At 38.0% G+C, this 144,179-nt stretch overlaps 1 protein-coding gene, 2 long non-coding RNA genes and 1 pseudogene across 23 annotated transcripts; 2 read left to right on the forward strand and 2 right to left on the reverse strand.

The window, feature by feature from the left end:
- Nucleotides 1-16,078: 16,078 nt before the first annotated feature.
- Nucleotides 16,079-119,992, reverse strand: LOC138919095 (elongation factor G 1-like). 21 transcript variants are annotated; one of them, XM_070243145.1, is made up of 8 exons: nucleotides 119,223-119,436; nucleotides 118,147-118,299; nucleotides 117,138-117,270; nucleotides 115,944-116,448; nucleotides 112,170-112,261; nucleotides 111,311-111,396; nucleotides 40,908-41,030; nucleotides 16,079-16,154 (listed from the first exon to the last, which is right to left on the reverse strand). In XM_070243145.1, the coding sequence occupies exons 2-4, from the start codon at nucleotides 118,153-118,155 to the stop codon at nucleotides 116,039-116,041; spliced, it is 552 nt and encodes a 183-aa protein (XP_070099246.1). In that variant the 5' UTR covers nucleotides 118,156-118,299; nucleotides 119,223-119,436; the 3' UTR covers nucleotides 16,079-16,154; nucleotides 40,908-41,030; nucleotides 111,311-111,396; nucleotides 112,170-112,261; nucleotides 115,944-116,038. The 21 variants fall into 21 exon arrangements, 19 of the variants coding, with proteins under 19 accessions (XP_070099246.1, XP_070099245.1, XP_070099249.1 ...); XM_070243139.1 differs by lacking the exons at nucleotides 16,079-16,154; nucleotides 40,908-41,030 and adding exons at nucleotides 95,657-95,917; nucleotides 109,312-109,441; XM_070243138.1 differs by lacking the exons at nucleotides 16,079-16,154; nucleotides 40,908-41,030 and adding exons at nucleotides 99,564-100,124; nucleotides 109,312-109,441.
- Nucleotides 69,663-75,011, reverse strand: LOC111772224 (Y-box-binding protein 1 pseudogene; annotated as a pseudogene).
- LOC138919096 (uncharacterized) lies at nucleotides 88,006-93,059 on the forward strand. The gene is made up of 2 exons (XR_011429002.1): nucleotides 88,006-91,011; nucleotides 92,651-93,059. It is a non-coding gene; the product is annotated as an uncharacterized lncRNA (long non-coding RNA).
- A 19,220-nt stretch (nucleotides 119,993-139,212) lies between the features above and the next one.
- On the forward strand, nucleotides 139,213-141,831 carry LOC138918947 (uncharacterized). Its single transcript, XR_011428722.1, has 3 exons — nucleotides 139,213-139,436; nucleotides 140,345-140,432; nucleotides 140,727-141,831. It is a non-coding gene; the product is annotated as an uncharacterized lncRNA (long non-coding RNA).
- Nucleotides 141,832-144,179: the final 2,348 nt, after the last annotated feature.

Here is a 144,179-nt window from a genome sequence, read left to right on the forward strand (position 1 = left end):
GTGTCCATGCAGTCACCAAATCTTAAGTAGGTAAGTGTTCCTTCAGTTGAATATATTATTAATTCTGTGAAAATATTGGTAATAAGCAAATAGAAACTTCCAGGCTTGTGCCCAAATTTTCAAGTTGTTATCTCAATCTAGATTTTGGTAGTTGCAAATTTTTGTAAGAGATTGGTGATACTTTTATTTGAAATGTCAAATTAATGTTGTCTGTTGAAAATGTTCATTTTTGACAATTCAATACCAACATATTCAACTCAGAGCAAAATACTATTTTATTAACAGAAGTCTTTGCATCACCATTATTTCAAAATAACTGAGCATTAGTGTTTATTTTGCTGTTATTTATTTGTTTGCTTGTTTTAAGAACAGATCGATCATTGGCAGGAATGTTTTTTCTTGTACATCTTTCAAACTCACGGTAGTAATTCCACTTCAAATAATTTTTAAAATTCAAATTATTGGTTGTTAAAATTAATGGTGCATATTGACATAAAGGAATAATTTATAGAGACAATTTGAATCTTCTAAGGAAAAAATGCATGTCAAAATGTCCAATGATGTTAGTAGACTCCCACAATATTGTGTTACAAAATAGACAAAGTGAATGAATTTGCTTGGTAGAACAGTACATTTGAGTTGTTTTGGAGGAAACTAATTTTTTCTGAGTTGGACAATTGGATTATGTAGAGAAGATATGAACAAGAGTCAGCCATTAATTTTAATTACTACTTCTTTATGAATTTGCTTTTTCTTTAAGAATTACCAAGTATGTAGTCAAACAAGCAGTAGCAGTCAGAGGTTACAAGTTGGGCATGTTCTTTAGTATTCATTAAAGTATGCATTAAAGTATGATTGCTTTTCTAAAACTTTTATGCAATTGAAAATCACTTTTAAAAAATTTTAGTTATATAGTCATTCTGGAGTCATATAAATTTTAGTATAGCAAGGAAGACTGGACTATTCATCATTAACCTTAACTATAAATGTTGCATCAAGAAATAAGAAAGATATTTATTTCAAAAAAATTCTAGAGATAAGTCGAATGAGAGCAAGCCAAAAAATTCATATTGCTATGATAAACCACTGTCATGGAAATCATCTGACCAGTGTACCAGAAAATGCCTGTAAGCGGCAATTCTCGATGCTCTTATTGGGAGAGTTATTGCAGGTGACATCTATTCCACACTCAAATGTCATAAAGACAACGGTGCAAAGGGAGAGTCAGCACCGGGTCAGCAGATCCTGAAAAGTAGATTTAGAAGATGTCAGCACAATGTAGTAGTAAAACTCATGTGCATGAATGATGGTGCCCTCAAGAAGCATATAAATAGATACACATTCAAGTAGAATCTTGAATTATCCCTGTGTGATTCCCTGAATGACCTGGGAAATACTAGCTTAATACAAACATATAACACATTGTGAAAAGAAAAACTTATTACAGGCTACGGCCATGTGAAATTTCATCCAAAAGCCAAATGCTTTAAATTCCAACAGACAGTAGAAATAATTATGCCTGCAGGCTATGGTGGGAAATGAGTTATCAAAATTTAAAAGAAAATATTGTATTTGTTTTTATTTTATTTATTTAATCTATGGTTATATAGCATTGATCCAATGACAGCCACTGTTTTAAGTGCTTTACAGATATGAACTCATTTAACACATATAGCAAACAGATATAATGCATGTGTTACTGGTGAAGAAACGGAAAAATTTTGGAATTTATTCAAAGTCTCATAACTAATCAGTGAAGGTGCTGGGTTTAAAAATGCAGAGTCTTGCTACACTCTGTAGAAGAGCATAATTATTATGAAATTAATAGTATCTGATGGTAAAACCAAAGTTAAAAAAGTGAGTAAAGATTTGTTCCAAAATAGTACTGAACTATTCTCCATGGAAAGAAGCAAGAACTGAGGAGGAATCTTTCGTGAGCTTGAATGTAATTTTTTAATAGCAGTTGCAAGAGTCTTGGAATATCATTTTGCTGCTCGGGCACATGACTTTGGTGCAAATAAAAAACAATAAGAATCGTCATACTGGAAGTCCCCATAATTTTTCCACATTAAAAATCAATATGTTAGTAGATTCTCATTTTAGGTTAACCAACTCATCTCGATTTCCTGAGGATATTTCTGGCTGTAGCACTGAAAGTCTAGCATTTCTGAGAGGAAAGGGACCAAGTCTCTGGTGATGGGATTACGGCAGGGAGCTGAAATGACATTCTGAAGGAACTCTTGCTCCACAGGGGTACTCGCCAATCTGAGCCTTAGGCATAAGACCTACCATCTGAACTTTTCCTGAGCAAAGAGCCTCTGCTAGGACTAGGGAAATCAGCAAAGATACGGGTTTGCTTTTGGAGGTGGAGTACAAAATTGTAGAATGAGGGCCGAAATCCTAATGAGAAGGAAGAGTAGAAAAGTCAGTCTGACAATCAGACTATCCTCCTTAACAAAATATTATATTATTATATATTATATTATTTTATATTATATCATATATTTTATATTATATATTATATTAATATATAATATATTAATATATTGTTAAGGAGGATAATCTGATTGTCAAACTTTATTGTGTGTGTATATATATATATATACATATATATTTATATAAAATTCTAGACTTGCATAGGGTTTGGTCTTAAAGAACCAGGCAGAAAGCCTCTGGAAGGCAGAACATAGTATTTGCAATCTCACCAAGCCAAGGAGGAAAGGCTTCAAGATCAAAGCCCTCTACCCCAGGGCCTGGAAGGGTATGCCTTAGGAGTAAACTCATCAGAGATAGACACAGCCCAACCAAATGTGAGAGACCCATGGAGAAATGTCTCCCATAACCATTTTTGAAATATAGCAGTAAATGCTGTGTGCTGTATCCACAGAGGGGTGGTTCAGCTTATGTTTGGGTCCAATAAAGACACAAGCAATTTGCAATTTAGTCAGAAAGATAAACATGTGATGAGAACTCTAAGAAAGTTAACCTATACGTAAGGTATACTTCTTTTATTGTCTAGAGTTTAGATGGCTTCCTAATTTTCAACGGCCATGGATGTGGATTAATGCGAACTCACCAAGTTGAATCCTAGTGTAAAATGAAACACAGCATTGTTAGTCTTAGAACGACTTGTATTTGGAGGAGCTGTCTTTTATTTTTCTTCCTGTTGCAGAGAGCATTAATTTTCCTTCAGGGTAAGTCTCTGTGAGATTTATGTTTGAACTGAAAATTTTGCAGTGGGTGGAAGTGTTGAGTTCACATTGAAGTGATATCCATTATTCCCTAGATTTTGGACCATCATTCTGTGCTCACTTTCTTGCTAGTTTAAAACAAACAAAAAAAACTCATACTGGGCCTGTGGCCTAGTGGTTAAGTTGGGCATACTCCGCTTCCTTGGCCTGGGTTTGGTTCCCAGGCATAGACCTACACCACTTGTTGGCAGCCATGCTGTGGTGACAACCCACATACAAAATAGAGGAAGATTGACACAGATGTTAGCTCAGGGTGAATCTTCCTCCAGCAAAAGAGAGGAAGATTGGCAATAGATTTTAGCTCAGGGATAATCTTCCTCAGCAAAAAAAGAAAAAGAAAAAGAAAAAAAAACTAAAGTAAAATCCCTTCTTTTCATGGATATTAAGATAAGTTCATCATTGCAAATAGCATAACAACTCCCAAGTTACCTAAAGTTTCTATTATTTTAACGTGCTGCTTGCAGGATTCTTAAAAAATTGTTTTGCAGAACAGTGTTATCTTCTGATTAATTCAATTAAATAACTATTTATGAGCAAATTCATGTATCAGAAACTTTTTGAAAATGGTTTCCATTTCCAACAAAATCATTTATATAATGTTAATCATTGCTTTGTTGTAAATCCTTCTGCAAAAATAAAACATTGTTCCTTCATAATGTATGCTTTCATTTTTTCTCTCTCTGACTTTCTCTCTGTCATTTGGAATATGTCACCCCTTCAAGGCTATTGACACTCAGCTCCACAACTTCCTACAAAAATCAATGTCGTCGCTAAAACAAATGTTATGATGAGGTCCATTACTGCACTGTGAAAGGCAATCAGAGAATGACCAGATCCAACTGGTTTCGTAGAGAAAAATGGTTTGAAAACAAAAGTGAGACAAATTGTTTGTTCTCTCATGTTCCGTGGTAAAACGAGCTCTTGCTTCAGTGCCCCTCACCTCAGGGCCCAGGAGTTGATCCTCTTTCAAATGGGAAGTCAGAACTTGAATGAAAGCATCTGACTGTGACACATATTAACTAGACAAATGTTTCAGGAGTGACTTTCTGTTCAGTTTTGTGACAATTTAAGCACCAGAAATCAATAGTTTAGTGTCTTCGACAATTGCTGTAATTTTTTTCTTTTTTCTTAGTGATTGTTTTTAAAGACAACAATTCATAACTAGAACAAGCGCTGCTTGAATTGTAGTCAGTGTCAACTAAGAAGAATATTTGCATCAAAACTCCATAAAACTGTAACTCATCACTGTAAGACTACTGATCTGCCAGCAGTCATCTTCTCTGGAATCTCAACTGTGTCTTTAGAAACATGTAGGATGCAATTATTATATAGTTCCCAGAAATATTTTGAAAACAAAACCACCCTGAAATAGAAATGATACAATATTATTATATTAGCATAAATTCTTGAGAAAAGTTTCAAAATATACTTTTTTAATATTTGAAAGTTAGAGAGTATTAAATATTAGATCTTTTGCTTTTAAGATTTTTTTGACTTCCATGTTAAAATATAATATTCAAGTAAAAAATTAGATTTTTATCTTATGAATTTCTCATTTTAAAGTGCACATCATCAATTGGGAGAATGTATGCTAAACTCAAAACAGTGCCAGGATGCAAATATTGTAAACTTTAAGCCCGTGAATTGTAGCATTTTGTAAACTATTCAGAATAATCACAGAAGATAAAATTGATATCTGTTAAATTGTCTTAAAATAATTTATAACATATAGTTATGAAATAAAGAGAACTATTAAATAACTATAAAATAAACTATGAAATAAAGAGTTCTTGTTGCTATTTAATATTATCAAACTTACAAGTTATTATTCTGACCCACATTTATCTCCTACAATTGGTACGTGTGGGAAGGTGACTTCTTTTATACTCATTGTAATTTATCTTTACAGATTATTTTCAGCCACCCATCCTAGAAGACTACTTTGACTTTCTTCTTATAAGACTGTACAACCAGTGATCTCTCGTTGTAGTTATCTATTGATTCCTAAGTTACCACTTGTAATTCCTTGAGAGCTTTACTATTTTCAGCATTATTTCTGTTATATATCTTGGGGTTTCACTATCTACAATGACAGCTCTTTCAATAACTGTCACCTCACTTCTGTGACCACTTCTCTTCCAAATACTACTCAATCTTTTCTAAACTATTCACTCCTATGATCATTCATTAGTTCTTATCATTTCCCCAAAATTCACCACCTTCATCAACTCAGTTTCCAGCATTCAACTCTTTACTAATGCCTTCAAAATTACAAGTCATTCACAAACCATTGTATCCTGACTTCAAAAAACCTTTTACCTTACTGAGACTTTTATTCGTTGATCTTCTTAAGTTTCTTTAACTTTATTCATTGATCTTCTTAACATTGATCTTCTTAACTTTTTATTGTTTCTGCCTAATATGTTCATTTACTACTCTTTCTAGCGTAAATGCAACGGGAATTCATAAGGATAATCATTAAAATTACTTCTTTGTATTGCCTTTTTTATACTTTCAACTGAATTCTACTTTTATGCTCGGCAAACCCACAACACTATGAATTGGGGGGTGGGGAACAATTCAGCCTATAGTATCCATTATTGAAATCAGAGATTTTCCTTTTCAAACTTTCCAATTCACATTTATCAAAGATACAGGACTTCTTAAATATTTCAGTACTTTAAATGAGACTTTGTGGCAATTTAGAGTTAAGAAGTTATTTTACTTGTGAAAACAAAATGTAAACATAGTTTAAATGCTTAATTCTTTGAGTGTATGCAAACTTGTGTCAAACATGCTTACAAAGTGGGCAGTTGAGACTCTATACTAGAAACAATTCATAGGGTTATAATATAAACATAATATGAAATTAATATATTAATGATATCAGAAACAAGTGGAAGTCATGACTTTGAAAGAGTTATAGAAATGGAAAGCATAAAAAATCTTATCCACTACATGATTTGTCGTAGGTAAAGAAAGAATTTTTCAAGTAAAAAACGGTATTCAAACACATAATAGTGTAGAGTTTTCTAGAATACATTAAAGTGTATTTACATTGAGGGAAGGAAATATCATGTTTTAGAAGACCTGAAAAATCTCCTGATAAAAACATGCAGAAATGCTAAATAAAATCAAATTAATATCATTTTTATTTGGTATAGAAGTAACACATAAGTGGGTTTTTCTCTTTATCCAGATTGATCACCTTTGCTTAATTGGGATTTATAATGCTTTATACTGAGTATAATTACTGCCATAATTTGCTTTAAGCCAGTGTGATACTGGTAAATATTGAGCAAGTTGGCCAGATAACTAAAACAATTAGTATTTTATTTTCCTAGGACCATATTTCCAGACCCTATCCTTGCCCTAATTGCTTTCTCCCAAACATCTGGGGACACAATATTGAGATTGAGTAACTCTCCTGTAGACTCCCATTTCGGGATCTCCTTTGTGGATCTTGTTTCCCATGTTCCACTGTGAGAGTTGTTTGCAAAGGCACGGCACTAGGTCCATTTCCTGAAGGACATTTAGCCTCTGAATCCACTCTGTGTGGATCTTATCTGCAGTAAGTAGACAAGTCAAAGCTACCTGAACCTAATGTTTTGTTGGACTAGAATTCCTTCACTCCTTGATCACTCTGTTATTTTTTGTGTTTTGGTTTTTCTTGAGTACTCTCACCACCATCAATCAGACAGGTTTATATTACTGGTTATATATTTGTCTCTTCTGATTCAATCTCCCCTTTATTGGTTGCAGTGAGTAAATATTTACTTTTTCCTAATTTATTTACGAAACTAAATAGTTCAGAGAAGTAGGAATGAAGTTTGATTTTTGTCAGCTTAAGCTTAGAGAAAATGATAGGATTCAAATTTACCCCTTCATATACTGTTCAAAATTAGTCTGATCCACTCTTCCTGTTGCACACACTTTCAACAATAAAGAAATTTTATAATCAAGTAATCTCGAAACAGCATGCTCTATGTGACTCTCATTCTCTAAGAAGATCAGTTTATTCAAAAAATCTAGTGTAATATAAATATCTTCTATCATTTCTCCTCTCTCTTCCTTCTCTGGGAATTATCTTAGAAATCCTTTAATAAACTGTATTAAATGGTCAGTGAAGCCATACGATTCTGCTCCATGGCCAGAGTAGTAATATGATATACTGGTTAAGAAAACAGATTATGAATCAAAGTATTCTGAATACTTATCATGAGTCTATTCTCTATTTTTATGTAAACTGGGGAAAAATTAATTAATATTTCTGTACTTCAGTTTTCAGAAATAATATAAACTTCACACAAAACAAATCTAAAGTTTGCTTATTTTTCTTTACTTACATTTTGATTTTACATACGAATGGACCAAATTTAAAGTGTAGATACTAGATATTGGAATACTTATGAAAACATTCCTTATTTAAATTTTAAAGATTGATGTAAAAATTTAACATGTTGTAGCTACCTCTGACTCTTCCATCTGAAGAAAAGAGGATTTGTATATGTTAGAATGAAGTAAGCCACAATTAACAGAAAACACTGAGTCCCATACACTTAAATAATAATTAGACTTGTTATATCATATCGGCTACACTCCAGAGACCTGACTGATGGGTAATTGAATAGGTTAATGATATCACGTCTTTTGCATCTCTCTGCGCTGGCTGGCATCCTGCGTCTAAGTGTTACCTTCAAATGACTCTCATGATAGGAATAATACAGTTGTGATAATTCTATATAACAGTAACAAATGAAAAACCCACACCAATGCACAAATCAATTACCGGCGAGACAATGGAATCTCCAAAATGTAAGATTACTCACTTCGAGTGGAATGGATACTGAGGTGTCAACAAAGTGAACTAAGGAATTGTTTATGATCGTGAAAATATAGATTGTGGTGTCTGGTCTGCATACCACCCCCCCTCCCCGCCAAAAAGAACAACAACAAAAAAATCCCTGCGTGATTGATAGCATTTTCTTTTCAAATTTCTTTTTGAATATTATTTAGAAGTTTATTATAAACATATTTAAACTCAGAGAATTAAAATTTTAGTGCCATAAGAGACTTCACAAATAAAAATTCTGACTACTTCATATTGTGAACAGGTTGATTGTCTTATGCAATTGGTCTAAACAATGATCAATTTGATACAGTAACTAAAGCCCTAGGGTAAGGGTAAACTCTAGATGTATCAAAAAAAAAAAAACCTTAAAGACAAACCTCAAAAAAGAGACTAAATTAACTACCTGACTGTAAAAACACAACAAACAAACAACAAACAAATCCCCACCATTCCTTTAAAAAAAGATCACAAAATTCAGAATTTCTATTTGTTCGCTAAGTCCAGAGTACAAAATCACCAATTACTGGACCTAGTAAGAAGTAGGAAAACGTGACCCATAATTAGAAAATAAAATTGTTAAAAAAACAACTCCAAGAAGACTAGTTATTGGGTGTAGCAGGAAAGGCCATTGAAGTGACTATTACAAATAGGCTCAAGAACTTAAAAGAAACTATGGTTATTATAATGAAGGAACATACAAGGAATTTTAGGAAATTAAACTATAAAAATAAGCAGATAAAATTTTAGAACTGAAAAGTACAATACTTGGAATTAAAACTACAATAGATGGAATTGACATTAGATTTGAAACGGCAGAGGAAAATACTCAGATCAGTCAACAGGAATTATCCAATCTAAATATCAGAGAGATGAAAAATTGAAAAAAAAAAAAGGAAGAAACAGGGCCTCAGTGATCAGCTGGATATTATCAAGTAATCAAATCTGCATAAAATTGAATCCTAAGAAATAGAGGCGAGCGGGAAAAAACTGCAAAAATATATTGGGGGAAATAATGACTATGAGATTTACATATTTGATAAAAAATATAAACTAATATATCCAAGAATCCCAGCAAATAGCAAACAAGATAAATAAAAAAAAAATGCATCCTAGGCACATAATAATCAAATCTTTGAAAACCAACAATAGGAAGAAAAGCTGAAAGAATCAAGAGAAAAATGACATACTACACACAAGGCAAGAATGATATGAATAAATCTGACTTTTCATCAAAGACAATAAAAGTCATAAAAATATAACAATATACTTACATTTCTGAAAAGAATGTTAACCCGGAAATCTATATCCAGAAACAATATCCTTTAAAAATGAAGATTAAATAAAATAAATAATCAAGAAAACTAGAATATAGTTTATCGCTAGTAGACCTGCACAGAGGGGATGTGACGGACATCTCTGAGTCCACAAACCATTGACACCAAACGGAGATCAAAAACTACAAGAATGACTGAAAGGCTGTAGTACTAGCAAATATTGCAGTAAATATAAAATACTATCTTATTACCTATTGACTTTCTTTAAAAACATATGGCTATGTAAAGCAATACTGTGTTATTGGATTTAGAATATATGTACTTGTAATATTTATGAAAACAGTGGCAGCCATGAGAGCGAGTGGTAAATAGCCGTAGACAGTCACTAGGCTGTCATTTTAGGATGCATACAATAAATGATATGATACAATTTTATGATACATAAAATGATACACTATTAACTCAATGTAGGTTTTAATAAGTTAAAAATTCATGTTCAAATCCCTAGAGAAAATAAAATTTAATTTAATGCAAAAAAGGATAGCTTAAAAACTAATAAAAGAGTTAAATTGGAATTATGCTACATTTCTACTTCTGGACAGTAAAGTGGAGTTCTGACATGTCACTGATAGTCCCAGGCTGGCTGAGCTCTTCTATTTAAAATCACTGGTCAGTGTGGTAGATGACAGGAAATGTGCTGAATCACAGAGGTGACACACATGTCATTGATCAAAGTCATTTAAACATGTCCAGCTACAGCTAGCCAGGGAAAGGCAACTGTACTAAGTGCCTTGTTCCTATTTGAAAGATACAAAAAATAAATTCTAATCCTCTGTTAAAAATTTTACGAGTTGCGGTAAACAGAATAATTGACCCCCAAATATATTAGATCTGAATACCTGTAATGTATAAATAATTTTATAAGGAAAAACATTTTTGCAGATGTGATTAAATGAAGGTATCGAGACAGAGAGATTACCTGGATTTTCTGGGTAGGCCCTAAATGCAATCATAAGGAGAAGGAGAGAAAACATTCCACAGAAGAAGAGAAGGCATTGCCATGAGGGAGGCAGAGATTGGAATGATGTGGGCACATTCCAGGATTGCAGGCAGCACCCAGATGCTGGAAGAGGCAAGGGACGGATTTTCTCTCACAGCCTTCTGAGGGAGCATGGACCACCTTGATTTCAAGCCCATAAAAATGGTTTTGGACATTTGGCCTCTAGAACTGTGAAAGAATAAATTTCTTTCTTCTTTTTTTTGAAGATTGGCACCTGAGCTCACATCTGTTGCCAATCTTTTTTCTTTCTTCTCCCCAAAGCCCCCCAGTCCATGGTTGTATATTCTAGTTGTATGGCTTTCTAGTTCCACTTGGGATGCCACCTCAACATGGGTTGATGAGTGGTGGTAGGTCCTCGCCTAGGACCCGAATCCACACAACCCTGGGCCGCTGAAGCTGGAGCAAACAATCTTAACCAGCGGGCCACAGGGCCAGCCCCAAAGTCCTGTTGTTTTAAGTCACTGTTTGTAATCATTTCTTACAGAAGCCGTAGGAAACTAATTTACCAAGTTTTCCTAAAATATCTTGCTACTTAATTTTCTCTACAACTTTACCAAAACACCGCATATTGCATTTAATTACGTTTTGAAATATTAAGTGTATTCCTTTTAATTTGCATTTTATAACATTTTAAGATGATGCTTTGTGATAGTTTCCCCCTAATGTAGCTTTTTCTTTCATTGGTTGTATTCCACAGAGAGACTCAATTCGAGTAAATTTGATTTCTACATTCAAATCACTCTGATGAAATAAGTCAAGATATAAAATGAACATATAATTTATTTGCAGCCAGCATGTAAATTAACATTTTTCAGGAAAAAATCCTGCTTCTACTTTAGCATTTTCTGATAAATCATGACATCTACAAAATAATTTATTTATGAGCATATTTTATTGATTAAGCCAATAACTAAAGAACTCCCCTGAAGGTATTTACTAGAACAATCAATGACAGAAATCAGTGACAGAAAATGACATTGTTATAATTTTAGGAGTTAAGCGCCTATGTTTATTTTTAAGAAGTGCATTCTGATTCTATATTTCTTTAACAAAGGAATCTATTACACGATTTACATATGATGAAATGTTAGCGAAATATTGTGAGGTTAATGTAAAATTCACACAGAGATTCAGGGTAGCAGTTACCCAAAGTCAAACACGTATCTTCACTTCTTGGGAAGCATCTGACTTTAAACTTTTTAGGTCAAATATAAATGCTCAAAATGTGTGGAAAATATAAATCTGTGTCTCAATCAGGATCAAAAAATAAAAAAACTGTGAATCACCAACAAGTTCAGGAATTAATTAATAGGAAATTAATACAAAGAGTATCTTCTGATCCAGAACAGAGGTCTAAGAATCTAATCATACTCAGTGATGGGCTTTTGGGGGCTATGGGTTAAACAAAACTGGAGAGAATTAGGGGGAGGTGAGGATAATAAGCAACCCACCCTAGAAACCAGAGTGAACTTAGACAATGCTATTGCCACGACTGAAAGCCCAGCTTCTGATTTTTTCAAGCCCTAAGACTGGTTTAGGGATACCATCAAAATTTGCTAATGATCCTAGATTCCTATCAGAAAGAAAGGCAAATCTCTTGAAGAGAAGATAATACCATCTTTAGCTTTATTTTTTTTCTCTAATTCTTCGTACACAATTCTCAGCACTCAATCAAATATAACCAGGCACCCAAGATGACAAGATGACATAAAAGAAAACTGTAAGAGACAGCAAACCACACAAACAAGTCCACAGGGATAGTATGTATAGGAGGAGTCAAGTTAAAATAACTCTGTTTATTAAAATAGAGATACACAAAACGTAAGACTGATAAATTCAGAAGAAATCAGAAATCAGTTAAAAAGAACTGAATACTGTAACATGTTTTTCCTGTTGAATTTTCTTGTCCACTTTGTTGAAAATCAACTGATTATATATTTATTGGTTTATTTTTGTACTCTCTAATCTGTTCTATAATCTCCATGATTCTCTTTATTCCAATATTGCAGTTATGATCTCATTAGGTTCATAGTTAATCTTGAGAACATGTTGTGAAAGTGCTCCAATATTTTTCTTCTTATTTTGAATTCTTTATGCTATTCTAGTTCCTCCGCATACCCTAGTAATTTTACATCCAGCGTGTCCATGTCTACAAAAAAGCCTACCAGAATTTTGATTGGGATTACATCGACTGCACAGAAAAGTTGGGGGGTAAATGACACCATTAATATAAATTCTTCCAATCGCAAGCGTGGTTTCCTCTTGTTTAATTAAGTATTGTGCCTCTTTTGTTAAATCTATCCCCAGAGATATCATAGTTTTGAGGCCATTCTAAAATTTGTCTTTAAAATTTTATGTTTCAATTGGTTATTGTTGGTATATAAAAATGCCATTTATTTTTGTGCCCTCTGTTTTTTATGCAACCCTTCTAAATGTACCTTCATCTGGAAGTTTTTAATAGTTTCCTTTGGATTTTCTACATCATATTTATATGCTTGAGGATTAAAAACAAATTCTATTCGTCATTTCCAATTTGAATTTTTGGGGGAAGAATTTAAGTTTACCTTAGTCCTAATATGACCTTGTTAGTAACATTGCAAGATAAAAGCAACCATGATATAATTGTGTTTAATAATAATTTCCCTCCAAAATTCTATAAGAAGTCTTTTTGAAACATGAGTTTGCTTCCTTTACTCTAAATGAAAAGCTTGTCATAAAATTATAGTAGATTATCCTTGATATATTAAAGTAACAATATTATAATGAAATATGCATAACTAATTAAATAAACACATATTAGAAGTGCAAACTGGAAATCTTTCTTATTCTTCTTTTGTCTGTTTTGATGAAGTCTACAGCAAAATAAAAATATGTCACCACTGCCCTAAATATAGGAGTATTAGTTACCACACTGGAAGCCCCTATATCAAGAACATTTTCTTTGCCAATTATATATCAAAGTCCAATAGCTGTTTCTTGTTTATTTATTTACAAATTTGATGTTCATATCTGACGTTTAAATTTGTAAGCAAATATCTGTAAAACTTCCTTTTCATTGTTTTCTTTAAAAAATTCCCCTTAGGAAACAAAGGAAAAGAGATATTTGACATAGATAACACCCAGTGAGTAAATGACCAGGCAGCAGATATGGTGTCTCTGGAATAGAGTTTATCTCCTATTGATCAGTGCACTTGCCTCTGGGTCAGCACACAGGAATATACAGGGTTGTATTTTCACCTAAGGGGTCGTTTGCCTGGCCTTTCTACCGTGGTATTTTTAAATAACATATGAGGGAAAACACTCTCTCAAAGCCTAGTGTGATGGAAGATTGAGATACAGCAGTAAGATCATTTTGAAGAATCTTGGCCTCTTGCCCTGTATTGCTACCTTACTCCAATGAGGAAGCACAAGCTACTTACCCACAATTGTCTGAAGCCAAGAGTCCAAGACTTGAAGCTAGTGCCACATGACGTGGTAGAAAATGGGCCTCACTTGAGTATCTGTGGCTGAGGAAACACTAGCCCTTCCCAAGCTGTAACCAGGGCTGTTTGATCCAAGCTTTCTGATACTAGCTCTATGGTTTGGGAAACCAGTGGCCTTTGGGACTGATTAGCTGCCTCAGCATTCTATGAGGATGGATGCACTTAAATTTCCATAGACTCTAACTGGAGCTCTGAAGAGGACAGCTCCCTCTCTGGAAGGCTAGTCTACAGGAGAGCAGTCACATTAGCCTGTACTTCTTGTTAGATTTAATCCAGGTAACAGAAAGCAATTTCTGTCTTGATAATTCTTCATTATGCATTTCAAGGGATGCAAAATGAATATATACAGTCATATTATACAGCGTTTATACTACTAGAGAAGCTAGACAATTTACATTGATTGTCCATGTTTTTTTACAAATTTCCGTAGGATTTTCTACCCAAATCCAAAATACCAATACTTTTAATATCGCTTGTCACTTTTCACAGAATGTCAGGCAAGATCCACAAAAGTTTTAGTCAGCAGAAATAGCAATAATGGTACCTTCGATGATGCTATGAGTTATAACATGCGACACTAGTCAAAATCCTGAAAAGAATATGACATTGAAATTAATTTTTTTTTTACTAAAGTCTGATCCCTTTTTCATCACGGCAATTCTTCCTAATGGCTGCATTTGCATTAGGCTGCAAATCCCTAGCATTGCTGTTGCAAGTGACAAATAAAAATGGCAAGCAATAGGATATATTGGAGTATATGAGGAAGCCATTTGGTATAAACCTAATTCAGCCTGACCTTGTCTTTCCAAAAGGGCCTGAGCATGGCCACTGAGCATGCATTGTATATCTGCTTTAGAGATTCCCTATGGCAAGAGCAAAGGCCCTTGAGATAAAGGTGCAACTTCTCTCCCCCTCCCAACCTTGGCATCTCCTTAAGGATTAAGTATCTTTCCTTAGGCTAGAAACTGATTGCTGCGTGCACCTGTGACCACCCAGCTTGAGACAATAGACTTGCCTCCTGCTATGCCCACTGAGATAGCAGACCCACTAACTGCTGTGTTCATCAAGCGCTGTGCTGACAGGGCAATCTTGTGACTATTGTGGGAGGGACATTTCAATCGTATGTGAAACATACTCTTTGAGGGTATATAACCACCCTATGTACCCTCACTTCTTTGGAGTGCTCTGTTTCTTTGTGGAAAGACTCTCCCGGGTTATAATCCTAAGATTTAAGGTCAGAATAAACTCACCCAAATTTTCATTTATAGACTGGTTATGGATTATTTTCGTCAACACAAGAATTTCTAACTTGTTTCTTTATTTCTTGAGTTTATCTTTTTTGTTCATTATTTAATAACCAAAACCCAAGATTTTTAATTTTTTGCCCTGGTCGTCTCTTGTCTTCAGGGTGACCCATGGATGCTAGCCTCCATATTTCTAGGGCTTGTCATTACTTCTACTTCTCTCTTTCTTGGAAACATAGGAGATGTATTTCCCAGTACCCTGTGATAGTGGGGCCTGGACATTAGGTATATGTCACTTTGGGGATCAAGTATTGAAAGGCATTGCGGGATTCCTCATGCTTTCCTCCACAGCAGAAGGAAATGCTGAAGGCCTGTGTCGACCTGGTAGAATTATTAGCAGGGGAATCCTCTGTCACCCTTGCCTCAGGTTCCGAGGGAACTGGAATGCAGCCCACTTGCTGACTCATGTGACAAAACAAGAAATTGCTTTGCTGTTTTAAAAAATACTCCTACTTTTTATGGTGCAGGGGAGGTGTTTTTTTGCTACTTTTCCTCTACAACATCATAACCTGGTAAATACAAAATTGCATTCCAACTTTAATTTTCCAAGCCCGTTCCACCAAGAACTGGCTATCAGGTATACAGTAAATTTCTCTGTTTTTATCGAGTTACTTTGCCTCCATCCTTCCCTGGGCCAATTACTCAGCTTCCTTCTTTCTCTGATATCCATATTTTTTAAATTTTTTTTTAAAGATTTTATTAATTCTTTTTCTCTCCAAAGCCCCTGGGTACATAGCTGTATATTTTTAGTTGTGGGTCCTTCTAGTTGTGGCATTGATATCCATATTTTCATTGCTGGTTTCCTCAAGCTTGTGCTCAACCTTGCCAATAACTCAGTCTCCACTGTAATCCAGGTAACTTCGTTTCAGTCAAAAGCAAAGAATGAAAATCACAACTCTAGTACTTTTCCACTTTCAAATCTCTTTAGCAGCTGAAATATAAGAGTAAGAAAATCTCAGTCAGTTCCACTTGAAATATAAGCAGCTCAAGGAAGCTTGTACCACCGGAAAATGTCCTCCCGCTAGTGAATATTCTGAATCAGTAGAATGCTTTTAAACTCAGCATGGAATACATATATCTGATTTGTAGAGTTTCACTTTCTGTCAGAGAAAGAAAGGTTACATTCCCAGTGTGTTTTGAAGAATGCTTTGGTTTTGGAGAAAAACCCCTGCAGCATTTTGACTAGGAAGTACCCTCTCAAGAAAGATTTCCCATCATGCCTCACTTTTAGTTAGTAAGTGCAGAGAGAATTCCTGAGGTTTTGTCTTTATGATGTAAAAACAAACGAACAAAGACTCACAACCAACTGATTCTTTAAAAAATAGTACCACATTGTTTGGATAATTGTATCAAGAAATTCTCTGAATTGTTTGAAAGTGGCAGCTTTCTTAAACACCAAATAAGGAAAGTAAGTCCATAAACAAATCATGTAGCTCGTACCCCCTCCCAAGCAAAGACCCTCAAAATAATAAGTTTTGATCAAGGAGTAGCTGGGATCTTTCTTAATGGGGTAAGAAATTTCAATGATAAATTGAGAGATTGACTATATTTGTAAAAGTTTTGAATTCTGACAGGATTTATAATTAGGAAATTAGGAAAAACTACTCTTGCAAATTAAGAGCAAAAAGAAGGGTGGCAGTTTTGGCTTTAGAAAGCAGAAAGAGAGAGAAATTGAACAATAAACACATAATAAACTGATATTATGTATTTTGGTATGTAAGTCTATTATATTATGGGTGAGGACATTTAAGGAGCCTCAGAATATATAATTTTATATATTATTTATCTGTAAATCAGATATATTATTTTTTGTCCACTGAATGCAATTAAATCAATCTTATGTTTCACTTGGGGTGTTTTAATAAGTTGGTAAAAATGTTTTCTATAGTTTTATAGTCACAGTTTCCTGTAAAATAGTGCTTTAATAGGAAAAATTTGTATTATAAGGGCAACAGTGCTTACTATTTATTTTTCTATGCTATTACAAAAAGAAAGCTATGTTAGACTTAAGATCCCGGGTTTGAAACCTTTTAATATGATTAACAATATACACATACATACATATATGTGTATACATGTATATGTAGGTGTATACATAGAGAGACAGACAGACAGACAGAGGGGGAGGGATTTGTTCAAGAAGTTCAAATGTTTGAATGAAATTTTCTGCTTTCACCCAGAGAAGCAATATTGCCTAAACTATTAAATTGACAATTTTATCTCTAAGTTTTCTTCTCCATATCCCTTAATTAATGACCACCTACACCATCATAGTTAAATCTATCATTACTGATTTATGATTTTCTTCACCAGAACTAAACTGCATGTTCATTGAACACAAATTGTTGGTGTAAGTTTTTCTGACTATTTATGCTGGATAATATGATGAATATGAGTCAATCAAAGTAAAGCCAAATTTCCATTTGTAGAGTACATTATAGTTACTTTCTGAAAATCAAGTCCATCCTCTGAAATTGTGGAAGAGCTGTGTTATTTGGATGGGCTTAACCTTGTTTCCAATAGAATGATGTGTCTGGATTTGTCAGTGCTAGCTAGAAGCTAGGCAAGTCTAACACCCTTTGCCATAGGGACCGACTTAGGCTATTGCATCAGTCCAGCCTGGGACAAGCACTAGAGCTCATCTCTCCATGGTAGGGATTGGTTCAGGGATGACAGGTGAGTTGGATGGTGTGATAAGAAGGAAGCCCATTTTGTTGGAAGAGACTTTCACTCTACTCACTAAATATTAACGGTCAACTATAAATTTGAAGTTGTCAAATTTAACAGGTAAAAATACAGACTGCCCTGTTAACTTTAATATCAGATAAAAAATAAAGTTTTCTATTTGTATGTCCCAGATTTTGCATGGGACATACTTATAATAAAAAAAAAGTGTTGTTCATCTCAAGTACAAACTTAACAGGGCATCTTGTATTTTATCTGACAGCCCTACGTAAGTGACTAGCTCCCTTTGGATATGAGAGAAATTAACTTGATAACAAAGCCTTCATGAAAGAGGATATGGCCAAAATAACTTAAAGGCCACATAGTCAGAAATGTGGTTTTACTATTCTAGAATTCTGCAATATGTCTACAGTTTTCATTTGCACACACTACTAAATTTCTATCTTTTTGTTAAAATTTTTTTATTTGATCTTATTGATTTGTGCCACTAAGAAAACACAGTGAGTGAAGAGATATAGAAATCTCTGAGCAGAGAGAATTCCAAGCAGAGGGAATAGCAGAAGTTAAAAAACCTGTAACATGAGTAGATTTGTCAGGTTGAAGAAGAGCAATCAGTTCACTGCAGCTGGAATACAATGAAAAGGAGGAGGGTGGTGAGAAATGAGGTTAAAGTGGTAGCCAAGATCTAGAAGGGTTGAGATTTGTGGGTCTCAAGATTTCAGGATCATATTCTCAGCATGGTGCATTAAGGTGAATGTGTTGAGAAGGGAGTGGTATGATTTGATTTGAATTTTTAAAAATATCATTCCAATAGTTGTACAGAAATTCTATAGATGAGCAGATTTAAATTTTTTTGCGATAATTTCGGTGAGTGAAGATAACAGTGTGCACTGGGGTGACAGTGGTAGAGATAGAATTGTGCAGAAATACTCTGTTTATTGGATATAAAACCAAGAAGAGATGACTGCCTGGCCTGGAATCTCAGATCCATCACTTACCACTTTTGTGACACAAATCTAATTATTTAATACAGATTTTCTCAACCACAGCACTACTGACATTATCCTCTGGGTAATTCTTTGTTGAGGGGATGCTGTCTTGGGCATCATAAATGTCTAGCATCATCCCTCTCTGGCCTGTACTCACTAGATACTAGTAGTGTGTCCTCAGTTGGGAAAACCATAAATGTTTTCATACGTTGCCAAATATCCTCAGGGGGATGAAATTGCCCTCAGTTGAGAACCACTGAGTTGTTTTAACACTTTTTCTTCACTTTTTTCATCTGTAATATGAGGATAATAATAATCAGTTGTATAAAAAGATGAACTACATTAGTCCTTAAAAATTTTGTCTTAATGAAGTGTTATGACAAATGCATTAAATCTCTTAAAATTAAAGGATTATTAAACCAAATAATTAATTATACCCATTTTATGCCGACACCAAGAAATAGATGAAGTGGAGAGAGATGGTAGAAAGGGATCTCCCTGTTATCACCACACCAGAAAGAAAGAATCTTAAAATTATCTTAAGTAAAATGGACAGTCATGTGGTACTACTTGAAATAGTGTGTGCAGAATTTGCCACCAGGGTCCTCTTTTGATAAGGATTTGAACTCATAGAAGGGATATATTCATTATATACTTAAATGGCAATGTTAAAAACAGTAATTTTTTGTTTCAAATGTTAGAAAATTAAAACTTCTGTTGTAGGTGCGACCTGAATTCTTCTGATCGCCAGCAATTGTGAGACTTTCCTGGGATCGTATGTACATGCAAACTAATCCAAAATTGATACTTAGAATAGAAGTGAATTTGGGAGTGATTGAAATTAATGTATCCACTGAAAAGTCAATGTACAGTGTTGGTGATAACTTTGAATGAAGAGGAAGATTTTATTACATTATTTTCATCTCCAAAACATCAGTGTTCTAACCTGATGGACTCTATCAAAAACAGGAGCTATAGTGACAGAATTCTCTAACATGGTGGCAGCTTCCCAGATATTACCACGTGAGGTAATAATTTGTGTAACAACACTTGAAGCTATCAGTGTAGGCCTTTGCTTTCTGAAGCTTGTCAAACCACATGTTATCTGTGTGTTTGCATTTGTGAACAAATCTAAATTTTGTAAAATTTGTACACATTTTCAGAAAATTTTATTTTTAATAGATTCATAGAGAACTTATAGAAATAAATTTTATTACCTTCAGCTTTTTCTCAGTGAAATACAAGACATTTTTATTCAACATATATTTTCATTCTGCTACTTTGTTTAAAATTACACACTATGATTTTAATATCAGTTATTTCATTCTTTATGTAATCCATTTGTAATAATTTGTATATAAAACAATTTTTTGAAATTCTTCAGGAATAATTACTGAAGTTCTTAAAAATTCTCAGTTTAAGAATAATTCATATAATTTATTAAATAATAGAAAATTCTCCTAAGATTTTTTATATGGTCTTTCAGTTTTAAATTGAACACTTTCACTTTCAATCTATGATGCTATTTTAGAAGCAGAGATATCAGTATTGATTGATTTTTTTTTAAGATAAAGAGAGAGAGAGAGAGAGAAATAAAGATGGCTGTGCGATTATGCATAGGTTTGTGCACACATACATTTCCTAACTCTACCCACTAGGAAGCCTGTAAGCAGCGACACCCAGTGGCAGAGAGAACAATTAACACCTAGATCTTGGTTTCTCAACATCATTGTCCAATAAAAGAAAATAGAGCTTCTTGGAGAAGTGGTGTACCAATGGTCCAATTGAAAACAACTTAAGCAGCAAAGTAATGATAGCTTTGGACTATAACCCATAAAAAGAAATAAATATTTATTAGTCTAAAATAATGTAAGTAAATAATTGAATAAATAAATTAATGGTGGGGGAAAGGACAGCTCTTCCTTACAGAAGAATCTCATTTCATCAATAGAGAAAGAAGGAAAGAAAATCACCATTTAACTTCACGATAATAATTGTTTAGGCAAGATTCACCAACAGATGTTTAAATTAGTGAGTGAAAGCTTGAGGAGAGACACATTAATATAGAATGTAAAGAAAATTTTAATAAGTAAAATATTCCACTCAGCATTCCCTCATAAAATAATGGAAAAATCTCAGGGTTTTCTATATTTTACTCATTTTTGTTAAAACTAGCTTAATTTTAGATAATGATATACCTCAGAATACTTTAAGAAATAGGAGTGTTATAAACTGAGAACAATTAGAGAAGTCTCGTGCTTGAAAATCAATTTGTCAAATTATTTTAACCATTCTAATGACATGAAGACAGCTTACTGATCTTGTTTAATGAAATCATTCACGTGTGTATGTGAAAAATATACAAATATAAATGTAAACTTATACATATATGTGTATGCATGTACTTATTCCCTAGGGCTGCTGATAATAAGCTGAATGAAATTAAAATTAATGTAATTTTTGAATGCTTGCTAATAATTTATTACCCACATTAGCTACTTTTGTCATTGGTTTTTGCTTAACCTCCAAGGACTAAATCACATGCCTATCCCTAATGGCAAAGGAATATAGGAAGTTGAAATTTTTATTTTATTTTGCTTTACACACAAAAAGTGTATTTTAAGTTGCAAACTAACAGTCTGCTATTATAACTTAAAATTAAGCGACAAATAAAATAAACTTGTTTTATCTATTAATTTAATAACTTTATTAAAGAGATTTCCCAAGTTATAGCAAAAGTATCAACATAAGTATTTAAATTTATATTTGTATAGTATTTTCAACTACTATTTAAGTTCTTCTTTTTATCTTTAGGTAACTAACAATTTTCTTCCATTAGATCTGTGTCAGATAGCTAAAAACAGAAATTTACTTTCAAAATAAAGCAAAGAAATTAACTAATTAAATATTATCTGAAAATTTAAATTTAAAATAATGAAAGTTGAGTGAAATTTAGCACTAAATTCTCACAAGATATGAAATATCGCAAACATGGTAGAACTCCTAGGATATTGATATTCAAAAAATAGTATTGCCATTCTATACTGAATTTTAAACCAGCATTCCTTTGTTCTTAATTGACAGAAGTTTTTCCTCTACTGACAAAATACACAACCAGGAATCTCTAACGAGTTCTGTACACACTAGGCGATAATTTTTCACCAAAATTATTGTATGCAAAATATGATTGAAATCATGTATATTCACTACCTACCAAAAAGTAATTCGCTTGTTCTCTTGAAAGTTCTTTTCATCTTGCTATTAATTATATCTCTTCTATGAAACACGAAAATACTGGAGGAAAGAATGTAGAATATTTTACCTATTGGTTTAATAAAATATATTAATGTATCATGGTACATAAATATACAGCTTAAAAGCACGTAAGAATTTATAATGAGAAGTCTTCACCAATCATTTTGCTTCTTATTTAGTATAATAATTCAATATCATAATATCATCTATGCAAGTATATTGATTTTTCTTAGAACACATACCCTAGGATTGTGAGCAGTTAGAAATTCTGTTTCTTATGTAGATTTCTGAGAAATAATAAAATTATATTCTTCCAGAAATGTTCTCATCTAACATAATTTATAGTTAAAAGAGATATTAAAGAATATCCATTTGTGTTATGTCCATCCAAGCTCACAACTGTCTGAGAATAGTATCTGAGGATTGGGATGACAGTTAGTGAACAAGATCTCATTTCTTTTCTCGTATCTCCTGGAGGCTGCAGCACTCCATCTAGCCACATCTCAGGAAGAACAGTTGCACCTAGGACAAAGGAGCTCATCTATGTAGCAAGAAAAGTGAGCTACTTATAGAGGCCATGGGAAATTTAGAAGATAAGGAGATAAATGAGCAAGAGGTAAGAAAAAGTGCTCTGGATTTTGGATAAGTTGAGTCCCCAATGTGTGGTTTCTGAGAGCATTTTCATGCTTATCCATAAACAGGAATATAGATTGTAGTAGTGAGACTACATAAAAATGCAAAGAAGGAAAAGAGGTGGGAGGAAGATAAAAGAGGCTTTAAAAACAAGGTGGAAAAGGAAAGAAAAAAGGATTTTTTGTGCATCAATTTTGACTGCAGCTCTTGGATGAAAGTGCCAACTGTGGGATGGGGGCCATAGAGGAGATGTCGAAGGAGAGAGAGGCAGAGAGAGAGAAAGAAAGAATTGATTGGGGATCCCTTATTATTAAATCAGAGTATTTGAATTTATACTTACTATTTTTCTTTCATGCTTTCAACTTCGAGGTAAGTGAGAGAGCACGGAGCTGCCTGTGAGTGTGTGGGGCAGAGAATTTGCCCTTTGTTTCTCTTTAATTTTCCTGTCAAATAATTGTTTAATTTTTCCAAGAAATACAAACATGTAGTAGGAAAAAAATCCTAAAAGGTTGGTAGAAAAAAAAAAAATCCTGCAATGCTAATCTGCTCCTTACCTCACAAGGCAATAAGTTTATACTACATCAGCTATATTTTCTGATATGTAACATTTTTCAAAACTTGATTTCAAAATTTAAAAAATACAATTTTATTTTAAGAATTAAAAAATGTAGAAGGATTAAGGGACGATGTAACAGTCTTCACAGTTTCTCCATTGTTTGTTAATTTTACGTCCAATCACTATCTCTGTGGTAAATATTAACACACTAAAATTTAATCTGCTATAATCTTTTTCATGCTCATCCCAACAGATATGCACACAGATGTAGTTGTATTTGATTGAAACTGTGTATGTGTGTGTGTGTGTGTGTGTATTTATGGATATAAAATCATTGTATAAACATTTCTTTGTGACTTGCTGGTCTTTATTTATTTATTCTTTAAATTAACAGAGTTGATTTTTTAGAGCAGTGCTAGGCTTACAGAAAAATTAAGGAGAGAGTAGAGTTCCCATATTCCTCCTCTCCCACAAGCAGTCTTCCCTGTAATTAACATCCTGTGCTAGTGTAGTATATTTGTTACAATTAATCAGTTAATGTTGACACATTATTATTATTTAAAGTCTATAGCTTACATTAGAGTTCACTCTTTGTACCGTACATTCTATGGGTTTTGACAAATGTATAATGACATGTGTTCATCATTATAATAGCATGCAGATTACTTTCACTACCTCAAAAATCCTTTGTCCTACCTATTCACCTGTCTCCCTGTTTCCTAACCCTTGGCACCCCAACCACTGGTCTTGTTGTTGCAGCCATAGTTTTACCTTCCCTGGAACGTCACATGGTTGGAATCATACAGTATGTAGCCTTTTAGATGGGATTATGTCACTTAGCAATATGCATTTAAGGTTGCACCATGTCATTTCATGGCTCAATAACTCATTTCTTTTTATCAATGAATAATATCCCATTTTATGAATAATATCCCATTTTATGGATGTACCACTATTGGTTTATCCACACACCTATTGAAGGACAACTTAGTTGCTTTCAAGTTTTGGCAATTATGAATAAAGCTATTGTAAACACCTGTGTGCAAGTTTTTATGTGGACATAAATTTGGTAAAACTCATTTGACTAAACACCAAGAAGAGTGATCGCAAGTTCCTGTGATAAGAGTATGTTTAGTTTTTTAAGTAACTACCAAATTGCCTTCAGAAGTGGCTGTACAATTTGCATAGCATCAGCAATTAATGAGAGTTCCTGTTGCCTTACATCCTCACAAACATTTGGTGTTGTCTGTGTTTCAAATTTTAGCTATTGTAATAAAAATGTAGTGGTAGCTCATTGTTTTAGTTTCCAATTACCTAATGACATATGATGTTGAGCATCTTTTCATATACTTATACGTCATCTGCATACCTTCTTTAGTGAATTGTCTTTCCAAGATCTTTTGCCCAAGTTTTGGGGGGTCGTTTGCTTTCTTTTTTTAAAGATTGGCACCTGAGATAACAACTGTTGCCAGTCTTCTTTTTTTTTCTTTCTGCTTTTTCTCCCCAAATCCCCCAGTACATAGTTGTATATTTTAGTTATGGGTCCTTCTGGTTGTGGCACGTGGGACACCCCCTCAGCATGGCCTGATGAGTGGTGCCATGTCCCCTCTCAGGATCCGAACCCGTTAAACCCTGGGCCACCACAGCGGAGCGTGCGAACTTCACCACTCGGCCACGGGGCCAGCCCTGCGTTGTTTGCTTTCTTATTGTTGAGTTTTAAAAGATCGTTGTATATTTTGAGTAACAGTCTTTTATCAGATATGCGTTTTACAAGCATTTTCTTCCAGTCGGTGGCTTCGCCTTTCATTACCTTAACAGCATCTATAGCAGAGGAAAAGTTTTTAAGTTTAATGATGCCAAAATTTCCACGTTTTTTATTCACAGATTATGCTTTTGATGTTGTATCTAGAAAGTCATCGCCAAACCTAAGGTCACATAGATATTCTTCTATGTTAACTTCTAGAAATTTTATAATTTTGTGTTTTACATTTAGAATAGGATCCATTTGAGTTAGTTCTTATGAAAGCTAAAAATTCTGTGTCATGATTCATTTTTCTGGAGGTGAATGTCCAATTGTTTCGGCACCATTTTTTGAAAGACTATCCTTTCTCTATTGCATTCATTTTGTTCCTTTATTGATCAGTGGACTGTATTGCTCTAAGTCAATGTCTGCACTCTCTATTCTGTTCCGTTGATCTATTTGTCTGTTCTTTTGCCAATAGCACACTTTCTTGATTTCTGTAGCCTCACAGGAAGACTTGAAGTCTGGCATTGGGAGTCTTCTACCTTTGTCCTTCTCTTGTATATTGTGTTGGCTATTCTGGGTCTTTTGCCTCTTTATATAAACTTTAGAATCAGCTTGTCTACATCTACAAAATGACTTGCTGGGCTTTTAATTGGGATTGCGTTGAATCTATACATCAAATTGGGAAAAACTGAGATCTTAACAATATTGAGTATTCCTATACAAGTACATGGCATATCATTCCATTTATTTAGATCCATGATTTTTTTCATCAGATTTATATAATTTTCCTCATTTGCAACTTTCATTTATTCTTTCTCTAATGCTCTTGCTTTCTTTATGTACGTCTGAGTTTCTGATCTATATCACTTTCCTTCTTTTAAAGAATTTATTTTAACATCTCTTGCACAGCAAGTCTCATGGTGATAAATTTCTTCATGTTTTTGAATTTTGAATACTAGGTTGATTTTTTTCTTTCCTCACTTTAAATATTTTACTTTCTTGTTGTTTGCATGGTTTCTGAAGAGAAGTTCAATGTAATTCTTCTCCTTTCTTCTCTATGGTAAAGTGTTGTGTTTCCTCTGGCTTATTTTAAGATTTTTCTTTGGCTTAGATTTTCTACAGCTTTAGTATAATATGCCTAGGCTTAGATTTTTTGGTATTTATCCTGCTCTGTGTTGTCTGAGTGTCCTGTATCTGTAATGTGGCATGTGACATTAATTTTGAGAAATCTTCAGTCATTATTAATTCAAACATTTCTTATGTCTGTTTCTTTCTTCGCCTTCTGGTATTCCCATTATGTTTCTGTTACACCTTTAGAATTGACCCACAGTTCTTGAATCTTCTGTTCTATCTTTATCATTCCTTTTCTCTTTGCATTTCAGTTTTGGTAGTTTCTGTTGTCATATCTTGAATCTCACTTCAAGCTTACTGTATCCAGTCTATTGAGGAACCCATGAAATTTGATTCTTGATTTCTGACATCTCCTTTTGAATCTTTCTTACTCTTTCCATCTATCTGATTATGTTATCCATCTGTTATTTTCTTTTTACAATTTTTCCCTTGGAGCCTTCAGCATATTAATCTTGGTTGTTTTAATTTCTGGTCTGATAATTCCAAAAGCCCAGCCATACTTGCTCTATTACTTCAGACTGTGTTTTTTGTCTTTAGTATGACTTGTAATTTTTTGTTCAAAGCCAGACGTGATGTATCCTGTAAAGAAACTGAGGTGGATAGGCCTTTAGTTGGGGAGTTTATGTTTATTATGCTAGGAATTAGGCTATGGGCACTGTTTTCTCCAGCTGCAAGCTTCAGAGGCTAAAGTTTACTTTGGTCTCCTTGTTTTGGTTTCTCCTGTGTCTTTGAGTTTCCCTAGAGACTCCTTCACAAATAAGGTCTGAAGCGTGCAGTTCGTTCAGTTGTAATCCCCCATTATTGCACAGCAGCCTTATTGATGTTGTGCTAAGGTGTGGGGGGAGGTGTTCTATATTCCCATGATTATGTTTCATTCATCCTGTGCCCCAGGCTGAGACCTTCATAAGTGCTTCTTAGTTTCTTCCTCCCCTTAGCTAATACAGGAAGGCTAGAGTGGGTTAATTATTCATTTCCCTTCTCCATGTTGATTTGTCTCAAGTAAAGTGGTTTCACTTGAGGGTAAGTCTTCGTGAAGCTGCGTTTCCAAAGAGCTGCCTTTCCCTCACCCTGCCTAAAGGATAAGGAAATTCTTCTTAGGAGGAGGGATATTTTCTGTAAGAATCTGTAGGGCTCCTCTAGGTAAAACTCATGAGTGTGTGGGGGCCCCTCCGGAGTTAAATCTCAAGCTTGTCCACACGAAGACTTTAAGAATTCATCAATTACAGTTTAAGTTTTCCTATCACAATATCAGCTCCAGCAGCAGGCTTCTACACCTGGACTTTTGCTCCACTAAGCTGTGGTTCTCCATAACTGCCGGTCTGCCCCTCCAATTTTGGGTGCAGTAATTTGCCCTGTGACTTCAATTCTCTGACAGATCTAAGAAAAGTTATTAATTTTCAGCTTCTTTTTCTTTTTTCTTGTTATAAGGACAGGAGGGATGACTTCCAAGCTCCTAAATGGCCTATTTCTTAATTTAAAAATAAATCATCGACATCACCACCAGCTTGTATTTGGCTCTCTCTCTATTTTTATTTCTCCTATTTTTTCTATAAATATACATAAATTGGATCATATCTTTCATACTCCACTTGTTGGTGTGATTCTCTTTTGATTTGCCCCTCTCCTTTCTCCCTCCTCCAAACTACTCACATTGTCATTCCTCCATCCCCTTTGTGTATCTATGTCAACAAACTGCTCTTTTTCTCTTCAGATAATCATGGATGTGTGCATACACACCCAAATTGCTTTATTTTTTGATTTACAACATATAATCATAATAGACTCTTTTCCCTCAATACACTGAGAGAAATTTGCTGTTCCCGCAACTGCTTTCTCCTAGAGTCAGATTGTACCATATAGTCATTTTGGGGACCCTGTGCTATCCATCTAAGACATTAAGATGTGCAAGATCCTGTAACAGTTAACTAACAGCAGTTACTTTTCACAGCTGAACAAATGACGTAAATAAACACAGACACTCTGTTTCTCATTTCCTTATTAGAAGTTAAATTTATATGTGATTCATTCACCAGATCCCAAAATAGTGTATGTTTATATATGTTTGTATATATATATATATACATACACACACACACACAGATACACATGTAAATAATGTATTATTACACAAATATGAAGCACCTAGAATAGTCAAATTAATAGCAATACACTCATGTATATCTGTATATATATGTTTAAACATACATATATGCAAACACATAAGCCTATATGCGTATATACACAAACATGCCATACATTACATGTATTATTAAATGTCTACATATTGTGTATTTAAAATAGTGCAACCTCTTTTGCAGAGTACTTTAACAATAATTCATCTCAACATCAGTGTATACACAATAAAAATTTATCAGTGTGTTTTTAGGTATTTAAAATAAGTGTTACTTTGATTAAAGGTATTTGTAAAAATAGTCCAATAAGGAAATTGTTTTGATGCAAGCAATCTTTCATAATCACCTGTCAGGAAAAATTTCTAGAAACAAATAAGGTGATCTTGAATTAAGCCCTCCCTCAAGGGAATTTTTGTTTTTATGAGGTATAAAAATATGTATTTTTCAATTAAAAAATAAAATCCATCTATGTATATCCATGTTTATAGCAGTATTATTCATAATACCAAAGGTGGAAGAAATTCACAACCTCATCCATAGATGAATTGATAAAAATAATGTGGTACGTACATTCAGTGGGAAATTATTCAGCCTTAAAAGAAAAGGAAATTCTGACACAAGCTTCAACATGGAAGAATCTTAAAAACATTATACTAAATGAAATGAACCAGTCAGAAAAGGACAAATAAAGTATGATTCTAGTGATAAGAGATATCTAGAACAGCTAAATTTGTAAAGACAGAAAGTAGAATGGTGGTTGTCAAGGGCTGGGGGAAAGAGGAATGGGAAGTCATCGCTTAATTGTGCAAAGTGTCAACTGGGAAAGGTGAAAATGTTCTGAAGACAGATGGCGGTGATGGTTACACAACAATGTCCGTGTACGCAAAGCCACTGAACTGCATGTTTAAAATGGTTAAAATAGTAAATTTTATATTACGTATATTTTACCACAGAAAAAATCCGTCTGTGAAACATTAATTACTAAGTGTTTGGCTGAGACGGAAACTTAAAAATGAACAAGTTTCAAATTTAAAAAAAAGATTATTACTTTAAAAATATTTACCATAAATTGTAAACATCAGAAATGAAAAAAATTTAGTACCACATTTCCTTCAGACATTGAAAAGAAAGTAAGAGGCTACAATGAATAAAATAAATACTATCTAAAAATATCTAATGAAAACTGGTTTTTTTCTTGTATGAGATGCCATTTACTGTTTTGTTCAAAGGCAAAACACAGCTCAAATTGTCAATTCTTCCATGTATTTATAAGGGCACCATACAAGTATTCTCTTAATTATGAATTCTGTCCAAATAAGACCTACGATATTTGTTCAACATTCTAGAGACTGCTTAGATAAAAAATAATACATGGTAGTCATTTCGAGTTTAAATTTTACAGCAAGTAATAAGACTGTGTTATTATTTTCCTTCTCAAGCATTGTGTCGTTTGAAGTTGGAATGTGAGTTACTGTGTGCTGTGCATGAACATGTATGTTTATGCAGAAGAAAGAGACACAGAGACATTTCTCTGATTTCACATGTTACTTTAAAAGGGAATAACTAAACTTTGTACTTCAGTTTCTAATAGGTTACAGATGCCAAAGATAAGGTAGGTGCAAGATGCTGACAATATTAAGGATACTAATAATCTGAAGCTGGAGTCCTTGATTTTTAATAATATTTTAAACACAGAAATCTGATTTAAATTCATCCATATGAAAAACGGGTTCATTTAGAAAAATACATTATAGTCTAAGTTTTTCATTATACTTTTGTTAATATTTTGAAATTCAATTCCAATGTGAGTAATAGATTTATGACTATACACTAAACTTTTATAATTGGAATAAATATGCATATTGTGGATACTGACACTATTTTTAGCTTTGTGTGCAGGATGCTTTTTCATTTGGTTTTTGGGCAGTGGTCAGGGAACCATCACTGGCAATTTATGACTCTAAAGTCAAACAATATTTTAGACTCATGATATGCCATTTAAGCCAAAGGACATATTTACGGTAAAAGCTCTTTTCCTCTTCTCAGCAATCTTTCTCTGTTTTTAGAAATATTTCAAACTCATGGTCTTCAATACGTGTTTGGCATTACAAAACTAACTTCTGGAATATTAACATGGAGCTAGATATAACCTCATCTGTACTTTCATTACTTTAACGATTCCACAAATATTTACTGAGGGACTTTTCATGTATCCCACACTGTTTTGGTTAACTGAGAAGCATCAGTGTATAAAAGAGAGGAAGTACGTGCCCTTGGGGAGCCTTCATTCTAGTGCAAAGAAGAGTGACTGACACAGAACACTGTGTTAGTTCTTCTACCAGTTAGTATCATCCCAAATGAAATCTAAATCATAAATTCTGTAGAGTAATTTGGTTCACTATTCTCCACATTCTTTCTATCACTCTGGACTTGAACTTTATTTCTTTATTGACTCAACATTTACAATATTTTCTGGCTTATTCCTAACTATAATCTAACATTAACAAAGTTGAACACCTATTCCAGTCTTCAAGGCTAGAAGTCCAAGATCAGGTTGTTCCCAGAGTTGGTTTCTTCTCAGGTCTCTCTCTATAAAATGTCCATCGCCTCTCTGTGTCTTCACATGGTCTTCTGTATACATGTCTGTGTCCTACTTTTCTCCTCTTATAAAGACACCACTTCTATTGGATTGGGTCTTGCCCCTATGACCTCATTTTGCATTACCTTTCTAAAGGCCCAACCTCCAAGTATAGTCATATTCTAAGGTACTGAGAGTTAAGACTTCAAAATACAAATTCTAGGAGGCCACAGTTCAGTCCATAACATAGTCTTTATATTTATCCACATACTGATCATTTCTGGAGCTCTTCAATTCTTCATGTAGATTTGCGTTTCTGTCTGTTATTCTTTCCTTTAAGCCTGATGGAGTCCTTTGGTCTTTTTTTTTTAAGGGAAGTATGCTACCCATGCATTCTCTCAGCTTTTGTTTATCAGGAAATGTTTTGACTTTATCTTCATATTTTTGTATGAGGAAGATTGGCCCTGCGCTAACATCTGTTGCCAATCTTTGTATTTTAGCTTGAGGAAGACCTCTTCTTCCTCTATTTTGTATGTGGGATGCTATCACAGCATGGCTTCATGAGCAGTGCATCAGTCCATACCTGGGATCTGAACCTACAAACCCCAGGCTGCCAAAGTGGAATGCATGGACTTAACCACTATGTCACCAGGCCAGCCTGTTGTCACTTCCGACTGATAACTTTTCTAGATATAATATTCTTGGTTGACAGATTTTTCCTTTCTGTACTTGAATATTTCATTTTATTTAATTCTGGACTTTCTTGTCACTAAAGAAATGTCAGCCATTAATCCTATTGTTACATCCCTGTAAGTGATGAGATATTTTTTTTCCTGCAGCTTTCAAGATTTTCTCTTTCTCTTTAATATTCAGTTGTTCTACGAGTTATTTCACATGTCTGACTGTGGATTTCTTTGTGTTTAGTCTAATTGGGATGGTTTTCATTAAATTTGGGAAGTTTTCTGTCATTATACATTAAAATAATTTTTACTTCTTTCCCTTCTCCTTTCTTTCTGAACTCCCATTATACTTATGTCGGTGTGCTTGATGTTGTTTTCTGTTACTTTTAATCTTTCTTCAGTCTTTTTTCTCTTAGTTCAACAGACTATTTCTACTCATCCATCTTCAATGTAACTGATTATTTATTTCACCTTAAATCCACTCTTTAGAACTTCTAGTGTATTTTTGTTTCCTTGTTCTAATTTTAGTTATTATATTTTTAAATTTAGAATTTCCATGTGGGTTATTTTTGAAATTTCAATCTCTCTATTGAAAGTATCTATTTTTAAAAACATTGCCATTATCTTTTAAAAATGATTTTCATATATTTCTAATAGCCACTTTGAAGTTTCTGTTTACTAAATCCAATATTTGAGCCCACTCATGTGTGGAACCTATTGATGGCTCTTGTTTTGCTGAGTATGAGATACATTTCCTTGTGTGAACATTTTAGATAATATATTTCACTAACGGTGAATTCTTATTATTTGTTTTTCCCCCACTTTGTAACTTGTCTGGACCTAAACTGAGGAATGCTTCCCATAGTCTATGACTGCTCATGTTTCTGCCTTTTAAAAAAAATATTTTTATGTCTTTTATCACTGCTTTCTATAGATTTCCCCTGTGTTTGTGTAACTTTGTGTTTGGCCAATGATTTGAACATAGATTCTGGTCAAACATCTGAAACCCACTAGGCTTCCACCCTCTGATAATCACTCTTGGTGGCTGCTTAAAAGCACATTCAAAATTGAGTTGGTTCTCGTTTCTCCATGGTTTTTCTTACCACCATGCTCACCCTGGCATCCCTGTGCATGCATATAATGTCCAGACAGCCAAGGATTTAGGGAGACTTAACTGGCCTTTCTGCAGCTTTTCCCAGACAACTATGATAAATTTCTGGCTGGTTCACTGCTTATCCTAAGCTAACTATGGCCCGAGTCTCACAAAACTGCAAGTTTCCCATGCCTTTTCTGTCCACATTTAACACTTTTTTCTGACAAAGTCATGTGTTTTGCTTGCCCCTTCCCTTAACCTAAAACATGTCCACTACATCTCTCAGCAAAGTTGCTAGCTTTCATAGCCAGCCTCACCTAGTGAAACTCTAGTTTTTGGCACAGCTTAGGTGAGGGAGGGAATGTTATAAATCAGCATACTCTATAACTGTCCTGAGTTCACAAGAAATCAATGTCATGAAATTTAAAAGTTGCAGCACCTTCACCTTTGATTACATTGACAACACTGCAAGAACATCATGCTATCTAATTCAAAAATTTTCATCAACCAAAGCAGACACTCTACACCCATTAAGCAATAACTACTGATTCTCTCCTCTGTTCAGGCTCTGGTAACCTCTAGCCTGCTTTCTGTCTTTATTGATTTGCCTATTCTAAATAATATCAGTGGCATCATACAATATTTGTCCTTTTGTGTCTCCCTTATTTCACTTAGTACAGTATTGTCAAGTCATACATTTTGTAGCATGTATCAAAACTTCATTCCTTTTTATGCCTGAACATTATTCCATTAATATTATACTACATTGTTTTATCCATTTATCTGTTGGTGGACACTTGAATTGTTTCCACTTTTTTGTTATTGCAAATAATTACTGCAACAAACATTGGTATACACTTACATGTTTGAGTCTCTGTTTGGAACATAATTAGGTATATACCTGGTAGTGCAATTACTGTATTGTATGGTAAATGTATACATAGCGTGTGCCTTCCAGGAGTCTATAGCTGTCTTTTTCATTTTTCCTCTGTTGAGGGATTACAAATTTCAAAATAACTTGTTTAAATCACAGCTGTTCCTTTCTAACACTTTTCACAAAATTTGATTACCACCTTTTGTTTCATAAACACTCCTTACTGCTTTGGTTATGTCTTATAGTGCATAGGCTGTGGTGTGATTATCTTGTAAATGGGAAATCATATTTTAGGTTCCAAGGACATGGCATCAAAATATTTTGCCATGTTGAAACTTATTACCTTTTGGCCTTGGACAATTTCTGAGTTTATGCCACCTTCATTTTTTCCAACATGTCTTTTGCACCTATTTTTACACATAGAGACAAAGTGGCCAGAAATTAATATAGGACAATCTTATAAAATAATTATATCTGATCTTAGCTAAGCTATTTCTACATTTTACATTTTATTTATTGTAAATACATAATTTAAAAATGATTAAATGATGAATCAAGATTCTACACTGTTACACAAAGGTATTCAATAAATATTGTGAAAGTCATTCCATATTCACTTGGATAATATTTGAATTCTTTAATAAATATAAAATCCCAAACTGGGCCCTGTTATGTGTATGCATCCAAAAATAAATAAAATAGGAGCATTACAAGAATTATCTGCTTATTTAGTTGCATAAATTTTACAAGTTGTACCTATAATATATTTTAAAGTCTGAAAGAAAGTAATCTATTTGAAATTTACTTACTATTCAATTTTCAACAAAATGTTTTATGGTTACTAGATTGATATTTCTATAAATGTTACAGGATATATGCTAAATATTTTGTTCTTAATATGTTTTCATTAAAGAAGCTTACATTAAGCATCTACTATAGATAGTAGGAAAGGAAAGGGCTAGTTGCTGTAGAAGAGAGAAAGACAGAGACAGACTTTTGAAAGAGGAAGATATGAAGGCAAATATTAACCAACATACTAAATGCACAATTGAAAGCTTTTTTGTAAGGAAGATTGGCCCTGAGCTAACATCTGTTGTCAATCTTCCTCTTTTGCTTGAGGAAGATTGTTGCTGAGCTAACATCTATGCCAATCTTCCTCTATTTTATGTGGATGCTGCCATGGCATGGCTTGATGAGTGCTGCTAGGTCCGCGAACGGGATCTGAACCCACGAATCCTGGGCTGCCAAAGCAGTGTGTGTGAACTTACTCAATACACCACGGGGCAGCCCACATGATTGAAATATTTTTAAAAGCCACTAGCATCATAGACTAGAGAATGATTGATATTAACACTTCCATAAGGAATTTATATTTAACAAAGTAGACAATTTTGATGTTAGAGCACACATTTAAATAAATTCGGATTGAATAATTAATATACTAATCACAATAAAATTTGGCAACTTTTAAAAAAATTTTTTCTTTAGCAGTTTCTTACAAATATTATCTGGTAAAAAATACAGAAATTATTTGAATTAAATAGAAGTTTCTGTGAGAAATATTTAAAATAAGTAAGATCAAACATTTAGATATTTTTGAAAATGAGTAGTTTAAGCTTAAGTATATTTATGTTAGAATATGCTATATTTACAGACACACAGATAGTGATTTCGTAGTTTTTAGTCTGTTAATTTTCATGGTACATCAACGAATAATCAGCTTCTCTAAATAAGCTTATAGATGAGCTTCGAAATTACACCTCATTTGGAAACATTACAAAATAATATGCAGGTAAATTTATTCTAATATTTGTCAAAAGTAATTCCTTTAAATTATAATCATCATGCTATGTCTGATTCATATCTAGCACAAGTTCTTGAATGAATTAAAAAATGTTTCTATTAAGTTTGATCTGATAGTAAAATAGTGAAAGTTTGAAAGTAGTGCTCTTGGAAATGCATCCAGTGAATAATGATCAAAATTCTAAAATATGCAGTCTCTATATGTTTACTGCTAATTACAACCAAAAATTTTACAGCAACTTGATGACCTTCTAGGATGGAATTCAGAGATATAATACATTTAACTTGTAATTAATTTGTACAATAATTTGCCACCTTGAAGTTTTATTTTATTGAAGTTATATCAAAATAAAAATTTTATTGAAAGTGAATTATATTTGTACCACATATGATTTGTACTTTTACAGTTGTCACCCTATGACTGATTAACTCTTCCGGAAGATATTAACAGCCTAGCCTGTTGAGTTTTCACTTTTCAGCTCTGCTGCACTTCGCATTTCTAAGATTGTTATTATATTGCTTCAAAATCTATTTGCCTTTGAAGTCTAAAATATCCAACTGTCAGAAAGCAAAGGCATTTGGTAATTAATTTAACACCAAATCAGGCATCTGCCATGGCAATGGACAGAGCTAATTGCATATGCATTTTTTAATACTTGTTATGCTTTGAGTACAGGCTGATAAATTTTCTTGAAAAATGTTTAATTGATAACTTTTTAAGCCATGTTATCAATTTATCACATATCAATAATCAGTAGAAGCCTTCTTTGCTTACTGATTTTGATTGAAAACCTCAATGACAACATTGGTGATCAACATTTCAAATTCATGTATTTCTATGCCTGCGGCAGACAGACAGACACTCCAACCCGTACAGATGGAAAGCAATGTTTATCTCAATGTTGGTGTCTAGAACAAATGGCTAAACCTACAGAAAGAATATCATCAATCACTTTCTCACTAACTTATGACTCTAAGAATTTGGATAAAAAAAGGAAATTATAATGATAAACATATGGGTGCATTTATGTATTAATCATATCATAAATTATGGTGTCTCTGGAAGAGGTCAAATATTTCACATACAAAAGTTCACACATCACAGAATTATGTTCATTTGTTATGATAAATGAAAGCCTGTTGATGGCAAATAGCATCTAATAACAAAGTTATTATCATTTAAAGAAAAAGACCTTTCTAATTTTCACTAGACACACTTAAAACCAGAAACACGCCAAGCCAATCTTTGAGTTATTTACTTAATGTTAAAATACAGCTGATAAAAATATTCATAATGCTCTTTTATGTAGAGAGTTTGAAGGTAAAGTTCCTTGAGAAAACTACAGGTTTTTGTACTTGGTACACAAGGAATGAAATTCTAAAGCACGGAGAATGCGCATTTCTTCATGTGATTAGCTCCCCAGTTTTAGTGAATACCTCTGAGAGATGTGCAAATACAATAAAGTGTATGACTAAAGCATCACACTTAACTCAAGACTCATTCTATACAGTCACCCTATCTGCAAATATTTAGTATGTTATTTCTAATACTTCACAGTATCACTGCCATCGATGATAGTAATACTAAATTTCCCTTTGAAAGCATCATAACTTGCCAATTTCTTTGACTTTCTAATACTAGAACACTTATATAGGTAAACTGAATATGTTAAAAATGAAATGGAAAACAAGGTAAAATTAAGCTAGCATAACAAAATTATTTGATGTACTTAAATATTTGAAGAAGATAAAATTAGATAAAATTTATTTGAAAAAATAAAATGTCAACAATTTTAAAATTAAATAATGTGTTTGAAAATGGTTATATGCATTTAAATATAATGTATTTAATATTTATAATTAATTTGAATATTTGTATGATTTAGTGATGCTGCAAGTATACATTTTTACCAAATGAAATGGGTATATATTAAAATTAATTCCCTGTCAAAGACCAGATCAATGGCAAACATTGCTAAAAAGAACAAGCTTCTGAGATTAAGAATTAAATCTAAAAACTGAAAATTTTTACTATCAAATATAAATTACAAAAGGTGTTTTGAGTCAGATTTTTTAAAGGAAAATTATTTCTCAGCATTGCCGGATCTCATAGCATGCACAAGATGGCAACATTCTACATAATACCCACTTTCTCCAGAGGGGTGTGGAGAACCACATTAGATTTTGGTCAGCTCTGAAGTGGCTGCCACCAGGTTGTTTGTCTTAATTCTCTAATAGTAAATGAACTTGACAAAGATTTCTCTTTTTTTCCATACTTGGACTTGAATGATTTCATTGTTTGTGGTCAAGTAGATTGATTCAAATAATCTCACAAAGCAAAAGTGTTTATAGCTTGAGGAAGAGGCTCTCGGAACATTTCCTGAATTGAGTTTGGATTGTCATCCTCATTAGATCTTTTACTTCTAGTGTTTCTCATACGCCTGCTGCCTGATTAAAACTCATCCTTACAATATGAATCAAGAAATGTGGCCAAAGAAGGATGTGATTGGTTTTCAAAATAGACAGATAATCTTTGAATTTTTAACTATGTCTTGCCTTTTATTTTACACACATTGAATAATGCACCTTTCCTGATATAAAATGTTAAGGGCTCTTTAGAGCAAGTAGCAAATTAGAATCCCCTTGCCTGTTAATGAGTGGTTCCAGCAACATATCGACTATGACTGCTTGTAAAATAAAATTTGTCCCCAGTTTGTGTTATTATTTGCAAAGTACAGTATTTGGGGGTTTTTGTGTGTAAGCAGAAATTTAAACTTACTTTTTGGATATTGTTGAAATTATGCTGTTGATTTTCCCTCAATTTTTATTATGAAAACACTTAAGTATATAAAATAGTTAAATAAATAATTTTACTCCTTCTTCACAGATTTCACGGTTAACCTTGGGCCTTATTTGCTGACTCTCCCTCTCTCTCTTTTTCTCTGTCTCTCTTTTATTTATTTCATATCACTTGTAATTCACATACAGATTCCATGATACTTCATGCCTAGATAGTATATTTATACTCTAAGTTTTTCCAAAAATGACTTCATAAATATTTTTAGATATATGATACAATATAATTTCACTCGTTGAATTTGGTTGTTATATCATCTTAGTCACTTTTCGACACTGAACTTGCTTCAACTTTTTTATTTTGTGACATTAATTTCTTATGAACTAATGACAGTTGTCTTATAGATTGTCCTGCTTCTGGATTTACTTAATGGTTTCTTCCTAATTCCATTTATTTCCTATAATTTAGAAACAAGGTTTAAGGAATTAATTATATTTAGATTAAATATTTTAGCAAATATACCTCATGAAGTATCATATCAGAAACACTATAAGTAGTTGCTTTTTCATTTTCTTTCAACATCATGTACAAGTTTGTGACAAGGCAAAAATTGTTTTTAGCTTTATTGAGATACGATTGCTAAGGTAGATCTTAAAAGGTCTCATCACCAGAAAAAAAATTGTAACTACATGAAAATATGGTTTTAATATCATTTTTAACTAGTGTCTTGTCTTTGAGGAAAGATAATGAAAATGGGCTTCTTTCTTCCCCACATTCAGTAATTCTGTAACATTAGGCTATGTGATAGTCACAAATAAAGGCTTAAAAAAGCATTAAATTTTTGCAGTTCCTAACTCACTCATGGACTTCATCATGCTTGTTTCATGAGCTTTAACATTTGTGTGACTCAAATATTTCACCAATATCTGAAAGTCACTATATAGCTATTAGCAATAATTTTATCAACAAGCTTTGCTCATGGTATTGGTGTTTTATTCTAATTTGAAATGAAGGTAACCTAAAAGATTTCACAGTTATTAGTCAAGAATATGCTCGATCAGCAATAGCAGTGTGAAAATCAATAAACAGAAACCTCACTGAAAATAGAGTTGAGAGGCCAGAAAGGAGAGCTCTCACATGTATTAACCATTGCAGAGCCCAACAGGAAGAAGACTTCCTCTTCCTGCCCAGTAATAGCCAATGAGAGACTGTCACAACACGGCCAACGAAAAGCCACCACACTTTGATCTCCTAGTCTCCTCCTATGGACTTTTTGCTTACAATAGCTCTCCCAACTGTCTTTGCCCTCTATAAGAGGGTTTCTCCTCCCCTTGTTGCTCAGGACTTGCATGTGGCTCGCCATAGTTGCACACTCCAAATTGCAGTTCTTTGCTGATCCCAGGTGAAGCCATTTTGGCTGGAGAAATAATTGGCTGTCTGTTTCTTTAAGGTCAAGACCAGAAACAGTGTTGAAGTCACCATGTAATAGAGCCTTCTAAATACTGACACTGAAATCAAATTGTAATTTAAAGCTCTTGTTTAGTTTATCCCTAACATGTGAATGCGTATACAAATGCAAAAATGAACAGTTTCTTATAGAAAAATGAAATCTAAAATAAAAGTCTCTCTATATCTTGAATCTAACTTACAATTTCCACTGTGTTATTCTATATCGGTCAAATGTTGCCAAAATAATATTGTGAAACGAACTACCCCAAAATTCTGGATCCTTAAATGGGAATCATTCATTTTCATCTGTGTATTTGTACATAAGTTTATTTAGGGTGGGCTCATCTGGGCTTAGCTCCAAGCTGGAGATTGCCAGTTTGTTTCATCTGTTCCCCATCCTCTATGTATCAGCAGACTAGCAGAGACATCTTTTTCTTTTTTCTTTTTTTTTTTTAAGGAAGATTAGCCCTGAGCTAACATCTACCGCCAAACCTCCTCTTTTTGCTAGGAAGATTGGCCCTGAACTAACATCTTTGCCCATCTTCCTCTACTTTATATGTGGGATGCCTGCCACAGCATGATTTGATAAGTGTGCGTAGGTCCACACCCAGGATCGGAACAGGCAAACCGTGGGCCTCTGAAGAGGAGCATGCGAAGTTAACTGCTACGCCACTGGATGGGCCCCAGAGACATCTTCTTACTGTGGCAATACAAGAACCACATGAAGGAAAGTCCAACTGTGCAAGTCCATTTTAAGCCTCAATTTGCACAATGTCTGCTAGCATCCTTTGAATCAGGGAACCACATGCCCCAGTCCAAAGACAAAGGTTAGAGAAATAACCTCTGCCTCTAAAGGGAGAAAATGCAGGGTTATGTGACCAACTGCCTGGAAACAGAAAGGAAAGAAGAATTTGTTCCAATTACTCAATTTAGTACACTTCTGAAGTATTGTCTACTATGGACTCATCAAATGTAAGAAGTATTTCCTGAACTTTCTATAAGCTTTCATGCTTTGGGCATTTAATTTCATTTTCCAATGACTTTTCCTAAATTTGTACTCTTTCCCTCTCTGTCTCCGTCTGTATCTGTTTCTCCCCCTCTTTCTTAGCCTATGAAAACAACATGAAGTGTCTATTCTCAGTGAGTTATTTTTCAAAACATCAAAATTCTTTTGTCTGTGACAGAGAGCAAAGAGAACAGAAAAAATGCGAAAGTCATTAAGATATTTCTGGGGAAAACTAAACGAACGAGGAGAAAGAGTACACAAAACAACCTTGGTTACCTGTCCCCCTTAGCGAACAAGTGTGAGGAATGTGCCCGTGCAGGGTTTCCTATTGACCGGGTCCCGGCTTCCTTTGCACGTGTAGCGCTGTACAGATATCTGCGCTCATGCTCTCCATCAATACTGTGAATACAAAGTACATTGTAATTACAATACAATCCACTGCCAGGAACTGCTGAGAGGCTAATTAAGTAATTTCTACAAATTACTTTTAGATGCTTCAAGGAAAGTAGTTTATGGATGTCAATTATAGTTCTGAAGTATTTGCTGCTAGTTATTGTCTGAAAAAAATGACTACTCCCATCTTTGTTTAATGTGTTGAATATTGTCCTTAGTTGTATAATGTGTTGACAATCTTCCCTATTTTCCTTCCTAGAGAAGTAAATAAAATTTTGTTCAAATTAACTCTGAACATAGAATTTTTCAAACAAATAAATGGAAAATTACATTAATAGAAATTAATAAAAGTAATTAAATAGAAAACAAATCACATGTGATTCTATAACATCAGAATAATTGTAAAATATCAAAATATTTTAATAAAATGTTAAGGAAACTTTGAGCAGAATTTTGTATGTCATTAACCATGAAAGAATCTGTTCTTCAAAAGCGGAAGTAAGTTTTAGTATAATCTTACTAAGAGAATTGTTTCTGTAAAAACATTTCAATGATGCAATAAATAGACAAAGAATAAATATATAGAGCTATTCACAGCTAGATACATGGATAATCCACAGCTTCCTGGATGTGGGAGTAGTTCTACAATTTCATCATTCAGTATAAAAAAAGGAGTATTTTTAAAAATATATTTTACAAAACAAAAATACGTGTATGCATCATTTAAAGCAATTAGAAATCTACCAATCTTTTTTATAGTGGGGTATTTTATAAACATTTCATAACACTGTAATGAAATGGAAATGAAAATGACTATGAAAAGTAAGCCAGAGCAATTACCACAAAAGGAGGAAAGTCTGCATTATTTCTAAGATAACATTACCCCTTTTCATTTAGAAAATAGTAGGAAATGTTTTCATTAAAACAATTAGTAACTTTGAATTTGGGCACGTTTAAAGAAAATTTCCAAGTATTTCAATATTAAGGAATATAATGTATGCAGAATATTCATGTGTGAATTGTGAACAGAAAAAAATCAGCATATATGAAAAGGACATTTTGTCCTAGACTTACGGTCTCTTTTATTATATGATATTTATATATTTATTCTTGTATTTTTCTATTGACACTTCTACCTAGACTTATCTAGACTTACTTTTAACAGTTTCAAGCTGAATATACTTACACTTATAAGTATGATAAAAATGATGTGATAATGTTTCTCATACACTTTAATGCAAAAAGCTTAATTATATTTCACATTATATCTTAAGTATATTGACAGGCTAAAATACAAAAAAATGTGTGTTCATGACATATTTTGCATTGCATATCTTAAAACATTTTACATGGTTGAATATTAGTAAACATCAATTGAAATATTTATTTTATGTACCAAATTCGACTAATTATCACTCTCAGAAGAAGGCAATCTTTCTTTTGCTTTCTTTTTACTGAGGAAGATTCACTCTGAGTTGACATCTGTGCCAATCTTCCTGTATTTTGTGTGTGGGTTGCTGCCACAGCATGGCCGGTGATGAGTGGTGTGGGTCTGTGCCCAGGAACAGAACCCAGGCCACTGAAGCAGAGTGTGCCAAACTCAACCTCCAGGCGGTGGGGCCAGCCCCTAACACTTTTTTAAGATTGTAAAAATTGTAAGGGAAAACAAACTTTAGAATACACATACACACACACACGTATTCACAAAATAGTTCATTTGATAAACATTTAATAATCATTAATTAATAAATGAATGAAACAGTTAATAGATTAAAAATTCTCAGAATTCTCTAATTATAGCTAGTTAAATCAGCATAGCCATAGATGTACTTGGAAAAATTAGCTGTACCATTTTTATGATTATATAATTTTTTTTAATTTTTATTTTTTCAGATGTACATCATATTTCGAATTCTGTATACATTACATCATGTTCACCACCCGAACACTAATTACAGTGCATCCCCTCACATGTGAGCCTAATCACCCCTTTTGCCCCCCCTCCTCCCCCTTCCCCAAAGGTAACCACCAGTCCAATCTCCAATGCTGTGTTTTGTTTTTGTTTTTGTTTTTATCTTCTACTTATGAGTGAGATCATATGGTATTTGACTTTCTCCTTCTGACTTATTTCACTCAGAATAATACACTGAAGGTGCATCCATGTTGTCACAAATGGCCGGATTTCATCATTTCTCATGGCTGAGTAGTAGTCCATCGTGTATAAATACCACATCTTCTTTATCCATTCGTCCCTTGATGGGCACCTAGGTTGCTTCCATGTCTTGGCTATTGTGTATAATGCCACAATGAACATAGGGGTGCAAGTATCTTTATGCCTTTGTGTTTTCAAGTTCTTTGGATAAATACCCAGCAGTGGAATAGCTGGATCCTATGGTAGATCTATTCTTAATTTTCTGAGGATACTCCATACTGCTTTCCATAGTGGCTGCACCAGTTTGCACTGCCACTAGCAGTGAACAAGGGTTCCCTTCTCTCCAAACCCTCTCCAACATTTGTCGTTTCCTGTCTTGTTAATTATAGCCATTCTGACCAGAGTGAGGTGATACCTCATTGTAGTTTGGATTTGCATTTCCCTGATAGCTAATGATGTTGAGCATCTTTTCGTATGCCTGTTGGCCATCTGTATATCTTCTTTGGAGAAATCTCTGTTCAGATCTTTTGCCCATTTTCCAATTGGATTGTTGGTTTTTTTGTTGTTGAGCTGTATGAGTTCTTTGTATATTTTGGATATTAATCCCTTATCTGATATATGGTTTGCAAATATCTTCTCCCAATTGTTAGGTTGTCTTTTTGTTTTGTTGATGGTTTCCTTTGCTGTGCAGAAGCTTTTTGGTTTGATGTAGTCCCATTTGTTCATTTTTTCTTTTGTTTCCCTTGCCTGGTCAGACACGGGACTTGAAAATATGCTGCTCAGACCAATGTCATAGAGCGTACTGCCTATGTTTTCTTCTAGAAGTCTCATAGTTTCGGGTCTTATAATCAAGTCTTTAATCCATTTTGAGTTGATTTTTGTACATGGTGTAAGGGAATGGTCTACTTTCATTCTTTTGCATGTGGCTGCCCAGTTTTCCCAACACCTTTTATTGAAGAGACTCTCCTTTCTCCATCGTATGCTCTTGGCTGCCTTGTCGAATATTGGTTGTCCATAAATGTGTGGGTTTACTTCTGGGCTCTCAATTTTGTTCCATTGATCTGTGTGTCTGTTTTTGTGCCAGTACCATGCTGTTTTGGTTACTATGGCTTTGTAGTATAATTTGAAATCAGGGAGTGTGATACCTCCAGTTTTGTTCTTTTTTCTCAGGAATCCTTTGGCTATCCTGGGTCTTCTGTTGATCCATATAAATTTTAGGGTTCTTTGTTCTATTTCTGTGAAAAATGTTGTTGGAACTTTGATAGGCATTGTGTTGAATCTATAGATTGCTTTAGGAAGTATGGGCATTTTAACGATGTTAATTCTTCCAATCCAAGAGCACGGAATATCTTTCCATTTCTTTGTGTCTTCTTCGATTTCTTTCAACAATGATTTATAGTTTTCAGTGTACAGATCTTTCACCTCTTTCGTTACGTTTATTCCTAGGTATTTTATTCTTTTTGTTGCAATTGTAAATGGGATTGTATTCTTAATTTCTCTTTCTGCTACTTCGTTGTTAGTGTATAGAAATGCAACTGGTTTTTGTACATTGATTTTGTATCCCACAACTTGACTGTATTCCTTTATTATTTCTAAATGTTTTTTAGTGGACTCTTTAGGGTTTTCTAGATATAAAATCATGGCATCTGCAAAGAGTGACAGTTTCACTTCTTCTTTTCCAGTGTGGATCCCTTTTATTTCTTTTTCTTGCCTGATTGCTCTGGCTAGGACTTCCAATACTATGTTAAATAAGAGTGGTGACAGTGGGCATCCTTGTCTGGTTCCTGTTCTTAGAGGGATAGCTTTCAGTTTTTCTCCATTGAGAATGATATTTGCTGTGGGTTTGTCATATATGGCCTTTATTATGTTGAGGTATTTTCCTTCTCTACCCACTTTATTTAGACTTTTTACAATAAATGCATGCTGTATCTTGTCAAATGCTTTCTCTGCATCTATTGAGATGATCATGTGATTTTTATTCTTCATTTTGTTAATGTGGTGTATCACGTTGATAGATTTGTGGATGTTGAGCCATCCCTGCATCCCTGGAATGAAACCCACTTGATCATGATGTATGATCTTTTTAATGTATTGTTGTATTCGATTTGCTAGTATTTTGTTGAAGATTTTTGCATCGATGTTCATCAGTGACATTGGCCTGTAATTTTCTTTTTTGTGTTGTCCTTGTCTGGTTTTGGTATCAGGATAATGTTTGCTTCGTAGAAGGAGTTAGGAAGCCTTCCCTCCTCTTCGATTTTTTGGAAGAGTTTGAGAAGGATAGGTATTAAGTCTTCTTTGAATGTTTGGACAAATTCACCAGGGAAGCCATCTGGTCCTGGACTTTTATTTTTTGGGAGCTTTTTGATTGCTGTTTCGATCTCCTTACTGGTGATTGGTCTATTCAAGTTTTCTACATCTTCTTGGTCCAGTTTTAGAAGGTTGTATGTTTCTAAGAATTTATCCATTTCTTCTAGATTATCCAATTTGTTGGCATATAGCTTTTCATAGTATTCTCTTATTATCTTTTGTATTTCTGAGGTGTCTGTTGTAATCTCTCCTCTTTCATTTCTGATTTTATTTATTTGAGCTTTCTCTCTGTTTTTCTTCGTGAGTCTAGCTAAGGGTTTGTCAATTTTGTTTATCTTTTCAAAGAACCAGCTCTTGGTTTCACTAATTTTTTCTATTGTTTTTTTAGTCTCTATTTCACTTATTTCTACTCTGATTTGTATTATTTCCTTCCTTCTGCTGATTTTGGGCTTTGTTTGTTGTTCTTTTTCCAGTACCTTTAGGTGCACTTTTAGATTGTCTATTTGAGATTTTTCTTCTTTGTTGAGGTATTTTTTGATTTCTTCTTTGATTTCTTCATTGGCCCAATCATTGTTCAGTAGCATTTTGTTCAATCTTCACATTTTTGTGGCTTTTCTGGTTTTCTTTCTGTAGTTGATTTCCAGTTTCATACCTTTGTGGTCAGAAAAGATGCATGGTATTATTTCGATCTTCTTAAATTTATTGAGACTTGTTTTGTGGCCTAATATGTGATCAATCTTGGAGAATGTTCCATGGGCATTGAAAAGAATGTGTATTCTGTAGTCTTTGGATGGAAAGTTCTGTATATATCTACTAAGTCCATCTGGTCTAATGTGTCCTTTAAGGCAAGTGTTTCCTTATTGATCTTCTGTTTGGATGATCTACCCATTGGTGTAAGTGGAGTGTTAAAGTCCCCTAATATTATTGTGTTGCTGTTTATTTCTCCTTTTACCTGGGCTAACAATTGTTGCCAGTCTTCCTTTTTTTTTTCCCCAAAGATTGGCACCTGGGCTAACAACTGTTGCCAATCTTTTTTTTTTTGTTCCTGCTTTTATCTCACCAAGCCCCCCCACACACACAGTTGTATATCTTAGTTGCATGTCCCTCTAGTTGTGGGATGTGGGACGCCGCCTCAACGTGGCCTGATGAGCAGTGCCATGTCCGAGCCCAAGATCCAAACCCTGGGCCACTGCAGTGGAGCCAGCAAACTCAACCACTTGGCCACGGAGCTGGCCCCTGATTATATAAATTTAATTAGCACAACTTTCCCATTAAAAAGGTTATCCATAGCAACAGACTTTAGGTGCCCCTAGATTGCTATTGTTATTGGCAAATGAAATTAATAAAAGAATATTGGGCAAATAAGAAACCTAGGTGTTGCTTCTCTCACTGAATTTAATAGACAGTGGCAAGTGACCCTAACCTCCTGGCAAATCACTTAACCTCTCTGAACCTCAGTTCCCTCTGCTGTAAAATGAATGGCTGTGCTAAATGAACACCACATTCACTTCACTTCGCTTTCTGAGATTTCCTGCACCTCTGAAAAAGACTTCTGAATATCAGGATGTAAAAACTCTGATTACCTGCTAAATCTTACATTTCTATTTTGCAATATGTTCATTTCCTAAAAATTTGAAACTTTATTTGTACATTTCCATTATGCTTATTTACGGACTTTTCACTAATGGAATTTTGAGCATATATATCTTCCTAGAAATTAAAAAATTTCTCTCAACTTCACCTTCATCGGACTCATTGTTGCAAATAATTAAATGTCTCAAGGTGTCAAAACTAATTTGTTCACAGTAACATGTAGCTTGGTTGTTCAAGGTTCTGAAAAGAGAAAGGCTAAAAGGGTTGGCAAATGGATTGCACTGTGAAAAATGAAGAAACTATGGCCTTAAATTGTATATATTTAAAACTTTCTTGAAAAAAATAAATCACCTCGTTTGTACTTTCCTATGCTGTGTAATAGCTATGAGAATACACAAGTTGTAATAGCACTATCCTAGGAAAATAACATGTACTCTTTTTACATTTTCTGTTACAGTTTTGATTCTTTAGCTTATAGTCGATTAAAAACAAAGTAAGAGAGAACATTTTAACTAAGAATTTGGCCCATTAAATTTCTTAGTCTTGGAATTACACAACTGTCATTATTTCAAATGCTGAGAAGGAAATAATATATAGTATATGCAAAAACAACACTTATAGACATACCTGAATGTGGATATAGGTCCATAACCATTAAAAAAATCAGTGGCTTTGGCTTACAATAGGTGAAGTAAGTAAATCTTGAAAATTGGAAACTAATTCCACTTTACTTTCTGAAGTTTTCATATCTTAAATCCATGTTTCTAAAATCTATTTCACATATATTAATTAACTGAAGTTCAGTGTTTATTTTATTTCTTAACTATACACAATATCACTTTCTTCTTTTATTTATATACTAAAATAGTACATTTTTGCTTCAGATTATTGAATGACTTGGACTTTATTAAACCAATTTAATTCTGATGTTTCCTTCTAATCATATTAATATGTACATTCTATTGCTTTTCACTAGTCAAAGTAGAATGTCATTACTTTGATCCTTAAACTCAGTACACCTATATACAATTAATCTTATGAAGACAGAATTTTTAAGGAGTATGATTTACTTTTTTTTTTTCTGCTTTATCTCCCCAAACTCCCCCATACATAGTTGTATATCTTAGTTGCAGGTTCTTCTAGTTGTGGGATGTGGGACGCCGCCTCAAAGTGGCCTGACGAGTGGCGCCATGTCTGCACCCAGGATCCGAACCCTGGGCTGCTGCAGCGGATCGCGCAAACTTAACCACTCGGCGACGGAGCTGGCCCAGTATGATTTACTTTTCACCGATCCGAGCGTAGAAGTTTGCTACATTAGAGTCAGAGCTTTCTATCCCTTTCAAGTTTCAAAACACAGGATCCCAACACTCAGAGCTACATTAATATTACAAATAGATTGATGATAATAAATTAAACTACACAATGAGAAGTAGGATTCTACATGTCTACTTATTGAGTATCTTAAACAAGTGAGGCACTGTGTTAATTATGTTATAGATATAAGTTTTAATTCTCACAAGCCTTCAAGTTAGGTATTTTTTTCTTTTCATTTTTCAGTTAAAGTAATTAATTCACCCAAAAATCACACAACTAAAGGTTGACCCAGTATTAGAAGTCATGATTTCTCCAACTCCAAGGCATTTTTTGACTTCTTGATTGTACACACCAATATGTAACAACTATAAATAAAAGAATCGTGTATCCTGCTTTGCTCAAGCGAGCCCTGCTTTCCTCCTGTTGTCTTAGAAAAATAAAAATAGAGCTTTCTTCATTATCAGAAAAATCCTGGCTTGGATGAAAAATTATATGGTGTCCCTAAATATAGAAATTATATAAGGGAGTTTTACTTTAATATCTAATCAACAAGGCATTTGTGAAAATCATTAATTAGCTCAGTATAATCTGTATTCCAGTAAAGTCTAGTTCCTTTTCTGTGGTTCCTCAGCTGCTATTTTCTAATTACTACTGTGCAAAGTGCCACTCTGTTGTGTCAGGAAACTTATGACTGAAATTCTGATTGTTTATTACATTGTTCAGTGCATAGATGTTTAAGCGCCAAATTGTCCATTGATTTCTGAAGAAGGCTTTGCAAATTTCAGTCTGCCTGTTCTTGTAATTGAAGAGTGGGGGTAAAATTTAGTTCTGTTTAATTAAGCAACCTGTTCTATGGTTGTGCCTATATGGGTTTTTGTTTGTTTGGATTCTCTATGTAGATACATCTGGGTCAAAGTTCAACATGTTGGCAAGGTAGGAGGTGTGTTTTAAATTTTTCCTTGCAATGTCAGTTGAAAAATGGATCTCTCCTTTCATAGTGCCATAAGATCCTGAAAAAAGCCACTAACCCTCACCTGGCCACAGCAGTTAGGGAGCAATTCTGATTAATGACGTGGTCACCTGCTTAGAGCAGGTTATTACACGTAAACTTCCATTTCTCGAAGAAGCATTGTGGACCTCTGACCTTGAACAAAATTTGTATCTCCACATTTCTTTTTAAACTACTTAAGATCTACAATTTCTCTAACTAATGGAAGAAGCAGAATGTAGAGTATGAAGAATAGGTTGTGAGTCATATAGATGCAATTGTTAATCCATGTCCTGCCACTTATTAGGGTGTGACCTCAGGTAAATCTCTTTAAACACCTTCAGCCTCCAAGTTCTTATCATCATATAAAGACCTGAGTGCATAATACACTATGCTGTCCAAGGAAGATATGATTTATAGCTCAGACAAAGCGTTTATCTCAGGGCCTGGAGCATAATACTTGCTCGGTAAAATATACCTGCTATGGTATGATTATTACATTGCACACTCGGTTTTAAACATCAAGTTTGCAACTACCCAGAGACACAAAGTTGTGAAAATCACAACGTAACTTCCACAGTCTAGATAGATGGACTGTAATGCAGAGTGAAAATACAAACTCAACTATTTTATTTGTAGATGTGACAACATTTTATAACATTTGAATTCATCATTAGTATTTATTATCTTCTACTGGTTTCCATACAAAACTATTTTCCTCATTTTCTTAAAAATAGACTCAAATAAATTTTAGATAAATTAATGCCTTAAACAAAAATCAAGGTATCTGCCTTCTAGTTCCTAGACTAACAATGTGTTCTTTGGGGAAAAAATATCAAATTGATTAATTCTTATTCATAAGGAGGAAATGTGTAAAATAATCTGTCCACAATGATAAAGATAAGATTTTGTTAACTCTTGTACGAGAAGGATTTGTGGCTGCTAAGTTTAATACCTCACGGGGAAAATATCTGTTAATATTCAGCAAATCTTAGGAATATGTGTTTGTTCTCTAAAATGAAATAAATATAATGGAATATTTAAAACAGATAAAAATCAATAACATTTCACCCATGTTATTTCAGAACTAATATGACTCTATGGAAGATCTTCATTCCATAATTTCTTATGTTATAGAAACTTTTTAAAGACTCCTTAACTATATTTTTTCTCAATGGTATATTATTTTATGGTGAATACCATTCTAATAATAGTAGTTAAAATTTATGATCCTCATATCAATAATATGATTATGTTTCCAAAGACACAGAGTTTCTCACATGTTTGACAAATAATTTTTAAAATTTTATTTAATAATTTTGATCTGAGGAAATCATTTTGAAATTTAATACTCACTGTGTAATCTTCACCGTGTCCATGGTGACTTTGCAACAGTCCAAGCCCTTTTTATAAATGCAGTTAAGCTTGTATCCTTAGCAGATCAAGTACAAATACTTCCACTCTGTTCTCTTGACTTTTAACTCACTCTTTTTTCAACTCAAACTTAAAATTCTCATTTTTTCCTCCTATTTTTTCCAGCTAGAAGTGGCCTTCTATATCTAATAGAACAAAAGTTTATCTCAGTTCAGGGAAAAATAGTTATTCTAATTGCAAGTGCCATAGAATATATTGTCTGTAAAAGATGAGATTGTGCTAAATACACTCACAAATCAGTTCATCATACTTTTTTGGTCTCTCTAATGTATACCAGGTAGTTCAGCTTCTGATTGTTTGCTAATATTCAGGGACACTGAGCATTAATAAGAAACCATATCCTTTAATTTGCATGAAAACATAGATTCCTATAGAAAGAACAGGAACCTGATTTACATTGCTATTCAGGAAGTTTTGGAAATTATCACGTGTGAAGATGTTTTGAAGAGTAAGGCATACACTAAAAGAAAAGCCTAAATGTTACTATGGGACTTTACCTTTCCAGCCTCAAACTTTGCTCACCATTTCATTGTTTGTGTTCTCTAATGAAGCAAGAATGTGGTTGAAATCAAGAACCACTTTCCTGAGGGCAGCAGAGCTACTTCAGGACCCGTGATCGCCTGTGCAAGTAGATTATTAGAAGAGGAAGAAATTCAGATAGACAAAGAGAAGTATCAGACAGCATTGGTTAAGAGACAATTAGCAGCAGCATCGGCAGCAATCCATGAAGAGAAAAATAATAATAATGCAAAACAGTTGTATGAGTCCCCTCCACGTTCCTCCATAAAGATCCTTGTTTTCTGAGAGTAATAGAAACGATACTACGGTGGAAGATATTGGATTTGCATGGTAAAGAAACAAGACTACTTCTTTGGGAAAATGTCTGTGCGCACCCTCTGCCCATTTTTTGATCAGTTTGTTTCTTTTTTTGTCATTGAGTGGTATGAGTTCTTTGTATATTTTGGAAATCAACCCCTTGATTTGCAAATATATTCTCCTGGTTGGTGGGCTGTCTTTTCATTTTGTTCATGGTTTCTTTTGCTTGCAGAAGGTTTTTAGTCTGACATAGTCCCATTTGTTTATTTTCTCTTTTATTTCCCAGGTCTGAGTAGACATGGTATTCAAAAAGATGCTGCTAAGACTGATGTCAAACAGTGTACTGCCTATATTTTCTTCTAGGAGTTTTATGGTTTCAGATCTTACATTGAAGTCTTTAATCCATTTTGAGTTAATTTTTGTGTATGGTGTAAGATAATGGTCTACTTTCATTCTTTTGCATGTGACTGTCCAGTTTTCCCAACACCATTTATTGAAGAGACTTTCCTTTCTCTATTGTATGTTCTCAGCTCCTTAGTCAAAGATTAGCTGCCCATAGATGTGTGGTTTTTATTTCTGGGCTTTCAAATCTATTCTATTGATCTGTGTGTCTGTTTTTGTGCCAGTACCATGCTGTTTTGATTACTATAGCTTTGTAGTATTCTTTGAAGTCAGAGATTGTGATGCCTCCACTTTTGTTCGTTTTTCTCAGTATTGCTTTGGCTATTTGGGGTCTTTTATTGTTCCATATAAATTTTAGGATTCTTTGTTCTATTTCTGTGAAGAATGTCATTGGGATTCTGACTGTGATTGCATTGAATCTGTAGATTGCTTTCACTAATATGGACTTTTTTTTTTGGAGTAAGATTAGCTCTGAGCTAAGGTCTGCTGCCAATCCTCCTCTTTTTGCCGAGGAAGACCAGCCCTGAGCTAAGATCCGTGCCCACCTTCCTCGACTTTATATGTGAGATGCCTAACACAGTATGGCTCACCAAGCAGTGCCATGTCCATACCCGGGATCCCAACCAGCAAACCCTGGGCCGCCAAAGCAGAACATGTGCACTTAACCACTGCACCCCTTGGCCAGCCCCTGAGCATTTTAACTATGTATATTCTTCCAATCCATAACATTGAATATCTTTCCATTTCTTTATTTCTGCTCCAAAGGATATGAACAGACATTTTTCCAAAGAAGATATCCAGATGGCCAACAGACACATGAAAAAATGTTGAACATCACTAATTGTTGGGGAAATGAAAATCAAAACTATGAGATATCACCTTACGCTGATCAGAACGGCTATAATTACCAGGACAAAACGTAAAAAATGTTGGAGATGATGCGGAGCAAAAGGAATACTCATACACTCCTGGTCGGAATGCAAACTGGTGTAGCCACTATGGAAAACAGTATGAAGCATTCTCAAAAAGTTAAAAATAGAATGCCAAACAACCTACCTATCCCGCTACAGGATGTTTATCCAAAGAATTTGAAGTCAACAATTCAAAGAGGTTTATAAATCCCTGTGTTCACTGCAGCATTATTCACAATAGCCAAGACATGGAAGCAAGCCAAGTGCCCATCAACTGATGAATGGATGAAGAAAATATGGTAAATATACACAATGGAATACTGCTTAGCCATAAAAAAGACAAAATTGTCCTATTTGCAACAAGATGGATGAGCCTTGAGGGTGTGATGTTAAGCAAACTAATCCAGACAGAGAAAAACCAATACTGCATGATTTCACTCGCATGTGGAAGACAAACAAACATGTGGACAAAGAGAACACATCAGTGGTTACCAGAGGAGAAGCATTGGAGGGCTGGACAAAACGGGTAAACAGGCACATATGTATAGTGACAGATAAAAACTAGACTATTAGTGGTGAGCATGATGCAGTCTATACAGAAACTGATAAGCAATAATGTGCCATGAAATTACACAATGTTATAACCCACATTATGACCTCAATAAAATAATTGAAAAGAAAAACAAGAGTGCTGATGTTCAGAGAAGTGTCTTTATGTGTATCTACTCACCAGCAAGTGAAGTATTCCTTCAGTTCCAAGTTTTAATGCTAACTTAATTTAAAGTATTAACAATTTCTATTAGCAAACAAAGGGTTCTTCCATTTATTAAATTCTGAATATGTGCTATGAATTCTTTGGTGAATTTATGGCTAAATTTTTATTTTCATCATTATACCAATCTAAAGGCAATTAAAATTGCTATCACTCCCTCAGAGGAGGAACTAACTCTTTTCTTGTGTCACACAATTCTTGAGATGTAGAGCCAGGATTAATTGTTGCGGATGAGATACTAAAGCACAGGTTTCCACGATCCCATGGAAGAAATATTCCCATGATATTCCTTTTGTTGTTAAAAAAAACTATATCAAATGTAAAAATGTAAATAGGCTTACATAATTTAAATATCATATTAAAATGTACAATTTGTCTCTAAATAGAAAATATTTTTCTGGGGCACTTTAAACCAGAAAAGGAGAACAGGAGGAAATAAAGGCAATGGTGAAAGATAGCTCCCACTGGCTTTTAACATTCATTTTTATTAATTTAATCCTGAATGTGTACATAGGGTATTCTAGATAAGAGACAGATTTCTCATGAAATGCCTCCCAGTAAGTAATATGTCTGTTGGTGCCCGTTGCCCTAGTCCTTACCCCTAGAGCAGCCTGATGAGAGCCAGGTCAGTTGTGTTGATAGGTTAACAGATTACTTAGGAATAAAGTGCCAAAGGCACTGTCACGATGTTCTCTTCTGCAGGCCATACCCACAGCCAGCTCTGTGCCACAACACCATCTAAATTGCTATGCTGGGATGGGTTTAGGTACCTACCACATCATAGGCAAGAGGGCTAACCACTGACTCGTGGATCTGAAGCTTCTTATTACAAAGCTAATGCATTGTGCAGATTGCATCATGCCACATGGGTATAAGAGAAATCACAGTGCTTATTGTTTTGCTCAAGATTTTGTGGAAAATCGTAATGCTGGATTTTTTCCAAACTTTAATTCTTTGTGAATCTTCTTTCCATAAAATTGTCCACTTTGTAAAATGAATCTAGAATCTGAAATACAGGGCCTTAATATCATTGTCTTTGAACTTCCTTTTCTCAGCATTATCCTTGGAATTAGAGGAAAAAAAATGATTATTTTATTGACAACCTCTAATAAAGCTTCTTTTATTGCCCTTTTTTTTTCTGCACAAAAAACTGCCTGCATTTTATCTGCACCAGCACTATAAAGTATTCTGCAGGATCATTTCTCATTCTTCATAAACCGGCAGCATGCCCCAAATCAACAGTGACTGGAGTTGATTGTCTCTAGGTCAGTTTGCTCAAACAGTTAGAACTTGTTTGTCATAAATCAGTTGAGTCCACACGCAGAGATTGATATTAATGCTTTGTTAAGAGATTTTCAGTATGGTTATTTTATACATTGCTGGTTTTGTTTGCAAAATTTAACCAGTGAAAATTGCTCCTCAAGACTCAGAAGCAGGCAACGCCACAAAGTTTACTGTCCTAAGTGGAAGTAATTGCACTCAAATTGACCCAACCTGGAATAGGAAAACATTTAGTTACAGTAATGCTCCTTTCCCTTCTCCTCCCACATGATGATCAAGGCCTTGATGCTTACCACATCAGAAATATTAAGGAAAGGCCTGTGATCTTTTCTATTGGCGTCATCCATTTTCCTTGTGCCAAGCTCAGAGCTTAGTCATGCAGATATTTGTCATATCTTCCAAGGTCAACTCACATTGTGTTCTGTCTCCAGGTCTCATGCAGCCTGTAAGAGATTTTCCATTTCTCATGGTCCTTGTTTGAACTTCTCAGTGACATTCCACAACTGGCATCTCTACATTGGTTTGTTCCGAGGGCTTACATATTCATTTTGTAGAGAAGTGTCCCCTCTGCTTGAGCACAATATTAAGAAAATATCGTGAAAGTTTCTCACAATATTTTCTTAATATTTCAACAGGCATAATGGTAAAAATACAACATTCAAAATGGTTGACATCCAGATACAGTAGTGTTTACAAGGTAAAATAAAGCCATATATGATGATATTGGAGAAGACAAATGTCATAAAATCAATGGTCTGACATTCCTGGTTAAAATACTTTAAAAAGGGGGGGAAATTATACAAAAGGTAAACAAATAAAAGAAACTAATAAAGAACAGGAATCAATGGAATAGAAAATAGAAAAACAATGAAGAAAATTAATCAAATGAAAAACTGATTATTTAAAAATATCAATAAGAGGGATGAACTTCTAATTAGGCTAATACAAATAACAGCAAAGGCAAAAATTAATAGTATGGAGAATGGAGGAGGGAACTTCCATAGTTATTAAGACATTAAAAAGATAATAAAGAGATGGTATTAAATTTTATGCCAGAAAATTTGACTACTTGGATGAAATATGCAAACTATTTGAAAGATACAAATGACCCATGAAGAAATAGAAAATCTGAATATCTCTATATGCATGAAAAATAATAAAAAATTTTTTGTTGAGTAAGCAACTTCCCACAAAGAAACTTCTAACGTCTGAAGAAAGACAAATATAATTCTTAAACAGACTCAGAAAATAAACTTGCCTTGTTAGAAACGTTAAGAAGTTCTTCAGAAAGAAGGAAAATGCTGTGAGTCAGAAAATGGGTCTTTCAATAGACGAACGGATGGAAAAACTGTGGTACATGCACACACTGGGATATTTTCATAGAAAAAAATAAATGAGCTATCAAGCCACAAAAAAAAACACGGAGGAACTTTAAATTTATATTTCCCAGGGTAAGAAGTCAGACTGAAAAGTCTACATATTATATCACTCCACTTAAATGGCATTTTGGAAAAGGCAAAACTACAGAGACATTAAAAAGATCCGTGGTTGCCAGTGGTTTTGGGGAGAGGGGAGGAGGGATGAATATGTGGAAAACAAGGACTTTTAGGGCAGAAAAATTACTCTGCACACTATTGTAATCGTGGATACACAATATTATGCATTTGTCAAAATCCATACAACCGTACAGCACAAAGCATGAATCCTAACAAAATTAATTTTAGTTGCTGATAAAGTGTCAATATTGGTTGTTCTTCACTTGTCACAAATGCACCATACTGAAAGAAAATGTTAATCACACGGGAAACTGTGAGTTTGGGAAGGAAGTACACGGGGACTCTCTGTACCATCCACTCTCATTTTAAATCTTTACAAAAGTAACTGACCAAGTTAATATGGAGGAAAAGAACTAGCTTGACCTCCTTTACGCAATATCAGGTCAAATCAGTCGTTGATAAACTTTGTTTTAGCCTGGTTAAAACAGAGTAGTACAGCTTGAAAAAATTGGGTGTTATTCCAGGAACGCAAGGTTTGTTTAATATATGAAAATTAATGCACTTCACTATATTAAAATAATATATAAGAAAAGACATGATCATTTTAATAGAGGCAAAGAAACCATTTGAAAAAACTTTTAAAAATTCATGGAAAACCTCTCAGCAAACTAAGAATAGAAAGACAAATGCTCAGTGTTGAAAAAATAAAAATAATGATTTCTACCTAAAATCTTAAACAATGCAAGTATATACTTGTCACCATTCCTTTTCAACTTTGACCAGATATCAGTGTAAAAAGATGAGAAAGAAGAAACGGAACATAAAATTCGAAAGTAACAAGTCGAACTCTATTTTCTAGAGATGATGTGATCATCTATGTAGATAATTCAAAGGAACCCAAAAAAAACGAATACTAGAAACAATAAATAATTTTATTAAGTAGCAAGACACAAAGTTAATACACAAAAGTCAAATTTACTGCTATACCTCTCAATGGGCAGGTAGAAAATAAAATAAAAAGTAACATCATTTACAAAAGCATAAAATTAAAATTCTAGGAGTAATTTAATTGGCAATTTATAAGATGTGTCCACTGGAAGTTAAAAGTAAAAGACTCAGAGAAATTAAAGATAGAGTAAAGAAATAGATATACAATTCTATCAACTGGAATATTTGACATAAAGATGGCAATTCTTCCCTGAGTTCATCTATAGATTAAATGTAGGCCTAATTGAAATTGAAATTCTAGCAGGATTTTTAAATTATATAAGAAACTGAATCTAAAACATATTTGCTAAGTCAGAGGTCCTAGAATATACAAAATGATTCGATTAAAGGAAAATACTTGAGGACAGATATTTCCTGTGTTTAATATTTACTATTAAGCTATATGGAACAAAACAGTGTGCTGCTGGCATATGGATTCGTAGATAAAGGAGTTGAACAAGCTACAAAGTCTGGAAATACATCCCCTCTTACGTGATAAATTGGCATTCTACAAAGATACTAAGATTTGTATGATAAAATGAAAATGACTGTTAATATCAAATATCTGGCAGTTTTTATAATGTTAAACAAACACCAGATGACCCCACAATCCCACTCTAGGTATTTAACCTAGTGAAATGAAAACCTACGTCCACACAAAATCTGTTCGCAAATGTTTATACCAGTGTTTTCTCACAGTTGCCCCAAACTGGAAACAACCCAAATGTCCTTCAACCAGTAAGTAGATAAAGAAACGATGGTGCAGTCGTACCATTGGATACCATGCAACATTAAGAAGGAACCAACTGTTAATGCTCACAAATACTTGGATGAATCTCAAAGGTAATAAGCAAAGTGAAAGAAGCCAGACTCAGAAAGCTGCACACCATGTGAATCCGTTTATGTGGAAACAGAGAAGGCAAAACTACAGGATGGAGAAGAGACCAGTAACTTCAGGGTTAGAGATGCGGAAGGCATTTGACTATAAAGAGCAGCTCAATGATATTCTGGAAGACGACAAACTGTTCTGTATCTTGAGTGTGGTGGTAGTTTACACAATCATATGCATTTGTCAATTCTCACAGGGCTGTGCCTCTCAAGAGAGTGAATTTCACTTTAGGTAAATTACAGATAATTTTTTACAAGCAAAGAATAATGCACATTTCTGCCTATTTTCTTTCTTGGTGTGTCTTCTTTGCACCTTCCTCCCCAGTTTCTGTTGTCAAGAGAAGGCAAAGGTAATATATACGATTGTAACCTGTGGTGTCTTGCCATGAGAAAACATGTCATAGACAAACTGGAACTAGGGAGCATTAAGGTTCTTTCCAAAATGATGGGCAGGGTTTAGGTCAAACAAGATTTAGCAATGAAGAGATCCATTACTGCCTCTAGGCCTGAAAGAACAAAGGAGGGAGCAGTCTCCGGACTTGGCGAGAAAGTCATCTGGTGAGGGCTGCCTGGGGCCCTCAGTCCAGGGAAGCACCCTACCTGCAGTGCCCAGCCCAGGGACCAGAGGGAATAAATATCCTGAGGGCCCTCTTCTTCCTGCAGGTGGCTGACGCTTGCAAAACTTAACCAGAAACTGTGAAGCAAGAGTTCCCACCAGTGCAGTCCAAGCAGGTCAGCCTCACTGGGCACAGAGCCAGGCAGAAAATGGGGACATATATCTGGATGGGCAAATGGAGGCCATCCAGCAAAACCATAGCATTTCCAATAAGGAACTGAAGGAATAGAATCCATATTATTAAAAAAAAAAAAAAAAAAAGCTGAAACACCTAATGTTAGTTATCCCATCTTTTGTAGCTCCTAAGAAGCTCCTGTTATTTCAGGATTATATATTCACACTAGCCTTTGTATTACTAGGAAATCGTGTGTAACGATGCATACTACAACATTATTTTTCAAATAAAAGTGAAATTTTGTAAATATATACTAAAATGATCAAATATAGATAAATTATCTAACTTTTTTTTTTGCTGAAAGCTATTCAAGGAAATTCCTTGTACTTTTTACAAAACAGACTATTCTTTTAGATATTTTTTCAGACATAAATTTGTATCTAACAATAGATATTGGGTTTCGCATTGTCTTTTCTCCTTTTAGTCTGTCACTTTTTATCCTGTATCCAGAAACTCTGAACATCTCATCAAATCCCATAGCTTCAACCGTAATCTGTGAGTGTGTAACGAACACATCTTCCCCACTCGCCTTCACCTCCTTCCATTCTCCAGTCATAATGTCCTTCATTGGATGACATTTCCACCTAATGTACTGAAGTCACATTCTCATCAAAACAGTTCAATACAAAGCTCATCACACCCTCTTCTCCATGAAGAGACATTCTTTTTCCTTCATCCCATGAAGAGACAACCTTCTTTCTAGCTTCTCTTTTCATTAATATTCCATAAATAGGGCATGGGGTATTTATCTATGGTACCTTTTCAGAAAGATTGTTGTGAAGAATAAAAAGATAAAGAATGTGAAATATTCTGCTAAAACGTTAAATAAAAATGTTTTGAGATTTTATATTCCATATTTTCAATGTATAATAAAGATTGGCGTGGATTAGGAAAACTAGATTTATTTTTCAGACACACTCAGTGTCTTCAGTGATCTATTTTTACGTTATTCATGTTTAAGACGTTTCAGAATTTAAATTTCCAACATTTGGCGTTTACTTGAAAACATATGTACTGTCTATAGTAATTTGCTCACTAATAGGTTGGGTACCTTTTTATACATATGTCACATTTCTAAAATTTATTTGGCCACTTCCTATATTAGAGGCTTGCTAAATTTATCTCAACATTTTTAATAAGCACATGCTTATTTGCAGAATATCAGCATCCATATAAATTGCTTACAAAATATGGCTCTGTAAGTATTTTATATTAAAACATAAATATAGGTGATACCTTTGTTAATGATTCAAATAATATCCAGTGATATTATAAATTTAATATTTTCACATTTAATTGATTTTTTTTACATTTTAAGATTACGTGCTGTAAAAATGTCACATTCTATTTATTCAAGTGACTTTTGATTTCTCCATCTTGATTCAATGACAGATGCTGTCAATGTTTTCTACATTTGGTCACTAAAAAATATGTTTTGTTTGAATTACCAATGCTTCTACTTTTAACGTGACTATCCTAATTTAGCAGCTAGCAGAATAGTTTCCACATTTTCAATTTATTGTGCCCAGTGCACTAGATTCATTTATGAATACCTTTGTTAATGTCAGCTCCAGCTGAAAATTCTCAGAGACTCAGTATAGTTTTAAGATTAAAATGGAAGCGCCTTCCATTAGTTCTTTTTTTATGGCTGAAAATATCTTCTTTTTTTTCATTTTCCATTCTTTTAATTTCAACTTGTATCTTTTTTTATTGTGGTAACACTGTTTTATAAAATTATATACATTTCAGGTGTACATCACTGTCTTCTGATTTCTGTGTGGATCGCATCATGCTCATCACCCAAAGACTAATTACAATCCATCACCACACACATGTGCAAATCACTACTTTCACCTCCTCCCTGTCCCCCTCCCCTCTGCTAACCACCAATCCAATCTCTGTCTCTATGCGTTTGTTGGTTTTTTATTTTGTTTTGTTTTCCCAGTAATCTTACTGAGATCACAATGGTTTATAACATTGTGTAATTTAGGGTGTACAATATTATTTATCAATTTCTGAATACACTTCATCGTGCTCATTCTCAGCGGTCTAATTTTTATCCATCGCCATACATATGTACCCCTCTGTCCCTTTCACCCACCCAGCAACCTCCTTCCCCTCTGGTAACCACTAATCTGTTCTCTTTATCCACGTGTTTGTTATCTTCCACATATGAGTCAAATTATTCAGTATTTGTCTTTCTCTGTCTGGCTTATTCCACTTAACATCATACCCTCAAGGTCCATCCCTGTTGTTGGAAATGGGACAATTTTGCCTTTTTTATGGCTGCATAGTATACTATTGTGTGTATATATATATATATATATATATACACTACATCCTCTTCATCCATTCATCTGTAGAAGGGCACTTGGGTTGCTCCCACATCTTGGCTGCTGTTAACAAATTTGCAATGAACATAGGGGTTCATAAATCTCTTTGGATCATTGACTTCAGATTCTTTGGATAAATACCCAGTAGTGGGATAGCTGGATGGTATTGTATTTCTATTTTTAATTTTTTTAGAAATCTCCATACAGTTTTCCATTGTGGCTGCACCAGTTTACATTCCCACCAGCAGTGTAGGAGAATTCCCTTTTCTCCACAACCTCTTCAACATTTGTTGTTTTTTGTCTTGGTAACTATAGGCATTCTGACTGGTGTAAGGTGATGTCTCATTATAGTTTTGATTTGCCTTTCCCTAGTAATTAGTGATGTTGAACATTGTTTCACGTGTCTGTGGGCCATCTGTATATCTTCTCGTATTTTCAACCTAAATGTCCATTCTGGCTTTTTCTGCCCCTTCTGTCTAATAATAAGAAGGAGGAGGAGGGGGAGGAGGGGGAGGGGAGGAGAGGGGGAGGGGGAGGGGAGGGGAGGGGAGGAAAAGAAGAAAGAGCCTCAGTTCACTTGAACTGCACATTGATCACCAAGTGCATTATTTCATGGCCTCAGCTTTGTGGTTTTTTGAATTGCTGTTTCTTGGAACACGTACTTCCACACTTTCTATACCTATGAAAACCCATTTTATACTACAAGGTCAAATGATACCATGTCCCCTAATAAATTCAATTTTCCTTCTTCGAAAAACCGGGATCATTTTCTACTGTGCATCTCATCATATATAACCAACTCTGGAAGAGCCTCCATAACAGCTTATTGCCTAATAAAGGTTAAATTCCTTCAATGCAAAGTTTTTTCTATTTACATATTAAGACAAACCTAAATAAACCCACACGTAGCTATTTAACACACCTTGATTTGATTTGACGATACATCACCATCTAGACTATCATTTAAATGTGTATTTGTTAGGATCCTACACTCTCATATTGCTTCTTCTTGAAAAATACTGCTCTTTCAGATGACTGAGCTACACAGTGATGGTAATGACTCATACATTCTCCTGAAAGTCTTAATCTCGGAATCATCTTGATTCTCAATGCTTTTCACATTCAGCTTTAAATGAAATTTAACAATTACACCTTTCTTTTTTGTAAGAATCCTTTTTATTTTTAGTCCACTCCGCCAGAGTGGGTCAAAGTGGCAGCCCTACGCGCTGCTCAGACCTGGGGGCCCCACACCCACTCAGGCGACAGACCGCCAGAGTGGGAAAAAGTGGGAGCCCGCCGCGCTTCTCAGCCCTGGAGGCCCCCCCCCCACCAGGCGACCGACCGCCATTGTGGGTCAAAGTGGCAGCCCGCCCTTCTGCACAGCCCTGGGTGCCCCACCCCCACTCAGGCCGCCGACCGCAACAGTGGCTCAAAGTGGCAGCCCGCAGCGCTGCTCAGCCCAGGGGGCCCCACCCCGACTCAGGCGGCCCACCGACAGAGTGGGAAAAAGTGGCAGACCGGCGCGCTGCTCAGCCCTGGGGGCCGCACCCCCACTCAGGTGGCCCACCCCCAGAGTGGGAAAAAGTGGCAGCCCGCCGCGCTGCTCAGCCCTGGGGGCCCTTTCCCCACCCATGCGGCCGACCGCCAGAGTGGGTCAAAGTGGCAGCCGGCCACGCTGCTCATCCCTGGGGGCCCTTTCACCACCCGTGCGGCCGACCGTCAGAGTGGGTCAAAGTGGCAGCCCGCTGCGCTGCTCAGCCCTGGGGGCTCTTCCAACCCACTCAGGCGGACGACTGCCAGAGTGGGTCAAAGTGGCAGCCCGCCGCGCTGCTCAGCCCTGGTGGCCCTCCCCCCCGACTCTGGGGGCCGAACGCCAGATTTGGTCAAAGTGGCAGTCCGCCGCACTGCTCAGGACTGGGGACCCTCCCACCCGACTTAGGCGGCCGATCGCCAGAGTGGGTCAAAGTGGCAGCCCGCCGCGCTGCTCAGCCCTGGGGGCCGTCGGCCCGAACACTGGCGGCCCACGGCCAGAGTTGGTCAAAGTGGCAGCCCGCCGAGCTGCTCAGCCCTGGGGGACCCAAGCCCACTCAGGCGGCCGCCCGCTACAGTGGGTCAAAGTGGCAGCTTGCTGCGCATCATAGCCCTGGGGGCCGGAACCCCACTCAGGCGGCCGACCGCCAGAGTTGGTCATAGTGGCAGCCTGCCGCGCTGCTCAGCCCTGGGGTCCGTCTCCCCACTCAGACGGCCGACCCCCAGCGTGGGTCAAAGTGGCAGCCCGCCCTGCTGCTCAGCCCTGGGGCCCCTCCACCACTCAGGCGGCCGACCGCCATAGTGGGTCAAAGGGGCAGCCCGCAGGGCTGCTCAGCCCTGGGGGCGCCCCACACACTCAGGCGGCCGACAGACAGAGTGGGTCAAAGGGGCAGCCCGCCACGCTGCTCAGCCCTGGGGGCCCTCCTCCCACTCAGGCGGCCGACCGCCGGAGTGGGTCAAAGTGGCAGCCCGCCACGCTGCTCAGCCCTGGGGGCCCTTTCCCCACCCATTCGGCCGACCGCCAGAGTGGGTCAAAGTGGCAGCCCGCCGCGCTGCTCAGCCCTGGGGGGCCTCCACACCCACTCAGGCGACGGACGGCCAGAGTGGGTCCAAGTGGCAGCCTGCCGCGCTGCTCAGCCCTCGGGCCTCTCCCCACCCACTCAGGCGGCGGACCACCAGAGTGGGTCAAAGTAGCAGCCCGCCGCGCTGCTCAGCCCTGGGGGCCATCCCCACCCACTCAGTCGGCGGACCACCAGAGTGGGTCAAAGTAGCAGCCCGCCGCGCTGCTCATCCCTGGGGGCCCTTTCACCACCCGTGCGGCCGACCGTCAGAGTGGGTCAAAGTGGCAGCCCGCTGCGCTGCTCAGCCCTGGAGGCCCCAACCCCTATCATGCGGCAGACGGTCAGAGTGGGAAAAACTGGCAGCCCGCCGCGCTGCTCAGCCCTGGGGGCTCTTCCAACCCACTCAGGCGGACGACTGCCAGAGTGGGTCAAAGTGGCAGCCCGCCGCGCTGCTCAGCCCTGGTGGCCCTCCCCCCCGACTCTGGGGGCCGAACGCCAGATTTGGTCAAAGTGGCAGTCCGCCGCACTGCTCAGGACTGGGGACCCTCCCACCCGACTTAGGCGGCCGATCGCCAGAGTGGGTCAAAGTGGCAGCCCGCCGCGCTGCTCAGCCCTGGGGGCCGTCGGCCCGAACACTGGCGGCCCACGGCCAGAGTTGGTCAAAGTGGCAGCCCGCCGAGCTGCTCAGCCCTGGGGGACCCAAGCCCACTCAGGCGGCCGCCCGCTACAGTGGGTCAAAGTGGCAGCTTGCTGCGCATCATAGCCCTGGGGGCCGGAACCCCACTCAGGCGGCCGACCGCCAGAGTTGGTCATAGTGGCAGCCTGCCGCGCTGCTCAGCCCTGGGGTCCGTCTCCCCACTCAGACGGCCGACCCCCAGCGTGGGTCAAAGTGGCAGCCCGCCCTGCTGCTCAGCCCTGGGGCCCCTCCACCACTCAGGCGGCCGACCGCCATAGTGGGTCAAAGGGGCAGCCCGCAGGGCTGCTCAGCCCTGGGGGCGCCCCACACACTCAGGCGGCCGACAGACAGAGTGGGTCAAAGGGGCAGCCCGCCACGCTGCTCAGCCCTGGGGGCCCTCCTCCCACTCAGGCGGCCGACCGCCGGAGTGGGTCAAAGTGGCAGCCCGCCACGCTGCTCAGCCCTGGGGGCCCTTTCCCCACCCATTCGGCCGACCGCCAGAGTGGGTCAAAGTGGCAGCCCGCCGCGCTGCTCAGCCCTGGGGGGCCTCCACACCCACTCAGGCGACGGACGGCCAGAGTGGGTCAAAGTGGCAGCCCGCCACACTGCTCAGCCCCGAGGGCCCTTTCCCCACCCATTCGGCCGACCGCCAGAGTGGGTCAAAGTGGCAGCCCTCCGAGGTGCTGAGCATTGCCGGGCCCGAACCCCACTCAAGCGGCCCATAGACAGAGTGGGAAAAAGTGGCAGCCCGCCGCGCTGCTCAGCCCTGGGGTCCCTCACCCCACTCAGGCAGACGACAGCCAGAGTGGGTCAAAGTGGCAACCCGCCGCGCAGCTCAGCCCTGGGGGCCCAACCCTGACTCAGGCGGCAGACCACCAGAATGGTGAAAGTGGCAGCCCGCTGCGCTGCCCAGCCCGGGCGGGCCCCCCTCTACTCAGGCGGCCGACAGCCAGACTGGGTCAAAGTGGCAGCCCGCCGTGCTGCTCACCCCTGGCGGCCACCGCCAACTCAGGTGGCCCACCGCCAGAGTGGGTCAAACTGGCAGCCTGCCGCCCTGCTCAGCACTGGGGGCCCCACTCCCACTCAGGCGGCCGACCGCCCGAGTGGGTCAAAGTCGCAGCCCGCAGCGCTGCTCAGCCCTGGGGCGCCCCACGTAGTCTGGCGGCCGATCGCCACAGTGGCTCATAGTGGCAGCCCACCGCGCTGCTCAGCCCTGGGGGTCCCACGCCCACTCAGGCGGCCGACCGCCAGAGTGGGTCAAAGTGGCAGCCCGCCGCGCAGCTCAGCCCTGGCTGCCCCACCCTGACTGAGGTGGCAGACCGCCATAGTGGGTCAAAGTGGCAGCCCGCCGCGCAGCTCAGTCCGGGCGGGCCCCCCTCTACTCAGGCGGCCGACAGAAAGACTGGGTCAAATTGGCAGCCCGCCGCACTGCTCAGCCCTGGAGGCCCCCCCCCCCCCACTCTGGCTGCCGACCACCAGAGTGGGTCAAAGTGGCAGCCCGCCGCGCAGCTCAGCCCAGGGGACACAACCTGACTCAGGTTGCAGACCGCCAGAGTGGGTCAAAGTGGCAGCCCGCCGCGCTGCTCAGCCCTGGAGGCCCCAACCCCTATCATGCGGCAGACGGTCAGAGTGGGAAAAACTGGCAGCCGGCCGCGCAGCTCAGCCCAGGGGACACAACCTGACTCAGGTTGCAGACCGCCAGAGTGGGTCAAAGTGGCAGCCCGCCGCGCTGCTCAGCCCTGGTGGCCCTCCCCCCCGACTCTGGGGGCCGAACGCCAGATTTGGTCAAAGTGGCAGTCCGCCGCACTGCTCAGGACTGGGGACCCTCCCACCCGACTTAGGCGGCCGATCGCCAGAGTGGGTCAAAGTGGCAGCCCGCCGCGCTGCTCAGCTCTGGGGGCCGTCGCCCCGAACACTGGCGGCCCACCGCCAGAGTTGGTCAAAGTGGCAGCCCGCCGAGCTGCTCAGCCCTGGGGGACCCAAGCCCACTCAGGCGGCCGCCCGCTACAGTGGGTCAAAGTGGCAGCTTGCCGCGCATCATAACCCTGGGGGCCGGAACCCCACTCAGGCGGCCGACCGCCAGAGTTGGTCATAGTGGCAGCCTGCCGCGCTGCTCAGCCCTGGGGTCCGTCTCCCCACTCATGCGGCCGACCGCCAGAGTGGGTCAAAGTGGCAGCCCGCCCTGCTGCTCAGCCCTGGGGCCCCTCCACCACTCAGGCGGCCGACCGCCAGAGTGGGTCAAAGGGGCAGCCCGCCACGCTGCTCTGCCCTGGGGGCCCTCCCCCCACTCAGGCGCCCGACCGCCAGAGTGGATCAAAGAGGCAGCCTGCCGCACTGCTGAGCCCTGGGGGCCCCACCCCCACTCAGGAGGCCCACCGCCAGAGTGGGAAAAAGTGGCAGCCCGCCCCGCTGCTCAGCCCCGGGGGCCCTCCCCCACCACTCAGGCGACCGACGGCCAGAGTGGGTCAAAGTGGGACGCCGTCGCGCTGCTCATCCTTGGGGGCACTCCCCACCCACTCAGGAGGCCGACCGCCAGAGTTGGTCAAAGTGGCAGCCCGCTGCGCTGCTACGCCCTGGGGGACCCAAGCCCACTCAGTTGGCTGCCCGCCAGAGTGGGTCAAAGTGGCAGCCCGCCAAGCTGCTCAGCCCTGGGGGCCGCACTCCCACTCAGGCGGCCGTCAGCCAGAGTGGGAAAAAGTGGTAGCCCGCCGCGCTGCTCGGCTCTGGCGGCCCCAACCCCACACAGGAGGCCGACCGCCAGAGAGGGTCAAAGTGGGAGCCCACCGCGCTGCTCAGCCCCCCCACCACTGAGGCGGGCGACGGCCAGAGTGGGTCAAAGTGGGACGCCGTCGCGCTGCTCAGCCTTGGGGGCCCTCCCCACCCACTCAGGAGGCCGACGGCCAGAGTGGGTCAAAGTGTCAGCCCTCCGAACTGCTGAGCATGGGCGGGCCCCCCCCCCACTTCAGGAGGCCGACAGCCAGACTGGGTCAAAGTGGCAGCCCGCCGCGCTGCTCAGCCCTGGGGGCCCCACCCCCAGTCAGGCGGCCCACCCCCAGAGTGGGAAAAAGTGGCAGCCCGCCGCGCTGCTCAGCCCTGGGGGCCATCCCCACCCACTCAGTCGGCGGACCACCAGAGTGGGTCAAAGCAGCAGCCCGCCGCGCTGCTCAGCCCTGGGGGCCCTTTCCCCACCCATGCGGCCGACCGCCAGAGTGGGTCAAAGTGGCAGCCCTCCGAGGTGCTGAGCATTGGCGGGCCCGACCCCCACTCAAGCGGCCCATAGCCAGAGTGGGAAAAAGTGGCAGCCCGCCGCGCTGCTCAGCCCTGGCGGCCACCCCCCACTCAGGCGGCCGACCGCCAGTGTGGGTCAAAGTGGCAGCCCGCCGCGCAGCTCAGCCCTGGGGGTCCAACCCTGACTCAGGCGGCAGACCACCAGAATGGTGAAAGTGGCATCCCACCGGGCTGCCCAGCCCGGGCGGGCCCCCCTCTACTCAGGCGGCCGACAGCCAGACTGGGTCAAAGTGGCAGCCCGCCGTGCTGCTCATCCCTGGGGGACCCACGCCCACTCAGGCGGCCGACCGCAAGTGTTAGTCAAAGTGGCAGCCCGCTGCGCTGCTCAGCCCTGGGGCACCCAAGCCCACTCCGTTGGCCGCCCGCCAGAGTGGGTCAAAGTGGCAGCTCGCCGCGCTGCTCAGCCCTGGGGTCCCTCTCCCCACTCAGGCGGCTGACCGCCAGAGTGGGTCAAAGCGGCAGCCCGCCTCCCTGCTCAGCCCTGGCGGCCCCCCCCGACCCACTCAGGCTGCCGACCACCAGAGTGCCTCAAAGTGGCAGCCCGCCGCGCTGCTCAGCCCTGGGGGCCCTCCCCACCCACTCATGCTGCCGACCGCCAGAGTGGGTCAAAGCGGCAGTCCGCCACGTTGCTCATCCCTGGGGGCCCTTTCCCCACCCAAGCGGCCGACCGCCAGAGTGGGTCAAAGTGGCAGCCTCCGAGGTGCTGAGCATTGGCGGGCCCGACCCCCACTCAAGCGGCCCATAGCCAGAGTGGGAAAAAGTGGCAACCCGCCGCGCAGCTCAGCCCTGGGGGCCCCTCCCCCACTCAGGCGGCAGACCACCAGAATGGTGAAAGTGGCAGCCCGCCGCGCTGCCCAGCCTGGGCGGGCCCCCCTCTACTCAGGCGGCCGACCACCAGAGTGGTCAAAGTGGCAGCCCGTCGTGCTGCTCAGCCCTGGGGGCCCCTCCCCCACTCAGGCGGCCGAAGGTCAGAGTGGGAAAAACTGGCAGCCCGCCGCGCTGCTCTGCCCTGGGGGACCCACGCCCACTCAGGCGGCCGCCCACCACAGTGGGTCAAAGTGGCAGTCTGCTGCCCCGCTCAGCCCTGGGGGGGCCCCCACTCGGGCGGCCGATGGCGCAAGTGAGTAAAGTAAAAGTGGCAGCCCGCCGCGCCGCTCAGCCACGGGGCCCCCACTCAGGCTGCAGACTGTGTAAATGGCAGCCCCTGTGGCTGGGAAGTGCTTTGCATCTACAGAAGCCTCTGGAACTAGGGCTATGTTCTATATATTATACAGAATCCAGCACGAAATGTTCATCCAAGAACCCATGCAAAAGACGCCCATCCTATTCCGCTGTCTGCCTTCTAGAGGGAACCATTATTCCGATTCCCCTGGGTTTTTTTGTTTGTTTTTTTTTTGATACCTCTTTGTTGTTAAAATCCCACAGGTAGATTTTCTTAACACTATATATATATATATATTTTTTTATTTAAGACCTTTATTAACAGGTGCTTGCAGTTTGTTGACTTTTTTGAAAAAATCAAGTTGTAAACTTTTATTACAAATTAAAAATGAGGTTCTTAAAAATCTCAACTTGACCAGATATGAAACAATTTAAAAACCTTTAAAGGTGTATTGAGAAAAACCAGGCTTTTTTTTTTTTTTTTAAAAAACACGTTTGTCATTACCAAAAAGAGACATCTTTAGGTAAAAATAATAAAAACCCCATGCTGCATAGATAATGCAGATAGTTCTAGTTATCTGGTCAACAGGCAAAAAGCAAGCACTTAAGGTCTTCAGCTCCAATCTTTTGTTCATTTCTTATTGCTGGAATTTCATATTCATTTCTTCTTGTTGGATGACTAAACCGGATGATGGTAGAGATGGTAAGCCGGCATTTACTCAGCCCCGCCCTGCTCAGCCTCGGGAGCGGACGAATTCTCAGCTGGTGGATCGGCTGCTTTTGTCTCTTTGCCATCTTGTGGTTTAGGGTTTTCTGGGCGTCTGCGTCGGTAATTGAAGTTGCGGCGGTACCGACGTTGAGGTGGCTGCTGACCTTGGGTCTCATCTCCTTGATTTTCCTTATCTTCTTCATTGCCATCCTCTCTAGGCTGTCTTTGGCGAGGAGGGCCCCTGCGGAATCGTGGTCTATAACCCCGATACATATTCTGCCTCACTGGTCTACCTTGTTCTCCTGCACCCTGGTTGTCAGCACCCTCCATCACTTCTCCTTGCACAGGAGGGTTGGAATACTGTGGTCGACGCCCATAGGGTCTCCGCATGTAGTAAGGTGGGAACCGTCGCCTGCGGTAGGGCCGGCGCTGTTGAGCCTGGCCTTCGGGAGCGCTCTCCGATCCCTCATTCTTTTCCCCACTCTCACTATTCTGGTAATTCTGCTGGTAATTGCGTGGAGGACCCCTGCGACGTGGATAGCGTCTATAATGGTTACGGTCTGCTGCATATTTACTGCCTTGCACTGGAACTCCACCAGGGCCTGTAACATTTGCTGCCTCCGCACCCTTTTCTCCTTCAACAACATCAAACTCCACAGTCTCTCCATCTCCTACACTGCGAAGGTACTTCCTGGGGTTATTCTTCTTTATGGCAGTCTGGTGTACAAATACGTCTTCCTTGGTGTCATTCCTGTTGATGAAACCATATCCGTTTCTTACATTGAACCATTTTACTGTTCCCAAAACCTTCGTTGCGATGACCTTCTTGTCCCCGCCGGCAGGCGCCGCCGATGTGAGGCCGCCCGGGCCGCCGCTCCCTGCCCCGCTGCCCGTGGTGCCGGGCTTGGTGTCGGCAGCGCTGACGGCGGGGGCGGCGGGGGGTGCGGCGGGCGGCTGCTGGGTCTCGGCCTCGCTGCTCATGGTTGCGGTGATGGTGACTGGGGCCGGCTGCGGCAGCTGCGGCTCCTCCCGGGGTGTGATGGTAACTAGGCCGGCGGCGGCGGTGGGGCTGCTCAGGGCTCTCTGGGGTCCGCTCTCCGCTCCCGCTACCGATCGAACTCTTAACACTATATTTTTAATATTATTTTAGAACATTATCAAAAGTATAAAACTGTACATTTTCTGTTTTGATTTGTGTTTTCATTGAATATTGTTTCTAGATTTAACAGCTTTGTTGAGGTATAACTGATATAGAAAGAACGGCACATATTTAATGTGTACAATTTGTTTAATTTAGATGTATGAGAATAGCCCAATCAATGTAATAGCCATATCCAACAACTTCCAGAGCTTCCCTCTGTCCCTTTGTGGGCTTTTTGTTTTGTTTCGTGTGTGACATTTATTTTCTTGGTGGTAAGAACACTTACCATGAGATCTACCCTCTTAACAAATGTTGCAGTGTTCTGTGCTGCCATACCATATTGTTAACTATAGACCCTGTGTTGGGCATATCTCTAGAATCCATTCATCTAGTACAACTGAAACTTTGTATTCACTGAATAATAACTCCCCGTTTCCCCCCAAAGCCTCTGGCAACCTCTATTGTATTTTCTATTTCTATGAGTTTAAGTATTTTAGACATTTCACTTAAGTAGATTCATGTAATATCTGTCCTTCTCTGACTGGCTCCAGGGTCATCCATATTGTCACAAATTTCAAGATTTTATTCTTTTTCAAGACTGAATAAGATGCTGTTGTACGTATACATAACATTTTCTTTATCTCTTCATAGGATGATGAGTTATTTTTATATCTTGGCTATTGTGTATAGTGCTGCAATGAACACGAGAATGCAGATATCTCTTCGAGATACTAGTTTCATTTCCCTGGTACATATACCAGAGATGAGATTTATAGATCATACGGTATTCTATTTTGAATCTTCTGAGTAATCTCGGTGCTGCTTTCCATAGCAGTTGCACCATGTTACATTCATACCAACAGTATATGGGGATTATAATTTCTCCACAACCTTGCCAACCCATTATCCTTTGTTTTTTTTTTTTTTTATAGAAAACATTCTAACAGGTGTGAGGTGATATCTCATTTTAGTCCTGATTTGCCCTTTCCTGGTAATGAGTCACATTAAGCATCTTTTCATATACCTGTTCATTTGTCTTCTTTGCAGAAATATCTATTCAAGTTTTTTGCCTATTTCTTAATTGAATATTTTTTGTTTTTGCTATTGAGTTGTAGGATTTTCTTGTATATTTTGGAAAATACATGATTTGCAAATTTTTTTTCCTGTTTTGTAGGTTGCTCTTTCATTCTGTTGATTGTTTCCTTTGCCCTGAAGAAGCTTTTCAGTTTGATATAGTCCCATTTGTCTATTTTTGCTTTTGTTTTCTGGGCTTTTTGTGTTATATCCAAATAATCTTTGCCAAGACTTATGTCAAGAAGATTTACCCTGCTTCTCCTAGTTGAACAGTTTCATGGTTTATGTTTAAAGCTTTAATTCATGTTGAGTTGATGTTTGTGTATGACGTACAGTAGGGAAGGCCTAGCCAGCGCAAGTAGGCAAGAAAAAGAAATAAAGAGAATCCAAATTGGAAAGGAAGAAGTAAAATTATTTGTTTGAAGATGACGTGATCTTATATGTAGAAAGCCCTGAGGACTATACAAAATTAATACAAAAACATTATTAGAATAAGTGCGCTCAGTAAAGTTGCAGGGCACAAAATCAACATACGAACGCCAGTTGCTTTTATATACACGAACAATGAGCCATCTGAAAAAGATGCTTTTAAAAATCCAATTTACAATAGCATCAAAAATAATAAAATACTGAGGAATAAATTTAACCAAGGGGGTGAAAAATATGTACACTGAAAATGATAAGTTAATGATGAAAGAAATTTAAGAAGCCACAAATACATGGAAAGGTATCTCATGTTAATGAATTCAAAGACTTAATATTGTCAAAATGTCTATAGTAGCCAAAGCAATCTACACATTCAGTGCTATCACCATCAAAATCCCAGTGGCATTCTTTACAGAAATAGAAAAGGCAATTCTAAAATCTTGGCAGACCTACAAAAGACCCAGAACAGTCAAAGCAATCTTGAGAAAAAAAGAACAAAGCTGGAGGCATCACAATTCCTGATTTGAAAATATATTGCAAAACTAAGTAATTAAAACCATACGGTACTTGCATAAAGACAGACGTTATAGACTGATGAACAGAATAGAGAGCCTAGTAATAAACCCATGGATATGAGGTTAGCTAATCTTTGACAGCGGTGCCAAGAACACACGATGGGGCAAAGACAGTCTCTTCAATAAATGAAGTTGGGAAAACTGGATAGCCACATGTAAAAATTTTGTTTCTAGAGTTGTTCAGTATTATATATATATAGGCATAAACCAAGATTTTCATATCCATTCTTTTTTTTAATAGAAATCAGTGGTGTTGTCTCTATTCCTCACAATGGTGTTATGAATATTCTTATAAAAGTCTCTTGGTACCTATGTACAAAAGATCTCTTAAGTAATTCCATAACGCAGAATTATTGTGTTGAAGAATAGGCAAATGTTTAGCTGTAAAAAATAGTGCCAGACTATTTTCTTGAAGTTAAATTCCACCTCCCCAGCAGTGGGTAAGAATTATCTTTTAGGCTTATCTTTGATAAAACGTTATTTTCAAGATTTTAAAATATTTTCTATGCATTTCCTATCAGACTGATTTGTTTTTATTAGTTTACAGAAGTTACTTATAATTTATGGATGATAATTCTTTATTTGCCTCTCTGTTATTTACTTTTCAATTGCTTTGTAAACATATAGATTCTTGAAACATTTGAGAAATTTTTTGCTAGCTACGTATGACCAACTTTGCTTAAAATTTTCCATTTTTTGGGATTAATACTCCTTGTACTGTATTTGTTTCATTCAGTATTTTATGCATGTCTAAAATATTCAAGCTTGTTCCATTTGTTGTTCAAATGATCTCTATTTATATGTAAAGTATTTATTCAGGCTTGACTGACCTATCAATAAACTGTGGTGGTATTTGCAATCTGCGGTGTGTAAATGTCAACCACTCTTTTGTTTTTTCAACTCTGTAGTTACTTCACATGTTAGGTACATAGTAATTTATAGTCAATTATATTCATGATGTATTGTATCATTTAATGATAGTTTTATTTTTTTCTTAGAATTTATTTTGTGGGATGCTGATATAGCCACCCATATCAGAATGTTTGTGTTGTGCCATCAAAATGTTTTGTCCTGGGGCACAGTGGTTAAGTTCCCACATTCCACTTCAGCAGCCCGGGGTTCCTTGGTTTGAATCCTGGGTGTGGACCTATATACTGCTTGTCGAGCCATGCTGTTGCAGGCATCCCACATGAAGTAGAGGAAGATGGGCATGGATGTTAGTTCAGGGCCAGTCCTCCTCTGTGAAAAGAGAAGGATTTGTGGCAGGTGTTAGCGCAGGGCTAATCTTCCTCAAAATTAAAATTAAAAAATAAATAAATAAAGTTTTGTTCTATGGGCTAGAAGACACACCTTACACACACCCGTGCGACTGACTCCAGGCCCAGCCTTTAACCACAGTGCAGATATTTGTACCTGCTCCCAGGAGAGCTCAGTCCTCACTGAGCACTTAGTGTGGATCACCACTAATGTTTGTTTTACAAATTTACATTAATTTTTGGCCACCTGTAATTGCTCCAAATTTCTTTTAGCCCAGCCACACAAGAAAAATGACTCTTTAGGCTGCACTTAATGTTTTTGCTGCGGGAACAACACTCTTCTCCACGCAGACCTCCAGACCTTTACTTGGCTGCTCAGTGCTGCTTTCTTTGCCCCTTTTTATGTATACTATGGCTGGCTCACTCTCTACACCTCCAGAGTCTTTTCACTTGGGCTTGAAGTTTGAAAATTCAGTGTCTTAGTTTTGCTAAAACAGATCTGTGTTTATGTTTCCCACTCTCATTGCTCTGGCATGATTTTCAAGAAGAGAGTGATAATGCCGCCTTTTTTGTTGTTGTTGAGGAAGATTCATTCTGACCTAACATCTGTGCCAATCTTCCTCTGTTTTGAATGTGGGTCGCCGCCACGGCATGACTGCTGATGAGTGGTGTGTGTCCATGTGCAGGAATCGAACCTGGGAACCTGGGCAGCCAAATCAGAGCACTCTGAACTTTACCACTACCTCGTGGGGGAGTCCCCCAACTTTATATTGTAGTAGTAAAAGTCAAAACCCTGGCTATTTCCTGTTCCTTTCAACAATTGTGCCAATTCCCAAGAACTGAGCAAGTGCTTAAAAAAATGACAAAACTATGGGGGCTAAAACCTATTGGGAATTATATATACCTTGCCATTCCCCCAAAATAATGGCTGGCATCTCTACAATGTAGTCTGGAATTCGCAAATTAATTTAAGACAATGCATAAAATCTAACTATAAAAGATACTATCTTAATAGATAATTTGATTGAAAGGATATTAGGGTTAAATACGAAAGCTCTGGAGGGCTGAGATTTATTGAGGAAACTTTAAAAAAATCCTATGATTTTAATGTTCAGTAAGTTTGATCCATTTTAACAATATTTTCCTTCTGTAGAAAGAATCCCAGATCTACATTGACCCTCAAAAACTGCTCAATGTCTAATTTTAGCCATGTATTAGGTGTGGGGGAAGAATAAAAATTACTGTGAGCACTCTGAGGTGAAAATGTTTTTCTGAACATTCAACTCATGAGAAGAAATCACAGAAAAAGAAGAAATGTAATGATATACATATTTCAATTTATAATATAAAATTTGATGTATGTTATATTTTATGAACATGACGTGCTTCTCTATTAGATTTTCAGTTTTTAACCATTATGTGATTATATCTTTTTGCCCTCATTTCCAATCATCCTGCAACTCATCCTGTGTAATAATATATACGGCATCATCTTAAAATAAAGGATCCATATTCATGGCTAATCTAGATATATTTACAATACACTGCTATGGTGTAATATGAAAATGGAGCATTGTATATTTTCTCATGGGGATTTACCAAAGCCATATTTTGTCAGAAAGACGTTTTTTAAAACTTTAATTATATTGAACATTTTGGAAGAAAGGATAGTAGAATTTATTTCTATGTTATGTTCTAAAATCCTCCTCTGAAGCAAAAATAATATATTCAAAATGAAGGAACTCATGAGTATTACTGTATGATTTTAAAAAGTAACACATGGATACATGCATAATGTATGCATTTATGCAAAATTTTCTATATCAAGTAATTGAATATGATTACGTTAAATAAATATATTATTCAACATTCTCCATACATATTGCTAAGTTTAAGAAAACCTCAAAAAGTATAAATATGTGTTCATATTATACGTAGTATTTATTTCATGTATTGACAAATAAATATGTGAAATATTTATATAAATGTGTCAAATAGTATTTTCTACATGGATTTATATTAAGTAAAAAATAGTTTCCCATCGTTTTTACTTCTGAATCTGATCACGTATAAAGTCTTCGCTAAAATTTCACAAGCAGTGCTTTGTAATATTCATGCCAAGTTGTATCTTTCTTACTCCTCTGCTGTTACTAGTTCTTGAAGGGTACAAAACAATATGCACCAAGAGTGTAAAAATGTGAGTGTTGCCAGTAATCCTTCTAGTAGGCAGTTTATAGGAGACAGAAAATAAAAGCATTCATCAGCTGTATTGTTTTGGCAATGTTCCCACATTGTTAGTGGCCTACAATATTTGTTCGTATGAATCGCAGCGAATTCCACTCCCTGGATGTTTGCAATTGCACTTTTCATGTGAGTTACTGAGCTGTTAGAGCTTGCACAGAATTAAATGTCAAACGAAATCAGCCCAAGTGTTTTATAGCATGAAATAAACCTAAGCAGGGCTCAGGGAATTCTTGATATAGTAATCCAGTGTCAATGAGTGAATCCAGGGTAAAATTTAAATGCACACTTCTATTCTATAAGAAAACACTGGGCTTAATAACATCAGATTAAAGAATATTTCCTTGTTATTATTTATTGAGTACTCCTTGGATCTCAAAGTAGATATGTGTCTACTTGACTTACTAAAATAATGTGTTATTTTTAAATATTCTTCATATATTTGCAATAAATCAAATTTAATTATGTAATTCAAATTAATTTTGTTTTTGTATTTTAAGCATTTCATGCTTCTGAATCAATTTTTGTTATTTTATTTATCATTTAACTCAAAACTAGAAAGTATTTCATAGGTGGAATATATGTAAAATTTTTATTAAAATATTAAAATAAAATATTCCCCAATCCATGTATAATTATTTAAATTTAATGAATTTATTTACATGCCTTTTCTTTGGAAAAAGATGAGGCTTGTTCAATGAAGCGTTTACGGTATTAGTTTTTTTATTCAACTACCTCAGTTTGAAGATTGTTCCATAGACAGACTGAGAGATACGTACTGTTGGAAACAACTAATACAAGATAATATATTTTTGACATGCTTGGAGGAAAACAATCATGTAAAAAATTGTATTGCTTATCTATCACTGTTTAACAAATTTTCCCCAAATTTAACGGGTTAGGACAACATACCTTTATTTTATTCTGTTTCTATGACTCGGAAATTTCAGGATGACTAAACTGATTTCTTCATCTCAAGGTCTCTCACAAGGCTGCAGTGTCTGCTGGGTTTCACCTGGGGACCATTCACTTCCAAGTTCACTCCTGTGGTTGTTGGAAGGACTCAGTTCTTCATGGGCTCTTGCACTGAGGAGCTGTGTTTATTATTTTTTTTAAGGATGCTTTTTTTGGTGAGGAAGACTGGCCCTGAGCTATCACCTATTGCCAATCATCCTCTTTTTTTTCTCTCCCCAAAGCCCCAGTACATAGTTGTACATCACAGCTGTAAGTTCTTCCAGTTCTTCGATGTGGGATGTCGCCATAGCATGGCTTGATGAGCAGTGAGTAGGTCCAGGCCCAGGATCCCAACCAGCGGAACCCTGGGCCTCTGAAGTGGAGCAGCACCATAGCCGCTCAGCCAGCTGGAGGAGCTCTGGAACAGAGACTCTCAGTTCCTCACGGCTGTTGGCCTGAAGCTGCCTTCATTTACCTGCCACCTGTGCCTCTCCATGGGGCAGCTCACCACATGGCTGCTGGCTTCATCAGAATGAACAAGTAGGAACCAGAAATGGCATCATCAAGATGGAAATCACAATCTTTTGTAATCCAGCCTTATCCCGTTACTTTTTGTCTTATTCTTCTTGTTAGAAGTAAATCATTAGACTGAGCCAACACACAAAAGGAGGGGATCACACGAGAGCATAAGATTTTAAAATTCATATAAAATAGATTATGGAAAAATGCACTTTAACTTTTGTCTTCTATAATTAAAAAACATATGCCCAAATAAATGTGACATAAGCAGAACCAGTAGCAATACTGGAAATGTTACATAAATTTTCAAATCTAGGTTAAAATAAACAGGGAAAACACAATTCTCATAGTAAAATTAAGTATGTCAAGGAAACAGAGTGGTAGCGTTGAAACAAATAAAAACTATTTCGGCACATAAACCATACCAAAGAGAAGTAATAATAATTTAAATAATCTAACCTTGCTTTTAGAAATAAAAAGGCATTCAGATTGAGTTAGGTCACAAAATAAATTTATACGGAATTTTTCAAAATAGCACAGAAAATTTAAAGGAAAATTACTTTATAAAGCTACTATAGGGAATGCAAAAGAGAAGATAGGTATCAAAACACAACCATCCTAATAAACCATTAGTTTATGTGACTAAATGAAGGTCACTTTTTATAAATATCTTTTAATTGACATTGAAGCTATTGTTAACTTAAGGGATCAAATATATAGCACATGAAAGAATTGCCTTGTTAAATAGATAGACGTAAACTGGCCCCTGTAATTTATCACTTACACACTAGGTGTCTGTAGGAAACGTTTACCGTTATATCTAAATTGGATGTATTATAATTAATTAATAAGATAACATATTTAAGTGCTTAACAGAGCGCCTGATACAAAATTACAACTCATTAATTGAGAATTATAATAAAATTAAGCAATTCTATTACACAAAACAATAAGTGGTATATAAAAGATAAATGCTTAGAAATAATAGAAGAAATTAAAAGATACATTTATTGGGAAACTTTTAACAGTTTAAAAAAGGACAATAAGAAATGATTCGGAAAACATAAGGGCTACTTGATAGATAACATTATTTCAGGAATGTGACCAAATTAGATTATATAGTTGGACATGAGGAATACAACAGCAATCTTCCTGTAGTGAACACACTCTACCTTGACTACCCATGACCCTCACTTCCTGGTATTCACCATCTGAATAATCCCCTCCCCTTGAGAGTGGACAGGATCTGTGACTTTCTTCTGGTCAACAGAATATGGGAAAGATGACATTGCTTAGAAGATGTAATTAAGATCCCAAATGAATTGATTTTATGTTAATCAAAATATCCTAGTTGAGTCTGACTTAATCGAAAAACGTTAGAAGAGGAACTGGACCCTCTGAGAAGAGAGTCTCCCTTGTTGGCTCTAAAGAATTCCACCACCATGTTCTGAGAGGGCCTGCAGAAAGGGCCATGAGACGTGGAACTGCTGGTGGCCTCTAGGAGCTGACAGCAGCGGCCAGTGAAAGCTAGCAAAAAACAGACCCCTCAGTTCCATGGTAGCAAGGAGATCAATTCCACCGACAGCTTGAGGGAGCTTGGAAGCAGATTTTTTTTCCCTTTCAAGCCTCTGATGATACCACAGCTCAACCTGCACCTGATTCCAGCCTTTTAAGACTCTGACTGAGGACCCCAGACTCCTGATCCCCAGAAAGTTTGAGCTAATAAATGTGAGATAATAAATGTTTGCTGTTTTTCGCTGTTAAAATTGTGATAACTTGTTAGATAATACACTTTTAAAAATTAGGCAAATGAGCAACTGAATTCTCTATGACTTATTAAACCTAGGAGAAATTTTTTTAAAAGATAAAAGTTTTAAATAAAGGAAGCAAAGCAGAAATTTTCTTAAAAATTTCTAAAATTATCCCATTAAGAATCAAAAGCAAACCCAATTTACTTCATTTAAAGGAAAGATAAAATTTCAAATATGTTAAGAATTTTTTCTGGGGCAGCCTTGAGGGCCTAATGGATAAAGTTTGGCGCTCTCAGCACTTTGGCCACCCGGGTTCATTTCTGGGTCGTGGAGCCACACCACCCGCCTGTCAGTTGTCATGCTGTGGTGGCAGCACACATTGAAGAAATAGAAGAACTTACAACGAGGATGTACACCATGAACTGGGAGACTTTGGGGAGGGAAAACAATGAGGAAGATTGATTGTCCCTGCAAAAAATAAGAACTTTTTCTGTTTGATTTGCTCCCTTAGACCCAAATGCTAGCATAGTGCCTACCATGTACTAGAATCGTACTTCTCTATTACCTTTCAACAGTGTCGGTCAGATCATGAGACTTCACCAGATCAATGAAAAGAGAGCATAAGCGATATTTCTCTCTCAGAAGTTTTGAGGGCCAGCATATGTCTCACCAAATTCCCTTTTCCTTCCTTGGAGAATACGGGTGCATGTGTCAAAGTGGAAACTCTGCTGCTACCTAGTTATCTAAGATGAGCAGAGCCTGCATGACAGGAAGTATGACTAAGAATACAATATTGGCTATATGATGTCATGAAGGTTTAGGTTTATTTGTTACTGCAGCAGACTGATTTGTAAAAATGATGCTTGAAGTAGGTGCTACTGTGACAAAAGCAAAACACAGAAACACACCAATGGTTAAAGAGTCCGTTGATTTAAAGGGTTGGATGAAATTAGTACTGAAGTCTAGAAGGAGAATGATAAACATTATACAGCGACAGAACAGTTGGTACAACTGTCCTTGTGATCAGGTGGAATGTGCTAATGTTCTACTGAACTTTTATTTATAGAAGATGTTAGGAAACATAATCTCAGTATGGATAGATGAGTGACCAATGGTTTCAACAGAGTACTATTTTAAAAAAAGCGATGCCACCAAGATAAAATATATAGCAAATTTGAAGAAGAATGGAAAAAGAACAGAGAGAGGCTAGAAATGCAGAGACTTGCAGGGTTGGAAAACACAAATTGTTCTCAACTCTCGAAGAAGCAAAAACAAACTAAGGAGACCTACAGAGGCCAATGAAAATTTAGAATTGTGTGAATGATCAAATCAAAGAATTCCTTACTAAATTGTATGAACGAATTAAAGTGGTAATATTAAATCGCATCAATTAGACAAAAATAGCTCATGGAAAAGAGGCCAAAGGTACAACTCTCCTACCAAAGCCTAGTAAACTCACATTAACCACATGAGATGAAGAGGGAGAAAGAGAGGGGGCGGGGTCTGGGGTCAGAAAGCAAAATAATAATAATAATAATTAATAGTAATAAAGCAGATACGAGACATTATGCAGGAAATGAACTGTGTATTACGGTCTTATACTCACAGCTATGTAGCACATGGAGTTCACTGAATTCAAACAGATAAGAAGCTAATTGAGTTAAGGTTGTTTGTACTGTCATAAGCATCACTGGCCTGTACTAAATGACAATAAAAGACTCTAGTGCCTGCACTCATCAACATGCACAAAGCGGGCTGAGAAAGCTGCTCAGCCCCTGGGCGTAGTTCTGGATACCAAATTCCAGAGTGGGCAGGGATCAGACTGTAAAGGAAGGGTCACACAGAAGGTGAGGCCACTGGTGATGGAGAAAAATACACAAAGTTGCTTGAAAAGAGCTTTGTCATCCCCTGCTTAGGAGGCCTACTAACAAAAGCCAAATGGGATTTGAGCATCATTCCAAAGTTCTACCAGAATAACAGTTACAACGCAAAACAAAGACAAAACTGTAATTATAGATCATATATATTTTGATCTTTGCCTATCTGAAAAGATCTCTTCTACACTCTGCCCCATTTGCTCCAATGTGGAATCTAAATGTCACAATACTTTTCCATTAAAGACCTTGTGATTTTTTTCCCATGGTCTTCTAGAGCTCAATGTTCTGGAGGAGCTTTCTAACACTAACCTGATTCTCTTTCCTCTGTAACCATCTCCCTGAATTAGGTAACTCACAGGCTTCCTATTTATCCTTAGAATATGTGACTTTCACTGAGCAATATTTTGTTTTGTTTTCTTTTCAATACTGTCCATTATTCAGTGGCCTTTTTGGTATTAACGATTAACCATTTCTTTATTTCAGTTTTCACCATTAGTTTGATTTTTTTATACCTCCCTATCCACCCAATTTTGTGCTCCTGGAAGTATTATTCTACGGATTTGGATGTTCTAGATCCCGTGTGTCATGTCTTAGCCCTCAGTATTTTAATCTCTTCTTTGTGTGTTTGCTCTGCATTCCAGTGGAATATCTAATATTTATCTTCCAAATCACAGACAGTATTCCATATTATCCACTCAGTTTCTCTGTTGACTTTTTCCCCATTATTTTTACCACCATACCTTTTGTTTCCCAAAATACTCTTTCTTGCCAAGCTTATTTATTGATTCCTTCCTGAAAAAAGTGCTTAAAGTTGTTTTTATTGCAAAGTCCTATCTGTTTTCTGCATTCAGCTTTTTTATCAATAGCTGGTTGTCCTAATGAATCCACTCATTTTACATCTATTTTGAAAATTTTCTGTTTCTCCTCGTATGTCTGATTATTATTTTTTCAAATCTGTCATTTTTAGGAAAAGAATGTCTAGATTGACGTAGAATGATGGATTGTTCAGCATCCTTCATGAATCATCTCATTGCTCAGTATTCTGAGGAATACATTTTCTATTTCAGTTGGTCCCTGTGTACGCTGAAAAAAAATCGAGAAGAAATCTTATTTCTATCTCCCTAAATCCTTTCACAGGAAAATAAATAGAACATGCTTAATATAAGGCAATGAATAACTATTACTAAACCCATTAATTACTGGTGACAAAGTGAGCAAATCTGTTGCAGTAAACATCTAGTGTGCTGATGTCACCCTCTTGTCCCTAAGGCAGGATCCTCTCATTTTCTTGGCATTTTTCTCTGGGACAATTGGAGCTATCAATTAGAAGGTTATCAGTTAGAAGGTTAATTCCACATCCTGGACCACACATTCTGACATTATTTTGTGTTTCTGTCAAATGTGTTTGCTCCAAGAGAACAAAAATGGCACACTAATTCTAAAGGATATCATCAAAATGAACAGAATGTTCAATAAGGCAATCCCACCCCTATTGGTCTGTGTCCCAATACTTATCTTCCAAAGCAAGTGCTTTCTTCTCATATGACTGATCAACCTTAGCGTCTCTTCAGTTATGCAGGCCTAAATTATTATCAGGCTGCCTTCTATGACTTAGTGAAAAAGAAGTTAATAAATATTACTGGGGTTATACGATGTGTAAAGCTTTTACATGTCCTTTTTAAAAGCTCATTAACTTTTCAAAAAACTAAAATGAATAAATAGATGTTCTTCCTACTTCATCATCCACCCAAGCACAAATTTGTGACAAAGATCACTTCCACATCCCTCCTGGTAATCCAATCCCACATTAATGAATTGTCAGGGGCTTTGTCTAGTGGAAGTTTTATGTGCGTGTTGGTTGAGTGAGGTGTTTGACATGAGAGTTTGGGTCTGTTTAGAAGTCTTCCAATAGATGGTAAACTTCTTCAATCAGGAGATTGCCTACGAATTCCCTTAAATGGCATGATCCCTTTTAAGTTGCTTTTCACACCAAATGAAGCCTGAGTGCATAGCCTGTGGTTAACTATTCAGTGTGTTGGTCCCTGGAGGAAACCTTAAAAGTCCTGTACTTCATCTCCTCGTCTATTCCCCAGGCAGCGCAATCTTCCAAACTCTGAGGTGTTAGGGTTGTTTGAGTCCACTTAGAGTCGTAGTTCTTGGGATTCAATAAGAAAGGAAATACCACATCATTCAGGATGTTTTCCAAATATGTTAAATCATTTTTGTCTTCCAAGTTTTATTAATGGCACCCAAATGCTTGCTGTGGTAAATCCCTTCTTCTCTTTGTCTCTGTTGCCAACATTGACAGATTTCAGTGCCATATCCCTCAGTTCATTTTTAATAGTCCCTGGCAACTCGGATTGTACAAGTCAACTTGTGTGGGAATGACTAGCTCAGAATCTGAATCCCTTCACTTTCTACCTTATTACCCAGCTTGCCTTGTTTCCAGTCCCTTCTGTTCTGAGCTTTGATTGTTTTCAGGGCTCAGTTTAGAAAATCTGCTCACTTATTCCTCCAGGTTTTCCCCTTTTGCCTGCTTTGAATCAAAGGCTATTCTGCACTGATCAGCTTTGCCCTCCATCTGTTCCCATCTGCTTCATATCTCCCAGAAATTCCTCAAAATTCCGCTGTATTGAGACAACCTCTCTTATGTCCCAGGGATGCTCAAATTTTTTGAAAATTATTTCCAAGTACCTTTTTGAGAAGAGGAAGAAAACGTACGTGCTAAATAGTCTATTTTTAACAAAGATAATTGAATTTACCCATGAAGTCCCCTTGCCTGTCTGTATTTTCATTTATCTTCTGTTCTACTTTGTCTTCATGTTTGCTCCATAGTTTTTACATAAGACGGTGATGAGAAATCTCAAATACTCATGTTCGTAATTTTCCCTGATAAAAACATCTTCACGATTCCCAAATATTCAAAGGTATTCCATTGGAAAACATGAAAATTTTCAATTGACTTTGGTCCCTCTGTACTTTTAATTTGATTCTATCTAGAAATAAGATAACCTTTTCTTAATCAATATTCCTGTTTACAGATTATGCTTTATGAGGTAGATTTCCACTTGATTAAATTCTTACGCTAATCTGCCTCACGTTAATATAAGGAAGTAAATTTAGAAGCCAATAAAGTGTTTCTCATGATGACTACTTGTGTATATTTAGATTATTTGAAAGATTTCTAGGTTTTCTATCAAGTCATTTCAGAAGCCTATCTTTGTGTGTGTGTGTGTGTACATGTGTGTGTCTGCCTGTGCGCGTGAAAACAGCTGTTCTGCTAATCAGGGAAGCAAAGGCTGCAGAAGTGGATTCAGTGATGAGACATCCCTTTGCATCGGACCAAATCTAATCCAGAGTATAACTTATCTAAGCTATCAACTCTTCAAAAGACTGTGACTTCTGAGCACTCCCAGCTTTGTATGTGATTCCTGTAGACAATACAACTGATTATAAGTTAGAACTTACAACAAAGACTATGTCATCATATGCCTTCTTTACACTGTTAACAGTGTCTTCATTAATTATTGGTTACATCTTTATCATTCTATTGCATCTGTCATTGCCGTCATTTTGATGCCCTAGAATAAACTTTAATTTCTGCATTTGATTTCATGGAGATGACAAACATCGATACATTGCCAAATTTCCTTTACATGACTTATGCACAATATTTCAAAATAGCTTTAGTACCTGCAGTGAAATTTACCAAAGTTATCTTTCTTCTCTTCTCTTTTCTTTTTTTAATCTTTTCATTGGGCTTCTTATCCCCTTATGTTGAAACATAAGAAGATAACTTGTCTGAAAGCATTGTTTCTTGTTTTTCTATTTACCTTAGTAGAAGATTATTCCACTATGAGTTCTGATATAATGTTACCACTGAATTCAAGTAGCACAATTTCTGTTAAGGTGACAGTATATTGTACTTCACTGTAAATGCTTAAAAAGATTTACATTTTCTAGGCCAAAACCAAATTTTGTTTTAATTTTAAAATAATTGTTAATTTGCAAAGTAGTCAATAATAAATATCATATTTTTCACCCAGATTTGACTTTCACTTGAAGTGTTCTTGGATTGTTATTTCAGGTTAGTAGATTTGGCTAAATTCCCTAAGGCTTTGTCAGCTGCAAGTGTTTTAATGAGTGTTAAGAGACAATTGTTGGAAGACAGATTGAAACATCATTCAATCAATCAAGAACATTATTCAATATGTATTTATTTTACTAAGTTATTACTTAACTTTCAAGAAATTATTATATCTTCTCACATAGTGGTTTTAACATGTAATAGACGAGTTACTTGGAATTGAAAAATACGATATATTGATGATTTACTTTTGGCCAAACCCAAGCCATGTTACAAGTGAGAAACTTTCCTCTTAAACAGAAATTCCTTTTCGGTACCACTCAAATATGTTATTTGAAATGTTCTATTTAGCTATCTACTCATCAGTGGCTAAGAGCAAGAACTGTGTTTTCAGAATATGGGTCCTGTCAATTCATTTTGTAATCTGTGAACTTGGGGAAATTACTTAAACCTTCTTGTTATCAGCAGCATAAGACAGGAATCATAAATTTACCTTTTTAAATGGATGGGGTAAATAGACAATTTAGGTACAACTCTTAGAGTGGTACCAGGCATAATCATATGTGCTGAATAAGTGTTACCTTCTATTGTTCTATCTGCCTATATAACTATCCTTCTGGGTTCTTGTCTAGCTACATTGATTTTGTAAAATCTTTTATAAGTTATGCTGTGATATCAAACAAGCTAGTTGCTTAAAATACATAATATCCACTCATTTCTCATTTACGAAATGTCCACTGTGGTTAGGGCAACCCGCCATAGATGCTATCCCCTATGTGGGCATATTATTTTAGGTTGCTTTGATCTGGGGCACCACTGTATGAATCCATGTAATGAACTCATAAGATCACAGTGGCATGGCAAGATATCTTAACTGCTTTCATCTAGAAATGGCATTCATACTTCAGATCACAGTTCATTAGTCAATGAAGTCATCTGGCTATGTCACACGTCAAGGTGACTAGAAGCTTCAGTCCTCTGACGTGCCCAGGTGGGAAAGAGAATTAGAAATATTGAAGAGCAGTAACAATATCTTTATCTTTATCTACTGATTCTTTACCTTTCTACGTAGAAATTAGAAGTGCCATACATTCTGAATCTTCCTCACTCAATTTGAGAGGAAGAAACTAAAATCTGGAAGGGAAAATTATTTATTTAGAGTAACGTGATATGCAAGTGACAGTACTAAGACTCATAAAAGGGATCTCCTTATCTTTAGTTGTCCATATTCTTTCCACTACAAAAAACACACAATAATTTCAATTGAATCCAGTGGGTAATAAATAACTATTTGGAGTCCGCAGAAATAGTAGAGCTTTAAAATGATCAAAACTACACAAAAGTTTTGGCAATAAGTATGGAGAAGAAAAGATGGCCACAAAGAAAACTACAAATCTTATCTGAAATATCTAAGTAAGGAAAGCGTGGTAGCCAGTGTGAAAAATAGAATTCTCCAACGAGGTCCGATTCAGTCCAGGGCGTCTCTTCCCTGGGTGCTCAGTCTTGGCTGTAGGTGTAGTGATTGCTTCTTATACCTGCTCTTTCTGTAACTTTACAGTTCTCTTTACATCTTACCAGCCAATTCCCTACCACTTTAATCTGTTCTTGTGGAGAATCATTCTTTGTATTAAACTTTCCCTTCTCAAATTTTGTGTGACTCTCTGTCATGATTAGACTCTGACTAATACACAGCAAAACCTAAATCAAATATATAGCTCTGCTTAGGCCAAATGCTTTCAAATTTCTGAAGATACTTACTCTCCTGTTTAATAGGTACATGAATAATAAACCCTCATATAAGAATTAAAGATAATATTATATACTTTAAAGCTTAATGTAAGTGCTTAATAGATGTTTCTTGAAGCTGAATCAGGAATTAAACCTGAATCTGAATGAGGTAATATGTATCTAGAAGGGTACTGAACCCAGATTATCAGAAGTTAAGGAAACCAGATTCAAGAGATTTGTTAACTAAAGAATAGGAATGTTTGAGATATAGAATTGTCAGCTAGATTAAATAATTTTACATTTTTACTTGGTTGTATTATAGTTGAGAACAGCAAACAATGGAATGCAGAAAGATCCAATAACGAAAGAGACTCTGAAGATGCCAGCAGAGTGTAAGTGTGAGAAGGAATGTTCTCTGGGTAATATCTATGATTATAAAGGTCACATTAATTAATGTGATATATTTTATGCAAATACAATTTAAATAAATGGAAAATTGTGATAAGAAAGATATTAACGTAAATACTAAGCTATATATCAACATTGTGCCTTTTCAAAGCAAAATTCAGTTTATGATTCTGGGAAAATTAGAGGCATAATATATTAACAATTTGCTATTAATTGCCTAATGGAATTCCAAGAAATAGTAATGAAAGCTAATATTGTTATATATTCAAATTTTATCATAATTTTTGTAGTATTAATATTTAAAGAATAATAACTTTAATTGAATATTTGTTACACTAAGATAGGAAGGAGATTGTTAGCCATTCTCATAAATTTTCGTGTTAGCATTTTGTGAGTACTCATGTACTGCTTATAGACTGGATTTGGTTATGAATATATGTGTGAAAATCAGTGTTTGAAAACATCACTATAGCTTTTTGCTCTAAATTTGCACAGCAGCTTAGAGAGGAATAAGTGCATGAGATATCTGCAATTTTAGACCTTCTGCACTTCAAATTATTGCACAGCAAAAACTCCTATAGGAGCTGGAGAAACATAATTATTTCACAGTTGATGTAACTTAAAAACAGTTGAAGAAATTCAGCTCCCATTTCTCAGCAAACTGAAAAATGAACCTTTTTGTGGCACCAATTCTAATATTCATGTCTCCAGAACGGTATTTTTTACGTCATTGTTAAGAACTAACCTGAGTTACGTCTCTGGGAATTTATTAAGAAATAAAGCAAAAGGGTAAACAATGACAATTAATAACCAATACTACCTCTGAAAGTTGCATTAAAAACAGGATATTTTTATGATAATCAATACATTATTTTTCTGCTTATTTTTTATGGTAAAGTTATATTGCTTATATTTTACACTAGAGATAGTAATAACTTGCTCCTCACTTACAGTTCCTTCTTAGCAAAAACACTGCCTTCCTGAAGTACTCCATCACACTATCGCCTTCACCACTGTAGAGTGCTAACTCGGCCACTCTGAACTAATTAGCTTTCACTTCCCAAATGTGAATTTTGTCTGCAAAGATCCAAGCTCAAAAGTTGATGCACACTCACAGCCTAACATCCTATATTGGGCTGTCATAACAGGTATTTCCACATAGGGGAAGATGCCTGGAATTCAGTTGCTTGGGGTGGTAAGTAAAACAGTGTGTAGGAAGACCCAGAGGAGAGAAATGGAGGAAACATCAGCTGCACTCATCTAGCGGTAAAGTTTTCTGCAGACACATTTTTGGAATAGCACTTATACTTTCCTTCTTGAGGCATTATTTCTGAATGAGTTTTAGTTCTTCGGAACCAAATAATCACAAAATAATCTGAATATAAGACATGTTTGAAAAATGCTTTAGGGACCTCACCAATTTGATATTCTTTCTTAAAGAAATCTATTAGGAAAAATAGAAAGAGTTTAATACATATACGATTTGCATATTTGTAACATATGCATTCTAACAATGAATGCTACAGGGTTCAATACCCTTCATTTTCATTCACATCTGTGATGCATTTTCACATTTGCCCTCCCCTACAGATTTCGCTTAACACATAGACTAGGACAGGAAATAAGAACAAATCCTTACGTAGAAATGTTTTATGTAAATTGAAGACCCCAAAAGACAAAGAAAAATATCCTAAAACACCTTAATGCTTTCTTAAGCCTTTCTTCATAAGCTGATCTAATCATAATTTTCCCTGTCACAGTTCATGGTAACACCTAACACCACCCTTCCAGATTCAGAGGACCAAAGTAGACAAAACAAAACAAAACAGGAAAGCAGAACTATGCTTGCCTTGTCTCCTTACCCTCTTACTGCAACGTCACAGAATCCATCAATCAGATAAATCAATAAGACAATTTCCATATTCAGTTTGATTACTCCTCAATTACTTTGATTACTCACTTCCACAATTACCATTCTGTTTCAATCCCATTATTTCTCCCTAAAATAATTACAATAGCCCCCTATTTGGTCAATCTTCTTCCTCACCTTTGTCTTTTCTAAATATAATAGTAGATTGGTTCCACTGAAATGTGTCAGGTCATACTACTGCTCTGCACAAAACTGTCTAATGATTTAGCATCAAATTTTCATTTAAAACTAAGTATTTTTTAAACTGTTTGCAAGGTCTGACATGATCTAGCCTTGTCATTTATCATCTTGGATCTGGGACTTGAAAAATAATAAATTTCATGTGGCTTTAGATATAACTGTAAATTTCCTCATATCTAAAATATATATAATATTTCAATATTTTTAATTTAACTTAGGGTTCATTGGGTCATGTTATATTAATTTCTATCAAATTCCGTACTGTACTATATATTTAAAAGAATTCAAAATTAAAATAAATTTTAAATGCAAAATGCTATCTTTAACTTTGGTTGATGGAAAAATAAATCAACAATGTTGTTTTAAAACCAAGTATATATTTTATTAAAAGAAAATTGAGGGCTCAGCCCACTGGTGTAGTGGTTAAGTTCCTGTGCGTTGCTTTGGCGGCCCCAGGTTCACTGGTTCAGATCCCTGGTGTCGACCTACACCCTGCTTATCAAGCCATGCTGTAGCAGGCATCCCACTTATAAAGTAGAGGAAGATGGACACAGAGGTTAGCTCAGGGCCAGTCTTCCTCAAAAAAAAAAGGAGGGGGGAGGAAATTGAAGTATTCATACAAATAGGGAAATTAAATTTAAGTACAGTGAAAAGCGCAAAACCAAGAGGGTAAAATCTGAAGAGGATCTTATAGGAAAGCGCTAAAACTTATGAGTGTTATAATAAAATTAATTGGCAACCACTGTGGGCAATAAAGCAAAGTAAAGGACCATTCCTTCACTTTGATGGTTCCCGTAAAGGGAAACATTTCTTTACACGGCACTTAACCAACGTTGTGGGTTATTGAGTTAAATGTTTTGGCTGAAATTCAGGGAAAGATAATTTCCTAATCATTAATAACTCTGGATTTCTAGGAGCTAAGATGAGGGTGATGAAGTTTCATGCTTCAGGTAAGTAGCAATTTTACATTGACTACAAATTCATATTCGACTTCTCCTATGTCCCAGATTCTCTAATTCAAATGCAGTGAATATATGAAATTTGTTTTCATTACCCTCATAGTCATTCTTCTTTCCTTACCTCCTCTCTCACTCACACAATCATTTTTGTTGGGTTATTCATGCTAAACTAATCCTATGGAACTATTTCCACTTTTGATACAATGACATGTACTATGGTAATTTCTTCTTCTAACCACATTAACCACTACTTGAGATTGAAAGTACAGGGATTGTACTGGTATGATTCTTCTTCAGAGAGAAATACTTTATTATAATGTGCTACTTTGGAGAAACTAAATTTATCATGGGTAAGATTCATTTAAAAGTTCACAGACTATAAAATCAAACATCTGTGTTTGACACTTAAATCTGCCTCCTTCATTTTGCATGTTTTCAGGGAATATCTAGATTTACTAAACTTCCATTTACTAGTCTATAAAATAGACACTGGTCTGATCAGGTGGTTGTAGCTTCTGGTTCATGTATCTAAGTTGCCAGACACATGCTAGGAATTCAATAAGTGGTGTAAATCATTGGATATGTATCTTTTATTTTCTTTCTCCAATAATACTTTTACTTAAACATCAAAAACTCTTTTCCGTTATGTTCCAAATAATAAGGAAATATGTTCTTTTAGTAGTGAGGAAGAAAATAATTAATGTAAAATAGGAATAAATATGCTGTTGGCTTTTAAGATGTACTATTGCAGTGACTAGTGGAGGATTACTGACAGATACTAAGGGAACTCATCGGGTCTTTCCTTGGGCTGTGCCATCATATCCAAATATTTCCCCTAGTAGTAGCAGTTTCTGCTTATGTGGGTAACAGCAAACACACAGAGTTTGGTAGCAATTGTGTCTTGACAGTGATTTTTTGTGTGACCTTTGATGAATTATTTGAACTTTTTATATGTCAAGTCTTATCACACATGAATGAGAATTGTACTACCTATCTTAAGAATTGCTGTAAGAATTTAAAGAGGCAATGCATTGGGCCCATTTCCCAAAAATAAAGTAGTTTAATTTTGTTTGTTTACTTCTTTTTCATTTTGAAGCAATCATCTTCAATTAGCTACATCCCTCCCTCAGTAATTCTATTCTTTGTGATTTTTTTTTTCTCATTTGAAGTCTTGATATATGATGCCACTTGATCTATCTTACTTTTAAAAACCACAGCTGAGATTATGTCTACATTATCAGGATACAGAAATTGGACATAACTAATAGATATTCAACAGATTACTACACATGGTTGTTTTATTGTCTTAGAATTACTGGCTTCCTTGCATTCTCTTGAAGAAATATTAAACACTTTTCGATAAATGCATCTCTTCTGGTTTTTCCAGGAATGCGGTCTCTTGTGTTCCTATATTAGAAGCACTTAGATCATACTCTCAATGAATATCTTTACACTTTATGGCATTTGCTTTATAGCTCATATTTGAAATCATTGTTTTCTTTATTCTTTTCTTTTTACAAAATGACTTAGCAACTATGGACTTCTTCTACTCAAACACTCTTATAAAAGAACTTTTGGTGAATTTCAGTTTTTTATTTCTGTTGGTGTTATTTTGGTTTTCTTTTTTTAGTGAGAAAGCCTGGTCCTGAGCTAACGTCTATGCCAATCTTCTTCTATTTTGTATGTGGGATGCCATCACAGCATGGCTTGAGGAGCAGTGCGTAGGTTCCCACCCAGGATCCAAACCTGCAAACACCAGGCTGCGGAAGTGGAGCATGTGAACTCAACCAGCACGACACTGCACTGGCCCCTTATTTCTGTTGGTTTTAATTACTCTCGTTAAATTGATGACCAAAATCTCTCAGGGCAAGTTTTCTAAATGCCAAATAATCAAATTTTCAGTGAATTCATGTGTAAACATGCCCTCCAAATGTTGAATATTCAGATCATCTTATATAATACGGAAAATGACTAAGAAAATTTCATTTATCTCTTAGTAAAGTGTTAAAACATAACATTAATTAAAATTGTAACTAACATTTATTGCATGATGAATCTTTTTCAGACTATGGTTTATGTATATTTATACGTATAATCCTCATAACAACTCTATAATGTAGTCACTGGTGTCATCTTAATTTTACAGATGAAGAATCTGAGACCTGAAAAGATTAAATAATATGTTCAATATGATGAGTTTCTTAGGTGACAAATCAGGAATCTGATCCAAGATCATGTTTCCAGAGCCAATAGTCTAAATCATCAGACATTTTTGTTCCTAGTAAGGGTGAAGAAGTTTTAATATTTTAAAATTTGCTGAGTTATTTTGTGTTATGGTAACACAATATAAATATAAATGTTCAGAGTGAACATTAAAATATTTTAAATTCATATTCAGCTGTGTAGCCAGATAAAACTAATTAAAACATTTATTTTAGCCTTTCAGTCTTCTTATTAATAATGATGAGCACCACTTGCTGAGTATGTATAATATGAAAGCCACTGACTGAAGACCTTTACATACATTGTCTCATTTAATATACATACATGCCATATATGATATAGGTAACACTGTTTCTTCCTATATTGTAAAATACTGAGAAAGTATCAAGATTAAAAATATGACACCTGATTAATCTTATTAAGACCAAAATTTTACTGTCATATCTGGATTATTTTACCTTAAACTTTTGCATATACATATATATGTATGTGTCTATGTATTCATATTTCTTCTGTCTGTATGTACTTTAGCAACTCTCCATTTCCCTAACATATTTAAACATATAAAACACTGAAAACACTTCTTTACACCAAATAAATATATTTACAAGCACTGTCTTTTGCAAAGCTTCTCTAGTTAACAAGTGAATGCAAGAAGTATGGATGATGGATAACTATCTCCAAAGCTATTAATCATGAAAACACAGCATATAACAAAGTAAGTGTTCAATCATCATGCTTAAAACAGTAACCCAATTCTAAGAAACAGTATTTGAGTTCCATCAAGATTGGATTCAAATTCCTGATTTCACACCAACCTCTTTGTCGACAGATCATCCTCTCAATTGCCAATTTATCCAGAATCCTTCTCCAGGGCTTCTAGTTTTCCAGGATAGTTTGTGCCTACAGGGGGTCCACCCACCCACCATCTGCCACGTCAAGTTTTCTCTATTCATTACTTAAGAAAAACAACTTGTACAATTAAAAACAAAGTGTTCTGTTCAAATTAGGATATCTTGACACATGGTGTTTGCTTGGATTTACAAATATGAGATCCTATGGTACCCATATTCTAGAATTTGAGTAAAAATTAAAATTCAAAGTAAATTATCTTAAAACCACATAAATCAAATGTACAAAAATTTAAGAAAAATAGTGAGGAGAAAACATAAGTCCATATAAGGCATGATCAAGTGGAGATTTGAAATGTTCTTGAAAAATAAATATAATGTATAAGCTTTTTTTAAATCGAGGAACACACTTCTTGACCATTTTGACAAGTGCGATCTAGATTTTTACACAGCAATTCAAGTAAAGTTTTATTTTAGACACCACACATAGAGACATTTAAAAAATTCAAAACATTAGAAACACAAGTATAAAAATAACACACTGAGCTGCCACATGAGGCATTTTTATTTGAGAACATATATCAAAGTAGCAATGCCTCTGTAGATAGAAAATCATAAGTATTCTTGAGCTGTGCTCAATTAACTGGTTTGTACAGATTTTAAGGTATTTGACCCAGCAAAACACTTTGACATTGGAAGGCCACAGTTTCTTGGTTTCTCAGATTGAGAAGAAAACTCTTGGTATCATTTAAACATTAGAATCTAAGAATATTTGACTCCACACCAGAACCCAAGAACAGTTGGCTACCGAATACAAAGGCGTATAAGAAACCTCCTTGAATGTTCACTCTCAAAGCTGGAATGAGACTGATATTCCACATGTCAGATTCTTGCTTGGTAGCAATTTTGAGCAAGACTCCTGCTGGAGTGATGCCCAAGGAAATATAAACAAAACAGAATCCCCGCCCTCTAGTGTATCAAACGTAAATGCCTGCAACCCTAATCAGGCCATGAGGGTCATGCTGCTCAGTGGAGAAACAAAATATGATGAGATTAGGGAGTTCAAGATACTGATTCTAGAGATACGGATTCTACCTTAAATTTTCTCATTTTTAGATATTTAAATATTTTATTGCACTATTTATTGCCTATGCGTGATTTCAGAAATTAGTATGCTTTCATATTTAATCATTGTTGTTACTCCTGATTTATACCTAAAACACAGATCTATATAGTATATCCCAAATTAATATTTTAAATTATTTAATTGAACCAGGATTTGACTTTTAGAGTTACATTTTCAAATTTGTGTTAAAACATAGATTTCTACCTAAGCTCTACAATGCATGTAACATTAAATACTCAGTTATAAATGATAATAAACTTCGAGTTGCTGACAGGTTATAGAAGGTAGCAATGTATTTTTGTCTTTGGTTTTAGACGAAAAAGCAAGTTTAAAACACATTCTCAAAAATTCTCACAAATAATTTACACTAATAAATATTCATTTCAACATTTATAATTCTTAGGAAGGATAAGAAGAGAAGACGTGAATAAAGAACTTTCGTTCTAAGGTGTATTAAATGTTTTATTCTCCACCAGCCCTCATTTCTCCGAAAGAGTGATTAATTTTATCATACATTGTTTATACAGAAACATGAAACAAATGATTGAGAACTAAAAGATTGCATTATTAAGAGAACAGCATGCTGCAAAGAACTTGGGTCTGGAATTTGACCGAAGTGCATTCAACTTCCAGCTCGTTGTCCAGCCCTGAGAAGGTCAACAGATCGCTTATCCGTCATCCAACTATGGCATCTGATCTATAAATTGATAAGAATAATAGCTGACAGGTTTTTTGAGGGTATTTTATCTGACTCATTGACGCATATAAATAACACAAAATATGCTTGTTGTTTATTATAATTCTCCTTAATAGACCTGATAATTGTTATCATTGTAGTATTCTATTTATGTTCTTAAATTTGTAGTTACTCTCTGTAGTTTAAGGTCAAGCTGAAAAAGTCAAAATAGGTAGAAAAGAAGCTAATTCAGCATAATGAAATATATTGTTTGAGGTTATTTAATGTACTTCTCACTGAAATTACAGCTTCAGTAAAGTAATAATATAATGCAGATTTTTAAAAATTAAATGCATATCCTGACTTAGAAAGATAGAGATCTATCAATGTCTTCAATGTGTCAGCTTACGCTATTCATCTATATACACCTGAGGCTAAACCATTCCTATGTTTCTCCAAATATACTTTTATTGTTATTGCTTATCATTACAACTTAGAATTACCTTCCCAACGTTGTCAAAACACCAAAAATATTTTTTATTTTCTCTTTTAATTGAAGTAATCAAAATAAAGAATTTTATGACCACAAAAAAAGCTTTTTAGATAAGAAAAGATGTTTTATACTATTCATGTGCATTTGAAGTACCATCTGACTATTCTGGTAGTTTTGAATATCTATAACTAGATAAACAAAGACTAAGTTTGCATTGTGAATCTGTCAGTATATTTTGAATTGAAACAACATAAGAATGTAAGAACTGAGGAAAAATAATTGGTGCAGAAGTTGAAGAAGAATAAATGCTTTATCACTAGTACTTACGCTCACGTATTGCATGACAAAATGAAGAAGAACAAAGGCTGAATGTAGAATTAGTTTTTCTCTTTTTTTCTATCAAGAAAACAATTATGGAGGGAACACCTTATATGCATAAGTTGTACAACCAACTCAGACAGGCCAGGGAGTATATGTGCTATTTTTTATACGATCTCAGAAGGCATAAATACATATAAGTTAGTAACATCAGCTTATTCTCTTACATAAGGGTTCTCCCCATCTAAGCAATTAGATGGTATGATTAAGACAAAGTTGACAATGAGTATGAAGTGTACACAGACACACAGAAATATATATATTTTATACTGTACATAATATATAATTTAATTTTATATTATATATTTATTTTACAAACATTTGGGATTGTAAATGTCTATGCAATTGCTTACAAATTGTATTACATGATAAAACATTAATATATCAAAATGCATATTTCCAGTAAATGTAATACAGCACATCAATGAAATGAAAGATAGAAATCACATGATCGTCACAATAGACATAGAAAAAGCATTTGACAAAATACAACATCCTTTCATGAGAAAGGCCTTTAACAGATCAGGTATAGAAGGGACATACCTCAACATAATAAAGACCATATACAACAAACCTGCAGCTAACATTATACTCAGTGGAGAAAAAATGAAATTATTTCCTCTAAGAAACAATACAAGGATCTCCATTCTCACCACTCACATTCAATATAGTACAGGAAGTCCTACCTAGAGCAATTAGGCAAGACAAAGAAATAAAAGGCATCCAAATCAGAAAGGAAGAAGTAAAATTGTCACTGTTTGCTGATGATATGATCTTATATATAGAAAACCCTCAAAACTCAGCCCCAAAATGGTTGTAATTAATTAACAATTTTGGTAGAATGGCAACATACAAAATCAACATACACAAATCAATTGCATTCCTTTACATTTATGATTAAGCATCTGAAAACGAAATAAAGAAAACTATCCCATTCACAATAGCATCAAAAACAATAAAATATTTGGGAATAAATTTAACCAAGGAAATGAAACATTCGTACAATGAAACTACAAGACTCTGCTGAAAGAAATTGAAGAGACACAAACAAATGAAAAGACATCCCATGTCCATGGGTTGGAAGAATTAATACTGTTAAAATGGCCATACTATTCAAAGCCATCTACAGATTCAATGCAGTCCTCATCAAAATACCAAAGGCATTCTTCACGAAAATAGAGGAAACAATCATGAAATTTGCATGGTACCACGAAAGACCCTAAATGGCCGAAGAATCCTGAGAAAAAGGAACAAGGCCAGAGGATCACACTTTTGGATTTCAAACCATCCTACAAAGCCATGTTAATAAAACCAGTGTAGTACTGGCACAAAAACAGACATATAGACCAATGGAACAGAATAGATGACCCAAAACTAAATCCCAGTATATCCAGAAAACTAATATTCAACAGGAGAGCCAAGAATACCCAATGGGGAAAGGATAGTCTCCAATAAAAGGTGCTGGGGAAACTGAAGAAACACATGCTGAACAATGAAATTAGACCCCTATCTCACACCACTCACAAAGGTTAATTTGAAATAGATCAAAGACTTAAATATGAGGCCTGATATCATAAAACTCCTAGAAGAAAATGCAGGGAAGCAACTCAGTGATATTGGTCTTGGCAGTAAGTTTTTAAACACAACACCAAAAGGACAAACAACAAAAGCAAAAATCAACAAATGGGACTACATCAAATCAAAGGCATCCACAAAGCAAAAGAAACAATCAACAAAATGAAAAGACAACCTACAGAATGGAAGGAAATCTTTTCAAGCCATATATTTAATAAGGATTAATATCCAAAATATGCAAAGAACTCAGTCAACTTAATAACAAAAAACACTCAGAAAATTTGATTTTTAAAAATGGGCAAAAGATCAAAATAGACATTTTTCAAAAATAAAAGTGGCCAACAGACACATGAAAAGATGTTCAACATCACCAGTCATCAAGGAAATGCAAATCAAAACCACAGTGAGACATCACCTCACACCTATTAGAATGGCTATCATCAAGAAGACAAGAGACAACAGGTGCTGGCAAGGATGTGGTGAAAAGGGAACCCTTATACATAGGTCTTGGGAATGTGTATTGGTCCAACTACGATGACAAACATAATGGAAGGTCTTCAAAAAGTTAAAAATAGATCTACCATATAATCCAGCAATTCCACTTCTGGCTGTACACCCAAAGGAAATGAAAACAGCATTTTGATGAGATATATGCATGCTCACGTTTATCGCAGCACTGTTCACAATAGCTAAGATATGGAAACAACCCAAATGCCCATCATGGATGAATCGATAAAAAAGAAGTGGTACACATACACAATGGAATATTGTTCAGCCATAAGAAAGGAGGATATCCTTCCATTTGCCACAGCTTGTATAAACTTTAAGCACACCAAGCTAAGCAAGATGTCAGTCACAGAAAGACAAGTACTGTAGGATATCACTTATATGAGGAATCTAAAAAAGGTTAAACCTCTAAAAAATAGAGTAAAAGGGTGGCCTACCCAGGGAAGGGGGGATAAGACTGATGGTATTTAAGTGTACAAACTTGAAATGAGTAGTAAATCAGCCATAGAGATCTAATGCACAGTATAATGAATATAGACAATAATATTGTAAAAGAAAATGTAGATTTCATCAGCACTGAATTAATAGTATGCTGAATCTTTTAACTAATAAAGCAAATAATGTAGTTTAAATAAATATGATTTATAATAACCCAAACCAGGTGCTTTAAAGAAAAGGAGAAATGCAAAATATTTTAAGAAAATTATTAACTATTTTTGAATTAGTACTCTTTTATTATACACATCATGTTTATAAATATTTTTGGATTGCAAATTGCTGAAAAATGCAGTCTTGTGCGTGCAGTCTTTTGACCTTTGCATGGCCCTGTAATGGGCCTGGAACATTTCCTTGCAAAAGAGATGGTAAGCCCTCACAGCATTTGCTAGACATAGGGCCTTGCTTGAGAGTCTCTTTCCCTAATCCAGGCTTGATGTGTTTCTTTGTCTTGCGTAAGCTTGTGCTTCAGATAGCTCTCAGGCACAGTCCCAGCCTTCGGTATGTCAACCCCACCAGGGAAGGATGGGATCCTTTGCTTGCAGCAGGAGGGGGGCTGCTTGCAGACCATCACACTGTGTTGGCAGTGGGGCAAGACCTGCTGGCCACTGGGGACCCAGGCTCATTGTACAAGCTGATCTCACTCTGTCTCTTCCCAGTGTGAGTAAAGCACTGTTCCATCACCAGTTCCTGGTGACTTTTACCTTTCTTGGTGACCCCAAACCATGAAGTGAGTTGACATCCTGGGATTGCTGCTCCTGCTGGAGTGGGACTCCTCCTCTAAAAGTGACAAAAGGTGTCACTTGCTGAACACAAATACTACAAATATGTGTAGTATTAAACAGGAATACTTTGAAAAAGGCAAGATGTTTCTCCTTTTAAAAGTTTAAGAACATTATAACATCTACTTTAGAATATCTTCTGGATTTACTATTATTTGAACCAAGGTTAAAAACACGATATATGAAAGTAGTTCATTTTAACAAAAATAATTTTTGGTTTATATTTATATTTTCCAATTAATCTATGTAAAATTTAATCTGTATTTCACACATTATAAAAAGAGAATATTCTGAGCTAGTTTATTACTTAGATCTATATTAGATATAGAAAATAATTTGTCTAAATTTCCCTCTAGGAATATTACTTAAAAATAGTAAAAATTAATAAAAATTCTCAATTTACTATTTTTCTTTAACATGAATACATTCGTTTAATGCCTATTAAGAACCTTGGAAAGTAAAGATGGCAAATTCAAGTTGAATTCCTTAAAGGAAAAAAAGGAAAGATAGTTAAATATAAATTAGGAGGTATATGAAGCAAATTTCCATAATTTTACAGTTCTGCAACTATTGTTTAAAAATAAGGTAGAGATTTTTATGGAATAGCCATGATCTTTTTCCTGGCTCTGGGTTGTGGAAATTTGATAAGAAATAATACTAATGAGAAAAATACAGATAATGAAACCTTGCTCAACTGGTTCAATTATAACATCTATATTTTCAATGATTTATCACTTGTATGTGGACTCTAAAAAAGCTGAACTCATAGAAACAGAGAGTAGAATGGTGGTTACCAGGTGCTGGGGGCGGGGGATAGGGAGAGGCTGCTAAAATGGCACAAACTTCCAGTTAGATGATGAACGAGTTCTGGGGAGATAACGTACAGCATTGTGATTGTAGTCAACAATGCTGTATTATATACTTTAAAGTTGCAAGAGACTAGATCTTAAATTTTATCACCACAAAAATATAATCATGTGACGTGAAACAGGGTATGAGCTAACCCCACGGTGATAATCACATTACAATGTATAAATGCCTTCAATCAACACGTTGTACACCTTAAATTTACAAAATGTCATACGTCAATTATATCTCACTAAAAAAAGAAAGAAAAGAATGTATTTCAAGTTGCCTTGATGTTACATATAACCTATTGTTTCAGAAATAAAGTATATTTTAACAATAAAAGCCCCAAAAGCTCTGAACTTTCATACTGCAGTTCTCCATATGCTCTATGGTTATTTTATCTTTATTGATCCTTGAAAAATTTTCACTGCAAAGTTGTGTATTATGAATAGTTACTAATTATAATAATTAATTGCAGCAATTAATAGTAAATGTCTTCCACTCAAAATAAATCACATTTCATAGTATATTAAGAATAAAAACTGGAGTGACATCAGCAACATGGCAGAGTTAAACGTTCCCTTTGTCTCTCCCCATTTTTAACTATCACTAAATGGACATTCACTGACCAATGGTGGAATCCTATGAAGCACAAGAGGATGCCTGAGAGACACACCCAGCTCTACACCTGAGGTTGGATGGACTGGCCACCCAGTAAGTGGCAGAGATAGGTGAGCACTCCCTGCTCTCCCCTGGTAGCCCTGTGCTTGCAGACAAATACTTTCCACCTGGTACAAGTGAGCAGAAAGTGGAAACATGCACAGGGGTGACAGTAGGAGGAGTCAGTGGCAGGCTTTAGCCCACTCATGATCACTTTCCTAGTGGGGAGGGGGAGCCTGCCATGCACCTGTGGCACCAAGGAGTTTCCCTAGCTCAGTCCCAGCAAAGAAGCCCCACACACCAAGCACATTGGCCCATGAGCAGAGGCCCAGATCTGCAGGCTGGGGCAAGCACACTCTAGGCCTGTGCAGGCACCCATAGTACTGCTGAACCCCAAAAGAGGAAACATGTCCTGGGGTGGCTGTGGGAAAAGGCAGTGGCAGCCATTATCCCACTCACGATCACTTTCCCAGCAGGGAGAGGGAGCCCACTAAGCACCTATGGCACTAAGGAGTGGCCCAAGCTTGGTCCCAGTGAAGAAGCCCAGTCCATCAAGCACAGCTCCCCAGACCACAAGCAGAGGGTCAGCAGGTCAAAATGCTGGGGAAAGCACACTCCGGACCTGCACAGGCACCCATAGTCCTGCTAAGCACCAAAGGAGGGAGCATGTCCTGGGGTGGCTGTGGGAAGAGGCAGTAGCAACCGTTGGCCTGCACGTGATCACTTTCCCCATGAGGAGAGGGAGACCACCGTGCCACTGAAGTGCCAAAAAGTGGCCATAGATCAGTCCAGTAGGAGGCCCACCTGCCAAGCACAGTCCACACAACAGCCTGAACCCACTCCAGGCCAGGGCAAGTGCCGACACTACCCCCACAGCTTCCAGCAGAAGGGGTGGTGGCCAGAAATTCTTCTTCTGCTTCCCCCTAGCAGTAACAGGTGGAATCTGCAACCTAATAATACCACAATTGCCCTGACAAAAAATTAGTTGGTCAAACACCATGAGAAAATTCAGCAATAATTTAGACCAGAAGGAAAATTACAATTCTTCAGAAATCAACCCTGAAGGCACAGAGATTTACAATCTAAATGACAGAGAATTAAAAATCTATCTCATAAGAAACTCAATGATTTACAAGAGAACTCCAAAAGGCAATATAATGAGATCAGAAATAAAATGAATATCTTCAGTAAAGAGCTTGAAACTATAAAAAAGAATCAAGCAGAAATCCTGGATATGAAAAACATAATCAGTGAAATAAAAAATAATCCAGAACCCTTAAGAAATAGAGCAGATGTTATAGAGGAAAGAATTAGTGATTTAGAGGATAAAAATATAGACATTCTACAGGTGGAGGAGGAGACAGAACCAAGATATTTTAAAAATGAACAAATTCTTCAAGAAATATCCCACTCAACTAGGAAAAGCAACAAAAGGATTATAGGTATTCCAGAGGGAAGAGAGTGAAAAAGGAACAGAGAGCTTGTTTGAACAAATAATACCTGAGAACTTTCCCAATTTAAAGGAGTTTCCAGATTTAAAAGTATATGAAGCTAATAGAGTATGTAATCACACCAATGCTGAAAGACTTTATCCAAGGCATAAATAGTAAAAATGGCAAAAGCCAATGACAAGGAAGAAATATTAAGAGCAGCAAGGCAGAAGAAAATAACTTGATATAAAAATAACCAATGAAACTTTCATTCAGATATGATAGAGAAATAAAACCTCTTGCAGATAAACAAAAGCTGAGGAAGTTCATTGCCACTAGACTTCCCCTACAAGAAATAATTAAAGATGCCCTCACACTGAAACAAAAAGCCAAAGTCTACAAAGCTCTGAGCAAGGAGATAAATAGACAGAAAACTGCAGCTCTCTGTCAGAACAGAGAGGCAAAGACTGAATTATAAATTAAATGAGAAAGGGAAAGAAAACATCAAGAGTAATGGTAAACGCTTCAACATAGTCACAAACTCACATCATAAAAAACAGAGAAATTTGTAACAATAACTCAGAAGTGGAGAGGAAAGGGAAGGAACCTGCTTAGGTTAATGGAGATAACAGGCTATGAGAAAAGGGACTATCTCATCAATGCTATCTTTTATACAATCCTCACAGTAACCACTAAACAAAAATCAGAGAAGAAGCCACAGTTCATAAAAAGAGAGAAAATGGAGAAAAACGTCTTCAGAAAACTACTGAAATGAAATGGTAGTCAGGAATACAAAGAAAGAGAAACAACAAATAAAGAGAACAACCAGAAAACAAGAGATACAATGGTAGTATTCAGTGCTCATATATCAATAATGACTCTAAATGAAAATGGATTGATTCTCCAATCAAAAGATGTAGAGTAGCTGGAGGGATTAAAAAATAAGACCAAACAATGTGCTGCCTCCAATAAACATATCTCAGCTCTGAAGACAAACATAGGCTTAGAGTGGAGGGATGGAAGATAATACTCTAAGCTAATGGCAAACAAAAGGAAGTAGGAGTTACCATATTTACATCAGACAACGCATTCTTCAAGTTGAAAAAGGCAATCAGAGACAGAGTGGGGCAATATGTAATGATGAAAGGGACATTCCACCAAGAGCTCATAACACTTATTAATATATATGCACCTAATACAGGGACCCCAAAGTATATAAAGCAATTATTAACAGACCCAAAGGGAGAAATTAACAGCAACACAATAGTAGTAGGGGCCCTCAACACCCCACTTACATCAATGGACAGATCATTCAAACAAAATGTCAACAAGGAAATAGTAGATTAAAATGAAACACTTGATCAAATGGACTTAATAGATATATGGGGAGCATTCCATCCAAAAACAGCAGAATATAAATTCTTCTCAAGTGTACATGGATCATTCTTAAAGAGAGACCATATGTTGGGAAACAAGGCAAGCCTCAATAAACTTAAGAAGATTGAAATCACCCCCTATCATCTTTTCTGACCACAATGCTATGAAGCTAGAAATCAATCATGAGAAAAAAACTAGGAACGTCAGAAATATGTGGAGACTAAATAGCATGCTATAGAACAACCATTGGATCAATGAGGAAATCAAAGGCAAAATTAGAAAATACCTGGAGACAAACGAAAATGAAAATACAACATACCAACTCCTATGGGATGCATCAAAAGAGGTCATAAGAGGGGAATTCATAGCAATACAGGCCCATGTCAACCAGCAAAAAAAATTTCAAATAAATAACCTTAAAATGCACCAAAGAGAACTAGAAAAAGAAGAACAAACAAGCCCAAAGTCAGCAGAAGGAGGGAAATAATAAACATCAGAGCAGAAATAAATGGAATTGAGACTAAAAATGAAAAACAGTAAAAAGGATCAATGAAACTAAGAGCTGGTTCTTTGAGAAGATAAACAAAATTGACAAATGCTTAGCCAGACTCACCAAGAAAAAAAGAGGGAAGGCTCAAATAAATAAAATTAGAAATGAAAGAGAAGAAATTACAACAGATATTGCAGAAATAAAAAGGGTCATTAGAGAATACTATGAAAAACTATATGCCCACAAATTGGATAACCTAGAAGAAATGGATAAATTCTTAGACTCATACAACCTCCCAAAACTGAATCAAGAAGAATTAGAGAATTTGAATAGACCAAACACAAGTAATCAAAAACCTCCCAAAAAATGAAAGTCCAGTACCAGATGGCTTCTCTGGAGAATTCTAACAAACATTCAATGAAGGCTTAATAACTATCCTTCTCAAACTATGTAAGAGAATCAAAGAAGATGGAACGCTTCCTAACACTTTCTATGAGGCCAAAATTACCCTGATAACAAAACCAGGTAAGGACAGCACAAAGATTGACAAACCAAATACAGTAATACAATAAAAAGACCTTTTACCATCGTCAAGTGGTATTTATTCCAGGGATGCAGGGATGAGATTCCTGGATGGGTCTCAACATCTGCAAGTCAATCAATGTGATACACCACATTAACAAAATGAATAAAAAATCACATGATCATCTCAATAGATACAGAGAAAACATTTGGCAAGATACAGCATCCATTTATGATAAAAATTCTAAAGAAAATGGATATAGAATAAAAATACCTCAACATAATAAAGGCCATATATGACAAACCCACAGCTAATATCATTCTCAGTGGAGAAAAACTGAAAGCTATCCCTCTAAGAACAGGAACCAGACAAGGATGCCCACTGTCACCACTCTTATTTAACATAGTATTTGAAGTCCTTAGCCAGAGCAATCAGGCAAGAAAAAGAAAGAAAAGGGATCCAAATTGGAAAGGACAAAGTGAAACTCTCACTATTTGCAGACGGCATGATTTTATATATAGGAAACCATGAAGAATCTACTAAAATAGTTTCAGAAATAATAAATGAATACAGTCAAGTCGCAGTATACAAAATCAACATACAAAAATCAGTTGTGTTTCTATACGCTATCAATGAAGAAGAAGAAAGAGAAATTAAGAATACAATCCCATTTACAATTACGACAAAAAGAATAAAATACCTAGGAATAAACTTAAACAAAGAGGTGAAAGATCTGTACACCAAAAACTATAGAGCATTGTTGAAGGAAATTGAAGAAGACACAAAGAAATGGAAAGATATTCCGTGCTCTTGGATTCGAAGAATTAATATAGTTAAAATGTCCATACTTCCTAAAGCAATCTATAGATTGAAAGCAATCCTGATCAAAGTTCCAAAAACATTTTTCACAGAAATAGAACAAAGAATCGTAAAATTTATATGGAACAACAAAACACTATGAATTGCCAAAGGAATCCTGAGGGAAAAGAAGAAAGCTGGATGTATCACACTCCCTGATTTCACAATATACTACAAAGCTATAGTAACCAAAACAGCATGGTACCGGCACAAAAACAGACACACAGATCAATGGAAGAGAATCAAGGGCTCAGAAATAAACCCACAAATATATGGAGAGCTAATTTCTGACAAAGGAAATCATAGGCAGCATGCTTTTTGACATCGGTCTTAGCATCATATTTTCAAGTACCACATCAGACTGGGCAAGGGAAGCAAAAGAAAAAGTAAACAAATGGGACTACATCAAACTAAAATGCTTCTGCACAGCAAAGGAAACCATCAACAAAACAAAAGGACAACCTAACAATTGGGAGAAGATATTTGCAAACCACATGTTGGATAAGGGGTTAACATCCAATATATACAAAGAACTCATACATCTCAACAACAACAAAAATAACCACCCAATTAAAACATGGGCAAAAGATCTGAACAGAGATTTCCCTAAGGAAGATATACAGATGGCCAACAGGCACATGAAAACATGTTCAACATCATTAACTATCAGGGAAATGCAAATCAATACTACAATTAGATATCATCTGATTATAGTATAGTACAGTATACTAATTATAGTATAGTATAGCAGAATGGCTATAATTAACAAGACAGGAAATAACAAGTGTTGGAGAGGATATGGAGAGAAGGGAATCCTTGTACACTGCTCGTGGGAGTGCAAACTGGTGCAGTCATTGTGGAAAAATGGTATGGAATTTCCTCAGAAAATTAAGAATAGATCTACCATATGATCCAGCTATTCCTCTGCTGGGTATTTATCCAAAGAACTTGAAGACACTAACGCATAAAGATATATGCACCCTTACATTCATCACAGCATTATTCATAATGGCCAAGACTTGGAAGCAACCTAGGTGCCCATCAAGGGACGAATGGATAAAGAAGATGTGGTGTACATACACAATGGAACACTACTCAGCCATAAGAAATGATGAAATCTGGCCATTTGTGACAACATGGATGGACCTTGACGGTATTATACTGAGTGAAATAAGTCAGAGAGAGAAAGTCAAATACCACGTGATCTCACTCATAGTAGAAGATAAAAACAACGACAAACAAATACATAGAGACAGAGATTGGATTGGTGGTTACCAGAGGGGAAGGGGAGGGGGGAGGATGAAAAGGATGATTAGGCACATGGGTGTGGTGATGACTTGTAATTAGTCTTTGGGTAGTGAACGTGATATAACCTACACAGAATCCGAAATACGTGACGATATACATCTGAAAGTTATATAATGTTATAACCCAATGTTACTGCAGTAAAAACAAACATAAAAATTAAAATGTAGATGAACAATATTTGAAAATGTAAATGGTCGGATGGATTTGCTGTTGCTTACTTTTATCAATATGTAGGTTTCTTTTTTCCTTTTAGGTTAGTCACTTGCTAGGCCTTTCTGTGTGTTTTGCTTCACAGAACTGATAAACTTACAAAGTAGAGTAAAAAGGTGGAGTCTTATCTTCTGTACTTGAGTGGTCCAGGATCTCAGAGCAAATAAAAAGGTGAAGGTGCAGAGAACTATCCAGTAGGAGTCAAAGAAAAACTCTACACCCTCCTCTCTGGATGTAGATGAGTTTATATAATTTGGAAGGTACAAATTCTAATCAAGTGGACGCAGGGTTACTATCCTCCTTATATTCCTGTATTTATTTTTTAAAATGGTATTGAACTTTTATTGTGTGCCGTGGACACTGGTGAATAACAGTAGGCTTGATACTGCTCTCGTGATGCAAACACCAGCAGAAGAGACACAAATATGTAATAATAATGGAAATAAAGGTAAACTGCAGCATTATGTAGGAGAGACTAAATAAAACACAAATAGTAATGTGGTGCTTTTTAATCTGAAAAGTAATTATACAGAAATCAACAACATGAAAAGAACAGCATAAAATATAATTTTGAAAGTCAATTCTAATAATCATTATATATATATTTTACACACACACTATATACACCTATATATATCTTTTATATTATATATAATGTAATTTATCAGACAGGATGATGCCACAAGGAAATTAATATGGATAGAAAATAAAGGAGTCAAACTACTGAGTCTTGTCACATTACAAAATTAACGGCCAGAGAGGCAAGGAGGGCATATGAAGTAGATCATAGATCAGCAGTAGTTAGTAGCTGTTGGTGATTTAGCAGGAAAACCTGTCTTCTCTTGTAAGACAGATTTTTCCCCCTAGTTCACCATTTCATTGAGGGTTTAGATCTCCATGGTCTCAAGTTTATTTTGGGGCTTGGTTCACTAATCTAAATATCTCATCTTGTTTGGTCTGCAGGCTCCCTTGCCTCTGAAGTGGCTATAGAAACCAAAGCCTTTGGTCACAGTTGATCGGTGGATATTCCCACCGGAACCACTAGCTTACTGAAGCAATATTTGTTTACTTCTCTGGATTTTTTTTGCAGTTTCTCTTTTTTGGAGTGGAGGTGCAGAGAGGGGATTCTTTAATATTTTGTCTATATCACCCATTCATAAAAAAGTGATTTTTATCTGTTGTCTGAATTTTCAATTGTTTTGAGGAGTACGGATCTTTCATATACTTACTCTGCCACATTACTAGAAACATAAGCTCAATGTATATATTTTAAATTGATTTTTCTTTATCTTAATTAATATTGCAGCATCTTTCTGTTAAAAACAAAATCTTAAATACTGTAAGTCACATTAGCCTTCAAAAAATTCACTGCATAAATATGTATACACAAAAATACATGCACCCACATACATGGGCTTCTGAAATTAAACTGATGCTTATATTATCTTTCATATGAGACTAGGGGCTATTCAGTTCATACTTATCGAGAATGGATACGTCAGTCTTTTACATCTCTCAGTATGGTATTAATACTCTTCAATGCACTGGCATGAGCCATATATTTCTTCAGCTCATTAAACTGAAGCATGACAATCACATTGTTGATAATGCTGAAATTGAGAATAAAGAAAAAAGAGAATAATGTCTGCATTTAATGCATATTTATGTACCTATGACTTCATTTATCCAGGGAGATTCTTTGAATATTTATTCTGTGTTGGAGTCTGTGTTAGGATGTTGTGCTTGGGATACTCCAGTGATAAAAATAAGTAACCTCTTTGTCCTAATGGATCTTACAGTAAATATAGCTGAAGTTGATGAAAAATTGCAAAAAAAAGGATAAATAGCAGGATGAATCAAATCTCCTCTTGGCATTCTAATAAGTGACTGCATCATCCTGTGTAAGTGAATTAGTTGGTGGAAAATATTTGGGAGACGGTTGAAGAGGAGGCTATGAGTGATTTATGGAAATAGCCATATACAAAGAGGTAAATTTTATTTTTAAGAGCATTATGATTGGCAACTTTTAGAGGAATCAGAAAAAGATATGATCTCAAAGTTCTGTTTGCTTGTTTTTCTTAGCAAATCACAACTGGATGGTCTGCTGGTTAACAGCATACTGCATAAAAAATGTTTACTACGTTTTAAAGATTCCCAAATACCTTCTCCTAATTCTTGAAATTGCAGTTTTGTCTTTTTTGACAAATTTAACCCCATTTCCTGGATATGCCAGCAGCTCCTCCTTGGTGGCCTTTGAATCAGCTTTTTCAACTCAGTTTAAGCATTGTACTCAATAATTTTACCATCTGCTCTCTTAGAAATATAGTATTTTATTTTTAAGAGGTTATCCTTTGAAATAATTTCCTTTCTTTCCACAGAGCTCTTCAAAATTATTTAATGTTTTAGACCTCCCTTGATCTAATGGTTCTTTATTATGAATTTCCATTCAATATCTTCCCACATCACACTCAGTATATTCAAAGACTAAATGTGATCCTGTTGAATGTATGTATTGTATCTTGGTCAAGAGGCTGAAAGTATATGACATTATAAGGGGAAAATAAACATCGCAACATTAAGATGCACAAGTGACTTACACCTGACCCTGTACCATATCTGTTCTTTGCTGCGATCCCAAAGCAATTAAAGGAAAACAGAAACTTTGTACTTTGTACTTTCAGCTAATCATTTATTTTATTATATCCAGCATATAACAGGTCCCTATTCTTCACCCCTTAATGACCTATAGTTTGTAGAATAATACAGTAAACTTCTTTCTATTTAAATTTTTGGCCCATTGCCCATAAACTGATCAGTACCCTTGACTTGTTTTTCCTTAGATGTGCATGTTTCAGAAGGTTTTGTCATCCAGTATATGTAGGGTATTATGTCTTATTATACTTCTCTCTAGAGATTCTTTGCTAGATTAGAATATTTCTCTCTAATATGTGGTCAGAGAATGATTCTTCTTCTCTTAACTTATCCTTATGCACATAAAGTTGTTTTTTCTTGTAATTCCTGAGCAAGGGTATATTCATATCAGTGCTTTCAAGCTTATGTGCCCTAAATATCAGCTCCTTCATGTAATCAATACCTGGAAGTTTGATTTTACCCAGAATTATTATGTCTCATGAGAGTCTCAACTTTCCTGTGAACATCTCCTGAAATCAAATGAATGAGTCAGCCATCTTACATCCGTTTTTATCTATGCATTGAGGAAGAATGTTATGTTTATTGGGGCACTGTCTAAAATTATACATATGCATATAAACCTATGCATAAACTGCCCCACAATTCAACTCTTGCGCTTCAATTTATTTGACTTCGCATAAAAGATTCCAATTCTAACCCTTCATCACTAGTGTAAACAGCCCTTCACTTGGATTTCTTTTTCATTCCATTTGCACTAAGAAATGCCATGTAAGCCTAATCACAATACGTTTAGCAAAGGCAGAAACGAAGGAGAAAATCATGCTTACATGCTTTGTGAGGTGGCTGGTCAGCAACTGAGTTGTCTACCTCCATAGCCCAGTTGTTCATTCCCATCCAGAAGCCTCCTAAGAAACTAAAAATAGCCACATATCAATGACCTGCAGAGTCACTTGTAAATATCTGAACCTGAAAATGATGGGTCTGTATTTCCTGCGTTTCTATGATTCTTGATGCCATTGTTTAGAATCATGACCGCCATAATATTTCACTTTTTATTCAGCCTTTCTATATTATTTTTATCACAGAAGGATTTTTTCCACTCTAGGCCAATCTTTTACTTAGTTTCACAAGGAAAATCACATGTCTTCAAGTGCCTGCTGGATACTGAAAAATTAATGTGGACTTCAAGTCTTCTTTATGATTAGACTGGAGTACAACTTATAAATAACAATAATCTTAGACAAAAACATTTAGAGAAATTTCCCCTTCCAGAAGTGTTTCAATAATGTAGAAGCTCTTCTTTTCTTAAATACAAATACTGCTGTCTACAGATAAAAAAAGTGGAGGATTTGAGCTATTTTTTCCCTGAAACATCTGAAGCTCTGGTGGCTGCTTTAAGTTTCCAGCTTAATATTCTCTATTAAGAGAATATTAACTTTATATTAACTTTATATCTGCTGTAAAAATCAGTTCCATTTATTGTCAGAATAATAGACTCAACAACGTTTCAAAATTCCATGACAAGAGTTTGTTTTCTATTTTGAGGACTAATAGTACTTATTTGGATCATCAGCATTTCTCTCAAAAGTAGAAATACATGCATCATTCACGGCAGTATCCACTACCAGATATCAGTTGTTTTCCTGTTGCTTTCCATTAAAAGATACTTTACGAGGAAATAAGTACCTGGAGCAATTCCCCAAGATAACAGTGTGATTAAAGCATTTGATCTTTTTTCCTGTCTTCCCTTCATGGATAGGCTCATCCTTCTGCTTTTCCTCAGGATAAACAGGGAGAACAATTTATAAGTGTATAATTTGTAAGCAGGGTGATGACCAATGCCTATGCTGTGTGGAGCCCGAAATGTTCCTAGAATTCATGACAAAATCTTAATAACTTATGACCACACACACACACACCCACCCACACACACAGGTCTATAATCAATGTACTCAGCAGACTCTTCACAATTTGCTATCTTATCTGCCTCTAGTTAGTGATTTTCTACTTTTAAAAGAAAAATTTTGTAATAGCCAAACTCTTTACTCAAGAACAAAATGTTAAGTGTAGATTCAATAAATGTCACGTGGCCCTGCACTAGCTCTGGTTCTCTGGTTAGAGGTGGGAATGTGGGCCAGTGATATGCCACAGCCTTCCTCCCCTTTCTCTGAAGATCAAATGAAAGCCCTAGTGAAAACAGATAAACAGCACAGCTTGAGCGATCTTGCTCTAGGTGTTTCCATGGCATAGAGGGAATATTTGAAAACTCTTCTTGATGTTAGCTTCTGTGGGAAGGGTAAGGACATTTTTATCGTTCTTGCTGTGGATTCTCCATGAAATACTCATTTCATCAAACTGGACAAGGAGGTATTGCAAACTCAAACAGTAACTAAAATGTTGAGTTTTCACACATTTTCACTGTGGTAACTGCACCATGAAAAGAATCAAGCAAATTTTTTAGTGTTAAATATTTTAAAAGAGGTTTTCAATGAAAATTTTCTTTTAATATTTGAGGGTGTGATCCTTATTCAAATACAATAATCAAAGCTTTATGTCAAACAAAATACACTTAAGTAGAATAAATTTATTTTTAAAATGAATGCTTGAAAAATGTGACATATATGTAAGTGTAAGCCAATTTGATTTCTTCAGGTTGAATTAGAGAGCTGTACGCCAAGTCAAGTGCTCAGGATGCAGTGAGGAGGTCCAGACAGAAGAATTAGGCTCAGAGTGCTGGGTGATATATGCTTTTAGTCCAAAAAGGGACAGAAGTATTGAAAAAGAGCACATGTTCAGAGCTTTGCAGTCTAATTTAGTGTTCCTGAAAATTTGAATTAAAGTATATCTTAAACTGAGGCATTTTCCTGAAGCCCATAGAACGAAGGAAGAAAAAAAGGAAGGAAGGAGGTGGGGGGAGGCAAAAACGTGGGTACGAGAATGCTTCACAATAATCTAAAAGTTATTCACAATGTGCTCTGCAGTGGGGGTTGGCAATAGCATCCAGTAAAAGGAGCAGGAGGGGTGGAGGAAGAGGGCAAGAGGCGAGAAATTCAAGGAAGGAGAGAGGGGTCATAGATGCTTTATTTTCTGATTACTAGGGTGGGCATGTGACTGCGGAAAATGACAGAAGAACCAGCGAAAATCTTTCTCTGTTTCGTTTTGTTTTAACTAACGTGCTTCTGATGCTTTATATTTCCTTCACCCAGAGCCGGGTTTTCTATCCTGCAGCACTTTAGAACCACATGGGGATCTTTTAAAAATACCTAGACTGAACCCCGTATCAGATCAATTGATAGCATCTCAAGCAAGGGGAGACCCGGCACTAGCTTTTTGTTTTTATTATTTTAATGTTCCATAAGTTATTGTAATGTGAAGACAATTTCAAAACTTATCACCTAGACTGAGGCAAGGATTGGACTGAAATTGTGAAGTGAAGCTAAGCCTATTGAGGGGATTTTAGCACCTTTGAAGCTCTTGCCTTCCGACAATGGCAGCTCTTCCCAGCACAGGGGTCACTGTTTACCTCCCTACCACAAATCCTATCTTAACTTCTAGAGATAGCAATAGTTCAGCCAATGCTTGTTTTTTCAATTCCTTGACACTCTCCTCTAATTCCAATCTCAGGCTCTCCTCCCATAGGCTGACCCTAGAATAGTTCTCAACAATGATTTTTCACTCTATCACCTGGGCTGCTTTTTAAAAATCACAGAAGTAAATCAGAACCTCAAAGTTCACCTCTGCAATTCTACCTGTATCTGTATCCATGAATCTGCCTTCTCACCTGCTGCAATGTCTTCACTCTTCAATCCATCATCAAACCCTCCATTTGAGCTCAAGCTCTATTGTCCTAATTCAAAAACATTGATTCTTGTAATTTCCCCCTATATATCACGCATCATCAGTCTTCTTTTTTTACTGTATCCTCCCCACGAGTATATTACGTGTGCTTGTGCATTAGGCACAGATCAGGCAGAGTGTTACATAACTGGATGGGATCCTACCCGCAGTAGAAGTGTCAGTGAGAGAAACTCTGTGGATCACCAGGTCAGTATTCTACTCACTGCAGAACACCCTGTGACTCCTCAGATCTTCATTATTTTGCTCATTTGCTGACAGTTTATAAAGGTTGGAACAAACTTGAATAAAAATATAAAACAGAAGTTTTAAAGTTCAATTTGGCCTTGCCTGAATATGTTAATCACATCAGTTCCTCTCCTACTAACATTAAAAATATAATGATAGTCAAGAAGATTTTAGTTTCCCTTGATTTATAGGTATAAAAGGTACACTGTAAGTACAGTCCTTTCAATAAGTGCTATATTTAAAATGATATTTGCATTTAACTCTCTTACGTTACTTCTGATGGCCGTACAATGTATTTAGAGTTCGAGAAAATGAAGCCATTCATTTGTTACAGAAACAATATTTTTGCTATAACTATTATAAAGTTTATTAGTGTTTTTCTCCCCTGCCTGAGGAGTAGAAATATCTATGGAGCCTTTTATTTTACCCAAAATAAAAACTAAGTGATTTTATTTTATTTTAAAAACTAAGTGCTTTGAAAAATTAAAATTGTGGCCCAATTTCAGAGATCATAGTACTGCGTCTCTATTCCTCACAAATTTCTAAAATGACTTTGTTTAGATCCTGTTTTGAAAACTATATAGTTGATATTAAAAAATAAAATGCTTTTGATCAAATTAAGACGCCAATAACTTCGTGAAGCCCAACATTTTCTGGATTTTAATAGAAAAAAATGCCAAGGAGAAACAAAAATAAAAATTTTATAGAAGAAAATAAAGTTCCAGTGCCACACAAAATCTAGATTAATTGTCATAAAACAGTTTTATTACAATGTCTTTTATTTCAAGTTTATCATAACCCTTTCTGAAAACTTTAATTTAGGATAATTTATTATTTAAATAGTCAGAGAACAATGTAAGAAAAGCTCTATTTTATGTTTAAAATGTTATATTTTACTTTTATTTGAATTTTTCTTCAAAGAATACCTGAAAATAAGAGGGAATTGAGGTGAGGACATTGTAAGATCTGCTTTATGACCACATAAACCTAGATTTGAATTTCTGCAAAAATTGTAAAATTGGACAAGTCATTTACTTTCTCAGTGCTGCATTTTTTAACTGTAAAATTGGGGTGCAGTGCTTCTCATCAGAATTTTCTGTAGGGTCAGCCCTGGTGGCCGACCGGTTAAGTTTGACGCACTGTGCTTTGGCAGCCCGGGTTCGGGTGCCAGGCACAGACCTATACTACTTGTCTGTTAGCGGCCATGCTATGATGGCAGCTCACATAAAAAGAAAAAAGGAAGATTGGCAACAGATGTTCGCTCAGGGTGCATCTTCCTCAGAAAACAAACAAAGAAAAGAATTTGCTGTAAATTAAATTTGAGAGTACAGTAAAAGTGCTTTGCTCAATCTATTGGTTATAAGTCTATGCTCTTACCGCTAAGGCCAGGTTCCTTTCCCAGTCAGGGAACCACACCACCTGCCTCTTGGTTGTCGTACTGTGGTGACTGCATGCTGCTGTGATGCTGAAAGCTATGCCACCAGTGTTTCAAATATCAGCAGGGTCACCCATGGGGGACAGGCTTCAGCAGAGCTTCTAGAATGAGATAGACTAGGAAGAAAGACTGGCCACCCACTTCCAAAAGAACTGGTCATTAGAACCCTATGAATAACACCAGAGCCTTGTCTGATACAGTGATGGAAGGTGAGAGGATGGCACAAAAAGATCAGGCAGGGTTCCAGTCTGCTGTACATAGGGTCGCTAGAGTCAGAATTGACTGAAGGCACCCACAACAAACTTAATTCAATAACTAGCACATTAGCACACTGACGATTAACAGTCATGGTCTGGCATTGCACCCCTCCGACAGCACAGAGAACAAGGACTGCACCATCCAACACTCTCAGGGCCCTTTCAACTTCTATTGTGAAGTCCACGTGCCCTAAATGAGACAAAGAAGTGTGGGAAAGTCTTAAAGAGCGGTCTGATTTTTTTATAACATGCAAAATTAGAAGTTTTTTATCTTTCACGACATAAGTCTTCTAATTAGAATGTGGATTTCTTTTTTCTTTTTTAAAGATTCTATTTTTCCTCTTTCTCCCCAACGCCCCCCAGTACATAGTTGTATATATATTCTAGTTGTGGGTCCTTCTAGTTGTGGCATGTGGGATGCCGCCTCGGCATGGCCCTATGAGCGGTGCCATGTCCACGCCCAGGATTCAAACCGGCAAAATCTCAGGCTGCTGAAGGGGAGCATGCGAACTTAACCACTTGGCCACGGGGCCGGCCCCTAGAATGTGGATTTCTTAAATCACTCATACCATTCACCCAGCATAAGGTCCAGAGCCCCAAATCACTTCAAAAAGATACCAGGACATGGGCACCTTTGGATCAGCTACAACACATAAAACGTGAGAACCTTCCCACTCACAAATTATTTGCACTATTTTTCAAGGAAACTACATAAGGACGAAATGCTCTAGGTCCCAAGTCAGATTTCTCTAACAGGAAATTCACAGTCACACTTTAGAGTATTATTTGATACTCAACAATGAGCTGGGTCATAGAATAGAAAAGAACTAAATGGCTTTTGCCAAAATAAGCTGCAACAAAACCAAGAACTCAGCTTACCAGGAGTATCTATAATGTTGATGTTGACATCCTTCCACACGGTATAGGTGGCCGCTGACTGAACAGTGATTCCTCTTTGTCTCTCTAGTTCCATGGAATCCATGACAGCACCAATGCCATCTTTACCTTTCACCTAAACACAAGCACAGTGATTCAGATTTCTCTGTCCCTATATTCCAAGAAGGAAAGAAGTCTTTACTGAGGTGGAACTAGAACACAGATGGTTAACTGGGCAATTTCCAAAGAAGCCTAATCACCAAACCAGATCATCTCTTGAAACAGAAAACTGGTAATAGGTTTTACCCTCTGTGAACTGTCTAACCCTCTTTTCACTGCTGCTCCCAGCAAGGGCTCCCACAGAGCAATCACCTGGTCTGAGAGCCACTGTTGCTCCCTCTGCCCCGCTCCTGCCCTCCGGCCTCGTGTTAGTCCAGGAGCAGATGTTCAGAGAACGGGTTCTGTCCTGCTCTGCTGCATGTAGAGTCTGAGGCCCAGGTGGGAAGGATTCAGCTTTTAAAGCGTATGATTTAACAAGACGATCTTTTATCTGAAGAAATATTTTTAAATGGAAAGTTAAGTCACTCAATGATATAATAATTTCTTCAAGAGACTTTCAAGATTTAAAAAAATTTTTTTCTGCTATATGTATTTAACTCAAGCTCATACTATATATTACTTAAAACCATTTTTTCCACTTAACATTATAAACATCTCTAAATAACATTAAAAATTATGTATATACTATTTTAATGGCTGTTGAAGGGTACATCATATTGACAACACTCTTAAAAGACAATCTACTCAGGATACCCACAGTGATGGTCTAGACGGATTCCTGAGAGCAACATTTCAGGCCAACTTGAGCAATCCTCTGTGTGATATGACTGACTAGAGATCCACGGTTACCATTCTTTTAACCTTTCAAGTTTTGTGAAGTTTATCAAACCATTAACTACAAAACAAGTAAAACCAAGCTCTAACTACTCTGGAGCCCAGCACAACCACACACCTCATGCATCTTTGCAATCCTGCCGGTGTACTAAAGCACCCGTGCTGTCAATGTGGTTTTCCCAGAATCAGTGTGAGCTGAGATTCCAATATTTCGTATTTTCTCGTTGGGAATCACCCCTGACGAACACCATCGGCAGACCTTCCAATTAACCTGAAAAGTAAGAGCGATCAATTCAGTGCACCTTTTCTAAGAGAGAGCATGGGTTCAGCGGACATCGCTCCTCCACAGAAACTCAACGGACACAAAACACCATACGACACAGCTTGGAAAGGCAAAAGATGGCACGTCTCCACCGCAACTCCCGCTACCAAAGGGAAGGCTGCAGGGGAGAGCAGAGAAGACACAGCCTGAAAACAAATACATAATCAACCAATCAGAAAAAGATGCTCGCATTAATTATATAATTAATTAAAAGGGGACAACTACTTTTATCAAATGTTATAGGTTTGAAAGTATACACTGGGGATAATAAAATCAGAAAGATAGATCCTAACAACTACTTTACTAGGAACTAGAGTTTTCAGCTTAAGTTCTGCTGTTTCCCCTTCCCCCTTAGTCTCGTTCACAGCTAGCAAGGCCGTCCGAGGACTTCCGTGCTTCACGCGGTGGTACCGACAGCTCTAACGCAGCCCACAAAAGGTTTCCAATTCCTTCTACACAAAGTTAACGCCTTTTTTTTAAACTTTATTTTACTCGGGGCGGGGCGGGGGGGACAGGGCAGAATCCTGCATTTTATGGAATTAAGACACAATGTAAACCACTGCCTACAGGGCTGCACATCCAAGTGCACTGCGGTCACTTGTGGGCAGAGGGAAGCACAACTTGGAAGCGGCGGGTAAAACTAATGGGAACCCTGGCGCCGGGCGCCTCCAGAGTAAACCCAGGGAAGCCTGCGAGCCGCGCGCGCCAGGCCCGGGCACAGCGGGCCACCGCCACCCGACGCCCGCCACCCGACGCCAGCCCCCCGGCCGCGCCCCGCGGCCGGCACGGACAGGGAGAGGGGCCCGGGCCGCTCCGAGGGCCACGCGGCCAGGGGACAGTCCGGGCTCGGCCCCGCTCCCCGGGCACTCTACCTGCCTCCCCTGCCAGCCCAGCGCGGCGGGGACCCGCGGGAGCCCGCGCCCCAGGGCCGCGGCCGTCCCCAGCAGCCTCATGGCCGGCGCAGAACGGGCGCGCAGGGCCCGCGGCTCCGGGATGCTCAGCAACCGGCACCGCGGCGGGAGACCTTCAAAGTCACGCCGGCCAGCAGCGCCTGAAGAGCACTTCCGGGGCGAAGGACGCGAGCGCGGAGGGACGAAGGGAAAGAGGGAGGAGCTCCCGGATCTCAGGGCCGAGCAGCGCCCTCCGCCGCCCGGGCGCCCTCTGCCGACGAGGAAGAGGAGCTGCAGTCGCTTCACCGAGCTCATCCAGCCTTGCACGCTCCCAGAGCGCTGCAGCCTTTTGGGATGTGGTGCCAACTGTAGCAACCTGGAGAAACGTTTTTTAACAGAATTTAAGTGACAAAAAGAGCAGTTGTTATCTATGCTACCATCACAGATATGAAAAAATACTTATCTACAGGACACGACCTGAAAAGAATGTGGAAAAATGATGACTGAACTATCAATTACAAGTGCTTTTTCTCATCTCGAACGTTCCGTCGTTCTTCGGTGTAGGCGTTTTAGGGCCAGTTCATATGGAAGACAGCCTCCTTGACGATTCCACTTGGAGGCATCGCGAACTTACTATGTCCGAAACGAAGCGTCTGATCTCCCTCCCAGCACCGTCTTCTTCAGTCGTCTTCATCTCATAAACCGCAGCCGGTGCCGCACTCAGTCGCTGTGAGCGCGCCGTCTCCTGGCAGCGCGTGCCTTAACCCCTCGCCGGGGGTCGGGGCCGCGCGCCAGCCCGCCTCTCCCGCCCCGGCCCCCTGCCCCCTGCCCCCCGCCCCGCCCGGCCGCTCCTGCCCGCGCTTTCCCTCCGTGCAGGCGGCCGCTCAACGGGGTGCTCCAGGCCCGGCTCTTCCGCGCCCGCGAGCTCCTCCCCGTCGCTCTTCTCGTGCGGCTTCGCTCTGCAGAGCGCTTCTCAGACCAGACGTCTCACACACCTGAGCGCTGTCTCCTTTCCCAGTGAGGTCAATGCCGTGAGAACAGTGACTGGGCTGTGGATCGCTGGGTCGCCCTGCGTGGGCTAGGTGCTCAATGATATTTGTGGAATGAACGAGATCGAATAAATAGAAATCAGAGGAAATTACAAGGGACAAGTAAAACCAGAGACTCAGTAATGAATTTCGAATTTACTTTTTGTATATCATCCATATATTAATTTACAAAAAAAGATTAAGCTTCTTTGATGAATAAATCCGTTAACACTGAATATACCATTAAATAAACTTTTTCATTTATAGACTTTCGAAGATTGTCTTAGAAGCCTTTATATGTATTTGTTTAAAATATATAAACACATAATTATGTAAAAGGTAATAAAATTTTAAGATATAATTATTTAATAGTACATATAAAACAGTACATCTATTACACTGAAATTACCACTTTAACAGTTTCCTTGAGGAAAAATTCATACTCATTATCTTCTATGTGTGTATATTTTCATATTTTTCCGTAATTATTATACAAATTATATCTTATTTTTATTAATCACTTTTAACCAAAGGGATCAACTATTTTCTCCACAGAGGAAACTAAAAGACAAAAAACCAAGAAGTCTCTAGCTAAATTCTTATGTGTACACATTATATGGTACCTCTGTTAAGTTTTACAATGGCAAAATACACATATATGGTATCATCCAAAACATTTGCATATTCTTTTAATCCAGTCACTTTATAAATGTATAAGAATAAAGATACATTGAAACTATCTTTAGTGACCAAAGCTTTGTACCATTATTCACTTATAAATTATGCAAGTATCTAAGGGCTAATTGCACGTTTTCTAAGGTCTTGAGAAGTTACCTGAGGATTTGAATAATTACAACTTTAGCTAACACATTTGGTCCTTATAATTAATAGAATTACAATTTCATAAGGTCAAAACCCCTTTAAAGGATATCTGTATTACAGCTTTATTTAAACACCATTTTATATTTTGTAACCTTACATAATTGGTGAGTCAGTGATAACTTATTTGACCTATAAGATGAATATAGGAAAGTTAGAAAATTTAAATCATGAGAAGTTCAACCTTAGTTTTATATAAGCTAGAATATTTTATTAGCATTAATTTTAAATAATAAAACCTGGAGAAGACATATAGTTGATTTAAAGAAATATTCATTCGTTTGCTCCAATTCATCCACTTACCGGAAATATTTCATAAACCTTTTTTAAAAATACTTTATAAACCTTATATTCATAATCATTAAATCATATTTAAAAGCTCCTCTTTTATCTTAAAACCTTTCTGCTTATAACCATAATAGCAAAGGCTATTATTTAAATTCGCTCGTCCACATTTTATGCAAAAGCAGCACAAATAGTTTATTGGCTTTTTTCTCTTAGCCATTTTGGATATTCATTTGCACCAGATAGTCCTAGATTGCACATATGACAAAATTATTTTTTTCTGAATTCATCTTTAAAAATTTTCAAGTGAGAGGAAAAAGAGAAATAGGAAAAAAGGTGAGCTAGAGCCAGCTTTATACCATTAAAAGATAAATTGAGGCATATTAAAAATTTTGACTTTGAGCAAAAATGGGTTGAAATCTGGCAGCAGCAAATGGGAAGTGGTCAGGAACAGCCCACCAGCGGGAGCCAGGGGAAGACTTTGTAGAGAAGAGGCAGAGGCCAAGCAAGGCGATCACTCGGCGGGCTGCGGCTTCCGCGGGCGCCTTGTTTGGGAAGCCTGGTGGGTGGCTGGGGCCCGAGGGTTTGCGGTCGCAACTCTCAGCCCCGGGGCGCTACAGGCCTAGGCTTTGGTTTGCCTACAGAGGCTGCTAAGGCATTAAAGCCCCTGTCTGATGGGCCTCCTCGGTTACTGAGTTTGATACTACTACCGTGAAAGTACCCCTGGAAAAGGCTGATTGCCTTCCTCTTCACGGAGAAGAGAAAGTTGAAATGTTAGCCACACAGTGAAAAAGCCCTTAAGAATGACATGAAAGGTGAGTGGTCTACCTAAACACAGTGGTCTCTTTTAGACGAAGGACACAGAGGCTCTCCTCTTGAGGGTTTGTCTGCTGTTTTTCTGTTGGTGTGTTCTTCTAAGGCGCCTCTCCAGTGAAAGTCCTGTTCATTTCAAAGTTCCCCAGAGCGGCCACTACGATTCCGGGCTGCAGCTGCGCCAGCAGGTAGCACAAGTCCGTCCGCTGACAGCCCCATGGAAAGCCGCCTGATGCTCTATCAAACGCAAACCACTCCATGTCTGCCTCGGGCTTTAACCCTAACGTTAGACCGCCTGACTGCTAACCTGAGAAACGTGGGGTTAGAAGGCAACGTGGGTGGACAGAAGGTCTCTCCCCAAGCCGACTTCTCATACACAAAGACTGAGGAAAGTTTTCACCGACAATAGAAGATGGTGGGCGGGCAGGCACAAGATAGGAGATGGGACTTAAAGCCAAATTCACCAGAGGACTCCGAAGTCTGATCAGATTCCCCAAACCCCAGGAGACAATAAGCATGACATCGGGGTCAAAGAGATCATCAGAATGCGGATGCACTGCAAAATCCATGTAATCAGGGACAGGGGGCCTCAAGAGGCCTCAGATATGTACATTACTGCCAAACGCAAGGTCCTAATTCACTGCAGCGAGGGTGTAGGTCAAACCTCAGCAGACTCCAAATTGTCCTAGCTCCGTCAGCCTAAGACCACTGTCTTAGTCCATTCAGGCTGCTGCAACAAAAATACCACAGATCAGCTAGCTTATAAACAGTGGAAATTTATTTCACATAGTTCTGGAGGCTGGGAAGTTGAAGATCAAGGTGCCGGGAAGATTCGGTGTCTGATGAGGGCCCGCTCCCTGGTTCATAGGCAGCCAACTTCTCACTGTGTCTCCACATGGCAGAAAGGGCAAGGGAGTCCTCTGGGGTCTCTTTTGTAAAGGCACTAATCCTATTTATGAGGGCTTCACCTTGCTGACCTAATCACATCCCAAAGGCCCCACCTCTAACACCATCACTTTGTGACATGCAGGGCACCATCTGATTCCAAGGTGCTCCTGCAACTGCCCTGTGACAGTAAAGGATAATGGAGCCATGAAGGTACAGTAATGAAAACCTCTGATACTGCCAGGTACCGGGAAAATCACTAAAGTGGCAAGGAGCCCAAGTATGAAACTTGGCCTTATTATCAAGGTCACATTCACCAAATTGTTAATATCCTTGCATTCCCAAAAGACCCAGGGTTCCAGAAACAACAACAGTCATCCATAAAGAAAAAGTATGTGAACTACAAGCTACAGAGAGCTTTCTTTTTTATATTGGTTGACTTTAGCATTACGGTAAAAATAAATTCTGAAGTCACTTTCAGCATCATGTAGACATAAAGAATTGACATTGAATCTCTATATGTCACCTATTTTATAAGTGGCACCTAGGGAGCACTGTGGCATAAGAAGAAATACATGCTTAATTCAATTTTTATTTGATTTCTATGGTAAACAAACTGGGAGGAAAAAAGTTTCTATGAATTCTCTGCTATATGATGTATAGATGTTATATTGTTCTAAGTACAATTATTTATTAAAGTGTGTTTTCATATTTGAATATAATGATTCAAGATACCGTCAGCCTAATGATTTAGGGAAAAGGGGAATCATCACAGTGTCTATTGAGATTTGCTCTATCAAGTGAATTTATGCAAAAGTGTTATTTAAAATGTATGCCTTGTGACAGCTTCCCAATATGTTATAGTATTTAGTATGCTAAAATATGCATGATTTTATATTCTCATAAACTTCAAACTAACTTTTATAAAAACATCTTTAAGTAATACATGCTCAATTACTTTCCATTATAAAAATGAATCGACACATACACATCTTATTTTAGTGGCAAATTAAAGGCATGAAACACTAATAAAATTAACAGGAGATGATACAGAAAATTAGAAGAGTATGAGCACAATCACATAGTTCTACTTCCAAAGTTACAAAAGGATGACAGTAGCATGAGAGAGTGATAGCAGATTTTCTGTTCTTTTTCTCCTTGATAGAAACATTTTCTTGTTTCTTGTTGGTTTTTTTTGCGGGGAAAGATGCACCAACATCTGCTGCCAATCTCCCTTTTTCTTCTTTTCCTCCCCAAAGCCCCTGTCCATAGTTGTATATCCCAGTTGTAGGTCCTTCTAAGGCCCTCTACGTGAGCTGCTGCCACAGCATGGCTACTGACAGACAAGTGTTGTGGTTCCGTGCCCAGGAACTGAACCTGGGCTGCTATAGCCGAATGCACCAAACTTTAACCACTAGGCCATCAGGGCTGGCTCAGAAACACTTTCTCAAACAACAAAGACTTAAGAGTTAAGATTTTATATTTTCATAAACTTCAAACTAACTTTTATAAAAACAGATTACCATGAAGTCTGGAATAAACAAGCTAGACCTGATTTTTATATATGGTATAATTAAAAAGGGAACAACTGAACTAACTATCTTGTTCAAACACACACATCATCTGTCTAAGACATTTTCAGATAACCAATCATTCAGGTTTGCAGAATATCAAATGCATTTTTCTATTTATTTATTTTAGTTGTGGGTCCTTCTAGTTGTGGCATGTGGGACGCTGCCTCAGCATGGCCCGGTAAGCGGTGCCATGTCCACACCCAGGATTCTAACAGGCGAAACCCTGGGCCGCCGAAGCGGATGACGCGAACTTAACCACTCGGCCACAGGGCCAGCCCCAAGAACTCATCTTTTTCAGTCAGGTAATATAATGCCTGTGGACTGAAGTGCATCGATCGCGTATTTTTATTGGTCCAAGCAGACACTGTTGGTGGGGAGGTAACAATATACACCACTAGATGAGGGGCAGAGTGAGTACTGGTCAGCCAGGAGCCCAGCAGCAAAAGTGAGGATGCTCAAGGGAAAGCAAGATTGCTTCAATATTATAGAATCAGTTACTATACATTAACAAATTAAAGGGGGAATATGAAATCATCATCACTATAGATGAAAAAGTAAATTCCATAAAATTAAATATTAATTCCTGATGGTAAACTAGGAGAAAAAGACAACTACCTTAATAATATCAAAATTATGTTCCAGAAATCAATAGCACACATTGTACTTAAGAGTGAAATACCAGACTTAGACCTATTTCTGTTAAGATTAGAAATTAGGCACGGGTTTCTATTTCAACCTACAAAAACAAAAACCAGTTTAAGAGGCAAAGTGTTTATTTGGGATCAAGGAATTGCAATTGGGGAGGACAGATTCAGGTAGAAACCCAAACAGTGTCCCAATTACAGGAGAGGGGCTTAGGATTTTCATAGGAAAAATGGAGGAAGCTGAGGTGAGTTGTATCAAGAGGGTTAAGTGACACTAGATGAGGTGAGGTTGGGATGTCCTTCATAGATTGGCTTGAGGTTCAGCCATCAGGCAAAAAGGCTAGACTCGTACTTCGTTGATTGTTTAGTAATTCAGTCATCAGCAGAGTCCAATTTCATGAGTCGTAACAAACAAGATATTCTTTTTGTTAGTGACTTCTTGGAATGTTGATGGTTTGGTCTAGTTTGGAAGATAAAGAAAACAAGACATGCAAGGCAATTCCTCTGAAATGGCTGCTCTGGCTCTGTTTTAAAGATTTTATTTTTCCTTTTTCTCCCCAAAGCCCCCCGGTACATAGTTGTGTATTTTTAGTTGTGGGTCCTTCCAGTTGTGGCATGTGGGATGCTGCCTCAGCATGGCTTGATGAGTGATGTCATGTCCACGCCCAGGATCCGAAACAGCAAAACCCTGGGCCACGGGAGCAGAGCGTGCGAACTTAACCACTCGGCCATGGGGCCTGCCCTTAGCTCTATTTTAACATAGTTCGATTCATATCATCTTTTACACTATCATTTTTGCTATTTTTTATCATTCTGTTGAATGTTCTAGTCAATGCAAAAGAAAAATAAAAAGCATAGTATCAGAAAGGAAAAGCAAAACTATTATTTGCAATGATATATTCTAGATATAGACCTAGGAATCCCAGGATAGTCAACTTAAAAATATATCAGACCGATGGAAAGATCAGATATCCAGATATAAGATGAATATTTTTAAAATATTAGCATATACATCATGGTCATATGGACTAAGCAGAGATTATAGGCAAGCCAACAGTGATAAACTCACATAACATTCAAGGCTGGCATAACATTAATACGAAACTTGATGAAGTTTAGAATCACAACACCACCACCACCACATACACACTCGCAAACACACACACACACACACACGCAGACCAATCTCATTTATGCAATAGCTTTTCTTTAGCTATAATTGGTAAGAAAGTATACTGGAAGGAAACTCTACTTACAATAATAACCTATAAAATAAGTAGAATAAACTTACCAAGGAATATCTGACACTAATATATTGAATTTAAAAGAAGACTTGAATAATTTGAGAAATATGTCATATTCCTGAATGAGGAGTTTCAATATTTTAAACATAACAATTCTCCCTAATAAATTCAATGCACTCCTAATCCAAACCTCAAAAAGAGTCTGGGTGGGTGTGGAGAAGAGATGAAAAATGCATTCTAAAGTTCCTCTGGGAGAATAAATTACTTAAAATCACCATGAATATTTTGAAGATGAAGATTAGTCATAGGAGACTTGCCCTACACAATATCAAAACATATGGTCATGTCATCAATTACAGTTATTAAATAGTGTGGTACTCATCCAGGAATCAATAAATAAAGTGAAATGTAGAGATTCTATGCATACTAATTGATTAATGATATGATGAAGATAGTGTATTTCCATATTTCCAGTCAAGGGGAGAATACACAGATCGTTCAATATATGTTAATTGAATAGCCATTTGAAATATATATAATATAATACAGGAGTATGTACATATTCCTACTTCATACCATACATTAAAATAATTATGAGGAATGTGAAATGTTTATATGTAAAAGGGAAAACATTGAAGTAATAGGAGAAAATATAGTCTTTGAAGGGAAGAAGTTTTGTTAGCATGTACCAAAACCAGAAATTGTAAAAAAAGATTGACAGCGAGTGCATCAAAAGACACCAAAAACAGCTAAAATGCAAAATTGAGGAAAATACTTAGGCATATATGACAGGAAATAAAGTTAATATTCATAACGCACAAAGAGCCTTTGCAAGTAAATTATGAAAAAGATAACCTACTTGATAGACAAATGAGCAAAGGACAAGAAAAGACAACTCAAAGAAGAAATGCAAATGACCAACAAGCGTTTGAAAAGACCTCAGACTCAGGAACAATCAAAGGAACATAAATTAGAGTGAGATACCTTTTTCTTTTTCCTGTTAGGTTGGCAAAGATGAAAAGTCACGTTGGTGAGCATGTGAGGAAACAGACTTTGTTGGTAGCAATGTCAATCGGCACAGCTTTTCTAGAGGTTAGTTAGGCAATATGTTTGGAGATTTTTTAATGTGTAAGGCCTTGAATTCAGCAATTCCACTTAGAGGAGTTAATCCTAAGTAAGCATCATGTGTAAAGATGAACAAAGATGTATACTGCAGCATCAGAAACAGCTTACATTTTATGACAGGGGATTGGTTAAATGAATTAAGCTATATCCATAGAAGAGAGTACGTAACCATTAGAACTAACAACATAGGCTACTAAACATTACTAAGAGGAAAAGAACAAGTTGCACTCATATCTGGCTGGCAGGAGAGTAAACAGTAGGGCAGTTTGTCACTATCAAAAATTTAAATGCAGAAATGCTTTAACTCAGCATTCCACTTTTCTAAATATATATAAAGATATATACAAGTTCTCTCTATGAAATTTGCCTTTTTTGCCAGACTTTATTTTTTAGAACAGTTTTAGACTTGCAGAGAAGTTGAGAAGATAGTACAGAGAGTTCCCATAAACCCCCGCACTCAGGTTCCCCTATTATGAAGATCTTACATTAGTACATTTGTTACAATTAATGAACCAATATTGATACATTATTAGTAACTAAAGTCTGTAATGTACTCAGATTTCCTTAGTTATTTTCCAGAGAAAAAAGTATTATTTCTTTATTGAGAAATAATTGACATACAACCCCACGTACGTTTAAGGTATATGGCATGATGGTTTGATTTACAAATACTGTAAAATGATTTCCACAACAGGTTCAGCTAATGTCCATCATCTCACATAGATTTTTTTTTCTTGGTTTTTACCTAATGTCTTTGTTTGTTCTAGGGTCTCATCCAGGATATTATGTTATATTTACTTGCCATATCTCCTTAGACTCTTCTTGGCTATGACAGTTTCTCAGACTTACCCTGTTTTTGCTTATCTTGACAGTTTGGAGGAGTACTGGTTAAGCAATTTGTAGGATACCCCTCTATTGGAATTTGTATGACATTTTTCTCATGGTTAGACTGCAGTTATAAGTTTGGGGAGGAAGACCACAGAGGTAAAATGTCACTTTGAACATATCATATCCAGTGTGCATGCTATTAACATGATTTATCACTGCTGATGTTGTTCTTGATCACCTGGCTGAGACAGTAGAGGCATTTAAAAAAGAAAGTCGTAAAACACTAGAGTTAATCTAAAATACCTATCTAGGTAAGGGATAATTGTACATGCACGCAGTGGCATATTGTGCGAAGATTAAGAATGAAGAGGTAGATCTATAAATGATATAAAAATAATCAAGTATAAAAAATGTTATGAATAGTATCATCTTATTAATATGAAAAAGAACATACATAAATATTTGTATATGCAAAAATTTTTTTCTGAAAAGATACAAAAAGAAATCTTAAAAGTGACTGTGTCTAGTGTGTGGAAATGTGAGATGGGGAGTACTTCACTTTTCAATGTAGTCCCGTCTCTCCTGTTTGAATTTCTACCCGGAGGATGTGTTACTCTTATAAGTGTGACTTTTTAAAGCAAGTTGATCCTATTTTTGTAAAATAAACCTATTTTTCTCTGTGCATTGAAAAAATGAATCTAGAAAGATAGGCATCATTATTGATAGGTTAATATCTCAGTAAATGGCAACTCCATTTTACCAAGTGCACAGGGAAAAAACCTAGGAATCATATTTGACTGTTCTCTCTCTCTCTCACCCACACTTAACCCATCAGCACATCCTGTGGGCTCTATCTTCAAAATATATACAGAATCTGACCACTTCTGTTCCCACCGTGGGTCCCTGGATTACTGCAATCCAGACTGGTCTCCTTGATTTCACCCTAGCTCATCTGCAGTCCATTGTCAACACAAAAACCGGAAGTCAAGTCATATTATTTCCTTGCCGAGAGCCTTCCAATGGCTTCCATCTTATTCTGAGTAAATGCCAAAGTCTTTACAGTGACTTAGAATGCCCTAGTTGATCTGTGCACTGTCCCCCACCTTCTTACCATTCACCCTGACACACTCATTCCTTTCCTTTCATACTGGCTTCCAATCCCTGGGCACACTCCCTTCTCAGAGTTCGTGCACCTGCCATTCATTTTGCCTGGACGCGATCCTCCTACCAGATTTCCCATCATCTGTTTAACTTGCTCCCTCACCTTCTTTGGGTGTCTGCTCAAATGTCAGGAGTTCAGGAGCAGGAATGGGCACTAGTAGGGGAGCAGTGGACTTGCCGGGAGGCCATGGCAATGCTCCTGGGAAGAGAAGAATGGTGGCCCAGCACGGTAGCCGTGGAAGGTGAGGAGTAGATGGATTCAAGAAATACTTAGGAGGGAAAATCCACAGCGGTTGGCATTTGAGGGCTCAAGGAAGAATCTCAAATTTATTAGGAAATTCAAGAGGAGAACCAGGCTTAGGGGAGACAATGAAGACCAGGATTGCAAGAGACTTTTACTTTTTATGTATTATATGTGATGGGTGGCTGAGAATACAGAACTTTGAGCATGAGAATTGTCATTCTCCAAGGGGTTCTTAACCATTTTTGTGCCATGCACTCTTTAGATAGCCTGGTGAAACCTATGAACACTTTCTCAGAATAACATTTTTAAAAGCACAAAATTGAATACATATCATTTCACAGAAACAAATTATAGTGAAATTCCGGGGTCTGTGGGCTCCAGAGGAGGACTCCTCTGTGGAGCAGCTCCTGCCTGAGTCTTCCTCCCTGTCTGAGTGGCCACATTCAGCCGCGTGTGTATGGTGAATGTTCACAGTGCTGAGGAGGGATACAGGGACCCTGGTGACGTTGTCAAGTGTGGCTCAGCAAGGGCAGCAGACCACCACTTTCACAGCAATCCTGAGTGGAAGCAACACAAGAAAATCAGCCAAGAAAGGGATCAGCTATTGACTGGTGACACTGTCCTGTTTGGAAGCAGCAGGCCTGGGACTTCTGCCTGAGTGAGCCCGGGGTTCTTGGCCAGATAGGGGGAAGAAGGAGAGGGAGCCTCAGGAAGGAGGCCCTGGACTTCCTGCACACAGGAGCACACGGGGCACAGGTGACGGAAGGGAAGAGAGGGGAGATGTTACTGCAGCTGTGCCGCAGCCCGACGCCGGGGGGCACGTCTATCTCATTCATTTCTGTATTTGAGAGAACTTTTACAATGACCGTATATGACTTTTGTAACAGAAAAAAGTAGACTATGTAGGGCTTTCCCTCCATTTCATTAACGATATTGTCTCATTAACGTTGCCGGGATTTAAACATCTTAAACCTTTGGGAAGATGTTGTGGAATCTGAGAAAGGACTAGCAGACCCTGGATTACACAGACCAAAGGGACATGTCTGCCGAAAGAAAGAGATGGTGGAACTCCCTAAATTCTTACTCTTTAGACATATTCCCATGACTCCGATGGTAGTAAAGTGGTAAAAAAATGCTCAGAGTATACAGTGCTCAGGAGACCTTGTTGTTATTGACCCCTGAACTGAGGGATCCCCAGGAATAACATATGCCTGGAGACGGATGTCTTCTGCTGTGTGGTCTCAGAAGAGCAGGGAGGTGTGGAGCCCCCTGGGGAGTTTTAGGTGTGGAGGGGTGAGTTTGGAGCAGGAATGAGCATAGCTGCTTTATTTAGTTTTACGTGTTAGACTTCTGCTCCTCCTTTGAACAAAGGGATTGGGGCTAAAATAAGTTTGAAAACAATGCACTAAGATCTGTTATTTATTAGAGATCTAGATTCGACTTGGGATAAGTAAGTTCTAGGTGAATAGAACAGATGTTACTGACCCTCTAACGAGCATATACAGGTCAAATTTGTGGATTCACAGAGTCCAGTCAAGGACGGGGCCAACAAGGAGCGTCCCAGGTGCCAGAGAACTCCCCGCATCACTGGATGGCACAGACAGCAGTGAAAATGAAGCAAGATGGAGAAAAGTCCATTTATGGAAACTTCTCTGGGGAAGATGACTATAGGTGGTTAGAAAGCATTCATTCACTTGTTCATTAAATACTCACTGTGTGCTTTCTGTACACCTAGCATTGTCCTGGATGCTGGGGATGAAGAGTGATCAGAAAGCCAGAACCCTGCCCTTGTGGAGACCACATTCTAGTGGGGGACGAGACGGTGCAGAATCACTATAGAAAATGTCAGGCAGTGACAGGGGCTACGAAGGAGAGGAAAGCAGATTAAGGGGACAGTGACAGGGGAGGAGCACTCTACACAGGATGGAGAGGGAAGGCTTTTCTGTCAAGGTGACTTTCAGCAGAGATCTGAAAAGGGTGAGGGAGCAATGGGGAAGAACATACCAGAAAGAGGAAACAGAAACACAAAGGCCAGGAGGCAGGAGCTTGCAGGGGCATTTAGGAACAGGAACGAGGCCAGCGTGGCTGCAGTGGAGAAAGACAGGGGAAGGGGATGGGTCAGAACACTTTTCTACAGTGATGGGTGGGGGATACCCGTCTCCAAGGCGGCTTGCTCAAGAAGCAGCAAATCATGGCTAAACTCCTTCTAAGATGTGTAGGTCTGTGCGGTGTGTTTGTGATGGGGCTTCTGTTTCCCCGAGTGTGTGGGACTTGCAGATTTGCAGCCTAAGCCGAACTTCTCAGAGCAGGGCCCTTCCTGCACACTACTCTCAGCCTCTCTACGTAAACGGTGAGTCAATACTGAAAGAGCAGAGGCTTGAAGTCGCTTGAAATTATTAGCCTGCCTTGGTGCCTACTTGCCCCTGAAATCTTTTCGTCTGATGACCAGATAAAATGACAAGGGTCTGAAAACTTAGAAAAAGATCACTCCCTTGCTTGGGCCCCTTCCATCTTCAAAGCCGGCAGTGGCCGGTCAATTCTTTCTCCTGACGCCAAGTCTCTGGTTCTTCCCATTCCCCATTTAAGGGCTCTTGGGATTACTCCGGGCCCACCCAGATGATCCAGGATAATCTCCTTATTTTAAGGTCAGCTTTCAGCACATCTAATTCCATCTGCAAACTTGACTCCCCATTGCCATCTAACATAACACGCTCACAGGATCTAGGGATTAGGGATGTGGGCATCTTTGGGGGCCATCGTTCTGCCTCCCACCATCGCCCTCAGTAGATGCAATGCAGTCTTCTTCTCCTGGCCTTGATTTCCTATTGCAATGTTAATTGTATTGTGTTTATGCTCTTTAATATAAACTGCCTCAAACCTATTTTGCAAAAGAGGCAATGAAAAATGGACCCTAATATATTTAACAAATACTGATTATGGACAGACTATATGGTGGTGGAGGAGGTCCCGCCCCGCACTCCCCACCTCACCATTGAAACAGAGGGAGTGGGGCTACTTCAAGAAGTGAGCTGGTAATCTTGAACCGCTCTTGTTTTTTCAGAGCTAACAGTCCATTTTACAATATTCTCAATTCAGTCTTTGGGGGAAAAAAGGACTAAATTGGCCACTATATTAGTTATCAATTCTTGCTTAACAAGTTACTTCAGAATTTAGAGACTGAAAACGTGAAACATTTGTTACCTCACTGTTCCTGTGGGTCAGAGGTCTGGGTGCAGCCTAGCAGGGTGCCTGGGGCTCCAGTTGCAGTCAGGGTGATATCTGAAGCCTTGACTGGGTGAGGATTCACCCCCAGGCTCACTCACGTGGTTCTCAGCAGGATTCAGTTCCTCAGGGGTTGTTGGACTGAGGTGCTGCAGTTACCTGCTGGCTGGGGGCTGGGGGCCTCCCTCAGCTCTTTGCCACGTGGGCCTCTCCACTGGGGACTCACAACACGGCAGCTGGCTTCCCTCAGAGGGAAAGCCCAAGATGGAAGCCACAGTCTTTTTGTAACCTTATCTCAGGGGCGACATCCCATCACTTACTTTTGCCGTACACTATCTATTAGAAGGGAGCACTGGTCCAGCCCACGCTCCAGGGGAGGGCCTGCACAAGCTCATGAACACCAGAAGGAGGGGATTGCTGGGAGCTGTTTTAGAGGCTACCTATCACAACCACCATCTGAGATTTTTCCAGTTGAAGCACCAATTTAAAATGTCATTGAAAATTCACCTGAGATTTCTGCAGCTGCAGCTTTGGAATCCATCCAGTACATGTGGACACAAAGAAATGTGTGTCAATTTAACCCCGGTCAAGGAGAGAGAGATGTAGAGGATGTGACACTAGAAAATGATGCATCTCAGAAGCAGCAATTTACAACATATTGTCACTAAGCGTTTGATTAACAAATATAAGCTGAATTATATTAAACAAAGAGAAGCCATGATACAATTGTTACCACTATCTACCATGATAATTACAGACAGAATTTCTCTATGTTAGAGCTGTTTTTCCCCCCCGCAGTGTTTGCCAATGACATTATAAACAACAAAACAATGAAAAGGCAGGAGATGTATGTTGAAATATGTGGGGCCTAAGAGCTTATTATAAGAAAAGTGGAAGTAATAAATATTAAGCCAAAGCCAATTTCTCCATTTCTGGAATCCATTCTAGGGTAGCAGGAGAACTACCATACTAATCAAAGTAAGAGGACTGAAGGAGAACCATAGGTCAGGACGTTACAGAAACCCACAGCATGTCTTTGATTATTGCCAGAGCAATGTAATACAGAATAAATAATATGGCATAGCAAATGTAATTCTATAGCGAGAGACTGATGATACTGAAAAACTCAAAAGAAATGAGTATTATATGAATAGCAATATCTCTGAAAACATAGATATCACTTATATTTGCGTGGTTTTTAATGATAGCCAGGCATATATAATTTTTGAAAAATATTTTTATTACTCCCCTTGTCTATTTTCCTTTTTCTTTAGTTCAATTTCCTTTTCCTTACCTATCTAGTTTTTTCTGTTTCTTCATTTTGTCATTTCTTAAGTTGTTGTTGGTTAAACTTTGCTTCTAGTCTCAAAAATATAACTAGGTTTTGCAATAATATATCTTGAATCACAGGCATATGAAACAAATATTTTAACTCCTGTGTGGCTCTCAACTTATTTTCCTCAAGAGAGGGTATGGAGAGGATAGTAGCTTCTACATCTGAAAGATCTTGCTACACAACAGATTAATTGAGCGTCCTCTTCTTTTAATATCTTTGATGTTGAATTCACCCAGGTCCAGGGACTTTGTGTTTTAGTATTAAAATATGGGTCAAGCATAACAGTTGTGATACCACTACTAATAACAAATATTTTAATAGCTTTATTGAGGTAAAATTGACATACAATAAAACAGACATAAAAAATTGGATTTGAAAATCACTTTTTTATTTCCACTGTATGATTGTGCTTTGAACATTTTGATAAAAATATTTCTCTCAAGGTAGAACATAAAAAGGTTTGTAACAGATATTTTTGATGACATCCTTGGTGGATATGGCAAACACTGTTAGTTGCCAATGCAGCCATGTTAAGAACGCTAATTCTTTTCAGATTATCAAACGGCAGTGTACACAGGGAAGTGGGATCCATCCTGAGCCCAAAAATATAGATTATGATTTGCCCAACCCCATCTATTTTTGCTTTTGTGTAGGTAGGTGACCCAGTCCTGGTCAATGAGATATGAGTCAAAGTCTTTGGGGCACTTCTGAGGAAAATATCTCCTCCTTGTCAGCTGTCTTGGGGCTACGAGGAACCAAGCCAAGCCACTGAGGATGCAGAGTGGAAAGCTGAAGGATCCAGGTCTTTAAAGACTTCTCGAGCTGCACATTAACCAAGCCTAGAGCAGGCCTGCTTCTGAACTTCTTGTTGAGTGGTGTTATAAACAGCCTCATCAGAGCCACTGTGTTGCATGACTCCGGGGAGAACTCTCCACGTCGTACAGCATGGAGGTCCTGGATCTCATTGGTTAAGGCACTGCGGTTGCAGCCAAAAGCATCCTAGTCCATAAAGTGGGGCAGATAGAGTTCCAGTATTAAGAAACTGCCTCTGTGTATCAGTTTATACCTTGCAAAAGACTATTATTAGAAAGTTTTAAATTGCAAGTAACAGAAGCCACAGTTCAGATCTGAACAATAAAAGCAATTCATTGGCTCATGTAAATGAGAAGTCCAGAGGGAGGCAGGCTTCAGGGGGTTTGAGCTAGAATTTCTTGATGTCATCAGTACTCTGGCTTTTTTCCCGCCTCATGTTCTGAACTCTGTCTGCCCCGTGCACTGGCTTCTTCTTCAGGTTGGCTTTCTTCATGGTAGCAAAACATTTGCTCTTGTTTCAAGCCTCCCATTTCCACATCCCACCCCTCAGACTCTGATTGAGTCATTGACTTAGCCTGTGTCACCTGCTCTATCTTAGGGGCTGAGGATAGAAACAGTATTCCGAGAACCTCATGGGTCCCTAAAAGGAAATTGGAGGTTAAAAAGGAGAAATGAAATACTGGGACCCAATCATGAAGCGTCCACTGCATGGATGAGGGTTATAATACAAAGGGACTTTTTAAAAATGTGTTTGGAATTTATTTATATTCTACTTATTCTCAAAAGAATGTGAGATAGAGAGAGCCAATAATGCTAGGCCCATGGATTACGAATAAAGCACGAGGTTTGGTGAGCTCTTGGGGAACTGAGAATACACTTAGTTGTCCATGAGCCTCTGCTAAGTCCTAGTTTGAACATTTGTGAGATAGAACTTCTGTTTATTTCTAGAACTGGAAGTCAAGGCAATCAATAGTGATGAAGCAGCTGCTTCAGGAGAAATGTCAAACTCTATGCTCTTTAAAAATGTTAATGTAAAGTTTTAAAATCTGTGAACTCTTTTCAACACCTTCACTTTTCTGAAATCCAAAATTACGAGTATAAAAAAAGAACACAGTGCAACTCAGTCAAATCCATAGACACTTACTGGCACAGCTGCCATTTGCACCAGAAAATGAAGCAGAACTGGCCGGATGCACAACTAGGTCTTTGCAGAGGCACCTGCAATCCACAGCCTGTGTCTGCACAGCTTCCCGGCACACGGTCCTCGGTGGTAAGCCGTGGTCATCAAGAGCCTGGCCTAGGTCCTCACCATCCTGCAAAGCTTAAATTCATTTCACACCTCCTTTTGAAACTGGAAATACTGCCAACTTATTTTCTCAGATTGATTTGGCAAAAATTCCAGCATACAGTACAAAATTATAGATCAGACTAAATGCAGTTCTCAAATTCATTGGACATCTGGAATCAGTAAAAAATGTGATATCTCCTTCAGAAAGGACCCTGATGCCCTCAAAGGACCAGGGCAGCACAGACTAGGAAGGAGAAGATGTGCTCCCAGGATTGGCCGGCCTGGGGCCGTCTCCCCTCAGGAACATTCCTAGACAGGTAATGCTCTCCAAGCCCAAAACTATAACAACTTTGCTACTGTCTCTCAGAAAACCATTCTACAAGCTAACTGCCTTTGGTATGGAAACGTATTCCCGGGCTGAACTGCAAGGGTGATGTTGAAAACTCAGTGCGGTGCAATGTGTGTAGAAACAAGCTGCTCAGGAGGGGCAGGAAAGAGGCGGCCAAGGATTGTGCTTTACTAGTGGTGTGGGATGGTTGTTCAAGCAATTAACCTTTTGGGTTTTTTTCTTCGAGTTTTAGAAAAGACAATTTGAGCACTTTAAATAACCACGGCAGTGCTATGTTCACACTGTAAGTAGGAAGTACAAACAATGGAAACATAGACATTTCCCTCACCATTAATTCCAGTTTTCTCTTTCATAGTCTAGAAAGACCGTATAAGGTAGTGGTTAAGAGCTTGCATCCAGACTTGACTGCCTGAATCCCAGCTCTGCCACTGGTTAACAAGGTGATCTTGGGTAGATTACAAGCTTTCCATGCCTGGGCTTCTTTATGTGTAACCTGGGGATCACTGTCTGTATCACAGGGCTGTTAAAAGACTTAGCGAACTAACATAGGTAGACCATTTAAAGCAGTAAGCACCATTTAAGCATTAGTTATAATTATTTGTGAGCTTTCACATACATTTACTGAAGGAAGTTTTATTGGAATCTCGAGATGACTAAATCAATATGTACTTCCATACTATGTTTTTGCAGACCAAAGTATCTGCTTTAAAAGGTCATTTATCTATCTCATTAAAAGACGAATAGCACTATTAGTTAAAAGTAATGTAGACTATTATATTAGAAGTAGTCTTTGTTCTGTGCAAACATCCCAAAATGTACATTATTTTAAGGTTCTACAATTTATTTAACAAATATTTATTGAGCACCTACCCTGTGTAAGGCATTGTTCTAGAATGGGGTTGATGGGTATGTGTGTGTATGTTTGTGCAAAATCCTTCCTTACATGGAGCTTTGTATCCTTTCAAGAGGACATGGACAGTAAAGAAACAAATAGATGATATGTCAGGTGGTGACAAGTTCTATGAAGAAATATAAAGCAGAGTCAGGGTAGAGACTGATGGAGAGTGGCGCCCATAAGGAAGGTCTCTCTGATAAGGTCACACTTGAGAAATGACCTGAAGAAGTGAGTGAATCAGCCATGTAAATATTTGAGAAAAGGGGTTTCCAGGAAGAAGGTACAGCAAGTGCAAAGGCCCTGAGGTGGGAGAGTGCTTGTTATATGTAAGGAATGGCAATGTGGAATTCAAACCTAGGAAGTCTGTCTCCAGAACCTGCATTCCATAGTCCCACATTATCTTCTGCACTTTCCTCCATAAACTCTCTGCTTCAGACAGGAAGATTATGTGAAAAAATGGTCATCTGAGTTAAATATAAGTTATATAATCTTACATTTATGTGTTCCATTGACTTATACATGAATTCCAAAGAATCAGCATGAACAACAAATTTAACTTTTCCTTTTCAAAAGTAGCTCAGAGTAGGAAGCAAAATACATTAAATTCAGAGCAGCAATGAGGACATTCTGAAATGTTCCTTAGCCTAGAAAGACCCTTGGTGTAGGGTTTTTGTGAAAATTTTGCATGTCTAAGTCTTTTTCTGGGGCAAGTGCTGGGTCCCTGAACCCAGTAAAACTTGAGAATAACCACGTCAGTGAACAGTGTTTCAGAACTCAGAAATATTTTTGTTTTTTTAAAAAAATCACAAAGGAACAAAAATGTAACAGAAAAATAGACGTTTTTGATTATCTTAATTTGAAAATTGAAATATAAAGGAAAACAATTGCTTTTATTTATTCATTTTTAAGGTTTTGTGGATAGGGCACCATTTAGAAAATTACTAATTAGCGGAATCAAAGCTGAGGAGTTAAGTCTGGAAGAGTTTATTTTGAGGGCAACTTGTAAACAGTAGCAGGTGACTTCACAGAAAAGCAGCCACCTGGCTAGAGCAAGATTTGGAGGAACACGCACAACTGAGTATTATAAGCTTTCTATTTCGGAGGCAGAGCCAGAAATTCTGGGTAAAGAGAATCTAATTCAGTGGTTCTAAACTAAGAAAGTGTGTTATTCTGGGTCTGCTGAGAATCAGCCTCCAAGATGGGATTAGAAGGCAAAGGATTTTATTAGGGGAAACATCTGTGTGAGAGAAAACGGGGAGAAAGGCAGATGAGCTGGGAGCCCGTCCAACTGCTGCGGGTCTGACTGAGGGAAGGAGCCAGGAGGAAGGCTGGGCAGCCGTCCCAGGGCGCCCACAGCCTGAGGGAGCTTCAGCGCGGCCGCCAGAGTCCCGGAGCCGCGGCCCGCGCTGGAGCAGGCCTGTCTCCAGGCCCGGCCCGTCGTGGTGCCCGGCGTCCCTGCAGCCCTCGCTCGTTGGCTGGGACCAGCCTCCCCGCAAGCCCGGCGATGGAGCTCAGCGCGGGGCCCTCCGTCAGTTGCGCCGCGGGTGACGGCGGAGAGGCGCGGTCTCGTGGCCACAGAGGAGGTAACTGGATCACCCGCGGAGCCCCTCCGCCAACTCGAGATGTCCTCACGCCGTGGGCCCTGCGGCCTCGGGGGGAAGCGCTGCCGGGCAGCCGGCAGCTAGTGAGGGTGGGACACGTCCTTCACGTGTTCCGCATTGGTACAAGGGTTTGAGACCATGGGAAAAAGAAAAATATCTCCTGTTTTGATGTTTATTTTATGAATGCATTGTTGGGAAAGATCTTTCATAAATGGCTTACTAAGGATTTGTTACAACGTTACTCAGTAGCTGATAAATTGCTGTGTCTTCATCTCTGATTTATTGTAAAAGTTCATGGGACAAAGTTGTTTGGTAAACAGTTCCCGTGGTCATGTGAGCGTGGTTCCAGGGACGTTTCAGGAAAAGACAAGTTTAGATGTCCGCTAGTGAAGGGTAGCTGAATAAAGAGGGTGCTGTGACTACACTGCGGGGAGCGTGGGAAGCACACCCACGCCCCGCCCCCAGCCACGCCCCCTCCGCCCTCAGCTCTGCTCCTCGCTGACAGCTCCTCGCAGGCTCTTCAGTGAAGCACTTGCCACCTACTAAGGTGCACGTGGATGGTGTCTTTTTCCAGAATGAGATCTGACCTAGAATATAGCATTTGCTTATAAATAGGCGTCTCCCTCTGAACATGAGTACGCCAGTCCTGAAAATCCAGTGTTAAATGCCACAAACACAACCGGTCCTATTTGCCATTGTTTTGAAAGGGAAAAACTGTAACGGCTACGGGTCAATGCTTAAGCTTTTCCTAAAATGCAACACTACACAGTGAAAAGCCCAAATGTAATAAACAATGTTCATGTTAAAATGTAAATGTCTCAAATTGTGACTTTCGGATCACCAAAAAATTAACAGGCTTATTCTTGTATTAATGATTGCTTCGTATGCAGCAATGTGAACAGCTTGCACGTCTTATGTTGCTGTGATGGTTCATCTTATGTGTCAACTTGACTGGCCCAAGGGATACCCAGACAGCAGGTAAAACATTGTTTCTGGGTGTGTCTGCAAGGGTGTTCCTGAAGAAATTAGCTTTTGCTTGAGTAGACTACGTAAAGTGATGGCCCTCACTAATGTGTGCGGGCACCATCCAATCCACTGAGGGCCCCAAAGGCACAAAACGGTGGAGGAATGATGAATGCCCTCTCTCTCTTCTTTTTTTTCTCTGAGGAATATTAGCCCTGAGCTAACATCTGCCGCCAATCCTCCTCTTTTTGCTGAGGAAGACTGCCCTGAGCTAAGACCTGTGCCCGTCTTCCTCTATTTTATATGTAGGACACCTGTCACAGCATGGCGCGATGAGCAGTGCGTAGGTCCGAGCCTGGGATCTGACCCAGAGAACCCCAGGCGCCAAAGCCGAGCGCGCGAACTTGACCCCTGCAGCAGCCACCGGGCTGTCCCCCACCCCCCTTCTTGAGCGAGGATGTCCATCTTCTGCCCTCAGCTCAGAGCTCCTGGTTCTCAGCCTTCAGACTCCGGGCATGACACTGGCCGACTGGGCTGGTCCCAGGCCTCAGGCCTCAGGCTGAAGGACACCACCGGCTCTGCTGCCTCTCTGGCTCTCCAGCTTGCAGATGGCAGATGGTGGGACGACTCAGCCTCCGGAAGTGCGTGAGCCAGTTCCTGCAGTAGATCTCCTCTACTCCCTTCACGTGTTGGTTCTTCCGGTTCCGCTTCTCTGGAGAGCCTGACTCACGCAGCAGTGGACCCTGTCTGTGGCCCTGGCCTTTCCTGCAGCTGCTGAGTTCCGGCTGCCAGCACCTGAGACTCCGCCTGAGGGCTTCACAGTCCACTGAGCTCACAGTCCCCGGACTAGGACTTTGTCACAGGGTCGAAATGTCTCCAATAACGCCCCCTGGGAGCAGTTCTCACCCAATGACCGACAGAGTGGGTGGCTAAAGACCACTGCTCCCTCTCTCCTGATGGAGTAACTCTGAGGCATGTGTCCAACACTGACTACCTTACCGGTGTTTCCCAGATCCTTAACCGAATAAGATATTTAAACTCGGATCCTTGTCTCTATTTTCTGCTTTTGAGGAAACTAAACCAAATATTTAACCACAAACTTTATGCACTGTGGATGACTATGATGTTTGGATCTCTTTCTTAGCTCCAGCAACGTCCCAGATAGACATCCCCTTCATTGACACTCAGCACACTTTTCAAAATATCTATGTGTGATTCTACCAATTTTATTTAGAATATAAATCATTACTTTTCTCCTTCTTCCTTTTGTTTAAAATGTTGTATTAAGTTTTCAGGATAGAAATATAAATCGTTCTATATAAATATTGCTGAAAACATTATTTCAAGAGATATGACATTGTATGGAATTGAGCATTAAAAATCAAGAAGTATCAAAAAGTGGAAACAAACAAAATGTCTATCAGCTGATCAAAGGATAAACAAAATGTGTTATATATGAACAGTGGAATCTTAGACAGCCATGAAAAGGAATGAAATACTGATACATGTTACAACACAGATAGTCCTTGAAAATATGCTAAGTGAAAGAAGCCACATGCCAAAGGCTACACATTGTATGACTCCATTTATATGGAATGTCCAGAATAGGCAAACAAAGAGACAGAGATAGATTAGATTAGTGGTTCACAGGCCTGGAGGAAGGGCCAATGAGGCTGACTGCTAACGTATATGGGGTTTCTCTTGGGATGACAAAAATGTTCTGGAAATAGATAGTGGTAATGATTGCACAACCTTGTAAATATATTAAAAACCACTGAAATCAAGAGGCATCCTCCCAGAGAAGATGTTTTGTGGGACATACCTGTCCTGCCTTGCAAGGATCTCTACTTATTTTCTAGTGGAGTAAGTGCTAGACTTAGTTATGAACCTTCCCACTTTTCCTCTAAGATGCCTTTCTGCTCAATGCTACCGATGGCCCTCTGGGAAGGTTGCTTGCCATGGACATTGTTCTTACGGCTTAGAGAGAAGGTCTGGATCATTTTTGGAGGGAGGCTCTCAACAAGCTCACCTCGGAAGTAGGGCTTACAGCACTCCGCCAGGGTGCCAGCTGGGCTCTCTGCAGCAGTTGCTCCCAGTCCCTTGTGCTCACAGAACAACTCATTAGCACCTCACCTCATGCCTCACCCCGTATCCCTCTCATCTGCTCCCTTGGGGCCTCACGGTCACGACTGAGGCATGACACACCTCAGGACCTGCCTAGCATTCCTGACACGTGCTGGTTTGACCAGGCAAGTCCTGAGGCTGCAGGTAGGCAGGCAGGAGTGTCCCTGGGTCTTGCCCTCATCTTGCTGGCTCTCCCTCGACCTATAGCTCACTCAGAGGAAGGCCCTTCTGCTGACAAAGGCTTTGGTGTGTCCAACAGCTGCCCAGAGGGCCAGGAAACAATTAGGAAGAATGCAGAAGTGAGTGCCCCTTGGGGCTAACTTTGACCACTGAGAGAGAGTAAATGTGAAGAAGCAGAAAAATGAATACTTCTCCTTTCTCCCTGCCCTCCCTCCCACGAACTGTTCTGAGAAGTAAGGTTCCCATACAGCTGCTTGAGAGCCGAATGGCGTGACTGACCCTTGCTCTTGCTTCTCTTGCTCTTGCTTCCTGGTATCGCGTTTGCACATTAGTTGTGCCTCAGGCTCTGTTTTCTAGAGGACCTGGGGTAAGACAGTATATCATTTTCTCTTACAAAGAAGCATCGCATGCTGAGAGCAGAGACTAACACACACTGGGGGAAAGTGTTGGTGCCAAGTAGAGCAGGTCATCAAGACACAATACATCAATCTGGACAAACAAGACTCTCGAGTTTACTTCCTTGCTGCTAGACAGAACCACCACTTGATTTTATGTGGTATGCAAATTTACATTTTTTAAAGAAAATTAAAACTTTATACCACAGCCAGCTTGCTAAATTAAAATATCCTCTTGTAAATCAGCATTTTAACCTATGTACCACAAGCACACAAGCAATAAGCATAACATAAAATTAAATTAAACACACTAGCAAACATCCAGCTAAGTGAGTTTTGTCCTTAAAAATATTTACTCTTGGGGCCCGGCCCGGTGGCGCATGGTTTAAGTTCCTGTGCTCCCCTTTGGAAGCCTGGCATTTGCCGGTTCGAATCCGGGGAGCTGATCTACACACAGCTTGTCAAGCCATGCTGCGGCAGGCATCCCACATAGAAAATAGAGGGAGATGGGCACAGATGTTAGCTCAGGGCCACTCTTCCTCAGCAAAAAGGGGAGGATTGGCAGCAGGCGTTAGCTCAGGGCTAATCTTCATCACCAAAATAGAGAGAGATATTTACTCTTGGAGGCTAATAACTTCAAAATTCGTGCAACTATTCAAAACAGTTTGGGAACTAGTGGGTGAGTTTGATGTATGGGCACCTCACATGGGCCATCAGGACAGCCAGCCCCTCCCAGTCAGCACCTTTTTCAGGTACTGCCTGAAGACCCTTGGAGTAAGACTGACCAGGTCAGGGCTTCCCAAACTTTTACAGCTGTGCCCCCTGTAGCTACTCTCTTCAGTGTGTGTCTCAGGCATGGATCCTTCCACGACACTGGAGACAAGAAATACTGCATTTCTTGAACATCCTAAATTAAATGCGATTTCAGCTTTCCACTCAACAAGGCTGGTAATAGATGGAATGTTGGTCATCCTTCTAGCACCTTCCCTTTTCCTGCGACACATCCAGGAATACTTTATCGAGTAGACCCTAGAGTCGGAGTGCCAGGACCCATGAGCTTTTC

This window comes from Equus caballus, chromosome 19 (genome assembly GCF_041296265.1).
Source record: "Equus caballus isolate H_3958 breed thoroughbred chromosome 19, TB-T2T, whole genome shotgun sequence".
NCBI lineage: Eukaryota > Metazoa > Chordata > Mammalia > Perissodactyla > Equidae > Equus > Equus caballus.

Coding starts and splice junctions, on each gene's coding strand:
- LOC138919095 (XM_070243145.1), bottom strand. Junction 116,449..117,137: donor CAACATTATAGATACTCCTG/GTAAGCTGAGTT, acceptor TGTCTCATTTAG/GGCACGTGGACTTCACAATA.